Raw genomic sequence first — 122,987 nt, forward strand, 5'->3', positions numbered from 1 at the left:
TAATAGATTTAGGACTCCATATACAAATGCAAGAGCAGCAGAGTGTGTTACTGCATAGGTCATATCTGTGAGCTGAGCATAAAGGTACTGTATGTGTGGCTGTTCTGTGCCTGTGGTCTGTCCTCTCCTGATGTGTGACCATGGTAAATACACTGGCAAACTCAAAATGACCACATGGGTTGAAACTTGAAGTTCACCTGACCTTCCTACTTATGTTGAATTGAATTGTAGAGGAATTGTAGAATAATATAGAAAAATATTTAGATTACAAGATCTGGTCATGTGTAGATGTGTGTGTTTCTGTAAATGTATAGTTTGGCAGGTTTTCATGTTGTGTTTTTATTTAGTTTTTTTCTTTTCTTTATTGCTGTCACCATATCATATATATCAATTGGATAGTTCAATGTTGGATATAGGAAAACACTTCGTCCAGCATTGTTCATACAAAGAAATTAGTTTATATATTTATTATTATTATTATTTTGAGTTGAATTTGCACCACGTCTCTCCCAATTTTCAATAGAAGTAATAAGTTATAGTCTCCATGTTGTGCACTGCATTAAATAGTGCAGTGGAAACGGCAAACACCTCTTCTTCTCTAGTTGTCACAGCTGAGGGGGGGGGGGCAGTTGAGCCTATACCTAGATAGAACCTTATATGACCCATCAATAAGGCAGACAACACCACCCTGACTTATTCAAAACACTGATCCTCAAGTATAATGTGCCAGCAGCTAAAAGTGGGTTACACAGACAGCAGCTCTCCCCAGATTGTTTTAATGAAGATACATTTTTTAGTTTTTTTTCCCGGGACACAGAAATGTGTGTGTGTGTGTGTGTGAGGGACTTCCCCTGGAGAGCTTGAAACAAGGTCTTACATCATCGATGAGGCAAAAGGAAAACCATCAACTCTTTGAAACTGCGATCAGTTTTCAGTCAATGGCAGATGTATCTTAGCGTATGAGAAAATAGTGAAAATAATGCCGGTGCTGACCTGACCTAGAAAAATCTGGAATCAGGGTCTGGTAGAGCCCCATTCAAAGGCTTCCCCTGTAGTTGCATCTATGATAGATCCTAATGGAATCAAATCCATCCAAAATTGTTGAGCAATTTCATTCAAGAACAAAAGTGGTGGTGCTACATAAAAAAATTCCTGCAGTACGAGCCAATCATCACTGCTATTCACAGAGCTACCTGGTAGCCTGGCTAAAACTTTCAGAAGCATTTTTGAAGTCCATCTAAACTGAAATGTTTTTTTTGTCTGCAATGGCTTACATATATTCAGTCACCTCTGCTTCTCGTGACATGTTCACAGACTAACTTATGAATAATCGAAAATTGCCTCAGTGGAGCTGACTTTATACCTTCTTGTTTCAGCTGTGCCAAACTTTCATCCTCTTCCTGGATCAGCCTTCAAAACCGAATCCGTCTTGTTACTTTGTTTCATGGGTTTACATACTGCTAATCAAAGAAATGACTTGCATAGGAAATGCTATAGAGTGTGCATTAGTTCCTCGTATAAGTGTTGACATATCATTGTGCTTCTGACCAGTTAAAGACGCTGTAGGTTTTACTTGTTTGTTCTTGCTCACATGGAGAAGAGTTGGTTTTCTTCACAAGACTCTGGTTGGGTAAAAGGGAAGCATAAAGTAAACAAAACTGTGGGAAGGAGGGGACTGCCTCCTGGAGGTTACCCTCAGAAGACCCCCCCCCCCCCCCATGCCTGGTTACAACAGAGCCTGATACGTTCTCATGGAGGCAGAGTGAAACTGCAGCCAGAGAGCTGCTGCACTGCCAGCGCACAGCTCATTTAGACTGATTACACAATCTGACCAAATGTTTTATCCACAGGAGAGATGACCGTGTGTGTGTGTGTGGTTGTGTGCGTGCGTGTGTTTGTTCCTGCCTGCCTGCGTGCGTGTGTGTGTCTGTGCCTCATAACAAAGGAGCACAGAGGGCTCATTCACTGACATCTCCTGGTTCTAATTTAGGAGAACCTCAGAGGGTCCTTTCCTCTAACTATTGTCTTTCTGTCACTGAATTGCCCAACACCCTTCATACTCCTGAGCTTTTTCTGCACAGACATACTTCAGAGGTGATGCTTTTAATCAAATTTCAACATCTTAGTGTTGATCTCTCCTATGATAATGACTACAATAAGAAAAAGTTGTTTACGACCACTTTAGTCATGGGAGCAGCATGGCTGGTTCAGAATTGATCAGCAAGTCAACTTTGGTCCAGAACTGCTTAAGAACATAGGATATTGTGCAGTTGGAGCCAGAGTCTATGCAGACACAATCAAGGAGTGGAGCCTTTGTTGGTGAGGTCCTATCAAGCACTCAACAAATCATGAGTCAGTCGCACTCTCAGCTGTCAATCATGATGCTTCATCCTTTACATCATCAAATAATTTAGAACTTTCTGGAATAATCAATAGTTGAACATACATCAGAGATTGATAAGAACTACCCAAATTGACAGAAACCATCTTAAGAAAAATTTGATGATTAATGTATTTTGACTCTTTTAGTTAGTTCCATGTTAAAACCACTAACATGAGCTGCTTTTACACATGCACTGAACTCTGCAGTTCCTCTTTTCTTCGGAGGAGGTGCATGTGTGAACACAAATGTCCGTGTCAGATGCTCTGCAGTCTCTGCGCACTTTAGCCGCCTGACCTCCTGGAATAATTTCCGGAGAAATCCAGGAGAATTTGATGTGTGAGCATAGCAGGGGATCTCCTGCTGGATTCACGGCAAGCTGGTGGCGATGACGCTTCTAATGTGTGACAGCTGCAAAAAAAAAAAAAAAAAGAAAAGAAAGAAAACATCTCAAAAGCAGTGTCATACATGTAGAAGACACAGATGGTGATGTCAAGAGAGTTTGTGGTGATAAGAGCCAACAATGGTGTCAGGGTGCTGTGAATGTGATCATGTGATCTCCACAGCGTTGTTAATACATCACTTCATGCCTCTGTCTGCTGCACTCAGCTGCTCCACCTCTCGTCTAAGTAATGCAGAGGATTTGTTGCTGATGTGAACGTGTCTGTGCAGAAAAAAGGTAAAGTCAGTAGCCAATTCTCAGGCTTTTCCCAGATGTCATGTCTTAAAACAGCTATGGAGGAGGTAGGATTTGTTGCCAGGACTCAGGCCAGCGACCAGGTGGTGATTATGATGCTTTGGCTTTACTTTAGAAGAGCCATCATGATGTCCATCTTTATTCACAGCTTATGCTTGCGCTACACTTTCATTAGGTGGTATTGAACCAATTTGTGGTTTCCCTACTGCTGATAAACCTCAAAGAAGAAAAGGGTTACATGTTGTAGTTTCTGTTTGAAAGAATTCACTGATTTGATTGTTTTTTGTAAATTGAAGTCACCACATCCTGAATTTGAAGGTTTTGTCAAGCATCCTGCTGCTGCTTTTGTTCATGTTTTCTCAGAATGTTGGAGATTTTCTTGTGGTAGCCCCTCCCATAGCCACTGATGTCAGTGACTCCAACTTGTCGACCAGCAAGCTCTACATTAAAGTGTTCTGTTCAGACTCTCACAACTTTTGATCAGTATAGTGAAAGATCCTGGTCTTGATTAAAAACACAGATTTTCTATTTAGCAATAACTTTAACCAAACATCTGTTGTTGACTCAATCACAGACACAATTTTGGATGTGAACCTAGGCCTACACAGTAAGGTGGGAAACTAAAATACTTTGGTTCAGCAGCATACATGCAGAACACTTTATAAAGGAAATGGCGTTTGAGCACTTTCAAGTGTCTCATTTCTTTTAGGGATGTTTCTATTAATTCAGGGGGATTTATACATAGTCTGTTACAACCTTTTCCAGTTGTCAAAGCAGCTAAAGTTATTGATAAGCTTTGATTATAAAGATTGTTTATGCAAACAAAAAGAAGTGTACAGGTAGTTCACAATCTTAATTATTTGGAAATTCACACAGTTTCTGTGTGGTACTATTTGTCCTTCAAAAAAAAGCTGATCTCAATGTTTGCCTCCACTTACAAATCAATTAGCATTACATTACTTTTAGTTTTCCTGTATACAGGGTAAAATATATTTTCTGTGTTGGTTCTTCTCACACCAAACAGACACAGGAAGTGCCTCCACGGGACGATTTAATGCTATTGTTACTTCAGCTGGCCTGGATGCTGAATTATCCCATACTAAGCTCCATGTAGGACTGCTGCTTGATTTCCTGGGCCCACTGACAACAGCTCATGGAGGTCCCTTCAACAGTAAATATCCATAATCTCTGTCATGTACCAAGAACCCCCCAGACCCTGATTCAAGCTCCTCTGCCCCTCTCTAGTGCCCCTGCCTCCAAAACTAAGCTAGCCCTAATGAACTTCACTGCCTACATTTATGGACTATGTTTTAACTGCCCTCCCTGTGTGAGAGGGGCTGATGGTGTGAGGAGAGGGGTGAGGAGGAGCAGGTAAGAGGGACAGCTGTGGGGCATTTCTTTTGCAAATGTTGCAAAATGTCACAGCATCAACAGTGTGCTGACTTTAATGCCACATTACATGCCACTGTAATGGAAGCCTTATTTTGTGCATTGATAGAACGGAATAAGTGTGGCTCATCAGGGAGTGGTGACGCATAACTAAAAAGAGACACAAAACAAGTACAGAGACATAGCACAAGAGACTCAAAACAAACATGTAGAGACTCACAACAAACATGTAGAGACTCACAACAAACATGTAGAGACTCAAAACAAACATGTAGAGACTCACAACAAACACAAAAGAGACTCAAAACAAACACAAAAGAGACTCAAAACAAACACAAAAGACATTCAAAACAAACATGTAGAGACTCAAAACAAACACAAAAGAGACTCAAAACAAACACAAAAGACATTCAAAACAAACATGTAGAGACTCAAAACAAACACAAAAGAGTCTCAAATCAAACATGTAGAGACTCAAAACAAACATGTAGAGACTCAAAACAAACACAAAAGAGACTCAAAACAAACATGTAGAGACTCAAAACAAACACAAAAGAGTCTCAAATCAAACATGTAGAGACTCAAAACAAACACAAAAGAGACTCAAAACAAATATGTAGAGACTCAAAACAAATATGTAGAGACTCAAAACAAACACAAAAGACACTCAAAACAAATAATAATAATAATAACTGTATTTTTATAGCACTTATCTATACAATGTTACAAAGTGCTTCACCAGAAAAATATAAAATCCATGGCTAGAAGAAGAATAAATTATAATGAAAAGGTTTTCAATTTATCAATTCATTTTTTTTAGTTTAACCATCACATTTGAGCTCTGTACGACTGGTTGTTAACTTCAGTTGTACGTTGGTGTCATCAAGTGTTTCAGCCCTCCATATATACAGTCTATGGTTTCAGCCTATTAATCACAATAACGTTAAGAGAGGCTAAAGGTAAATCTGACTGGCTTGTATGGCAGTGCTATGAAAGCCATGTGGCCTGCTCAGTAGATCAGACGTCATCACCTCTGTGCCTTTTTTATTCTATTTATTTGTTTTTTAAACTAAATTAACATAAATACCTACTCTCATAGGTGGCAGAGTCAGAAGCTGTCATATTAATCCCAAACACAAAAGAGACTCAAAACAAACATGTAGAGATTCAAAATAAACACAGACCACAAAAAACTCAAAGAGACTCAAAATAAAAACAAGGTACTCGTAAGTATATATAGTTCCAAATCCACCATAAAGTGACTCAAAACACAAAAATACTTATATAATATAAATGATCATAATAATACTAGACTCAAAAGAGAGACTTGAAATAGACACAAACAAACAAAAATAAACTAAATCATTTTATCTCCTAATCTGCACACAGGCAGTTCCTTGGATTCAGTCTTGTTCATCTTGCGAGTGGAGACAGGCAAAATATAAATCTTTCCAGTTGCAAGTGTCCTTTTTGTGGAGCTGTTAATGAAGGACATACAGAGATTTGTTATATAGCTGTTACAGTCTATTAACCTCTCCATGAAAAAAGCCTGCAACATTACATTTCAGAAGTCTAAACATAACTTTAGTGACAAAAACAGTACTGATCCTCAGAGGGACCACAGAGAGCTGCAGTAAGTTGGTCAGGAGTTGTCCACAGGCAAACACAACTACCAGGAAATGCTTGTTACCTGAAGATTGAGCTGGAAGTCATTACTGCAGAATCTAGCCTTTGGAGCTTGACTCGTGTACACATTCATACACATGTGTCTGCTTGCGGCTATTGGGTGTAGGTGATGCTGAAGACAGGCGGAAGGATCCCTGAGTAGTACAGAGAAAGGAGAGATGAAAGTGAAGAGTTACAGTTAATGATGGAGGGGTGGAGAAAATGAAGGTTAGAAGTCTATTGGAGCTAATAAGACTGTGCTCTATGGTCAAGCCCTCTGGTGATGCCAGGAGCCACTGGGAAACATGTTTCTGCTTATCTGATATGTCCAGGCAACTTCTGAAGGCTCTGGTTGAGTCCACTGGACAAAACATAGTCAGGGTCACTTTGTCATTATGCAGTACTGTGGAGTAACATATTGCTTGTTTCCTAACAAATAATAGATAGCAACACAGAAGAATAATAATAATTTGTGTAATACAATAATGAATAAAGAATATAGTAATGATTTCATTGCATCATTTAAAAAAAAAAATCAAATTACCAATAAAGCTGCTCTCATTTACATTAATTTCTGTTTTAATCTTTGAAAGCCCAACCTCTGGTTGATAGGGTCACATCGGTGACTGAAAAGTAGCTAAGATTTGCAACAATTTGCATTTCTTTAGAAAGAATAGGCCTGAAAACTAAATGTAAAGTTGACAATGCTGCCTTTAAACTCCCTTCTGACTGCCAATTCTGACAATGGTGGGGTAGTCAGACTTGAATATGTAGAATAATACCCCCCCCACAGGGTCTTGACTTGATGGTGGTGATTGAGGGTCCTGATATGGTGATGATGACTCTGGATGGAGATGGATTGGAGGCAGGTTCTAGCAGATCACTGAAATGACAGCGGACTGCAGAAGAGGAAAGAGGAAAGGGATTTAAAGTTTGACAGCAACTGCTTGATGGGCTGGAAGAGATTATGTCAGAATCTGATTGGCCATTAAAAAACATCCACAATCAGCTGATTACAAAGAGAGATAAGGTGGGGGGGATTGTGATTGATGGAATGTGGGAAGGTCCTTCTGATTGAACTCATGCTGAGCCTCGTAACTCACCAAATTCTTTGTTGATCTGTAAATGGTAAATGGTTTGTATTTATACAGTTCTCTCTAAGTCTTGATGGTGCTTTACTGTACAGTTGTGTCATTCCCTTACATTGCATCTATTGCTCTATCACTCATACATTGACGACAGGAGCAAAGTGGAATTGAACCTCCAGTCTGGTTAGTGGATGACCCGCTCTTCCACAGCAGCCCAATAATACAGCCACATTGCTGAAAATAGCAACATTGCTGAAAATAAACAGGTCTAGAAACTGTGCAGTCTGATGAAGAGATCAGTTTAAAAGCAGGGCTCATCTGATATATTGCATGTTACATGGTGATACCTGCAACATCATGATCGATCAGTGTATTGGCAGGACCTAGGTACCGTGGCTATTATCATCATAATGATGATGATAATGCCAAAAGTGCAAAATGGCAGGACTCGCACCAGGGATATTTTGGCTTAATTTTTGTACATTCATCATTATACACAGTATGGTTTTACACCTCTTTGGCTTATACTGCCACCATCCACCAGGGGGTGATTATGATTGCCTCACTTTTGGGAGCTGCCATGTTGACCATCTTTATATACAGTCATTGGTTCGAATATTTGCCTCTAACTGTTGGTTTGTTTAAAACCTGTCTGATTATCTGGCCACCATCAGATTTTGTTTTTTGTTGCGATATCATGTCACTTAACAACAATCAAGGTACGTGCAGTGTCATGTTTTAACTGAGAAATTGGAAATGAAACAAATTGGGCGGAAATTAAAACAGTTAAAAAAATGTATGGGCCACCAATTCTTGCTCATGTTGTTAATCCGAACTGGGTTTCATGTGGTTTTACAGGAGCCCAAAATCTGCTTTTGGGGATAAGTTAACACAAAACATTAGAAAAATGTTTGTGCACTGTAGTTGTCCTCAAAAACTCAATCCAGCCCACCTTCCAAAAACACTGTACTTAACTATGCAGATACTGTCTACTCTGCCTGTTCTCATCGACACCTACCACACCAAGCACATTGACTATCTAAATAAATGACCCCAGAACCTGGAGAGAGCACTGGTTCGTTGACCTTTTCTATCTCCAATTCCTCAGAGGTCTGTGAGGATCAACCAAACCAAAATTCTGTGAATTCTCAGCAGCTGCTTTTGAGCTGACTATGAGCATGGCTGTAAATAAATGAACATACGAGGATTGTATTAACATCTAGGTAACGTTATTGCTGGTTATCACTCAGCAGGAGGAAACCATAGCCATTATGGAGCAGAAACTCCTCAGCTCTTGAGTAATCCAGCTACACTTGGCCAACATAAAGAATATTTCTGTGGGTTTTTGACCACAGATCCAGCTACATAACTGGACTGAAAATCGCATTGTTTAACCAAAATGTTGCTTAATACAGTCGGATTTATGTGTATCTCATCTCACACAGCCCCACAGTGGAGTCAACACATTGTTAGGAATTACATCAACAACCCAAACTAATTAAAACAATAACAAAAACCAAGGCCAGATATGTGTTTACATAGACGTCTGGAAGTCAGTTTGGTTAACTGATGAGGCTGCATTATGAAGGGCTTGGGGCAGGATGGAGGAGGCTGTGTCCAAAACTGTATCAGTACATCTAATTAAATATACATAATACAACGTTTTACCTAAATACATGGGTGTGTTTAAAAGCCAAAAGAACAACAGTACTGTATGTTAATAAAGAGATAAGCAAAACATGCTATTTTGATCTGCAGAGAAGTTTTGAAAAGATTTGATGGTATTAACTGATTTTCTTTGGGCCGGTTTAGAGCGATCCTCTAGAGGGAGTGACAAGCTGTAACCATGGTGTTAAAATAATATCACCTTATAAAGTAGTTGATGTGTTTGCAGGTACAGTTGCTCATTTCCAAATCCAGCAGTAACAAGCAAACATGATTATTCATGTGAAATGATGTCGTGTCCCATCTGTGTCCAGTATGCTCTCTTATTTATCTCTGTGATTGGTCTCCAACACTGCTCCAGCACCCCATATTGACCAGCCACCACTGGTGTACACACAGCATCTTATTCACCAGAAGTATATTTAACACACCCATCTCCTTAGTCTTGCTCTGTCTTAAATTCTATGTTAAGTGTCTGTATTTTGTGCACTTGTTTGTCACAAACTGTGTATCAGGATGAATGACAAAAAGACAAAACTAAAAGTAAGTTTCTCAAAGACACTGCAATATGTGGACTGGAGAAGCCCAGAATCAAACTTCGGAGAGCCATTGCATTAACACATTGTAAAAAGAAGAACAATAAATAATTGAAAAATTGTTTAGAATACAGGTCAAGATGTTGATTATCCCTTGTACGTTTGAAGGTCTTCTGCGTAATTTAGGTTACCGACTACCTGTAAATGTTAGCGGCCACCAGTAAATGTTAGAAATATAATTTTCAGTTGTGCATCAAGTGTTTTGAGCTTGTAATAAATGATACAGGCCAAACTTGAGTACACTTAGCCTAAAGGTAAATGACTGACTGGCTGCTGGCTTGTATGGCAGTCCTATGAAAGCCATTTGGCCCACTCACTTGATCAGACATCATTACCTCTGTGCCTTTTAAACTAAACACTTTCCTTTTTTTTAAACATAGGACTAGATGGAGAATACTTAATATAAATTCTCACAATAATTAATGCCTACTTCCAGTTGATGTAATTGGATGTTCGTGACCACTGGTGGATGTTAGGGACATCTTCAGTTGTGTACCTTAGTATAATCAGGTGTTTCTGCCTTTTAATCACCAGACACTCTAAGGCAGGCCCATCACAGACTGATCAGACCTGGGTGCATGTCCCTGCATCTTGGGGCCCAGTTGGAATCTTTCCTCCTGATTCAGTCATTGGCTGCACCGTTCTGCAGTGTGTGATGTATCTTTTGTCCATAGATCCCCAGATCTTTGAGCAAGCTGATGGCGGATGATGCAGGGAAACCCCTGCAGCAAACCTCCACAGGGCAAACTATTGAGTTCCAGCCTCGTTGCTCTGCCTCAAATGCCACGTCTGCAGACCATAGTATCAGGTCAGGTGTCAGGGTGGTAGCGACAATATGTGATGGGACTGTTAGCCGCTGGCCCATGTCCAACAACATCTCCCAGTCTTGGGCTTGCTCAAATGGACCACTCCTGGTGAGTAGAGCAGGCCCTTTATGTCCCTCTTCCCCCTCACAGACAAAAGTTGTCCTTTGGACTGCTATTGGTGTTTTTGATGGCAAGGCATTGGTAGCAGTTCTCTTTGTTCTATTGTTGCTGCAAGGCATTTGAGTACCTGGTTGTGTCTCCACACATATCTTCCTTAGGAGAGACTTATTTTACAACCAGTGAGGATATGCCTGAGGGTAGCTGGAGTTGAGCATAGTGAGCAGGATGGATCTTCGTTCAGCCACTGCTGTAGATGTTTGGGTGAAGGAAGGCTGTCATTTGTTGCTCTAAGCAAGAAGCTAATCCTGCCTGCTTCCATTCCCCACAGGTCCTTCCAGCTGATTTTCTTTCCCATTTGATTTTGTAAAATAGTTTGTTTAGTTTGTTTGTCAGCAGGATTATGCAAAAACTAATGAACGGTTTTCCACAAAAGTTGGTGGAAAGATGGGCCAAGAACCCATTTAATTTTGTCGCAGATCCAGACAAAGGGGCAAATCCAAGATAATTTTTTCATCACTTTCTTTAACATTTTCATATTTATATACGAGGGATTAAAACCTGGTTTTTGTACATTAATGAGTTGGTGCCTTCTTATCCCATCATATAAAAAAAGTTTTAGTTATCTGAGCTTTATATGAGTAGATGATTTCAAACTGCAAACTGGGACAAAGTCTCTGATGAACATCCTGTGAGACATTAAACAGCCTAAAAAGATATTAAAAACTAGTTGATGAGAAATAAAAGCTGAACAGGAAATAATAAGAATTGGGGTCAACAAAAACAGAGCAAACAAGCACATGGTTCATTACTGAGTCTTTATATGTTTTAAGTTAGTGCAGGAGGTCCCCACCTCTTCAGGGTAAAATGCAGCCAAGAATAATATTATTAATCATTCATAAGTCACTCATTCTCACTAACACCAGAGGAGCATGTGGATCTTTCCTCACTGGTGTGAACAGAAATCCTGTCTCATTATAGGGGCCTGAGTGAGGAGGCTTTTCAACTTTGTTTCATGCTCAGGTTATAATGAAGGTCTAAACACTGCCATAAAATTAATGATAATCATAAATTCATAGTGAAGATTCACACAGTAATTATACATACACTTATACAACAATACAGTACAAATTTCGACACTACAATTACCCTAGGCCACATGCCAAGTGTGTAAGCCATTAAGATGAATGGTCCAAGAGATATGCATTCCACATAATGTACATTCTTACAGACATACAGACGTTTGTTGTTGCTTCAGCCATTTCTACAGGTGTAACAATGATTGTATCAAAGTGCCCCGAACAAGGCTCAGATTTTTGTGCTCTGTCCAATGATTAGTCAGTTGCAGTCTCAGTTTTTTAAGCAATCAAATCAGAATTATCTTGTAGAATCTCTGACCTGAACTTCATATTTCCCACAGTCTTCGACACATGTGATCATACACTTAGAAGCCACGTGGGAGAACAGGTTATTCTGTCCATTCTAATCATGCTCGCACGCACACACACACACACGCACACACACACACACACACACACACACACACACACACACACACACACACACACACACACACACACACACGCACACACACGCACACACACGCACACACACGCACACACACACACACACACACACACACACACACACACACACACTATACATTTCTGTAGAGAATCAGCTGATGTGGGCCCCCTGTTTCTGTGTGTGTCCTTGAATGCCTGATCAGCCTCTTAAGGCAATTATTCTTGGAGAGAGTGTCTGTTTGCAGAACTCAAATCATGCTCTTTCAGTAATCCCTTCATTTCCCTCTCAACAATATGTTGCAAACAGCTTGTTGCCTTTGCCTTGCTGACAGGGAAACCAAATCAACACAGAGAGACACTGAGAGAGGGAAGAATATTATTGCTTTGACTTGCTTCATCTGTATAGTTTTTGGGTTGTCCTGAATATATAGCCCTCATAAATTCCCTGTTGAACTATATATGTCGGTGTCAGCGGTGTCAACATATTTAGTCCTAAAAATCTCAGTAAGTCCATATACAGTATACTATGTTGTTTCAGTGGTGTAGAAAATGTTCAGTGAAATAACTTCGCTGTTGTTATTTCCTTATCATCAACAACCCCCACCACCTGGAAATAAAGCCACTCATGGTTAAGTCCACCTTGTTTGCTTATGGCATTGATATAGAGCACTGACATCTTTCTGAATAATCTTTATTTACCAGACCTCTATTTAATTTCTGGACGACACACTATTAGGTCAACCTGTCTTTACCAGATGTCTAAGGATGCGATTCCATCAGCGTTAGCCACAGTTTAATTAAAGCAAATTGTTTGAATGTTTTCCTTAATATGAGTATAAACTTGAAATCTTGGGACTTTTGGTCACATAAAGCCAAAAACCTGAATACGTCTCACATGCTGACTCTAATGGGCATTTTCCCTAAATTTCGTATAATTTCATAAAATTTCGGGAACGTGACACAACAGTTTAAAATGTAGATGTTTGACACAGGCACTTTTAATATATAGGTTTTTGTATGATCTTTGTGGGTCCAGCTCTCAGCTTCTATGACACCTGTGCCGACACTTGCTGCGTGCGCTGAACCTCTGTATTCAGACATTTCACATAATGAACATTTGCTGTTTCCATTAAAATGGTTTCAAGATGCACATGTACATATAAAACAAGAATAAAATCAAACTGTGGATCGTGGATCATTTCTCTCCTAGAAAGGAATTTTGTTGCGTATAATAAAATATATGGATGAGGACCCCCCCCCCCCCCATGAGAATAGCTCGTCGCAGGGTGATGACGTAGAATCACGGTTCCCGGTGCTGTTGTGAGTTGCTGAAGTAAAGCAAACGAAAGGTGGGATTGTCTCCGTCAAACAAACCGAGGACCCGCCTGCCTGAAGCTATGGGTGAGATAGAAAGTGGTGTTGTGGAGGAGGAGGTGTGGACGCTGCAACTTGAGGTGCTTAAAAAGAAAACAGAGCCTCGCAGCAGCAGGACAGTGGCTCAGCCCCCTCCTCTTTTACTGAAGGATCCACATTATACAGCCTGTGTAGTCACGCGTTGAAGAATAATATGAGCATGAACCCCTGGATCGTGAAAGCTGTCAGACAACATCATACCATTGATTAAAAGCGAAGTAGTGATTTACGGTAGAACGGAGCCCTGTGGCCCCACGTGTTCGATTATTACCTGCTACGTCTCCTCTGATTCAGTGATAAAAACAGAAACTATTTGAAACCTTGTCCTGTGACAATGCAGTGGAAGCTGGGCTGCTGAAATGCTCTGCGGAATCACACTGAACATGACGCTACATTTGCAGACAGCTGAATATTCGATGCATATGTAGCAAAGACAAGTGGACGACAGTTGAATTTGAGTTGAATTGGTTGGATATGTTGAAAAGCATTGCTTAGGTTAAAAACCTGCAAGCTAAGGTCTGTATCTAAAACAGTTGAAATGCAGTATCAAGATGAATCCTGAATGAAACAAGATTTCAGAATAAGATTAAATACATTGCTTTGAAAACACCTAAACTGAATCATGTTGCCAAAAGAGTATATGCTTACAGAGCTGGACATAGAAATAAATGACTTAAAACTGCTCTATATTAATGATGTGTCCCCAAGTAAAGCAAATGTCTGTGTGGAGGTAGAAATTGAGTTTTGGATCATATACATGGTATCAATGAGCTTTCCCCACAGGGATGAGAAACATCTGTTTTTACTGGAGATGCCAGTTAATGATGTCTGTGGGGCTGCTGAAGGCTCCTCTGGTTGTTAAAGTTTGTGAAAAAAAATCTATGAGCACACAGTGTGAAAGAGCACAAAGTTGTTTACAAAATGAGCTTTAAATTGTATGTGTGAAGTAAAAAGATGTGGGAGATACTAAGAGTAGTATTATCATTTCTTCAATGACATAATTTCAACATTGTACATTGTGAGGATTATCTAGTGGACATCATTGTGTGAATGACAGATGTCAAGCTGAATGTTTTGATGTTTTGAAATTAGTTGAAATATGTAGGAGTGGTTGGAGACTGAAAAACAAACAGAAGGAAAACACATGGAAAACAATAATGTGAATGCTGACTCAGCGGAATCCGCTTCAGTCTGTTGAATATCCACCTAGGTTCACCCAGTTAAGCAAACGTTAAGCTATATGCTGCAATGCTTTTCCCCTTTTCTTTGAGGGTGAGCTGAACACTCACACCAAATTCCATTAAACTATTGAGTTTGTCCAATAACAGCTTCCATAATCACCAAAGACAGAAAAACTGAGGTCATGGGTACAAGTCTTAGCAAAACTGAATCAAAATGAAAAAGCAGAAAAAATTAGTCAGTTAATCTTTTTTGTGGATAGACAGAATACTGACAACAGATCAACGCAGTGATTGTCATACGAGCAAAACGTCAGTCTCTGGTTGCAGTTTTTTCCTTGTGGGGTTTATCTCCTTTCCCTGTTTTTTTTAAGGCTGCCTGCAACTAATTACTAGTCTGACTATTAATCAATCTGCAGCAGTGATCAGATTTAACTTTGTTACAGTTCCTCACACTGAAGTTGAGATTTATTTTAGTCAGGACAGCACAGGGGAAGAACTGACATACCTGCTGAACACTGAAACCAGCCAATCCACCATTAGAAAAAATGAATATAAAACATCCCCACTGTGTTGAAATTCTGAAATTTACCCCAAAATACAGAGGACATGACCTCAGTGTCCTCACTAACTATTCTGTTCTATGTCCCCATCTTTGATACAGAGAATAGACAAGAAACATTTTTTTCCAGGATCATTTTTTTCCAAATGAGATGTTGCTCATACTGCGCATATATTTAGTTGTGAAGCAGGTGTGAAAAGGATGTTGTTAAAAGAAGAAGCTGCTGTTGTGCTCTGCAGAAACATGTGTCTGGCTGAGTTAGGAAGCATGCTGCTGTGGTCAGTGATTAGTATCCAGCTAACTCAGCCTGTACTTACACCTAATGAGAGGTTGTGTATTAGTGCATTACAGTGCTTACAGCACTGTGATAACACAGTTTGTGTGGAGCTGGACTAATCATTTACAAGAGCCCTGCTCATTTTGCTCATTTGGACCAAATGGCACTAAGGAAAACCAATGTTTAAAAATTACATAACCCTCTTTCTAACATGAGGTCTGTGCATTTTTCAGTGAAGTGAACAGGTAATTAATGCCTCACTTCTTGGCGTATTCAGGTAACAGCTAACAGACTTACGTTAATATACCAAGACAAACATCTAACAGCCAACATGACTGTTTGGATACACCGCATCTTTCAAACAAAGCAATGGTCCCCATCAGCGCCATCATCAGAATTAAGCTCACGTTAGCCTGTCAGACCATCACAGTAACATGATTGACACTAAATCAGACACTCCTCCTGGCTCTAATTGGTTGTTTAGAAACAGGAGCGTTTGATTCTGCCTATGACACGTTATTGCTCCAAGAATTAGCCATCTCATCTCGTCTCATCCACTCCTGTCAAGACATAGTTTTAGCAAATATGACAAAATGTTTTTTTTTTTTTTAAACGTTTCGTACTGCACTGCTGTCTGATAATATTTGAGCAGGATTATGATCTATAATATATATTATATGATAAAAATGCTGAACCAACTTCCATATATATTTTAAAATGATTTCACACTAAATCCCTGCATTGTAGGTGGGTAATGTAGTTGTTTCCAGAGTAGCTACTAAGCATCAAGCAAACACCTTCTTCCACTTATTTTTTTAATTTTGAAATGGCAATAAAAATAGGAATTAAAAATTACACGAAGAATCAGTGACCAGATTATTAAACTGTTTGATGGTATGATATTGTTAGTGTTTAGTGTTTTACCCTCTACCATTCGTGCTAGCAGCTCCGAAACAGCAAACAACAGGCAGACCTTGTGTGTTTCTCTTTGGGGGCTTCTCATGGCCAAGACTCATGGGGTCCTGAATGTTTTTCCCTCTGCGGACCCTCAATATGTCTTTTATTCTATCTATAATTTAATTGCTGGGCCCCCTGCTGAATGCTGCTGCACAGATAAATTCACAGCATATCAAAAGTCCTTGCTGTAAAACCAGACCCACAGTCAGGAGGTTGAGTCATTTTGCTAGATGCTGGAAGCTGTGGTGAGGGGAGGTGAAGTGCTGACTGGCACGTGAACGGCAGGCTGCAACAAATGCCAGGAAAATGATGTAAGAACAGCGGCAGGAGTGATGACAGGTGTGCACCAGCTCTGCACACCTCCACCAATTAGGGCTGTCAGCTCACTCTGCCGGTCATAAGTTTGTGAACAGCCTTTCTGTTAGTGTTTCAATCTGAAGCAACATGCTCAGTACAAACACCCTCAGGAAAGAACAACAAGTTCAGGATGACTTTAATTTGATAAAAAGACACAGATCCGATTGAAAATCGCCTAGTAATGAAGAATCCAGGGCATTAGCATTATATTTTAATTATACATTTCTATCAAACAGACCAGTACTGAACACAGTTGTCCCTGTTTCCAGTTATCATTTCCAGTAAGAGTCACTCAGAAGCTGGAGTTTGCCACTGGAACTTTGAGGAACCTTTTGCCCTTTTGGCTTAAAGGAGAAATAATGTTGTCATTATGTGTTTGTATGTGGCCCATCGTGATTTTGTGTTTTGTGACATCGCAATGATGTGGAAGAATTTCTTGGGCTACTGATGAGTTTCAGGAGCTTCGGGAGCAGTGTTATATGAGGATAGGAGCTCCCTTTACCAAAAAGTTAGGACTTTTTATGTTTGCTGACCTTTAGCCTAAAAATACACACAAGTGATATAAATGAAGTGAATGACAACAACAGATGAGAAATTATGTCATATATATTTTGCAGCAACATATGATTATTTTAATTTGTTAATTTGTCAGTTATTACTAGTTTTAAAGTAAAAAAAAAAAGTACAGTCTTGTTTTGTTCGCCCAACAGTCCAATTTATAATGATAGGAAATTGTGAAAGCAAGGAAGCATCATATTTAAGTGGCGGAAAATCTACTGCTACTATTACTACAATGAATGAAGCTTTGTCTTGTTTATTCTGCAGAGATGCACACGTCAGTGCGTGAAATGTACGTCTCCTCTCAGCCTGACTCCACCTACTTCCTGCGGGTGGATTGGAGGGAGCAGGGCCTAGGTGCAGGCTTCCAGTTGGTTCTGACTGATGGACAGGGAGCATGGAGAGGAGAAGGTAAAGACTTCACCCAGCATGACCTCACAGCACGTCGTCACATGTTTTACACGTCTGACCTGATAGATTTTCACTCACCTGATATTTGGACCACCTCACCTGTTTGACCACACCCCTTTCTCACTTCACCTGTGCTCATTTTAGAGAGCACCATCGTTGACCTTGCCAGCTGCTCTGGCAGCTACAGGCAGCCGTAGATTTATTAGTGTCACCTACAACAGCCTGACCCCTCTCATGCTAAGATTCATCAAGGAGCTGGAAACCAAGCTGGCTCAAAGCAGATCCTACAGGTTATGCTGCAGCCATTCATTTTATAACTCATGTCCAAGGTTTATTACTGCGGTGAGATATGGGAATAAGCAGGCAAAGAAAACAACTTTTCTGTCACTGTCCTGAAGACAGCAGCAGCACATTGAGTGTATAACATAGAGTTTGCAAAAAAAGTATAGTGAGGTATAAAAGACATAAGAGCCAAAGCATAATGCATGAGCTATGGACCATAATCATGTGATTACAATTAAGTTGTGGACTCCATTTCTTAATCAATGAATGCAGGGTTTCCCGCAGCGCTTTATAGTTAAGGCGGCCACCTTGACAACAACGGCCCCCCGCCTTGACTACGTCCCCCCGAAAATAAATAAATAAATATTCCGCACCCCCGCATGCATAGACAGTAGGTTAAAATAAGGCCGCATCGCAATGACTGACTAATTTTCTGCGGGAAACACTGGAAGGCATACATAATTTCCTAAAACAAATGCAAATGATCACAACCTAATATTGCAAGCAAATAACTACGTTAGAAGGTCTGAGAGTTTCCTGTCTGACGGAAGTTCCACACATCCTTAGACACTACACCTCCCTCCTGTTATTTCTTTTTCTTTGCTGAAGTAACTGGGAAGTTTTGATTGAGAGTTTCACACTGTGTATTCAGAGATTTCTCTCCCTTACACCACCATTTGGGATCTTGTGTGATTGTGCACTATAACCTGTTAGTTTTAACAGGTCTCTCCTTTGACCTTGGACATCAACAAGGTGCTTTCACTCACATAACAGCCTCTGAAGGCATGTTTTTCTTTCGGCAGCCTTTAGTCTGAACACTGTCACACTGTTGGTTTTTCAACAATCTTCTGACAGTTATTTAACATTACACCTCAGGAACACAAGTGGAGACTGTGGCCATATTTCCTGTAACTGGTCTGGTTGATTGATTCTAGTTCTCTGCAGTTCTGTTGTTGCTGCATGACAAACACTCACTTTGTTTTAATGATCTAAGATCATGGTCAAAAGCTCACAACACAAGTGCTTTTAGTTTGTGTTCAAAACCATTTTTCTCGGTTAAATGGCAGAAAGAGGTTGCTGGGCCAAGTTCCAGAAGATGTTCACACCAAACATGATGTGTGATGTAAACTGTGTGACTCAATAGACGTGAAATTAGTGTCAATCACGTCTGTCGCTTGAGTTGAAATATTTGAACTTGAATATTTGCAATGTCACAAAAGCCAATCAGATCCTGGAACTGACCATGGGTTAGTGGCTGATCAAACCAGCCACTGGTCAGCCTGAGGTAGCGCTGGAAATGGCAGTCATCCAGACACAGCTCCAGAGAAGACTGTGGAATTGAGAATATTAGCTTTGTGTGCCACTTGATGGTCTTGTGGACAAGGTGCTGGCTTCTCCCTTTTTCCACAAAAGGTTCAGTGCGGTAGGAGAGTTTTCTTTACTCACACGAGTAAAGCCATTAAACACAAATGGTCCTTCGGGCGCAAATGGTGGATGTAATGTGGTGTAAACACACCATAAAGTTTCTTTATTAATCATGGGTGTGTTTTGTGCAGAACATGCCCTAAAACAATCAGAGTGCTATCTCCCATTCCCTTTAAAAGCCAGGTACACCTGCACCTCGGTGGATTGATATTACAATGGCGGTTGTGGTCCAAAGAGAGAGTATTTCTTTCTGGTACTATTTGACTTATGGCATTAACAGATCATCTGTGGGTATAACAAGCAGAGTGTGCATTTGTTGTGCAGCCTCTATGTAAGTGGATATTGCCACCTCAAGGATGCTCCTTAAAGGTGCAGTGTGTAGAATTTAGTGATATCTAGTGTTGAAGTTGCATGTTGCAGCTGAACACCCCTCACCTCACCCTCTCCTTCCAAACATGATAAAGAAATTGTGGTAGCCTTTAATTGTCATTCAAAACTCAAAAGGTGTTTAGTTTGTCCAGTCTGGACTAATGTAAAAAACATGGTGGCCTCTGTAGAGAGGACCCCCTCAATATAAATATAAAGTATTTAAATATAAAGGGTCTTTTCTGGGGTAAAGAAAAAACTACAATTCATACAATTTAGATGAAACCAACTAGTGAAAACATCATGAGGATTATTCTACATTAAATTTCTGCAAATAGTTCCCTTTCACCTCAACAATTTTAATTTTACAATTTGGGCTTTATATTGTTTCCGTACTTTTTTACGGGTTTTTAATTATTTTATTCTTCTAATCTGCACATTTATGCTTCTTGTATTTCTTCAGTGAACATTAAATGACCACCTCGTATGATAATGTGCTATACAAATAAATGTGCCTTGTCTTTTATTAATATACCCGATATTATTTGTTTTATTACTTTTATTGTTTCTTATAATTTATATTGTTGTATTCCTTATCAAGTCTTAATTTCTTTTTACATTTTTGGATTGTTGTTCCTATACTTAAACAAAGCTTACACACTGGACCTTTATTCTGGCATTTGCACTTAAGTAATGTTGGTGCTGGATGGAAAGAAGACAGCTGTGTCTGCACGTGCAAAACTAGTGAAGACACTTGTTACCTGTAGAACTGTCGGAGGTGTTACAGCTGTTTGATTGCATATGCTTATGCCCATATTTAGATCATTTCTTTTATAGCAGGGTAATTCAGGGTCACCCTTGTTGTGTTTGTGTTCTGCGTGTAGTGAGTGACGCAGCGCTGTGTGAGGAGGCGGAGGAGCTGGAGATGCAGAAGGAGAGATACATCCATGACCTCCAGCAAGCACTCACAGGGACAGAGAGCTCCATCACCTACAGCTTCACCCTGATGCCGTCTCCACCGAACCACAGCTCAACGGTTACACTGGCATACGAGAAGGTGCAGAAGGACATCTCGGTGAGTGCTGCACAGATTTCTCTCTCTCAGCACTGATGAGTCCTAAGGTTCACTTAAAGAATGGTTGGTTAGTAAAACATCAGTAAAATGTGGAGGTGATTGTTGACATTGTAGGCATGTTCAGAGCGGACACTGTTGATGTTTCACATGATGTCAGTGCTGTGTTTACTTTACATAATGGTGCACCCTCATTTACCTTGGCTGTTTAAAAGCTCCAGAGAAAAGTGCACCAGTGCTTGTTTTTATTTTCCTGACTGAACCGAGGAAGTGACGAATGGTGTGAAAGTTGAGTCTCCTCTGACCTTCAGCTGGTAATGTTTTTCTCGAAACTTCAGTAGAGTCCTGGCTTCATATGATGGTTACAGTGTTACCTCACCAAAGACGTGCAGTCAATTAACCCATCTAAAAGAATAATAGCTACAAAGAATCATTCTAATTATCTGGGCACAGTCTTTTTAGATAGGTTGTTGGTTATGAGTTTCATGTGGTTCATGAATAATCTGCATTTCAGCATGTCACAAATAAATTTAACTCACAGCTGTGGTAAATTGTTTGCACATTCAACACTCAACTGATTTGTTACGCAACAAATAATTGATTTAAATGCACCATTGCCTTTACAAAAACTTTTTAAAAAGTCATAGTAGGATTTTGGAACATATGATTATATGAGTCTTTTTTACATTGGTTTGCTTTTTTTGGATCAAAAAAATCGAAATGGTTTGTTCAGTTTCAATCCTATTTTGGATTATCTGAATTGTTCTGGGAAAAAGATTGTTGAAAGGAGATGTTAACTTCTAGCAAACTAGTTTTGACTGGAGGGACTTCACAAATCTGATGGTCTTTGGCAATTTACTGAGTAATCGCTGTTTAGGGGTCAGTTGTGTGAACACATTCATTCATGATGTTGACACAAATCCTTTGTTGCCATGGTAGTTATGACAGAATGGAATTGTGCAATGCGTCTCTTGGGGTAAAAGGGAAATGAACTGATTGCGTTTTTTAAAAACGTGTGTTTTTACAGAAGTGTACTGTTATGTGTCATCAGGGGTTTTCTCATGCTCAACATAAAATTCATAAGTCATAAAGTTATGAGTCATAATGAAAGGCTTCGGTCTAATTCCTGGTCATTCCCCTTTAATCGCAGCCCCTGTCCACCTCTGTGAAACACCAGCAGAGACTCACACATGTACAGGTGTTACATGAGGTGGTTAGCATACCAAACGTGTGTGTGTGCTCATGCTGTTTGTCACCGTGTGCTCTGCATGATGTGTATGACAAGTTTCTCTGTGATGACTGAGACATGCGGTATCAATGTTTCACATGTGTTTCCTGTTATTGGATCAGTTGACGTCAAGAGATTTAAAGTGTAAGGTTTATTCACACAACTGATCCAGTTTGTGTAGTAAAATGAGAATCAGATGGTCATAGTGTATATGTTAACCCATTGAAGTAGTTTGTCCAACACAAGTGATAAAGAAGATAAAGACTGCTGGCAGGAATATTTCTTCTTTTTTTAGGTAATTCACACTACATTTCAGAGGGATATATTGTGAATGTGCCAGTTTTGCCCAGTATGCTCAGGGTACTGTGTGAACTTGTGGTTTAACAAATATCCTGGTATGTATTTTACATCCACTATTGGCAATTTACAACTGGTATATTTTTTGTTGAACATTAATTGTAAAATAATTTTACTGGTATATTATACATTATGTATGCACAATTTGTCATATGAAACTAGCCCTGAAGTGCTTTGAGTGGTCATCAAGACAAGGAAAGCTCAACATAAAAACAGACCATTTACCATATAAATATCTTTTTATCTTGAACATACATTCCAGGGATCGTAACAGTGTCATTACTTGAGTTCAGCTGAACTGCTGGTGTTCCTCTTACAAACCTTGTGTACCGCGTCCTCCGGTTCTCTGAAGTTTGGACTCCTGCCTTCATAAGTGTGCAGGCTTATTAATGTCTTTAACATTCACCAGCTCTGTATTAACGTTGCAGTAAATTTAGAATAGGTGGAGTTGCTTTCTGAGGTTTCTCCCTAAATAAAAGTGTCCAGTAGTTAATTAATGTAGACCTGTGAGTAAGAAGCAGCTTTTGAATCCGAAGCGTCTCTATGACAACATGAGAAACTTTTTCCCACATCAACACTGTCCAGCCAACATGCTGGTGTCTCAGAGCAGTCCTCAACATCCGCTCTGACCAGATGCTTTACAGCACAGATGCCTAAGAGCCAAAGTACCTATGTTCAGTGAAACTCTAACCATTAAAAGCTTAATACTTACTACTGAGTGTAGGATGAGGCAACACCTGGAAGTGTTTCCCAGAAGAGCTCAGAAGAGGTTTTCCATTTTGAGCACTATTTTAGCTGGCTGTGTAGTCTCAGGTTATTTATTTAACATTTCTAAGAGGTGGTGAAGTAATGGCTGGCAATTATTACACAGTTGTAAATAACCCAATCGAACAAGGAAAGACAGAGGGTGAGAAGACGTGAGAGAGCAAGAAGGAGAGATTTGGAATGAAAGAAAAAGAGAATACATACATCTGATTTAATGACTTAAATAGAAATGAAATGGTTTTGTAATTGTTATGAAAATGTATAATTAGGGAGAAGTGATGTGATGGAAATTTACAGTTTGACATTGATGGAATAATCCACCGAGATCTGCCAGAACATTTCACTGTTTATCTCTCTTATCCAGTCTGTACAGACAAACAGCTGCACCTCTCACCTCTGTAAAGGTCACTTATTTAGGGAGGCGATGGTTGGAGAGGTCAGGAGAGATAGGCACTGTTCTGCCTGTTATCTGTGCGCAAACATGATCGAGGGAAAACTTTGTTAATCTAGGAAGAAAAACAAAATGCTTGTAGCCTGTGGAAATGTAATGTTCTCTAAAGCTGTGCTAATCTGTCACATTAGCCTTATTTTCAGCAGCAGACAGCTGTTTTCATAGAAAAAAGCTTAGATACAGCTGCTGTCCACTGGTGCATCTGGTTATATTCAGATATTTCGCTCAGAATTTGGTGGAGACCAAACACACTGCTAAAAATAGCTAATCTTGCTTCATGTAAATCATCAACTTCAGATCAACAACTTTGTAAGGAGAACATATGTCAGTGAAAAAATTGGATATTAATCATCGCTTTTGCTAAATGACTCAAACCATTTTAAAGAAGACATTATTTCAGAACACAATCTGTTTCATACATGTAATAATATAGTTTTTATGTTTGTATTTACGTTTATGCTTTTTGGGAGATCTCTTGCTGGTTTGTTCGTTTACCCTTAAAAAGGTTAATGGATTTCATGATCTCTCATGCCTTTTAGCAAAACTGACTGATGTCTGATATGGTGTGTGTTGCTTCAGTCATTGCAGGTTGACTTAGCTTGTCAAAAGATCAGCACAACCTGGAAAACGTAACATAATTCTTCCAAATAGTCGAAAGACGACGAAAAACAACTGGAGTCTTTGGTTAGCATTATTGATCTGTTTTACATTGTTGAGAATGTTCCCCTGGCAGGGTTTTGGGTTTGACTCTCCTCTGTCCCTTCATATACAGATACTGCAATTGCCATTTAGTGAAAGTCTGTGGGCAACAGTGAAAACACTGAAATTAATATCCCAAGGTAAAATCTGCCGTGGACGTTTAATGATTTTTACGATCTTTCTTTCTCTTCTTGCAGTTCAGGCTGGGTTCTGTTTTGTTGAAGTCTGTCCCAGAGCCGGCAGAGGCTGTGAGGGAGTTACTGATTCACAGTCTGCAGAGGGGAAATACACTAGAGCACCAGAACCAGGATCTACAGGAGGAAAACCGGAAACTAAGACAGGAACAGCAACGCATCACTGCAGAGTAAACACGCATGACGCACAGCAACCAGTCTCTCCTTTACGCAGAATCAAAACCAAAACTGTTTCTACAGTTTCTACGGAAAAGTTAACTGAAAGTTGGGGGAATATCTGGGATAGTAGTTTTCAAAACATATTTATGATGTTAAATGGTGGCTTACAGCTGGTATATCACTTCACACTTTTATTGTTTGTGTTCTGGACGTTGTGTGCAATCTTCAAAATAATTACAGATATTCTATCACCATCCATTATTGATCCACACAAATATCTGCAACAGTGGTTGTCACTGATATACTGTATTTGGAAGCTCTGTAGTGCTGAAGAATTCATTCAAACCTTTATTATACAGTGAAAGGTCACTGAGAGCAAGCTCTCTTTTTCAAAAACGACATGATTACGATACAAATATATATATAAATATATATATATTTATATATATATATATAAAGAAAAATAAATTAAGACTTGATAAGGAATACAACAATATAAATTATAAGAAACAAAGTAATAAAACAAATAATATCGGGTATATTAATAAAAGACAAGGCACATTTATTTGTGTAGCACATTATCATACGAGGTGGTCATTTAATGGTTCATTGAAGAAATACAAGAAGCATAAATGTGCAGATTAGAAGAATAAAATAAGTAAAAACCTTAGAAAAGTACGGAAACAATATAAAGCCCAAATTGTAAAATTAAAATTGTTGACATGTTATCTTTAAATGTCCAGTGTGGAAGATTTAGGTGAAAGGGAACTATTGGCAGATATTTAATGTAGAATAATCTTCATGATGTTTTCACTAGTTCATTTCATCTAAATTGTATGAATTGTAGTTTTTTTTACCCCAGAAAAGACCCTTTATATTTAAATACTTTATATTTACATTGAGCGGGTCCTCTCTATGGAGGCCACCATGTTTTTTACATTAGTCCAGACTGGACAAACTAAACACCTTTTGAGTTTTTATGAAAAATGAAGCTACCACAGGTTCTTCATGTTTGGAAGGAGAGGGTGAGGTGAGGGGTGTTCAGCTGCAAAATGCAACTTCAACACACTGTACCTTTAAGTTCAGGATCAAATATACAACACATTCATGCTTATGGTAAATCAGAGTCAGAAGTTCATATGCTTGCCTTAATTGAATCTTGGCTTTGTTTATAATCAGCCCCTTGACTCCTCCATTCATCATTGACCAGCTGTAGTGTCGTTACATTTCTCAAGGGAAAGACTTGTGTCTGTGTTTGTTTCATAGGAGGTGTGTGGATATAGGTTCTAAAGAAAAGGTGAGGCTTCCACATTTTAAGACTTATGTATATGTTTCTGTGTTTCTGTATTTCCAAGCATGAAGCGATACGTTGGTGGTAAAGAGGCCCTGGAGACAGAGCTCTACTCTCGATTTGTCCTCGTCCTGAATGAGAAGAAAGCAAAGATCCGCAGTCTGCAGGAAACTGTCTCACAACTGCAGGAATCCAGGTTTACAGCTTATAGTAACTGGATGTTGTCCATGTGCATCTCCTTCAAACTGAACTTTTGCATTGGAAAGTTTCCATGATAGTTCAGCTACTTTCACATCAAATGATGAACGGACGGTGTCAGCACTAGTTTAACCACAAACACTAAAACACTTTTCAGAAATGAGCTCAAATACATGTTCTTTAGAATAATTTAAAAAAATGTTGCTTAATAAACTAAGCTCAAGATTATTTCTTTAACGCCTGTGTCTTAAACCGCCTCAATCCACTGAGTCATTTCCTGTGTGGTGAAAGTCATGTGACATATAATTCCGTGTTTTATTCAGTTTTTGAAAGTTTGGTGGATATTTCTAAACTGTTGTGCTTCATATTGTAGACCAGACAGAGTCATTTTCTTCTCTGGTTTCTGTCGTTGAAGTTCTGAGGGAGAGAAAAATAAGGATTCAGTCAAATCAGACCAAACAGCCGCTGAGGAGGATGAATATGGAGGGAGCACTGACGAGGAGCCAGAGGAAGTGAAGTGCACTGCACCCTCCACTTTACAAACCCGGGGTAAGGTTGCTGCCAGTGAAGCCCCCTGCTCATCTGCTTCTGGGTTTTACCTCAAACTTTACCCCTTAACTGTGAATCATCAAAATAAACTGCAAAAAGGCTCCTGACTCACACTAAAAAAGCCCCTAATTTTCTTTTACTTGATGAACTTTATTCAACTATGATTTTTTAAATTAATGGAAACCAATCATAATACCAATTAAGAGACAAAAATTGCAAAAGGTTGTTTTGATAAACAATCGCAAACTAAAATCTAAGGATTAAATCATAAACATGAGACTTAAAACTGGGTAAAAAAATAATTTGGACTCTTGGGTCAGACAAACAACACATCCACTGAGGGGGATGGGATGCCACTGATAGGCAACCAAATGAAACACATGGTTACCTTGATTAAAACCTATGTTGAGATTTACCTAGGTTTTTAAATTACTGGAAACATTTGGGATAATGTAAGTATCCAACTTTACAACATATATAATATAGGACTAGTTGTTTTTACACATTTTAAATGTACATATTATATAATTCACTAAAATACACTTAAAATTAAAAATATATTAATTGTAACCAATATGAACAAAATATCCAATATATCATAGCATAATTATTGATAAAACCTCAAATCTGAAGGACCACATGTTGTAGTACAAAGGTTAGTGGAACACAAACAAGGCTCCACTGCTTTCTGTTGTCTTTTTGTGACTGAGCCTTATGTTTATTGATGTGTCATGGTAGGCAGGGAGGGAAAGCTGGTTGGACGGAAAGAAAGAATATGATCTCAATAACCAGCTTATGTCTGATCAGCGCTCCTTTCTGGCTAAAGTACCGCTAATGTTAGCAGTTGTTGAATGAGTAAAGTAAAAATTCTCCATATTAACTCACAGTTTCTATTCCTGTCAAGATTCCTTTAGAGCGTTAACTTTTCCAGAAAGCCTAGTTCCAGGCCAAACCTTTGACTCTATTATTATGTCCAGACATTTCTCTAAGTCAACATGATGACAGTTAACAGAATGAGTTTTCAGACAGGAACATTCATGGATCATCTACAGAGAGTACTTCATTTTGTCATTTGAGAGGATTAGTGAACACTAAATCACACAGGGCAGAAAATGGCTGTTGCAGGTGTTCTGACTTTGGCGGCCGATGGGAAACACCTGCTGAGACGTCAGTGATTGGGGAGTGTGCTTCAAAGTCGCTGAGAGCAGAGCAGTAACCTAACTTACTTCAAAACACATAATATTAGTGCTATAAAGTTTTCTCAAGTGTTTTCCAAGAGGTTTTCACTTTCGTAAAATATGAGTACGATATTTTTTTGGAGCCGTTGTCATGAGAACTGAGTGTGTTTGCACCATTTCTGTGTTTTTCTTGCCCAGAAACTAAGCATGACATCACTGAGAAGGAATTATGTAATGCAGAGTAGTGAGCCTGTGAACTGACATCCCAGAACACCTTTGAAAACAAGCAGCTTCCGAGGCTGACGTTACAATTCATCAACCTCTACACTTCTGCTCCAATGTGGTCCAGGTGGAATTAATGTGTCGTCAGCAGGAGGATGGATGTTTTGGGTGTTGGTGTGTGTTTAAGATGGATGTGAACAGAACAGAAGTTACCTATCATGCAACTGAGACAGATTTTCCCCTACTCTCAGCTGATTTTTTCCACTTTCTCACATTTTGAATCGTCCACAACCACGTCAGGTTTGTTAGATGCAAGTTTTTTTTGGTTTTGTGGTGACGCACGCGCCTGTTTCCTGGGACTTCCCCTGCTTCTCTCTGGGAGAAGGCTTGCAGGATTTGTATTGTTTCTGTTGCTATGACAATAAGTCAGGTTGCTGCATGTTGCCAGTTATTTCCAACAGTTTGAGGAAGAACAGGGTAGGGACGAGGATGAGGGGGCAGTAAACTTGTGGTTATGGTTTGTGTTTTGCCTTGCGTGGTAGAGTATGCATAGATTCTGCTGCTATAAAGGTGTCCCTGAAATATTGGAGTTTTGATTCACACACACAAAAAAACAGATCAATTGGCCTGGAGTCAGTTCCATTGGAGCAAGTGTGTGTGTGTGTACCACCCAATTAATATTTTAGATTTCTACATATTTAAATTCCTTTGGGCACTTATTACCATGAGGTACATATTTTCGGCAATTATTGAAATATCACAGTAGCACAGTAGAGCCCCTATTTAGCGCAGAGTTTTGGATAAGTGAGCATGTTATTTAGTATAGCTTTGTTTCTCAGTGAGTTTTTATGTTGTGAATAAATGCTGTTAAGTGCATGGTGCTCACAGGTTGGCAGCAAAAGGTGACATCATTGCTCGTGTGATCCAGACCCTCATTGAGATGGTGCCTGAAATCAGAATTGATTTTCAGGCTCACATATCGCATTGAAAGCTTGCTTCCAGTTGTTGCATCTCCAACCCAACTGTGTAGACCAGATAGACCATGAAAAGTAGGTAGCACCAAGAGTTTAACCAGATTTTTTTGGAAGCCATTTCACAGGGGCCTGGTCCCAGATGAGAGCAATGAAATCTCATATTGTGAATGGGAATGAGATTACAACTAAGTGTCGAGGGGATATTCCACAGTTTTTTTCCCCCACATAACCATAGTGGAAGATGGAGCTCTACTAAGCATTTAATAGTCTGAATAGTTTATTGACACTTAACATTTTTACAGAAATCCCACCCCTCTGATGGATGTGTAGAGACTGAGAAATAACATTATTGCCTGTACAATATTTCATGGCAATCAATCCAATAGTTGTTGAAATATGTCTGGACCAAGCAACAGAACATCATTGTCATGCATGAATTAAAAAGATGAAAAGGGGTTTATGTATAGACACATTTAACAAAGCAGTTAAATGCTTGAGATATCTGATTAGTCAAATTGAATTAATTTTGCAGATTATTTTAAGTTTCCCATCTGTGTCCATAAGTCAGGGACAGGAGCAGATATATATGCATTTTATGATTTGAGATAATGATTCACAGGTCAAGTCGATGAAGATCTGTTAAATAATATTGACCATCTGTCTCTGCTTGAGGTCATTGTTGTATGCCTTGCTCATGTTCTACACAGACTCCTCTACACCGAGCCCACTGGATGGCAGCCTAAAGGACATCACAGACGTGGCTCCTTGTCGCAAACGGCGGTTTCGTCACCTCAAGGCCTCGGACCCTGCGCTTAAAAGACCAAACCCAGAGACTTTGCAAAGAAAGAGGTAGGAGTGTCTGCTCAGCATTTCTACCAGTTTGTCATTTACATGTGTCTTGCTTAGTGTCCGTGTTGCTATAGTTTTGTTTAGACACTGGGTGAAAAGTAATTCCTCCTACATAATATTCCCCTGCTTTATGATGTCAGTTAATGCCTTTTCTGGAGCGGTTTACTGGCCTGGTAGCACATAAACCGTTCATACCATCCTCCTTAAGTTTGTTCATGTAGCCAGGGTGTGACATCTCCAACCTTAAATAGCACAAACCAATGCACATCTATTTAAATACACTTTATTGTTACAAGTTAAAACAAACTCCCTCTTTTACTATAGAGAAATAAATACTTTGTGTTAATAGTTTCTTTCTTGATGTCTTTGTGAATTCCTTCCTTTTGTCTCATCTTTCCTTTGCCCTCAGACCCCCCCCTCCTCTCTTTCTTCTCCTCCCCCTTCAACCACACTTGTCTTGAATGGGAAAATCAAACATCATAAAAGTTCCATGTCAGGGATCTTCTTTATGTCGGGCAATTACACCCAATCTGCAGCAGCTCTCTATGATTTTAACCTTTGGACCTGAACATTCACAGGCCCCCCCCCCCCCCCCACTAAATTGCTGTTGAGCTGTACGTGAAGTATACACAAGGCTAAAGTGGCAGTAGAGCTAATCACATTCGTATGGTAGCAGTCAGTTGTAAACCAGTGATTGACCACAACACAATCAGTGACGTAAATATGTGAAGGGATGTGGAGCGCTATGTTGAAAAGTGTGTGTTTCACAGGGAGTACGTGTATACAAGCATCCCACTGTGGTTGTTTTTCATTAATTTCTCATATTGTTTATGAAGGAAATATGCCACAGTGCAAGGTGAGGTCCTCGAATTTTTGATTTGACAACTGTGATGATGCAGTGGGGTTATCAACATAGGTGGGAAGTAACGAAGTACAAATACTTTATATGTATGTAGATTTTTCAGGTACTTTACTTGAGTACGTTATTTTATGACGACTTTTTAATTTTAATCCCGACATTTGAACACAAATACCTGTCCTTTGTACTCCTTACATTCTCAAAACTTGCTCGTTACTTTTTCAACATCTACGGATGACGACATGACGTAAAAGACCTAGCAGCACGGGGCTGTGACCGACTCCCGCGGGTCCGATCCGAGGACCCCACTAAACCATCCAATCAGTAGTAGCAACGGGCAGTGTGTACAAGGGACAGGGACTTAATCAACACGAACACATACTACATCCATTTATTCCCTGTAAAAAATTATCCAAGTGCTCATGCAGGACCTTGGTTCAGTTCAGTCTTTATTATTCTGTCAAATTTGGCAGCAATACTTAACTGTGTCCAGTGATTTTTTTCTCTGTACTAGCTCTGTGCAGGAGAAGTAAAAAGCAAAAGAGGAAAAGTATCCTAGTTTGTGTGCCTACAACTTTTTGTCTTTGCAGAGTTATCAAATCCGTGTATCGTTGAAGTTAAAAATTTGTTTTACTTTTGTACGTAAGTACATTTCAGAGCCTGTACTCTCTTACTTTTACTTGAGTAAAGGAGTTGAATCAGTTCTTCTGTCTTTTTTACACAAGTATCTGTACTTACTTACTAAAGTAAAGAATGTAACTACTTTTGCCACCTCTGGTTATCAATGTAGACGGCAGTCAGTAGTGTGAGGCGAACTGTAGCTCTGACAAGGTCAGAGGCAGTTTTCATGACCAAGACTAGACATGTCGCCACACACTGAGCTACATACAGTATATGACATGTTTTGCCATAGATGACTGCAGAGCTGAGCGGGGGTTCGAACAGTACCTTTATTACATCACTGAACTGAAGAGAAGTGTAGTTTGGTTTGACAATCAGTTTAACCTTGTTCCCTTAAGAAGTTGCAGCAGCAGTTTCCACTCGTGTCCCCTTCTGTTGCGGCCAAGAGAAAGCCCAGCTGTACACCTTTAGGGCGTTTACTGCATTCCTGGTAATATCAAATTCAGCTCTCACAGTTTATTGGCGATAAAAGACCAGTGTTGTCCTGCAGGTTTATGATTTCTGCTGCTGGGCTTCAACCACTTCAAGATTCTGTCTTCTCTATTGGACTGTCTGTTTTATCTCTTTAACCACACAAACACATGCTGCCTTGGCTTTAGGCGGGCCAGCTGGTGATGAGAGGATTGCTAGAGTCAGCCTCAGGAGACAAGACTTCTTTTCCATCCTGCATTTTTATGTGAATGCAAAGCTTCACTAATGAGTTTTTGGAAAACATCAGGAAGCTGCATCAGTTCACATGTTGTCAAATGTTCATGGTATAGTCTTTGTTGTTGAAACTCTTAAACTATAGCGTGGAAAATGATAGGGTATAACAAAACATATTTTCTCACTTAGCTCTAGGTATCTCTCAATGCAGATAGTTGTGGCTTTATTTGTCAGTGTACTGAGACATCCAGTCTCCAGTCTCTTTGACCTTTATTGACAATAGCTACATATTTTAAGTGCATTTTAAAGTATCATATTAGAAAAGGTTGACAAAAAAAGGTTTTATGCCCACTTGAGGTACTAGTCTTCTCTTTTTATCACTGCAGTAGGGGTGTCAATGTAGAAGGCTCCAGCAACACAAATCTGTTTGGTGGTGCTAGCGGCTTAGTGATGCCTTGCATAACATTTCCCACCACATTCGCATGACACTATGCAGCATAGATTATATGCAGAGTTAATGGAAACTCGGCCAATATGCATGAACTTTTTTTCCTTTTTAGCAACATTTTTTGCTAAGTTTGCTTCAAATATGCTTGAGAATTGGAACAACAGGCTTTAACAACACTGCAAATTAACTTTGACATGTTGGGTTTGAGAGATCGATCTCTGATGTCTTGTTGAGCGTAACATATATTAACATAATATTTACCCTGCACACTTATGTACAAAATAAGTCAACAATGCATAGAATGCATACAATGCACAGATTCTGACCAAACACAATCAAAGGTATAGATCAAGGTTATCTACAATATCAATATCTCTGCAAAGATCATCTAAAACCTATACTATCTCAAAGAAGTAAGAAAATTCTCAATCAAATGTTACTATTTTATCTACAGCCCATATTCACAAATCACAATTTGCCTCGTAGGCCTTAACAAGGTGTGACATCCCATGCCCTTAACCCTCGACTGGAGTGAGGGAACACCACCAAAATAAACCTTTAAAGATAAAAAAAAAAAGTAGGCCGTGAAGGATCCCTCTCTCAAGATGGACGGAGGTGTTGTGTGTAAGTTGTAAGTAGTTATATTGTATATCAAATCCACAATCAGCTGCCATCACAATCCACGATGTGGCAGGAGGAGCATTCAACAATAAAGCACAAGGACTCCAGGGAATAAGTCAAGCCAGTAACATGTATTGATGGAACATCAGTGTGATGTTGGTATATTGCAACCAGGAGGATTATATTATTATTATTTTGTAGCTGGTAGCTGTTGACGTACACCTCTATGTGGTTTGGTTTTGTGATCCTGAGTTTCTAGAAAGAACTGAAAACGGACCCCTGAATTGAGCAACTGACTCTTATGGGGAGAACTTAGGGGCATATTCACTGAAGGGTAAATGTGTTTTTTTTAATAGTTTGGTTAACCAAATCCTTTCATTTCTTTAACATTGTTGAATACTATTATATTCTGGTCTTAACAAAGTGCAGCAGGGGGGTTGGGGCTCTTGGACATGAAGTGGGGTGCCAAAGTCAGCCACTGATCTCAAAGAACAACTTTCTTCTTTTCTCCTCTGTGTTGTTTCTAGAATTGCTGCTGAGTCAGACTATCACACAGCTTTAAAGCCCCGCTGCTGCACATCCAAAACCTAGCAATACTACTGCTCTTGTGCCCATGTCTCCCTTTCGCCAAGTTTTCATTTGAGACATGGCCATTTAGAAATTCTTCCAAAGCAATGTCTCAATCTGACATTGACTCTGTAGCTGTCCAATAGAGGGTGAATACATCGTGTCCAAGCTCCTCTTAGCACCAATGACTGTGCCACATGCAGATGGCTGTAAGTGGTGCCATCCATCCCCAACTGCTGTCAGTAGTTGGTAGTTTTGCACATTACAGGCTCATTACCAACTCTGACTGCTACAACAAAAAGCAGCAGTGAGCCTATGAGCAGCTGTGGTTGGATGTTTGATGACTGCAGAAGTTGCCATCCCCCTACCCCCCTGAGCTGGCAAACACTCGCTGTAAAAGAGAGGCCTTTGTCTGGGATGGCTAACTTGGGGGGCTAGAGTTGTTGGCAGCCCTACAGCCAACTATTGTTTTTGGCCATTTCCATTATATTCCTCAACTCATTCACCTTCCTGTGATACAGCCATACTTTACTGCATATAGGTCATCCACAGAGGAGACAGAGAGGGGGAAGACAAGGAAGAGCAGGAAATTCTGGGAGTGAAACAGCCTGCAGAGAGTTAAATGAAGTCCATATGAACAGAGGACAAGGATGACTAATTACAGGGATTGTGCAACATCTTGGGAGATAAACTGCCTTACTTCTACCTCAGAGCCTTCACATGTAGTGTAGCCACTTAACAAAGACATGTAAATCCAGCTTTAACTCATGGTTTCATTTCACTCTTTATCAGAAAAGTGTATCTCTCAAAATGTTGACCTATTCATTCATTTAACATAACAAGCATCATTATGGTCCTCTGGGTTTGAAATGTCACCCAAAACTAGGCAAGTTTGAGTTTATTGTTAAACAGCTGGTTGTTCTAAAGGTCATGTTCCTTTTGTTGATATATTGTTGTTATCTGTTAATGTGTCCATCAGGTCTTCAGAAGTGTCAGTGTACTGTAAGGATTGCATTTGCCATGAAAAAAGACTTGCAGTGAAACACTCTCTCTCCTTCTCACAGGGACTGGCTCTGTGAACTATCAAACATTGCTCCAAGCCATCACAGATAATCACTGCAAGACATGGGACTGGTAGGGTTTTAAGTATGTGTTTGCATTTTGCTTTACACTAGGATCAGCACCATTTTTATTGGTTGTTGTGATCTGTGGCTCTCTAACATGATCCCACTAAGCTGAGAAACCTGTAATCTCTGTATAACATGTGAATATAGTTTATGAACGGTTTTGCTCACGGCACTGAACCCTCCTAGAAGGATCAATACTAAGATATGGGGGAAAAACATGTATATATATATATATATATCCTGCCCTAATTATGTTTATTATTTTCTCAATATAAATATATATATATGTATATAAACAATGTGGGGATTGAGCGTCATGCTATGGTCAGACTGCTCACAATTTATTTGCAACCTGCTATATCTTCAATTATTAGATCAGATTAATGAAACTTTTTTTTTTCCTTGAACATCAGTTTTTTATCATTTGGATATTTTTCTAAGTGAATTACTTCTATCTTTACTAAGCATCCTAACACCCTTGACTAGTTCATGGTCCATAAATGGATAAATTAGGTGAAATTGATTTCAAAAAGTGTATGGGAACATTTGTAATGTTGTAGCTGTGGACAAACTAGTGCATTCTGTGGATTTAGTTTGTCGAACATTTCAAGTGCAGAAGCTTTCTAGCTAATGGCTAGCCAATAACACATGTGATAATATTGCAGTATCAAAAAAATCTTGTTAGAGGTGGACAAGTTGGTGTGTGGATAAAAAGTACTATGGAAACAGATTTAGAGAATGAATGATGCCATACAGAATCACGCAAAAATGATGGCAGATAAAATCATACATGTGTACCAATTAGGATACTGAAATGTTCCTCAAATTAATACAAAAAAAACCCTCAGTCATTCAGTTTATGGTATTTTTCGAGAGTTGTATATGTGTACATATTTAACTGGGCTCAAGTTTCTTGAAGATGTTTCATAGGGCATCCAAAAGGCCTCTTCGATTCTCACTGACTGGTGGAAAGTTGCAGATATTTAAACTCTTGTGGGTTATCACCTACCGTGAAAGTCATGTTGAATATGCAGGTCGTTTACCCTTCAGCCAACTTTTGGGCTGTTAAAGTGTCCATTGTGTGTGGCTGTGTGTCACATATTAATTCTGCTGCGAAGATCGCATGTTTTTGTTTACAGCACTACACTGCCATTGGCCCTTATCACCTAAAGCTCTCTTGACATCTCCGACTTTGTCCTTTACGTGTAAAGTTTTGGGTACAGTTTTCTGTTGCATGTTAGAAACTCCATCAACCCTCCCACTTTCTTCAAGTGAATCGTGCTGAGGATCTCCTGCTGTTTTCTTCAGACTTTATACAAGGGGACTGGCTGGAGAAAGCCAACACATAGTCTGTCTCTTACTCGGACATTTGCGGTCACACATGTAGTCCTTTGCGAAGAATGTTCAGAGTATCTCTGTTAGAGTTTCAGGGGTAAACAGCGCACCCTTGGGTGAGAGCTTTTGTGCAGTGTGTGCATGTGAACATGAACACAGCTCTGGAGGAGGATATCAGAGGACATTTAGGCTAAAAACATGGTGTAAATGAGTCCAATTTGAATGTTGAGGCTTCTGGACACTTGGTTGACACCATCTGTTGTTTTTCTTCAGTTGGATTTGGCTGTAATGCTGTTTACTCCTGAAACTCCAAAAGTGTTTTGTGGACTCAAACACTTCACCCACCCCTCCATCAGCATAGTGGTGGAGTACATAATGAGTGACTTTTCATATTGGGGTGAACTATCCCTTTAAGAAATTTTGCTTACAATTTGCAACATGATGGAAAAAAGAAAGTATCGTCTCTTAATGAAAGCGTTAAATACATTTGGGTTGCTATAAACCAAAGTGGCATAATTTTCAACAGCCACAGTCAAATTGAATAAGAGTTAATGATTGCGGCAATGACACATTAATGATTTCATAATTGATTTCTATACAGAGCAATTAAAGCCAGCACTGTATAAAAAGACAAAACCAGTAGCATTAAGTGTTTTTGACATCATTTGGTGCACTGAACCTTTAAGTGATAGAACTTTAGCTTGGAGTTATTCTTCATCTGTATAAAACAAATTCTGCCCAACTTGGTCCAAAGTGAACCTCTATTAAGTAACGTAAGCAACAGAGCAGAATGCTACTAGCTCTGTGTGGGGGCTTCTGTGCGCCCAATTCCTGAGCTTAACCTAACCTCTCAGGATTGAAGCCGCTCTCGTCACGTCCCCTTCTGCCATGTGTTGAAGTCTCTGGTGGTCCTCTGTGGCAGCATGGAACAGCTTCCTCTCTGCAGTGAACACGTCTCTTGTTTCCTGGTAACTGGTTCCAGCAGTGCAGTGTTTTTTCGTCATACAGTTGGTATTGATTTAAACAAGCTCAGGGCCTCTCTTCTTATCGTTACTGTGAGGATGGTTTGGAGGCAGAACATTTCCCATCTTATGTCCTTGTTCCAGGATCACCTTTATTAGCCAAGTATGTTTGTGCATACCAGGAATTTAGGTAGATAATGTCTTGTAATTCTAATTCTAAGCTCACAGTACTTAACTGGGTTTTTGGGTGGTCCATAGGTCAGCTTGAATTCAGGTTCGCCAGTCATTCACACATGCAGTTAGGTGAGAGGAGACCTATTTTAGATGGTTTACAGAAGAGGGGCCACAAAGAAGTTGGTGCTTTTGTCCTTTAATTGCAGTTACCTATAGTCTACTCTCACAATTCACACAGTTTCTCCTTTGCTGTACTTCTGATGGATTTTGAGGCACCGTTAACAAAACTTTCACTTTACATGGCTTTATATGGAGGAAAGGGTGTATCATTCCACTAAATGTGAACATTTAGGTGAAACATTTTTTTTTTTAAGGAAAACTGTCTAAAATAATGGCATGAAGAATCCAGGTCCAGGCACTCAAAGTGGTTTGAAAAATGTAAAAGGCCTTTATTTAAATGGGCTTGAAGCTGTAAAATACCCCAACGTGTATTGGCTTATGCCTTCATCAGGGTGTACTGGACTGCCTGCACCTGGATTCCTCATGCCATTTATTTAATTTTTTTACATGTATTCCCTTCCATGAGCACCAGTGGTTTGAGGGACACCAGTAGTGCTCCTGCCACCTCTTTCATTTACAGGGAAGTGTTGAGGTTCATTCATGGTGTTTGTTTTAAATGAGGGACAATGGAAATTAGAATGAGTGACCTGGTTTTCTCTGCCATTAAGATAGAGAGAGACCCGGGCACTTTGAGACAGAATTAGTATAGTATAGTATTAAATACTTTTTTATTAGTAATATAATATATAGTGTCAGTGAGAACTTGACTCATGTTGAATTTTAAGTAATTTTTTGGTCGGCATTAGTAACGGCATCAGTCTCAACTTCTCCCAGCCAAGAAATAGTCCGGAACATCACCCAAATCTACAAAGAATACAGCGTTAAACAGACCAAATATTGTTTTTTAATCAGAGAGTTTTAGTGGTTTGGGTAAAGCTGGAGTTTGTTGCTTTTGGACAGGACGAGGCTTGCTTGTCTCTGTTTATCCTAAGCAAAGCTAGCGCACAGCTCACTGTAGTTTTATAATCACTGTAGTTAGGAAAGTGGTGGCAGTCTGAACATTTAACAATTTCCACCAATGTTTAAGACTGAAGCCCACCCCCCCTATATAGCTCTGGTAACCAGTTGGACGACTGCGTTTCCCCTCTGTTTCACGCCTCTGCCTTGATCCCCTCTTGCCCTCTTTTCTCTGCTACCCACTGTGCTTCTTTGATCCCTCATCCTCTGTATCTCTGAAATTATGTTTGCTTGCTCTTAAACATCACATGATGCCACATTCAAGTGAAGACAGAATACAGCAGCATCTATGAAGTAGAAACCTGAAATAAGAACATGCCTCTGTGTGGTAAAGCACACAGGTAGTCAGGTCCAATATGTTGTTGTAGACCATTTAAGATGGGGGAGCTGCTGGGCCTTGATTATACACACACACACAAACACCTACCTGTCTACACACAGGTATAAAAGTTACCCATGTGTTTCTAGTCTTGCTCCCTATGGGCCACATGATACACTTCCCGTCTCAACAGGAAAACTCTCCTGTAAACCAGCCTCATTAGCCCACTGACCTGTGTGTGTGTGCGTGTGCGTGTGTGTGTGTGCGCTCTGCACAGGAGTGACTCCCCTGCAGGATCCAGTAAGCAGCAGACTCCCCAGTGCTCTTCAGATGCTGCGGCAGCAAGTTCAGCAGCAGAGGACCTGTTTGAGGATTTTTGACCCATATCCCTCTGACTGCGCTGTCACAACGACAGCCGTAAGGACTGCAGGACTCCTTGTCAAACACCTTCACCTACACCTGCAAACTTTATCTTTTAATCAGACAGTGTAGGTCCCTGTCTGCTGCTCAGTAGCTGGCAGAATGTATAGACATTGGGAGGGAATTAAAAAAATCAAAAAAGAGTCTTGATTGGACACAGCATGAGCAAACAACCCTGAGTACTGGATAAGTCTTCACACAGCTGAAAGTGTTTACAGGAAGAGAAAAGACAAAACTCAGATGTGAAAAAAAAAACAACTTCATATCTTAAACGTTGTAATGAACCTTTCCAGTGGATGACTCGAGTGTTTGTTTCCTACCCTGAGACACATGGATGACATTATTTGATATGAACAACTTTATCTTTTGGTTAATGCAGCAGATGAATAGTGAAGTATCTGTGTTCCAGCTGTGATAATACACTGGACAATGATAATGAAAAACGACAATACAGTGAACAGGGGTTTGACGTTTTACACATTACAGATTAATAAAGTTACCTGAGTAGTCAACTGCTGGCCCCACCACCGACCAGAGGTTTCAGTGAAGAGCACTGTCTAACACATCTCTCCTGCCATTCATTGAGAGTATGATTCACAGCATTGTCATCAAACCTCCTCATTCTGTTTCTCCATTTAGTCGTTCCTTTCATTCGTCACCTGGCTGTGATGTTTAGGGGACTGATATTTATTAATCATTTTCTATTTTCTAGATTTATGAGATTCTAAATTGTGATTTTGTGATTATGTATTTGCAAATGTGTCATTTTAATATTTGCACCAATAAAACATGTAAATATTGTATTTTGAGTTGCAATATGTGTGTATTCATAATGTATGTGTCAGTTTCTAAGCCTGTTCATACCTGGTAATTAAATGTGTGCCAGATGATCACAAGCACAGGTGTGAAAGCAAAAAGCATCCTGGATATACACTCACCGGCCACTTCATCAGGTACACCTTGCTAGCACCGGGTTGGACCCTCTTTTGCCTTCAGAACTGCCTTAATTCTTAGCATAGATTCAACAAGGTGTTGGAAACATTCCTCAGTGATTTTGGTGCATATTGACATGATAGCATCACGTAGTTGCTGCAGATTTGTCGGCTGCACGTCCATAATGCGAATCTCCCGTTCCACCACATCCCAAAGGTGCTCTATTGGATTGAGAGCTGGTGACTGTGGAGGCCACTGGAGTACAGTGAGCTCATTGTCATGTTCAAGAAACCAGTTTTAGATGATGTGAGCTTTGTGACATGGTGCATTATCCTGCTGGAGGTAGCCATCAGAAGATGGGTACACTGTTGTCATTAAGAGATGGACATGGTCAGCAACAATACTCAGGTAGGCCGTGGCGTTTAAACAATGCTCAGTTGGTACTAAGGGGCCCAAACTGTGCCAAGAAAATTTCCCCTACACCATTACACCACCACCACCGCCAGCCTGAACTGTTGACACAAAGCAGGATGGATCCATGCTTTCGTGTTGTTTACGCCAAATTCTGTCCCCACCATCTGAAGGTCGCAGCTGAAATCAAGACTCGTCAGACCAGGCAACGTTTTTCCAATCTTCTATTGTCCAATTCTGGTGAGCCTGTGTGAATTGTAGCCTCAGTTTCCTGTTCTTAGCTGACAGGAGTGGCACCCGGTGTGGTGTTCTGCTGCTGTAGCCCATCTGCTTCAAGGTTGGACGTGTTGTGCGTTCAGAGATGGTATTCTCCTTGGTCCAGTTACTGTTGCCTTTCTATCATCTCGAACCACTCTGCCCATTCTCCTCTGACCTCTGACATCAAGAAAGCCTTTTCGTCCACATAACTGCTGCTCACTGGATATCTTCCTTTTTCATATCATTCTCTGTAAACCCTGGAGATGGTTGTGCGTGAAAATCCCAGTAGATCAGCAGTTTTTGAAATACTCAGACCAGCCCTTCTGGCACCAACAACCATGCCATGCTTAAAGTCACTTAAATCCCCTTTCTTCCCCATTCTGATGCTCGGTTTGAACTTCAACAAGTCGTCTTCACCACGTCTAGATGCCTAAATGCATTGAGTTGCTGCCATGTGATTGGCTGATTGTAATCTGTGTTTACAAGCAATTGAACAGGTGTGCCTCCCCTTCCTCCCCCTCCCCACCATCTCTATCTTTTCTCTCCCCTCTTTTCCACCCATCTCTCCTCTCCTCCCTTTTTTCTTTGCTCACCCCAACCGGTCGAGACAGATGACGCCCACATTGAGTCTGGTTCTAGAGGTTTCTCTCTGTTAATGAGGGAGTTCTTTCTCTCCACAGTCTCCAAAGTGCTGCTCATTGTGGGAACTGTTGGGTTTCTCTATATTAATTAGATTTTAAAGTTTTAATCTTCTATGTAAAATGCCTTGAGATAATGTATATTATGATTTGGCGCTATACAAATAAAATTGAATTGAATTGAATTAAATTAATAAAGTGGCCGATGAGTGTATTTATAACATCTTATGACTTTGATGACTCAGAGTTGGTCTGGTCTTCCGCCAGTAGCGGTTACGGAAGTAGTAGTGAGGTCCCATCGATACAAGCACTTGCGCAATCGGGGGTGAATCTCAGCTGTCTATCATGACTTTTCACCCCATTTTCATAGCATCAAACAACTAATTGAAACCAAAGTTATCAGAATATTAGCACTTGAATGTGCATCATTGTGTTAAAAACTACCTAGAATTTCAGAAACCACGTTTGTGATATTTTTTTATATCATTTTTTAGTTTTGGCTTTTAAGGTTGTTTCATGTCCCATCTATTAACATGGTCAGGGGGCCTCTCTCTGTGGAGGCTGCCATATTTTTTATTGTCGTCCAGACTAAAATCTTTTGAGTTTCCATGACAACTAAAGTTCTCTTTCATGTTGGGAAGGGGAGGGTGAGGTGAGGGGTATTCTGCTACAACATGACACTAAATTCTGCACACTGAACCTTTAATGGAAATGCAGTATCCACAGTTTTTGGAGCTTTACCCTGAGTCAGGATCATGCTTTTATTATCATTATAATTATTACGTGTCTCTTTCATTCTTGTTGGAGCAGCAGCATTTAATCAGTGGAATGAAGCTTTAATGTGGAACTTTGTCTCCTACTCAGGCTTTCCCCATTCTTACTTCCTCCGACTACACCTCCCACTCTCTCTGCCTTTCACCCTGTCCCACCCGGGCTTCGGTGGGCGTTGTGCAGACGTGCGCCCCTCCTCTCCCATCGTGTCTTCATAATAGTGGCCGTGGAGTGGATTTGAACTTGCAGAGCTGAGAGGTGGACGAGGTCCGGACATCCGACGTCTGTGTGAGAGGAGCTGCTGCACCGTTGGGATCAAACCTCTGGGACTTTTGTTTGCAGAAAGTTTTCACTGAAAACCCGGACACGAGCCAGCTGGATTTTCCGATTGTTTAAAATAGTGTTAACAAGGTAGGATGCTTTATTTTTATTTCTACTCAGTTTATATTGAATTTCTTGTTGAGGTCTCTTCACAGAATTAAGTGTAATTCTCTCCATAGTTCTCAGAGGGGAACATGAAGCTGATGCTCCACTGTGCGTGTCTCTCATCCACAGGAGCAGCAGAGCTTGTGGGTGGGCAGGAATGTTCCCACACTGATAATAGTAAATGATGAGAGACGTGATAAGTTGGGACCAGTGTGGTCCGTTTACATCCACTGATAGGTTAACCACGTGATGTGCTGATTAACTTTCTCACCACAGCGATGCTGGCATCTGGTTCACTGACAGCTGTGGCCACACATCTGTTCTCCTGTGCTCCCGTATCATTAATGTCACATAAAAAAGATGTTTAACACATGAATATTAAATGAATCCATGTAGAAATACATGCTCCATAGATCCTTTACTAAAGTAGAGGTAAAAAACACCACTTGAAAAAGTTCTGAATGCACAATGTGCTTTACTATTTTGTTGATGATATTCATGTACTTTGTATCATGTATCAAAAGTATTCACTCTGCAGACTGGCTCATTTCAAAGTGTAATATCATCATATACAGTATTGTGTTGTAGCTGGGGACTGATTTTATCTGCTTCATGTTGTTGGTTAGTTGTATATGTGTCTAAACCCTGAAGTTGCAAAGTACAGAGTAATTCAAGTATATATCATAAATCCTTGGTGGAGGAGAAGTATGAAACAGCTTAAAGTGAAAATACTCAAGCAAGAATTTAAAAACCAATAGAGCAATAGAGTTTGAGTAAAAGTATTGTATACTTTCCTCCACTGTCACTAGATACACTGAGCTGTCATAAACCCTGAATCATATTGAGCTGCTCAACTCTTTCAGTTATGTTTCCCATATTAATAGGGTTGACAAAAAAACACCTCTGTTACCATGACAACCAGTGGAAGAACAACTCAGATCTCCAGAAGTCAGTAATTTACTCATCAGGAAATGACTGATTCATTGTTAGTTTTCTTTTCTCTCTTTGCACAAAAAGTATTCACCTTTTTGTTTTTATCATATTTAAAATTGTATTGTAAAGTTATAGTTTCTGAACTTCTATATTTATTTGGAACATTGCGCATTTTAGTCATCCCTGTTACCTCTGCCTCAGGGAAAGTTTGAAGGGCACTTTACTCCTTGAGGTGTTTCGTCTATAAAATCTCAAAACTTATAACACACAAGTATTATAATTTCCCACAGAATTTGGAAATACTTTCCGATTACTTGATTTATTCAACTATCCATTCTGAAATTCAAGGCTATTGAGTTTATTTTCATAGATGACATAGAATCTGGAAGAATATTGAACCAGTAAGTGTGGTAATAACTAAATGACTAAAAAATGTATCACTTCCCCAAATAGTTGCTGATTAATTTTCTGTCAGTGGACTAATTGTTGAAGCTGTGTCAGATAAACGTAATGCAGTAGAAAGTACAATATTCCCCTCTGAAATGTAGAGCAATGTTAGTCTACGGTAGCAGACAATATAAATACTTGCATTTAACTGAAATACATTTCCAGTCCTCTGCGGTTTTTCCCTGACACTTAACAGAAGTGAATGTTTTTTATCATTCACTGAATCCTCTATCTTTTTCTGCAGATCGTGTTGAGATGATTCCTCACATCATCACATACCTGGGGTGCCTGGTGTGTCTGTGTTCTGCTCGTCCTCAACCAGGTGAGTCACCTGCTGCTGAAAACAATGTGACTGAAGCCAAAAACGAAACTTTTTCACCATTCATTTTTCTTTTCTTTTTCTCATGCACCTCTGACGTAGGTCTAATAACACACATGCCAAGTTGCAGGTCCAAGACTGACAGTGGAAAGAGATTCATGCTCCAGCACATGAGGACACATTCACTCTGAATTGGAAATCTGTTCTGAACATGTGTTTTCCAGTAATCACACTCTCACTATAGTGTCTTGCATCTTTTGTAGCAGCAAACAGACTGTGGAAGCCAGAGTCTGATTGCTGCTGCTTTTGTTGCCAACATTGAAAAGCCAAACTTCCATGGCTTGAAAAATCATCCCTCCATTAATTATACTATATTATTACTTATCCTTGAAGGGTCACATTGAACCTAAAGTGGGTTACACTCTGGAGAGGTTGCCAGGGTTGGCATATGGACCCCATTCAGACCAGGTGCATCTGTGAACCCACCCAAATAAATTTTAAATGCATCTTGAGATGCGATCGGAAAACCATTTACACCTCACATTCACACAAAATTTGGATCCTGCAATCACATAGTCAGGGAACTGTTTTCTGCACTTTTTTGCAGGTGCACTGTCGCTGCATCCTGGGTTTATTAGTATTAGTATTTTTAAAAATCTCTGATAGCATGATGATAACTGGAGCAGGCAGACCATTCTCCAGCACTGATACAGCATGGAGGAGAAAGGTCTGGCTATGCAAGACTAAAGAAAAGGAAACATCTACAAATATTTACAGAAATCATACTTACAAGTTGGAAGTTTATTATCATCTTGATGTTCCTCAATATTAGCTTTGGCTGTCTAGAAGGAATTCCATATTTTTTCAATTTCTTTTTAGAATACATTAATACGTTTTGGTTCAGCTAACAAGTCAATTTGTAATTGTATCCTCATTTCTTTTTAATATATAGAGAGTGTTTAGATTTCAAATGTACCGGTTTATTTCTTTGGGCTGTTGCACTGAAGTTTGTGAGCATGCAGTACCATTTAACCACCGGGGGGGCCATTGAGTAAGTTTAACACATTTTGATGCATGGGGTGGTAGAAGATCTTAATTGTTTTCATCATAAGAAAATACGCCCGTATGTTATTTTGCAGTATATCACAAATACTACTCAGCCGATTTACTTGAAATATTGCGGATGGGTGGGACATGACTTTGGTGCTGATCTTGATCACGGGGCAGATCTGACCATTGTTTCCACTTTAACACTGTGATTTAGGGCTTTTTTAGTTTTCTTTCTTTTTCTCACAAATTTCAACTTTATGTCCTACATTTGCATACATGAACTAGCATTCCGACTAAATGAACTATAGTGGCCTGTTTTTAGCTCAGCCATCAGGTGGCTCTGCTATCGGCTGAAATATCTCAGAAACTGTGCGATGGATTTTGATGACACTTGTTTCTGACATTCATTCTTCCGTCAGAACTGTAATAACTCTGGTGGTGCTCTGATTTTTTATCTAGCACCATCATCAGGTCAAGATTTTGATGTAACCTATATTTGGGTTTATGATTTTGTGTTACCAACAAAACTGACAACATCCCCATCAACCTCATATGTACTTTGTGTTTAGTGCTAGTTAGCAAATGCTAGCATGCTAAAACCCTCGACTAAGATGGTGCACATAGTAAATATTATACCTTCTAAACATCAGTTTGTAGCATTTAAATCAACAGCCTCCCGAAAAGTTATTTGGATCAGTTATGATCTTACATTTCATTATGAACACTTCAGTCTGTGTTTTACACCATTATGACACAAAGACACACACACACTCATGCAGGATCATGTTTTTCAGAACCGCTCCACTCAGTGAGGATGGAGAAGAACTCCCCTGCAGCCGGCTCTCTGTCAGGCCGAGTGGTGCTGCCGTGTCACTTCGCCATGATGCCAGATTCTCCCAGCAGCTTGACACACACTCCCTCACCCAGCACACACACCCCTACATCTGGACCTCTCCTCCCTGCCGACGCTCCTCACACCCCAAATCCTGAGGAGCAGCTGAGAATCAAGTGGACAAAGCTGGAAGGAGAGGGAGAGACGGTGGTGCTGGTGGCCCAGGCAGGGTTAGTCAAAGTGGGGCCAGAATACAAGAGCAGGGTGTCGGTGCCCAGTCACCCGCTGTCAGTCGGTGACGCCTCTCTGATCATAGTGAGACTCAGAGCCAGTGACGCAGGACTGTACCGCTGTGAGGTGATGCATGGAATGGAGGACATTCAGGACACTGTAAGCCTTAATGTCACTGGTAAGTCAAGCAACCAAGCGAACACACACACAGCCAATTGTTCACTTTTATTGGTCACATTAACAGTCAACGTTAAGAGTCTACAAACTCGTTCATTGCCTGAATCCAGATGTGAGAAGCTGGCAGATACTTCACTGATGCTTTCAGAGGAGGAGGCTCTGTCCTAAATATTAATTCAAGCTTGTGCACATACTGTTTTCATGAAATCTGTACCTACCAAGAGTTTTGTATTATTAATGGGTCGGATAACTATGTGAAAGATGTTCTCTGTTGAACCCACAGAGAATTATCCCCAACTCCCCAGTTCTCCTCAGATTGAAGCAGACCCTTTCAGTTGTTTTGGCTTGACAGCCTGTAACTTTACTATCTTGGTTCAGTCTAATGCATTCTCATTAGGGAAAAAAGAGTGGATTAACCCACTGTCCCTGCTCAGCAGCAATGCAAACAGACACAGTTTAGCTGCTTTCAGACATGCACTGAACTCTGGAGATGCTAGTATAAAATCCACAGTAAGCATGGACGATGTGACAACACAGCAGGAGATCTTCAACAGGATTCACCAAGAGCAAGTGGGGGATTGATGATGTTTCTTACAAGCAATTTGTTGAAGTGGTAGGCCAAAAACTGGGGATTACACTAAAGATTTGTCCCAGACAGAAACTAGATACCTCCAGCGACAAAAAGTCCAATTATTGCACAACAGTAGAGAGAAATATAAACCAGTCCTCTATTTCGGCTGTCATCCTCAGACTACATGTGACTGTTGTGTAGTGTCATTAGCTCCTTTATTTTCTGCTGGAATCTGTGAGGATATCCTGGCAGAGCTGTAGGAGGATGTGAATAGATGACTGAGCTGGTAAATGGAGAGTTGTTTATCGCTCATAGGGGGCATCTTTGTCAGCAGCTGCCAGACAAAGCTCTCTGTTCAGTATTAATGTGGAATCTTTCTAAATTTCTGAGAGCAAGGGTTTGCTCATTAGATGTGGAATCTTCCTCAGAATTCTGTGGGGTTTCCACTCGATGAACTTTGATGGCAGGAGCCCAGAAATCTTTAATATTCTCCGAAGTGTGATATCTGATGCAACTTTGACCATCTTGTATAAAATACTATTTATACTGAAGGTCAAATCACTATCTGTCCTGAAGGGACCCTTCTTGTAAAAAATAGGCTACTGTACCTCTTCTTATCCAGCAGCACTGAAGCAGACCTAAAGCTATCGATCATCAATTTACTGAGGAACCAAGGAAATATGGACAATTAATGAATTGTTTTTGTAATAATTTGTTTTCTTAATTTAATTAACATTTCTACTTAATATTCTTACAAATAATACAACAAATACACCACAAGCAAAAATAATTAACACGATAATAGCAGGATAAATAAAAAAGAGAAGACTCAGTAACAACTACAGATTTGAAAGCAAAATCATTAAATAAGTGATACTTATTATGATATAACAAGAAGAACATGTCCAAATCATATTTGGTGGCAGAGGAAACTTACATATAGCACCTTAACAATTATGTTGTAAAAACCATGTAAAAATTATATGTTCAGTTTCCTTGTTGCAAATATTTACTTAGTTTTTAACTGAACTTTGAGTTTTCGATCAGTTTCCATTTTTCAGCCTGACCTGTTATTACAGACCAAACAGAAAAACTTTTGTTCGGTAACGAACAAGATTGTACACTGAACGATCCTGAATTAGCAATTTCACAAAACAGGGGACTGGGTCAGGTTTCCAGGGCACTGACAGTTCCAGGGTTACAGTGTTTCATCTGTGTTGCTTGTGTTGAGGAACCATCAGAAGTATCACCATCTCTGTAGGTTATCTCTCAGCTTTGTGGAGCTTCATCGTTCCGCATGCTGCTTTGGTTTTACAGCCCCCAGCTACTGTTGACTCTCATCAGTCCCATAGCCTTGTTATAGCTAGATGCTCGACTCAGGAGTTAGTGGAGACCAAAAACCGAGATTATAGAGGGAATGCTGGAATTAATTAGATTCATTAGAATCAGATGGATCACTTCAAATGAATCATCATGTTGCTCAGTGACTGCCTCCCTCGTCACTCCACAACTCTGCTTATTATATTGTTTATTATTTGTGTCCAGGTGCCGTGTTCCACTACAGAGCCAACACCAGCCGCTACACCCTGGATTTTCCTGGGGCTGTGGAGGCGTGTCATGCTGCAGGCGCCTCCATCGCTTCACCAGAACAGCTGGAGGCTGCTTTTGAGGATGGCTTGGACCAGTGTGATGCGGGCTGGCTAGCCGACCAGTCAGTCAGGTGTGCTTTAAAATAAGTTATTGTCATTGTGCTGCAAGTTGTTTTCAGAGAAAATAAGGTTTTTAGGACTTGTACAGTGACAGAAATAACTTAATTAGGTGATTTGCACTTAAATTCTGTGTGCTGCTGTTATTGGTTTTTACAGATATCCAATCACGATGCCCCGTCCTGGCTGTGCAGGTGATCTGATGAGCAAGCCAGGAGTGAGAACATACGGCATCCGACTCCCCACAGAGAAATATGATGTGTACTGCTTTGTAGACAAACTTCACGGTAAATTCACAAGTACAAATACATTTTGCAAAACAGTGGGAGAAGATAGGTAGCCTGACACATGTCTGCACACTGCCCACTGAAGCCTGGGTGGGACAGGGTGAAAGGCAGAGAGAGTGGGAGGTGTAGTCGGAGGAAGTAAGAAGCAGGAAAGCCTGAGTAGGAGACAAACTTCCACATTAAAGCTTCATTCCACTGATTAAATGCTGCTGCTCCAACAAGAATGAAGGATTTACAAGAGACACATAATAATTATGGTGATAATAAAAGCATGATCAAAATCAGTGCAGCAGAGCAATGTCCTGACTCAGGGTAAAGCTCCAAAAACTGTGGATACTGCATTTCCCTTAAAGGTTCAGTGTGCAGAATTTAGTGACATCTAGAGGTGAAGTGTCATGTTGCAGGTGTTCACCCCTCACCTCACCCTCCCCTTCCAAACATGAAAGAGAAATGGCGGTAGCCTCAGTTGTCATAAAAATTCAGTTTAGTTTGTCCAGTTTAGACTACTATAAAAAACATGGTGGCCTCCGTAGAGAGGGCCCCCTCCATGTACATATAAAGTATTTTAATATAAAGGGCCTGTTCTAGGGGAGAGAAAACTACAGTTCATACAGTTTAGATGAAACACACCAGTGAAAACATCATGAGGATTATTTTATATTCAATATCTGCCAATAGATCCCTTTCACCTAAATCTTACACACTGGAGGTTTAAAGGTGTCAGGTGAAATTAGCTGTTCTCAGCTATTCAGTTTATGTGTTCAAACTTAATGTAAAGTAAGTTTTCACTCTGAAGTACCAGTTTATCAGGTGGACTGTTTTTGGAGTAACTAGCAAACTGACAAACTAACTCGGGAGCCGGCTAACACTTAACAAGAATTAAGTAACACATACATATTTTCTGAACCCACCAGGTTGTGTGACTTCTCTCCCTTTTTTCTGTATAGTGCATAAGTTGTATTGTCTTTTTGTGTTGCACGCCACAAATTTATGGCTATTTGCTTCTCTTTTGCTCTCAACAAACCTTTGTTCATTGTAACACGAACTCTTTGTGTCTACAATTTCTCATTCTTGTATGCATTTGTATGCAATTCCCTCTATCAAGCACATTGGTCTGTAAAGTGTGCCTTTGCTTTTTTCTTTTTCTCAACTTCTCCACTCAAGGTCCTCTGATTTCATTGTGGGGCTTTCGACCATATTAAATTATCGTTAGCAGCAGCAGCAACAAAATCTGACCAAGTCGGGAAACACCCCGCTGAACCTCTGACTTACTTCATCTGTGTGCTTTGTCTGAAGGCGAGGTCTTCTACCCTCCATCCATCAGCAATAAGCTCACCTTGCAGCAGGCAAGAGAGGAGTGTGAGAAACACGATGCCGTGTTGGCGTCGCCAGGTCAGCTGTTTGCAGCCTGGAGGGCGGGGCTGAACAGATGCGACCACGGATGGCTTTCTGACGGTAGCGCCCGCTACCCCATCACCATCCCCAAGCCTCAGTGTGGAGGGGGCCAGCTGGGCGTCCGCACACTGTACAAGTACGAAAACCAAACTGGCTACCCAGACCCCACGGACAAGCACGGAGCTTTCTGCTTCAAGGGTAAGAATGAACTCACCTGTGGAAGTCATAGCTGTATAGATGATGTAAATCAGCAAAACTTAACAAATTAGAGGCTTCATTATTCTTTGAATGAACCAGTTTGTACAACCTTTTGTCCAACTACGTCTAAAATAATGTTCACTCTCGAAGGGAGGAAGAGGAGCATGCACAGCCTTCTACCAGCTTTCACATGTCTTTTCTGACAGGATTATTTTTGAGATGAAAAATGTACAATCGAAAATTGATCCCAGAGTTTTGGTTTGCACTTGACATAATTAATTCAAGGATATTTCCTGAAGAAATGACGGGCTGCAGTGGTTTTCAGCTATTTTGGCATTTGCCCCTAAAAGGTAAAGCAATGGATGCTAGTAAGCAGAGAGATTTTCTTGTGGCTCAGATTAAATTTGAGTTTTTGAATTTAATTTGTAATATAAGGAGAGTAAAACTCTCCAGGATGCAAGAAAAGTCTGGAAGAGAATGTGTTCTGACCTTTCTTGCCCTGTGACTTGTCTCAAGACCTCTCAGATTTAGTGTTTACTGTACTGCTAATCTTTTTAAGTAAAGCTAACAAGGACAGTTGTCGAACATGATGCTTTATGTAGTTGGGCATGGATAGATAATAATGATTTTTTTCCCCTTCCACTGCTGTCTTGGCACAAAGTCATTGGCAGTTTATCATTTGAACTTTTTTTCTGATGTTAGTCAAAGAAATTTAAGAAAATGAAGATTTAAATGAGAGGATATAATTATGAGAATAAAGACAAATAGTATATCGATAAAGTTTTAAAATAAAAACAGTATATGACTATTTAAGGTTAAATAAATAAATAAATTTAGGCTGACACAGCTCTAGACTGATCTATAAACGCTGAGGTGTGTTACAGCCACCATCACACTACAATCTGCAGCCGCTGAAATTCAGGCGAGCGTAAAGATGAGGGAACACAGAGGGATGAGAGGGAACAAATAGTATTCAAATCCAAACAAGAGAAGAATAAACTCCCACTACCCTGTTTATGGTGGGGCACTTTTTTTTTTATGAGGGGAAAAACCAACTCCCTGCACTCTCACACAGATACTGCAGAAACGGGACAGGTCCCTAATGCTTCACAGCTGGACCCTGCCCAAACACTCACACACACTCACACACACACACACACACACACACACACACACACACACACACACACACACACACACACACACACACACAGAGATTAACAGACAGACACAGGGAGGAGAAGGTGGAAAAGAGGGGGATTGAAGAACTAGTTCTCCCATAAGTAACATCATTGTTAAAAAGCACTCAAAAACGCAAACCTTAAAAAGAGAGGTCATTTCAGTGTGTGCAGTGTGAAGTAGATACGCAGCAAAAGAACTGAATACACACTCTGAGTATGATGCTTTACAGATGATATAATTGCAAGCAGTCTCATGTCTGGCAGCGTGAAGGTACTTTTTATGGACCTGAAGACTGCGTGATGTTTTCTGCCAAGCATTAAGTGAGGTGGCAGAGCTGCAGGAGAGAGTTAATGTACAGAGAAGTGACAGTATGAGGACAGACCCCAGCCCAGCCAGATGAATGCAGCTCGCCAAACACATGACATCATATCTGGGCAGGGCCGAACACGCAGCCAGGGTCGCCTTCGTGGTGTGAAAGACCAGAGCAGAATACGACTAATCCCCAAAGACTGCAGGCCAGTCAGCAGTAAACACCATTAGTATGTTCCGCAGTGGAAGAAGTACTCAGATCCTTTAGTGAAGTTACAATAAAACAATGTTAAACTGTTTACTTACAAGTAAAATCAATATCTCAATTAAAGTAATGAATTAATAAAGAAAATAATCTGCAGATCAGTTTATAATGAAAAAATGATCCGCAGTTTGAAACAATTAGTGGTTCCCATCCTAGGGCATGGGCCCCTCCAAAGGAATCACAGAAAAAGGGCACGGTCAAGTTCACCACATTTCAATTCCACGTGAAGCCCCACTGCGGATTTGCTCCGTCGCAGTTTTGTATTCGTCTCCTCGCTTGCACAGATTGGAAGTGAACAGGAGGTGAAGGTTTGCCACTGCTACACACCTGCTGCAAAGCCGGGCCAAGCACCACCAGTGTGTCTTTACTAGCTTCAAACAGATGCACCTGATATTTACTTGTCCAGCAAGCACATTGTTTGAATAGCAAATGATTTGGGGGGATGGTGACCAGACCAGATCGCAGATTCCCGGATGGGGTGTAAGGTTGAAGCTGATCGAATATGTACTGTGGAATGAGGCCATACAGGGATTTGTAAGTGAGGAGGGTGAGTTATTAGGGGATCTGAGATTTAACTGGGAGCCATGAAGTTGAATTATACACCCATGATCTATAAAGACCAAGTAAAAGCCCTTTGAATCACAAAGTGGATTTGGATCCAAACCCAATGCACTTGCTACATGATTGTTCACATACAACCTGTAGACCTGCTGTCAGCTATCAGTCTAGTTTTTATCGTATTTCAGAATTCATATCAAGCTTCACTGATGTGTGGCGATTGCTTAAATTGCTTAAACATTTTATTTGAATATAGTTTTAAAATGTTTCAATGTGTAATCCTTTTCTGTGAAGTAGAAGTATTTGAATAGCATTAAAATGGAGTTGGAGGAAGAGTGTAAGAAGGGAACCCCACCTATACCCCTCACCCCATCCATCCTTATGAAGGAGAGTCAATTACATCTCGTTTATTGGAGCATTATGTCAGTGACATTCAAAGCCTGCTGCTTACTCCCAAGAAGCAAAACTACATGAACTCAGCACACACACAAAGCACAGCACTGTATGTGTGTTTGGGACTTGTGTTTCCTGTCTTTTCTCATATGGTATGTATTCCACATAATGAGATATAAATCTTCACTAAGCATCAAACAATTCTGAAGAGGTCCTAACAACAAAAAGCCTTTTGGTCTGTTCAGAGTATATTTAGAGTAGAAAGAAGAAGATGGATTTAGGTTTTAGCGATGGACTTACTGTATGTTGTTCTCTGGACAAGATTTCCTGAAACAATTAGGCTTTTAGTTGCTGTTATTTTTCTGACACCATTGGCTCTGTTGTCTCTTGGCCTGAAAGTGTTTTAATCTGGACAGGTGACTTCATGTTTCAAAAATCAAAGCTGCTATATTTCCTTTTATAGTCTGCTGTAAGCTAACAGCAGTCCTACAGCAGTATGATTAGCATTTTCCAGATAGTTTCTTTTTTGAATGAGTCATGATAATACTGATTCACTGTGCAAACATCTCTTCTTGGATATAGCTGAAGGCGGCTGTTTTCTAAAGAGCCAGACTGTAGCCCACTCTTGACAGATAAGGGAATAATCTAAACTGCTGTGGAGCATTTCCCAAAGCTTACTGTGTTGATTATTCCATGGTTATTATTATCTTGATATGTCAATATAGTTTTTGGCAGAAACCTTTTTTGGTGTGGCATTCATACCCAGTCAGACATCAGAAATGTGATATTCAGCCTTTTGCATTTACAGTATATGATGTAACCGTCAGAAATATCAGAGAGAACTTCAGATATCATTCACTGGGACATTCATGAAAAAATGTCTCAAAAAGTCAGAAACAGCCAAAGTAAAAGAGAAAACCATTTTATCTGACATTAAAGTGAGCACACCCTAAATTTTAACCATGCCATTGTTTGGTATCTTTCTTTTCAGCACAAGATATATTATATTATATTAATAGGTAATTTTGTTTTCACTCTGACACAGAATAGGAACATAGAATGCAGCCAGAATCTGCACTTCAATATTCCTTACATTTACCAAACACGGCAGTTTTATTCCTGTCTATAATCCAGAGGTTTTTACATAGTGTTTGTTTGTATGTACCATACATATCTTGAATACAGTTTTTTTTATTCCTAAAAACACGGCAAAAATTGATTTTTTAATTATGCTATCCAAATTGTTTCTGTAAAATTGTTGGGTCCTGAGATGTCAACAACATAAAATAATTGACTTTCTTACCTATGCCTGCGCTGTCAGTTTATTTATGTTTTTCAAATATTGCAGATGATGTTACAAGACTCACAGGTCTCTTTCTTCATGTCTTGGATGGACTCAGCTCTCCTGGTTAAATCTTTAGTATAAAACATGAGCAACTGTTTATGAAGATATTGAATTTAAAAAAGTATCTAAGGTACTTCAAATCAATCAGCATCTTAAATGAACTCTTAGTTTCTGGGTGGAGTTTTGATGAATAGAGTGACTATGGCACCATGTTTTGTATGAAATGCAACAAGAAAGTTTTCTGAAATATCAGGACTAAACCAAGCAAAACTAAACCGATATTACTTTTACATTAGTAGGCCCCATGTTTCTTAAAAGGTGACTGGAATATTTTTCTCTGCTTCCATCTCTTTCAGCCAAACTACCAGAGCCGACTACCATAAGCCCAGCGACAACTTCAACTGTGAAAAAACCTCACGACCCAACGTACGATCCCCACACTACAACACTGCGGCATCTCTCAGACCCTGAACAGGCTGAAATTCAAACAAGAAGACCAGAACCGGCTGCATACTCTCCAACAGAGAGGCCAAACACAGCCTTACCAGATCAACTTCAGGCCCTCCACACCTCCCCCCACACCTCAGCTTCAGTGACCCCAACTCTCATCTTAGACAACGATGATGTTCAAAGTTTCGACATCTACAAGGTAGAGTCGGTACCAGTTAGAGAAGACATTGTGGTCCCCATGCAGCTCCCTCCCTTACCCACCACCCGCTCCCTGACTACACAACTTGACATCTCCCAAGGGGGGGAGGAGGTGGGCCAGGCGGGTTCGGGCCGAGGTGAGAGCGGGCAGGGAGGCAGCGGTGACAACAGCTCCAGTCGGGCGGAGGTGGGAGCAGTTGAGACCCCATCACAGGTGTGGGCAGAAACCGTATCGGGACCGAGTTGGCTTCTAGAGACGACCACGGGGCCAGAGCTGGGTGTGGAAACCACACTGAGACCATCACAGCTTCCAGAGATCACCCTACAGCATGTTGGTCCAGAGGTGCTCACCCCAGAGGTCGTCAGCCCAAAGCCAGGCATCCCTGTTGGTAGTGGAGATGATGGGCAGGAACATCCTGCTGTCGTTTTTAAAGAGGATGTCAGCACTGGAGCGACGACGCATACTTTTGACCTCGACCAATCTCTGACCATTCCTGCTGTAGGTGGAGAGTCATCGGCCAAACCTCCATTCCATCTCATCATCGTCAATGTGCACAGCCAGAATCAGTCAGGTGAACAAGTCTTTGTTGTTTTCTAGCTTACTTCATGTCACAGCTGATCAAACACACCATATTGATTTTTGATTGAGTGTTTCCTATTTAGTCCTATTTTTTTATTATAGATAATATGGTTTGGAGCTGCTTTAATTCAATTCAATTCAATTTTATTTGTATAGCGCCAAATCATAATATACATTATCTCAAGGCACTTTACATAGAAGGTCAGGACCTTAAAATCTAAATATAGAGAAACCCAACAGTTCCCACAATGAGCAGTATTTGGAGACTGTGGAGGAAAAACTCCCTCATTAACAGAGAGAAACCTCTAGAACCAGACTCAATGTGGGCGTCATCTGCCTCGACTGGTTGGGGTGAGCAAAGAAAACGGGGGAAGGAGATGAGAGATGGGTGGAAAAGAGGGGAGAGAAGAGAGAGGGATAGTGGGGAGGGGGAAGTAAATATATTATATCAAATATTGTATAAAATATTCATAAAATGGGACAAAACATTATTGGTCACTTGTGTTATACAGTGTAAAGACTAAACTGTAATTGAGGCAGCTGCAGTGTTATTTTTTTATATCTTAGAAGTATCAACCTCACTAGTAGTGCTACTTAATATTTTTTTTAAATAAATAAACAAAACAATAATCTATACAAGTTTCTGAACTGTGGACTGAACCATGCTAGCTGTTTCCCTCTGCTGAGAAAATAGCTACCTGTACTTTAAAGTTTTGGATATACAATAACTAGCACATTTTTTAAGATGTTTTATATCATGCCTCCTTAATTAAAACCTATATTTCTGCATATGTGAGCTGCATTTCCCCCTGCACACTTTTTTAACCGTCTTTGGCTTTGGGACCCTAAGGTTTCACGTGTAATATGAACCCGCTGGGTCTTTCAGCGAGAACCTATTTCTTTCAGAATGACCTCATGTTTGTTATGGCGTGCTGTCGGGGACTAAACAGTAATCTGCTCCATCTGATTTAGTCTTGTTTGTTGTCTTCTTAGGAAACCCCTACTTTTGTATTTGCGCACTCACATATCCTCACACACACACACACACACACACACACGCTGTTTGCAGAGCCAGATGTGGAAAGTTATGAAGTCAGTCATCTACACTTGGCCAGTTTTGTAGCTTAGCATGCTGTAAACACATCACAGCATCTCCCGTGGGAAAGCAGCAGAGCCCCATGAACAGTCAAATATATCACAGAAAATCTCTCTTAGTCTTCACCTTTCTTTGTTTTTCTCACACACAATGATACTCTGTTGGTCTGATGGAGTGATTGGCCTCTGTTCTCTTTGGCGGACATGTCTTGAGAGCTGTGTGTTGACGTTCAGGTTTAAATGTCTGTCGAAAGAGCTGGAAACAAAACACTGAGTTGACCTTAATTGCCTTTTTGCTGTCGGGAGCTGCCTGAATTTCTGTAACTAACAACTTATCCAGAAACCTCTTCACTCCCTTCTTTCCCCATATTTTATTTGTTGTATCACCACCATGGATGAATGACAGCAGGCTTACACCCCGGGGGCCTGAGGTTCTCAGGGGGCCCTAAAGCTTGATCCTGTGGTTAAAGTGAATGTTATAAACATTTATTCCTGAATAGTCCAAGTACTCAATGAAAAAACAGGGATATCCCAATCATGTTCAAATCCTTGATAATAATATTATTAATAATATGGAGTATGCTCTGTCTGATCTGCCACTAAAAAATATTAACTTGCTGAGTATTGTCCTGATCAGTTGGTTAATCATTCTCTTAAGACAAAATGACAGAAAACAGCAAAAAATGGCAATTTGAAGTTCCCACAGTTCAAGGTAATCAGTTTCAAGAGTTTGTTTTATTTGACTAATGTTCAGTTTATCTCACATGACAAAGAAAAAGGTCAAAGCTTCACATTCAAGAAACTGGAATCAGGTAAAACAAACCTGCAGATTAGACCTGCATGATAATGAAAGTAACTTCTTATCACTGTTTCAGGTTTGCAGTTTTACTGTACAGTATTTTATTGAGTATTAAAAATATTGGAGCATGGAATGACAAACATATTTCAGTCATATATCTAGTTTTACCCAATGTTGAAGATATTATAAGAACATAGAAAATAAAAATAACGATAAATAATCCTTCACTTGGTCATTCTGTTTTTGTTTAGGGCCCTAAAATCATTAAATTCACCCCTGCATCAACTAATATCACCAGCTCCTCACCACTGCAACCGCCATCCACCCCCTACCCCCCCCATTCACAGCCAAGTGGTTCCATCTCACCAGTTGTATTTATTATTGAAATGTTAGAGGCCTATTCCATCACATGAGGCCCACCAGCTCAATGTTTCCTTGACTTGAGGAAATTGGAAAAACTGAAGTGTTGATTGTTTTGATGTGAAGTCTCTCCTCTTCCATGAGGTATCAAGTTCTGAGTTCCACAGAAACCTTTTAGACATTGGGCAACACACTGAGGCAATTGCAACTGGTGAGATAGCCTCAGTTAAAAGACTATAGCCCACTGACTGAGTGTTATGTCTCTGTTCATCCTCCCAAAGTAACTAATACAGTAACTAAACTCAGGTGTGTGCTCCCACAATACAATTTTCATGTGTACAATGACGTCTAACTGAGGAGAGACAAGCATTCATTGTGAGAGCAGCCCCTGGCACCGACTAACCTTAATCATAAGCAACACAGACCTGATTGTTTACCGTCCAGATAGGCACTTGGCTCAATTTAATCAACATCAGAAATGAGCTACTTTTGGATCCTAGAGTGCAACAACTGATATATTGGACTGAGAAAAGAGGAGCTGTTCTAAGGGCTGGTTATGGAACTTCACCTTTTTATTTTATTCAACACTAAATCCACTTTTTGTCATTATATAAAACTAGCAATTTATCATGGGCACAGTCTGTATGTGTTCATAATGAGGAAAATAGTTTGTTTCTTTTTCTAAATCTATTCTTTCTGTTCTCTAGACTCCCCAATACACTGTTTGTGAATGTCAAGGTTCGAGTACATTCTTTAAAACTGTGAATGGAGGATATAAATTCATCTTCATAGCACTTATTTTAAGCTAATTTTATCGAGTTTCGTCCATAAAATGGCAGTTACGATGTCCCACACTGACATTTTCAAACTGCCACCTTTTTTCATCCCGAACCCCAAAATACTCATGCTACAATTGTACAAAGTAAGAAGCAAAGACTCATTCGAGAAGCTGAGAATATCAAGAATCTAAAAAGCAAGCTAGTAGATCAGTTTTCACCAATAAACCCAGTTTCAATGAATCACATATGCAGTACAAGTGTGATTTGGTACCAGGTGCCACACATTGCACCAACACCTGTCCCTGTGGTTGATTTTCATTAGAGATATAGGCAGGTCAGGCATATTATATCTATATTTCCCACAAAGCCAATACAATAATTAATAATATAATTATTTATAATGATTTGCAGATAGCTATCGCTATCTTGGCTTCATCGAATTATTGTCAAAGTACATAAAGTTATGAAACAAAACAAAATGTTTGTTTCTATTGATTTATTTGTTTTGCTTCGCCTTTTATACTGTTTGTCTCTAGTTGACCACATCCTGGAAATCTTAAACCAGCCTGGAAACAGCATCACCGGCTCCAAGTCCTTGTTCCCCCAGATCACTGACTTTTCACATGTGACCAGCGAAGCTATCCAGGGCAGTGGAGACATAGACTCTCTTGAGCCCACACCCATCAAACTGCCTCCAACTGTCAGCTTCTTCAATGGAAAACACGAGGTAGTTGGACATTTTTAAGGATCATGTTGGTTCATTCCAATGAGTTTTATTTTTGTAGTTTTGTCCAGTGTTTCAGTAAATATATTGCTATAATATATGTTCTCGTGGCTTGTCCTTGGTGTTTTGTTGCTGCTTCTTTTGTAGTTTCTTTTGGGAATTAAAATGAGTTTAATCAAATAAAAGAACATTTTAAGTCAAACAGCTAAATCAACCTCTGAAGAGAAAGTTTTGAGTTATTTGCCTAAAATTGATTAAATATTTGTATTTTTTGTGTCCATGCTCATTACATTTCAGTTTTGATCAAAATGTGACACATTTCCCCAGTGGTTATGATTTCAGAGTTGTATATTCATAGTGTTCTTTGATTATTATCACTGACCCAAGTTGTATTGAATTGAAATGATCCTTTGAAGAGACATGACTGATTCTCCTGTATTGACCTGTCTTCCTGCTCTTCTGATCTGACCAGGTGACTTTCGAGCCAGAGCAGCCAGAGGAAGCTAGAGGGGATCAGTTTGAGACAGCTACTCCTGTTCGAGTAGAAGACATGGAGGTGGAGGAGAAGGACGGCAGGGAAAGCGTGACTCCTTTTGACTATAATGTCTTAGAAATCCAAACAGAGGAGACAAAGGCAGAGGAAACCAGTGATGCAGTCACTCATCCTGCACCTATGTACCCAGATGTAGATACAGACTGGGACACTGACGTATACAAGGTCCATTATGACTTTACAGATTTTGAAAGAGTCAGAACTCAAGAACCAGATGATCAGACCACCACAACCCCAAACATGCACCATGTCTCATCACTAGCATCCACCACACCATCAGGGCCAGTCCTCCCCGGTGTATCCCAGCCTGTCACTGATGCTGTCTCTGCCTGTGAGCAAACACAAGGTTCTCCAAACTGTGACACAGATGCTGCTGCACAGGAGGGCTCTGCACATGATGCTTTGCCCACTCCAGCTGCAGACAGCCAGTTGGGCATGATGACTGATGAGGCTGAAATTGGGGGGACGGAGTTCCCTACTTTTATCCCAGACCCACAATCACGAGAAACCACCACACAATCCCAGACTGAAGACTTTGAAGCATCTGCCTCTGGAGAAGATGAGGCTTCAGGACAAGACCCACCGGAGACCCCTGGACTTACCAGCACACACCCACCGATTTATTCTACCCTTCACACCCAGCATACTCAACCTTCAGCAGGTACCGAAGTTTTTTATGGTGTTGAAACAGGTACAGAAACAGGATCAGGTGCAGGGCAGCTGTCTAGAGGCTGGGCTGTTTCTGAGGTGGCTGTTTTAAAGCAAACCACTCTCCCCACACACATGAAGGTAACAACCTCTGAATCTAGCACATCAAAACCCTCCACACATCGCTCCCTTGCTGCCACAGACGATAAGAATCATCCCGCTGTTGCCGCTGAGCCTGCACCCACAACCTCTGATGGCGAAGACACGCACCCCACCGACACTAACAGAGACCAGGCTAAACAGTCCACCACAAGTTCCTCTAAGTATGTAAGCCAGCCAATGCTCTCCACTTCATCACCCTTGTACACATTCGAACAAAGCACCCACTCCGTCCCCCAGTGGGCACTGTTCCCTGACCCAGCTGCAACCCCTCTCCCAGAGGATGATTTGATGGATTACGACAGAATGATTGTCCCTTCTCTGGTGGAGTCGCTCCCTCAGATACCAGAGGAGACCATGGCCACAGAGCAACCAGAGTCCGGCACTGATTCAACTTATTCTGTGGAGGCCAGTTCTGTGAATGTCAGAGGTACAGTAACTTAATTGTTAGTGGATTGTTATGGAGCTACTTCATTGTTGTCCTATTTATGGGATGTCTGAGAGTGAAGCAAAACCCATAATCGCCTTAGCCTACAAATCTAAAATCTTCAAATCAGTTGTTTGAAAAAAGTTCCAAATTTTCTGCCATGTTTTAAACCAAACCTTTAAACAATTTACCAAGACACACATTACACAACAATTGCATCCATTCCCACTGCAGACACAAGTTAGTTGGTGTTAGTGGGCTTTTTAACCACTACAAAAAGGATTGAAGAGAAGTTGACATGTCCCAGGAAAAGAGTGAACATCTCCACAATTTAAGAATCCTTGTAGGCAGGAGTAGCCCTGCACTGCAATTTAGCTTAGCTGGCTCTGGTCAAGTTGCATTTTAACTTACATTTTTGGTGTAAGGTTAAAGAAGCTTAATCATACATGGACAGGCTTGCTGTGCTGAGATACAGTTATTAAGCTATATAGTAGAATCAATGAGTGACAGGACATTTCAGCACTGCTAATGATGCACTTACTAGCATGTTATTCATGGGTTTTCCTTTGCATTGGGCTATTTGTGTAGACCTCCTACCTTGCTCAACTGGTGTGTGTCAGAATGGAGGCTCCTGCTACAAGAGGGGAGCACAAAATATCTGCGCGTGTGCACCTGGATACACTGGGCAGCACTGTGAAACAGGTACACAAACACATACTACACACTCAAGCACAGAGACAGAGAATTATTATTATTTTTTTACAAACTATACTGACCCCCTAGTGACAGATGGATGGCGTGGAATAATAACAGGCTTGTGCTGTGTGTCTGCAGATGTTGATGAGTGCCAGTCTAACCCGTGTATGAACGGAGCCACCTGTCTGGATGGAGTCAACTCCTTCACCTGTCTCTGCCTGCCCAGCTACGCAGGAGAGCTCTGTGAACAAGGTCAGAGGCTTCTCAATAATTACATTCAAAAGATGTTCAAAATTAAAGCACTACTGAAATCTTTCTTAATATTACACTTTAATATAAATCAAGTCTTATTTGTATTTTATGATAATGGTTAATGGAATGTATTTCATGTGGGACGACTAGCCGAAACTGGAACCGGTGACATTTTGGTTTGTAAATAACTTGCTCTAACTCTAGCTCAAGTAACAAATGGGTTTTCATTTTTTCAAAAACAAAGTTTAAAAGAAAGGGAATTAAAGTGTAATATGGTCACATGAATTCAACAGTTCAGCCCTTGCTGCCAAATCCTACTTTGCAGGATTGACAGTGTTTGTGGTGCCACATTGTAAACAAAACACCTTTTTATCTAGATTACTGGAAGCACTTAATTTGAAGGTAGAACCAAAAGTGGACAGAAGCCTGAAGTGTTGCTAATAGTCTCTCCTGTCTTGAATATTACTGAATATTTATGTCCTACTGAATATCATTGTTAGGTGTTTGTAGGGAAGATTCATTCGTGACTAGTCAAAGCTTGGACAAATACATCTTGCAAACTTAGTTGAAATATGTAACCCTGTTATGTGGTCATGTTACTGTAACTGTGTCACACAAAACTATCACTAAATTAAAAATGTTCAATTTCTGAGAATATTTATTAATAATTAATATTTAGGTACATTGGATAATGTCGGATTCTTGTTTAATAATAAAAATAATTATCAATAATTATTATAATAATGGTCAAATCTTCAAAGCATTCAGGTCAAAGTTTGTGTTTTGTTTCTTAACATCTTGTGAAGGAAATATGAAGAGGTTTCTTCATCATATGGCAGCTAGTGTTTGTTGTCAGGTCAGAATTGTTTTCGTCATGCTGTTTTATCACTGATTATAAGCAAAGCTACAATACTGTATACGACCCAGAGTTAATTTATTTTCTTAGAATAGATCTTATCATGTGTACTAGGAACCCATGTGCACACAGGTAGAAACAGAATGTAGTCTAAAGGTTATAACAGTCTCTGGTCTCCAGCCGTCCTGCAGCACTGGGCGTTGGCTCTTCAACAGATTAGTTCCAGCCTCTCGTCCAACATTTCTGTCATTACTCAGCACCTAATTGAGGTTCAGGCAAACAAGTGGACTCCAGGGATTAATATTTTCCATGAACATTCACCAGCTTTAAGGTTCGAGATATTAATATGTCTTCCTGTTGTTTTATGAGCAGGACTAAGGTGATGCATCAGTTCAGTTATTATACTAACAGCTTTAATAGGCAAGGGATTGTAAAAGTCCATTTTCAAAGTTTATCACTGAACTGCATCGATTTCTTAAACATGAATGACTGAGGTAATATTGTACATTAATACATACATTAAACAGCTGTATGCATCATATATTCTTATATGTTCACAAAATTCACACATTTATACCAACTTTAAGCTCTTTGAAAAAAACCCACCATTACAAGGTTATTGTAACTAACTTACTGTAAATGTAAAAGTACCTACAGCCACTATGCAGTATGCAGAATGGTGTCTGTCAGAGTTATATGAAATGTACTACATGTATCATTATTAATGACACATTAACATGCAAGCAGAAATAGAAGGGATTCTAGTTTCTACATAAATCTGTGACTTAATTTACTGCAGCATACTGTATGCTCTCATTATAGATTTACAATAATCTCCAAAGTAACCATTAAATATAAAGGTAGTGATGTAATAACTATGTTATGTTCTCTTGAAATGTTGTAGGCATAGAGGAGCATGAAATAGTATTAAAGTAAAGCACTCAAGTAAAGTAAATGTTTATCAGAAGTAAACACACTCAGTGTATCTCCACTACTGATCAGCATTGGTTTAAATATGTAAAATTGAATGTCTTTATTTTTTAATTCATAGTTTTCAAGCCTCTTTCATTATCACTCCATAACAAAAAGTAGTATAAACAAGAATTGTAAATCCCAGTGTGCAGGGTGTATCCATGTGAATCCATTTAAAGGTTGTATGCAACGTAATGTAGCAACTTGGATGTAAATAAGATCCCTGTGTAGTTTATACAGGGCATCTTAATACAGTAGTTGGCAGACAGAGAAGCAGAGACACAGATGTCTTCTCGTAGTTTTTTGCCAGTGGAAAGAAAGAGAAAGAAACAGATAATTGCTCCATTATTTTGCCAGAAAGCTTTTGCAGCTGTGTGGCTAAATACTGCCTCAGACTTATTAAACTCTTTATTATAGTCAGGCTCTCCCTCCAATTCTGGAAGAAGCACTGTTTGGGCTGGCCTTCTCTACCCCACCAATTCCCTCTGTATATCAGAATAGTGTTGTGCGACTTCCAAACTGCCGGGAGGAGAGTCATGGATTATTGCTCTGCATTTATTAGTGGGCATGGAAACCTCACCTGACCCTCCAGGTGGCTACACAATGCAATTGTAAAGACGAAGTGGGCTGACGATAGCTAATATCCCAAAGCCTCGACAGCAACTTTTCATCACAGCTTTATTGGCATGCACATTATCCTGAAGCCATTGATACAAAGCAGCCATTGTTTACTGAGCCTGCCAAAGGAGAGAGCTGATTATATAGTTTAAAGTCATTGTATATCAAACCAAATGTGTGTGTTGTGCGTGAAAGTGTGTGTGTGTGTTTGACCTGCAGACAACTGGAGAGTTGTGAGGGTTAATGAAGTCCAACTGTATGTTACTGAGCTCATTGAATGAGGGGCCATTGTTCCCCAGCTGGACCTCAACTCCCCGACTCTCAGTCTCTCTCTCTTTCTCTCTTTCTCTCAACAGTTCGATGAGAAATAAACAAATCAGAGCTGTTGTGTAGCTGCAATAGGCTCAATGTTACAACACTGTGGGTCCAAACCAACTTGCTGTGGACTACAGTTACAGTATTAAGAGCCTTGTTCCAAACAGGACTGTCACACAGAATGTGAATTCTATTTTATCACACACTGTAAATCAATAACATTTTAATCAATAACACATATTTCAACATTTCTCAATCAGAGAACATGTGGACATCTTCAGAACATAAAATTCTGTTTGTTGATTATCGAGAGTTTGCAAGGCAGTTGTTCTATGTGACCTGTTTGGTCCAAACAAATTTAGGTCTGTTTGCCTGTTTAGTGCGACTTGTACGGGCCATTATGGAAGCTATTCTAACTCTCACGCTTGTGCCGTGTTCTGTTTACATCTATTTATTCATCGGGCCAGTGTGACCTACAAATTACCTACAGTCCAGGACATGGAAAAACTAAGGTGAAGTCATTGAGAAATCAAACTGCCTCAAGGTTGCAGGTGCATTCAGGAAAATACAGTATGTGCCTAGAATTTTTTTTTTCTTTTTTGAGAAAGTGCTTTAGAGTCAAATTGATTCAGATATTTCCTCACAGTGACTGTAGGATTAGTCATCTATCATTTGCAGATCATATTGAACAGAGGTCTCATACACCTGCATGAGGTAGTTGAGGTGGTAAAATTAAAATGCTGCCCGTACCATTGACCATATCATATTGTTTATTTTGGCAGTTAAATTAAATTAATTAAAAGGGACAGGAATGTTGCAACTATAAAAGTACCTGTCTACCCATAAAATAAGGTGAAATGTGTCTTTTTCCCCTGTTTCTGTCTATTTATGATACCCAAGGTTCAGTTGTAGTTACTTCATGAGCTCTTTAGAGAACAAACATGTAAAGTTGCTGCCATCAGTCACCAGAGGCTGAGTTTACCAACGATGAATAGGCCTTTTTATACAGCTCTTTTCCAGTCTTATCAACCCCTCAAAGCAAAGTTGCATTCACCCAGTCACACACATATTCATAGAGTATTTCTATGTGGAGTGCTTTTCTATCACAGACTATTAATACATTGTCATGAAATTCAGACTGGAGGTGCTGGGGATTGAACCCCTGACCTTTTGGTTTGTGGACAACCCTCTACCAGCTGAGCTTGAGCTGCATTCATTCAAAGTAGCATCAAGTACTGTGAATACACTGCTGAGTCAATACAACTGTCAGCATGCTTATTGTTTGTATAAGTACAGCAAATTCTTCAATAATACAGGCAGACTTTAGATAGTTGTTCTCAACATAGTATGTTATTGAAAAGTTGATGGTGTTTTTACAACTTTATTCAATATTAAGGTGCAGTGTGTAGAATTTTGTGATATCTAGTGTTGAAGTTGCGTGTTGAAGCTGAACACCCCTCACCTCACCCTCTCCTTCCAAACATGAAAAAGAACCTGTGGTAGCTTCAGTTGTCATAAAAACTCAAAGGTGATTAGTTTGTCCAGTCTGGACTAATGTAAAAAACATGGCGGCCTCTATAGAGAGGGTCCCCTCCATGTAAATATAAAGTATTTAAATATAAAGGGTCTTTTCTGGGGTAAAGAAAACTACAATTCATACAATTTAGATGAAATGAACTATTGAAAACATCATGAGGATTATTCTACGTTAAATTTCTGCCAATAGATCCCTTTCATCTAAATCTTACACACAGTTATTTAACTATTTCTCCTTCTTCTTTCTCACAGACACTGAGGTGTGTGGATTTGGTTGGCAGAAGTTCCAGTCCCATTGCTATAAGTACTTCACACACCGTCGCACCTGGGACGCTGCTGAGAGAGAGTGTCGGCTGCATGGTGCCCACCTGGCCAGCATCCTGTCACAGGAGGAACAACTGTTCATCAATCGTAAGTCCACGATGTGGCACTGGCGCAGTACAATGGAGCAACAGCTATGTGTTGCGGCATTCTCTGTCATTATAGATAGAAGATAGATTGGGATAATGAAATATATATTCTGTGTATGCGGAGGAAATAATCAGGAGACAGGTTGAGATCTAGATTCAGAGACAAGTCAGTCAGGTTTAGTCCAACTTATCCAGTGCATCAGAAGACGAGAGAAAACACAGCATTCTCATCAATATCAGTTTAGCAGCAATGCCCCTGTCTGTTGGTCCGGACTGAAATATCTCAACAACTATTGGATGAACATTTCTTGTTAATCTTCCAAACAATTTTTATGATCATTAAATTCGACTGAGAAGCTGAGCTACCAGGCCGACACTCCGATCCGAATCCAATGTTGTTGAAAATCAGATTTAAAAAACATATTAACTCTATTTTTGTGCCTCCCTTTGATAAACTGAACTCCACATGTCAGAGCATTCATCTCTAAAGCAGGTCTAGAAATGTTTTGCAGAGCTAAAGCCTCAATGCTGTGTAGGTCTGTGCTGTAATCCACAGATGAGAGTCCGTAAGATAGAATGAGTAATAAAACATAGTTTGTTTAAACAGAGAGAATACAAAGAGTTTACATGAAAAACCAAAGCTCAATGCATTTTTGTGATGCTGATTGAGAAGAAATGGGCTTGTTCGGTTCTCAAACATTTCCTCTGCTACCAGCTCTCCATCTCATTTGTTCACACCCGTGATTATTTTCCTCTGCACCTGATGCCATGCACATGTTCAAACCACAAACAAACTCTCATCAAAAGCAGGTGCAGGGTGATAATCCTGATCCCATGCGTCCTGGCAGCTGCTAACTAGCTGCCTCTTCACCAAAGGTGGAGGCTGCTCTCTGACATTGTTAAAATCTGCCCCATGTTCCTTACTGTGTGAGTTACATTAATGCAGACTCAAAGATAGTTTCTGGTGTGTTCTGCTCTGCAGGTCTGGGCAGTGATTACCAGTGGATTGGCCTGAATGACAAGATGTTTGAGAGGGACTTCAGGTGGACCGATGGCCGGCCAATGGTAAAACAATCACACAGTTTAACAGATAACCGTGTCTGCTCTGTCTCTACCAATGGGGATGTTATTTGTCCTCTTGCATCTAGACTAAAATTAGTCTATTTGATGGATTGCCAAAAAATTCAGCCCTGACATTCTCAGTTCCCAGACTATGAATCAGGCTTGTTTTGTTAATCCTCTGCAATTTCCTTTAGTGACACCATGAACCTCAGTTGTGGTTTTGGGTGAAATATCTCAACCACCATTGGATGGATTCTCATAACATCTGGTTCAGGCCTTCTTTCTATATCATGAAGTGAAATAACTGTGGTGACTTTCCATTTCTTTTTCAAAGAAGCAGACAAGATAGAAGTTGATCAAAGTTTTCTTTTCAGCATTATTTAATGTGCTAATTTATTAATTTTAAATTCAGTCATTGGACAAAAGTACCCAATATTCACTGGTCCGGGCCTCTTAAAGCTGAGAATTAGCTTTTTTCTTTCTAATTTTAAAATAAATTTCAACATTTGGTCAGACTTCACAATTGGAAGATGGCTCTGACAAAGTGTGATGGCCACTTTTATTAATAAAATAATTTATCAGTTAACTAAGAAAATGATCCACAGATTAGTTAAAACATAAACAGTGCCTTACAAGCATTAAGATATCAATCCATCCAATCATGCATCCATCCATTATCTATAATGCTCATCCTTTGAGGGTCGTGGAAGACACAAAATTGGTGAGAGTGGAACAGAGACAAATAACCATTCACGCTCACATTTTCGTCTATGGGTAATTTAAAGTCTCCAATCTGCATGCCATCGGACTGTGGGTGGTACCAAGTCAAAATCATGCAGACACAGGGCTAACATGTAAACTCCACAAGGAAGACCCCAGCCGACACAGGATTCAAACCAAAAACCTTGCTGTGGGGCAACAGTGGCAACCATTAAGAAACTGTGCCACCCAACATTAAGATACAGTTTCTACGATATATTTAGGAATGATCCCCAGCTGCCACTGCTGAACTTGATCAGAGGGTTTGACAGATTTTCTTATTCCATTTTTCTGCTGTTGAACACATCCCCTCCTTGCCAGTATTGATCCATACCATCTCCTCACCAACCTAAGACCACCACGCCCGCTCGTGTTTTTAGTCACAATGACGCAATCTCACACGCATCGTCCATCTGCTGGGAATAATCAGGTGATGCAGCATGTGAGCTGACTTATGCAGTGAAAGTGGAGGATGATGAGAGGAGAACGACTGAAATCTGACACTGGGGGGACTCTGTTGTTGTAATGTGTTATCATTCAGAATAGGGGCACACCCTTACTAGGGTGAAATTTGTTAAGAGTTGTGTGTGTGCATACAGTAGAGTACATGTTTTGTACAGGGGAACAGCATGCATACAGTCAGTGTGTTCTATTTATCATGGACTTTTTCATGGTCATGTCTAATTGTACAAACTATACAAACTAATCTTATCAGTAGATTTAAACCCCAGAAAGCGTTTGGTCTGTTTAAATCTGTGGTGATGGTTGTCTCTGTAGCACCACTCTCTGGTCTCTCAATGACTTACACCCAGCCACATGCGATGAATAAATCCCCCTCATGGGGATAGGCAGGGATTTCATAGCCCTTACATACACATATGTTTTTGTATATTGGAGCTCTATTAACTGAGGCAGGGTAATAGTGGAAATAATCTTAAGTTTCCCCATATGATGAAGTGATGACCTAGTTTTGAGACTTATAAGACAGTGTACAGAGGTATAAGGTACTGACTTAATCCTTATTACAGTTCACAGTAAAGTAGTAGAAACAAATTGTGTTCTGACAGCAATACGACCACTGGAGGCCGAACCAGCCAGACAGCTTCTTCCAGTCAGGAGAGGACTGTGTGGTGATGATTTGGCACGAGGAAGGACAGTGGAACGATGTGCCCTGCAACTATCACCTTACTTTCACCTGCAAAAAGGGAACAGGTAAGATCGTGAAGTAACACTCAAAACTCTCAAAATGACATTTCTCTGACCTTGTTTGATGAACACAGTTCTCTGCTAACATTTGCTCAGTTTTTTTTCTTTTCTGATAGCTTAAGATCGAGACATCCAACGACAGAAATCCTTCATCCGGTTAAAATATGTAATTAAAACCAAGATCTAAAGTTGAATCATCAGAATGAAACATAAAATCTAGTTAAAAAGTAGATGTTGACTCTTCCATGAGACAAACACAACGCTGACACATGTACAAAGGAGATATGATGCCACTGACAGGCGACCAAATGAAACGTGCCATTTTCCTTGATTTGAAAATATAATATAACACAATATTATGTAAGAACACAACTCAACAACATGAACAACACAGGTCCAGCTGTTTTTAGTGTATATGAAAACAGGCTGGTCCTCACTAGCAACAAGGCGCGATCTCAGCTCTATCATATTTATTTTGAAAGACGAACAAAAGCTGCCTCAGTCACTCATCATATTTAAATCCATTGCTCTCCACATCGGATCTCAGAATAGTTGAACTCCAGTTAGCCTTTGGGCAGACTGCCCCCTGCAACTTTGGACTTATATAATGTAATTTCTATTTTGTGTTTGCTTCAATTCAGTGTCATGTGGGCAGCCCCCTGTGGTGAAAGATACTCGAATGTTTGGGGCCATGAAGCCTCGATATGAGATCAACTCCCTGCTCCGCTATCACTGTAAACAGGGCTTCATCCAAAGACATGTCCCCACGATACGCTGCCGTGCAAACGGCCAATGGGACACGCCCAAAGTCACCTGCACAAGCCGTGAGTTTTAACATAAGACTGTAGGACGATGTACTGTATCAACACTTTGCTTCATTATTACAATCCTGTACAATGTTTTGAAGTGTTTTCACTTATTAAACTCTCCTCTTATAAATCCTTTCTCTTAGCTGCAACTTACCACAAGTCATTTACTCTCCGGCACCGGAACAACAAAAACAGCGAGCAACAAAACAGCCACCGTAACCATCACGTTCATCACACCAAGAGTCATCAGAAAGATAATCAAAACCAAGAGCAACAGCAGAGTTACAGCATCCTGCAGAGCTTCTTGAACCCTTTTCAAAATCGAATCCAGCAGCTGCTGAGAGAGAAGAGGGAAGTGCATGTCCAAACACACAGGGAAGATCAGATGAGACACTGATTCGGTTTGGGGCTTTCATAAACCAGCCTTGCTGCGGCAGCCAATCACAGCAGTCCTGCCATCACCGTGCAGAGTCATCGATAGACAGATAGGGCTGTGTTCTGAACTGTCTATCAATGGCTCTGAAGAGAACAAGGGGGATGTTTTACCAGCACATAATCCAAAAACACTCCAGGATCTGAACTGTAACACAATGAGAATTTAGTTCATTCAGCAAGTTAAATCAGATAATATCACATCTGCCTATAATGTCACAATGTTCTAATCAGGAAGGTGCTGTAATCACGTCACTGTGTGGTTAACTTAATAGTCAGACACCACATGGCTGGTCTGTGAAATCAGATTTTGTTTGTGTTTTCACGTTCTCTTGAACCGGCAGAGAATCTGAACATACTTTATCAACCCAGTGACGTGTGGGAAATCTTAGTTTAAAGGTACCATGTGGTTTTTTTTTATGAACCAACAAAGTCATATTTACTTTCATTGTTTCTCAACAAATTGCTTTGTATGTATCTTTGAGGTTCATTTTTTTAACAATGTTTAACAAAAATTTGAAGTCTGCATGGTTTCTATCCATGTTTGCGTGTGAGAAAGGACGTGAGGCCTTAAGCTATAAACTAGAAGGGAATGGATCTTAAAAATTGGTTTTGGCTACTGCTACTGCTTAAAAATAAGAGGAAAAAGAATTGAGAAACTCTGTAGGTTGTTGAACTTTACTGCATTTTCCTACACATCTTTAAAAGACACATCAACTTCATTGTGTTGCTGCCTTCAAATGAGATCAGTGTGTTCATAAGAAGAGTCCATTTGAACACTCCCATCTTGTTGTCATGACCATGTTGTCACTTGATTCCTGATATTTTCAAAAATGTCATAGGACATAGAAGTTAATTTATCATTTGATGATAAGTTAATATATTCTAATTTTAGCCATACAGACTTACAGACAGTCATGAACACAATATGCTTACAAACAGACGACTGTCCATGCCGTAAGCACAAGCTCACAACTTGTATTGTGGGTACTGTAGGCATCAGGTTGTGACCAAGACGAATAATGCATTTAAACTATTGACTGCATGTAAAGATGGACTACATGGTAGCTCCCCAAAAGTGTCTCAATTGCTAACTGGTGGCTAGCAGCAGTATAGCTCATAAATCCTGCCTCCTCCATGTTAATGAACGGGAGACCAAAAAGTAAGAGTCATATACATTTTTCCCAAAAGATGTTTTCTCTCACTTTAGGAAGTATTCATCACACTGGTGTATGTTGAAGTGTTCATTTTTCCAGTAAATTAGTGTCGATTAGTCATTTGATAAAAAACAAGTTGAAACATCATGATTGAAAGCTGAGACTGAATCATGATTGGTTTAGCACATCAATGGGTATCAATGGGACCTTCCATCCCCAGATTGCTATGGTGCAGTCTCTGGCTCCAAATGGCCAAGATGGTGGCATTTGTATCCAGGGTACTTTAGTGGAAGATGGTGGGGACGCCTCATCCATCTTTATGTACAGTCTTTGGTGTTAACCATCCAGCATGAATGGAACAATAGGTTTCCAAATGTAGAGCCTGTTTCATCTGTATTTGGACAAAATCTACAAAATAAAATAGAATTGCTGTGTTTCTTGGCATATTATCACTTCACTGTGACAGAGAGACAGGATGCTAACAAAACTCTGTAACCCTTTTCCTCTATAGTGCTGATGTGCCACTATTGGTCAAAGTTCCCACAAGGTACCTTTAATATTGGGAAGATTATCATATACTAAATAAGCAGTGGTGTCAGTCTCAAAACCAAAACAAATTATTCATTTAAATATTTGTGTTTTATTTGAATACGAGCTAGTCCAGTAGTTTTGAGAATAGTTATGTTATTGATAGACTATAAAAAGCATGAATTCATCACTTTAAATTATTACCATGAAACATCTTAAGTTTGTCTAGTTTCAGGCTGTGCTGCTTACTCACTTCTTTACTGGTTTATCTCCCTTGTAGTTTCTTTGAACAAAATATTTTAACACAGAAAATAATTTTTAAAGGAGAGATTCAAAGAGCGGCACACAGAGCTAAAGTGAGGTCAGTATATTATTATGGATGAGTGGTGTGTGCTGTGGCTATTAATCATAGAATATATAATATAGATACTATATAAAGCCATATGAATTTAACTTATTGTATACTTTAAACCTATGAATGGACTGTGATATCAAATAACAATCATTGGAAGTAATTTTGTTCTGAAGACTTCCTTTCTGTTTACTGTCATGTTTCTTGCGGCGAGATCTTGTCATCATTTACAATAGTCCATGCTGCCGTCATGGATGTTCGCTGCAATGGTTTAGCAACCTTAGCTACTTGAGCTGTTGGTGCCTCTTATTTTGCTGAGAGTATTTCTTTTGAACATGCTCTACTTAGTTATGCTGGGCTTTGTAAGTGTTCTCAGCTACATGTAGTTTGTTGCTTTTCACATGTGAAATGTGTTTTTAACCCAACTGATGTGGGAATGTGAAAAAGCCACATAGAGACAACTTAAACATTATCCATAATATTTTTTAATTGATCCTAATGCATTTTTGTTTTCTTCCTACATTTTCCTTTTTATATATTGTTTGTCCATGTATATGATTTTTTAAAATTCTTTTTTTACTCTGTGTGGTTGATAGGGTTTACTGTGTCTGTGGCACAAGAGCTTATTTTTTATGTGACTGTGTCTTTTTCCAGTCAAGTTACTGTAAAATGTTCATCATCCTGGTTTCATTGTCCTTGTCAGCTGTGTGTGCAATAATACCAACTCATACCACAACCTGTTCTGCTTCTGGTGTTTTATTCTGAATCACACTGTTTGAATGGAGAGCCTGGTATTCATTTTCATTTTAATTATTTCTTCCTTGACTTGGGAGGTAAACACTGATTTTAGGCAGTTTCCATTCCAAATTATTATTATCGGTGTAATTGCAAATACAAAGTTTTATTTCAGAGGATTAAGCTCTAATAATGTGACATGCAAGAGGCCAGTGCATATACTGTAGGTCACACACACACACACACACACACACACACACACACACACACACACACACACACACACACACACATGATCTTTGAATATAGGCAATGCAAACAAAATTGATGATTGACACACAATTGTTAGCTTTGATAGTTTTATTATTTTTGACAATAGGAAAAGATATAGAATATATCCAGACTCATCCTTTAACTCAGCTTCTCAGTCTTGTCTATTATAGGAGAAGAGTCTCAAAGGATCATGTCTCATGAGCGCTGAAGAGTTTGAGTTAACAGATAAAGGTAACTTTAATTCATTTACTATAAAATGGAAATGCTTGGTGCCTTCATGTTGATTTCCCCCTTTATAATAATATAACAATACGTTAAATCATATACACATTATACAGATTACTTATGTGTAGACTTTTGTAGTAAATGAATGCTGATGTAAAGTGCCTTGAGGTAATGCATGTTAAGGTATGTATGTATGTTATGATTTGACACTGTATAAATGAATTGATGAATGGTGGTCTGACACCTGAATTGTCCTTCTTTGCCACAGTCAAACAAACAGCCTTCTGCATACTTAAAAACCAAACATGTCACCTATATGTCGTCACTGTTCCTAAAACAGTCCTGTGCTTTGGCAACATTCTGTATTTTAGTTGCAAAATGTACTGAAAACAGCACCATGAATGGCCTTGGTGTTTCTGTCAGGAAAACATTTGTGTAAGCAGCACCCCTCCCTTTGGAAACACGTTGAGCACATTACTGCATTACACAGGAACTGCACCTGATTCACTGTGCAAACAGCCATCCTAAAGGCCATTTCAGCCCAACATGAATGTTGCTGACTTTTCTTTTCTTTTGTGATGTCTCATAAAATGTCATGGTGTATTTTTGGATGATAGGTGACCTCAGTTAGCCCTGTGTAGAGACAGAGACAGAGACAGAGATGTAGTTTATGTATTCTTTTATTGTCCTTTGTCTTTGGGTCCCTTGTATGGTGCAGTTGTGAACTTAGCTCCTGATGAGCAGAGTTAGTCACACAATACACAAAATAAAAGGCAATAGATTTGGTGTTTCTTTAAACCTTTAAAGACATATTGGGAATAATGCCTTTTTTGCTGAGCATTACATGAGAGGAATGATGCCACGCTCATGTTTGAACTCTAAATATGAAGCGTTATCAGCTTAGTTCTGTTTAAAGACTTGAACAATTGGGAAACAGCATCTCTAAAGCTTTCTGATTAACAACCTACATTTTCCTTAAGTTCAGTTAATAAGTCGGCTTTAGAGGCAGGGGACATTTCTAGTCTTTATGAGATACAAAGCTAACCGGGTGCAGGCTGCAGTTATTGTCAACAGACAGATATTAGTGGCAATCTGCAAACTGCACCTGTACATTTATTTTATGTATTAACATTAACATGTTACATCTTTTTTTTTTAATTCATACTCAAACTGAAATGTAAAAACAACCAGTTATAGTTTTATAGTTGCTTTCGAGCTGTCACTGTTCTCTCTCAGCGTGGAAACTCACTGCACGCCTTTCACCAGGCTCAGGCGGATGACCTCAACCAGCATCTCTGCCAGCTTGATCTGGGTGAGCTAAAAATGATCAATGTGCACCGTTAATGATACCCTCCGATGGAAGAAACCCTCAGCACCTCCATGCGGGAATTATTGGTATTTTAAATGTATTGTATTTCTGTCTCATTCAGCAGGCTGCTGCAGGTTGGCTGCTTTGTCTGAACAGTGAGCCAGAGACAGGTTGGCCAGTTCAGAGCTGAGATAGCAATCAGGTTGCCAGTTGCTGCCAGGAAAAGCATGCTCACAGAGCCTGGCTTAGTCCCATCAGTGACCTCAGCACTCTGTACATTACTCTTAAGTGTTTGTTATGTCAAATTCAACATATCTTTTACCTGTCATCCAGAAGTGGGTTAAATCTTCAATAGTGTATACTGTCTGCCCAGAAAGAGCTATGTTAATGTTGGCACCTGTTTTTTTTTTTTATGAGCAATTTTGAATCTAGTGCAGGTTTAGTCACTTTTATTCATGGTATTAACAAATAATTAGCACATTTTAGTCTAGTTTTGTTTGTGAAATTTGACTGTTGTGTGTTCATTCTTAATGTTTAGGTTTGAACCATTTTGAGGCTTTGGCTGTCTTTAACTCACTTTACAAAATAGTGTCCAACTTGAGACAAGCAGTTAAAAAAGATTTCCAAACCAACCACTCATTACTTTTGGACAGCCATGAGCACCAAAGACCACCACCTGAAAGTAATGTTACATCCACAGCCCCTGATATTGTTACGTAGCTTATCTTCTTTTAAATGTAGATTCCTTTCAATGGACATTTTACTAATGTCCATTCATCTACATATCAGATTATCATTGGGTTATTAACATTTAATGAACATCATATTGTTTTTATTGTTGATTTGCTTCCTGTAATGGAAAAAGGATTTAAAATCATAATTTTCATGATGAAAAAAAAAAAAAAAAAAATCAAATTTTTTGTTGACAACGTTGATAAAGATCAAATGTGTGTTCTGAGCAATATTAACATTTAGCAAATCTTTGCTGACACAAAAATACCCTTTGAAAGACAAACCACTACTGAACAACAGGTGAAATTATACATTTTTCTATTCTCCCTCTCAGATTTGCATGTTCAACACTGTGTTACTAATTTGTAGAGTTATGTTTGGAAGGTTGGGGTCACAAAAGGGTCTATAGCATTGACTCTGCTCATTCACTATAAGAAACTACAGTCTTTGTATCAAAAATAGCAGTTTATCAAGGCGCTAGATAGATAGTGTGTCGATTTACACTGAGAGCTGCATAGCTGTTTGCTTGTTGAAGCTATGTCATGCTGTGAAGTTGAAGCCAAACAGAGATACAGCCACAAAGGTCTACTTCATTGTAACTACTCTGCAACACAATACTTTTCCTATTAATGCTAGGCATCTTCTATTGCCAGATAAGATGAACTATTGTTTGCATCGTCCTCTTTTCTAGATATCTCCTTTATGTTCAGTGCAAAATCAATGTCTTCTTTTAGGACTGTGGATTTTTGTACTTTTACCACTGTTGTTCATGTAAACCAAAGCGACTTGGATAGTTTGGCCAGAAAGACAAAACAAAATAACGTAAATATTTCTACACTATATCAAAAAATATTCATAACCAGAAATACATCTTTAGATAATCACATTCTACATACTTAGAAAACAAACAATGCTAACATTTGGATGTTCCTTTTTCTAATAATTTTAGTGATGAGACTGATGTTTGGTCCAACACATTTGTATAAAAACCTAAAATACTGGACGATATGATGAAGTACAAAGTACCAGTTGTAGCACCTTGTTAAGAATGGACAGCAACAATCAGTTTGGTTGTGCTAAGCTTGCATTTCTATCTGACAAGTACGAGAGGATCTGAGCGACCTCTGTTGACGCCTCATTTCAGCTGCGTTTCATGGCTTTGCAGTTGTTCCTAGTCTTGAATAAAACAAGATAAGTGCCCAAAGTATCGTTCCAACCATGAGACATTTTTCTGTTAAATTGTTCTCAGTTTAGATGTGTGGTTCCTTGTTACTTCACATGCCTTGTCCATTCTTGAATGACAGTATGGCTGTAGCCCACCCCGTCAACCCACCCCTCTCAAATGCATAGAGTGCTGCAGGAATGAGTCCTATATTCCATGAATAAGTTTGTATCTTTGCACTTCGAGTACCATGGCCCTGAATCTGTGTTTGTTTGTTTTTTTATTTCATGAATAAATTACATCAGTACACACTCACCCACCCAAGAGTTATGTGTCATACAAGTTGTAAGCTTGGTGGTGTTGAAGTTGTGTGTACATGATGTAGTTGGTTTATACCCTAACATTAGCATTTTTCTTCTGGTGATTACATTTAGACTAAAAATGTTCATTGGGGAACAAAACATGTATCATGAACTTTTGTTTTTATAAGAGCTTATTATAATAATCATAAAATGATTGGTAGAATCCAATTGTTTATTTTAAATTTTTTGAGGGAACCAGTGTGATGTTAACATCTGCATTGGCTTAAAAAAACACATCATCCCTGAAGCACTCTATTGATTAATGTGTAAACCAACCCTCATAGAGTATGGGGTCCAAGATTACAAATCAACAACTGACTCTGTCTGACATGTCATAAGGTTTCCATGAAAAAAGTATCACAGTTTGAATGCATTTGTACAAACCTCTTTTTTTCTCTCATTTGTGTGTGTGTGTATGTGTGTGTGTGTGTGTGTGTGTGTGTGTGTGCATGCTCATGTGTGCTGTCTGTGTGCGCAGGTTGTTTGTATGTCTTTTTTGTGTTTTAGTTATAGCCCTTGAAGCAGTACACTCCGTACAGCTTGTGCTTTTTGTCGGGGAAGCCGCTGAACCTGACGGCAGCTTCTGTGGGACTACAGCGCCGGCGAGGGCTGGAGATGGGATAACGGACACTGCCATCGGCCAGCCAGCCAGCGTCACAGCGGTCATAACCCAGCAGCTTCCAGGCGGCATACATCTGGCCAACCTTGGCAATCTCAGCTCCGTCTTTTTGACACGCCTTGACAGCCTCGTCATAGGTCAGCTTAGAGGGATGGATCAGGTAGTAGAACCGGCCTAGGTAAATAGAAAGAAAAGCAGATAAAAACATCACTACGTAATAAAATCTGACAATGAAGCATAATGTCTACAGAAAAGAGATCATGTGTTCAAAAAATAAAAGTCTAAAATCTACTGACGATAATCTTCATATATGCAGATGACACTAATTAGAGAGATGCTGAGCATGTGGCTGCTAAGATGTAATTGAGAATGAAAATAGTGCAAAGTTGCAAAGGTTTTTGGTAAAAGTTGCGAAAAACTTGTGGTGGAATACTCCAGTAACATGCAAAGTTCACATAGTGAGTATATGAACAATCATGCTTACAACACATCTGGTTGTCTGGGCTAATGTCTGGAAAAAAGGAAGTATATCACTGGTCTTGCATATATCAGAAACTTACAGTTGAAGTTTTTTCTACCCTAACACACCTTGAAGCATGCCATTTATAAAATGCAAGTAAAATCAACTGTTGGTTGAATTCCTTTACCTGTAGTCATGACATAGTGCTTGCATTGCAAAAATACACATGTCAAACATAGACACACTCAGGGCAAACTCAGTGAGTAACTTTTCTTTGTTCAGCCAACAGTGGGAATGGTTTGACCCTTCAGCCTTCTGATTTTTATTGGATCATTGTCCTTATGTTAATAATAGTAAACCCAAACACACAGTTAGAGAGTATAGTTATAGTCCTTCACCTTTGTAATGGGAGGTGAAGCAGAAGACATCGTAGTGGTTCTTGTCCTTGTCTCTCAGGCCATAGTTGCGAATGCCCGGTACTGTGTTCTTGCCGCCACATGGTTCTCTAGGGGTGGTGATGGGATATTGAACTGAGCCATCATTCAACCAGCCAGCATTGCACCAGTCCATTCCTCCTCTCCATGCATCATACAGCTGATCGAAGGATGCCACGATGGCATCCTGGTCATTACATGCCCGCACAGCGTCGTAGAAATTGAGGTTGTAGCGACCCAGGCGAGGATAATATGGGAAGATAACCCCTATACAGAGAGTTGTGGGGGAAAAAAGAGAGCAGAGAAAGTGAAATGTTAGATGACCTGCAGTTATTAGATACAACTGGGGCTGCTTGACCTTCTATGTAAAGTGCCTTGAGTAATGTATATTATGATTTGGCGCTATACAAATAAAATTGAATTGAATTGAATCGAATTTATTCATTATGACCTGCTTCTGAATGCTGGACTACCTCTCATCTCAATGCTCCGGAGACTTCTGTGTTGTTGTGAATGTGTCTGTCCACAGAACCTCCTGCTGTGTTGTTCATGTGTGAAGGTCCTGATAAAGTCTGGACCCAATTGTGCAGACGTTCTCCAGAGTTCATGTCTGAGAACTGCTATAGATCCATTCTCTGAGATTTAAATTCAACCCTAATGTTTAACCTAATGACAGAAAGTGAAAGCACATTTCTCTGTATCAGCCTGCTGCCAGCGTTTCAGGTCTCAGGCAGTAATGTCTTATGTCTCTGGCTCCTCTCAGGCATAATGAAGCTGCTCTGACACTTATGCACACTATGCTTACAGAATACACTCCTGACATTCCCCCAAGCAGTCTCTGCTGATGGAGCTAAATTTAGCTTGACTGCAGCCTGTTACAATATAATGACATTAAATTACTTTACCCAAATATCATACCTTCAAGGTCAAGAGACACCACCACTGTTCCATCTTCCAGCCCATCAATTACTTCACATTTATATCTCCCATAATCCTCCAGGGTGATTTCTGTGATGACCAGAGAGGCATCCATGGGTGAAGAGCCTTGTAGGTACACCCGTCCTTGGAAACTGCCATAACTTCTCTTGTGATAATCCATGACAACAAAAACGTCCACCTAGAGCAAGAAGAAGAGTGGTGAGTTCATGATGCCAAGATGCTATGTTCCAAAATTGAGTGCCGGAGATAACTCCATTGCAAAAATGTCAAACATTTACTATGTTTCAGTGAATTTAATAATTTAACTACGGAAGGGGATAAGAATTAAGAAATCCAAAAAATCAACTGGTGAAGACATCTTAAAGTAACAGTGTGTAGAGTTTAGTGATATCTAGTGTTGAAATTGCATGTTGCAGCTGAACGCCCCTCACCTCACCCTCCCCTTCCAAACATGAAAAAGAAACTGTGGTAGCTTCAAAATCTCAAAAGGTGTTTAGTTTGTCCAGTCTGGACTGGTGTAAAAAACACAGCCGCCTCCATAGAGAGGACCCCCTCTATGTAAATATAATAATAAGTATTCTGGGGTAAAAAAAAACTACAATTCATACAATTTAGATGAAACGAACTAGTGAAAACATCATGAGGATTATTCTACATAATAGATCCCTTTCACCTAAATCTTACACACTGGACCTTTAATAAAAAGATCTGCATATAACTTCATGTTAGGCAGAAGAAACAGAGCTCTGTTCAGGCCTAGGTCAGATTCTGGTTAAAATTAGACACAGGGCACATTGATAGATCTGACAAAAAAAAATCAGTTTTTTGGTTGGGCACAAGGGACTTGTCAGTTTTGTCAAATTTAAGTAGATATAGATATATAGATAGATATACAGACTTTTTATTGACAAACGATTATAGTAAAAAAAATATATTGAATTGACATATTAACCAGCAATGAAAACAACTGCTCTACATTAATTGTTTTTACCACAATGTACCACTTAGGCCAAAACAATATGTTTCATTTTTTTGAGACCTGCATTGTTTACGTTCTTCTAGTGCATTGTTCACATTTCAACTGTTGATCAGTGGAAAATCTTCAGTTTTGCTTGTACTGCATTTTTGCATTGTTGCCTGGTCAGCAAGAAAACGCTTGCTAAGAGTAAACAAATTACATTTTGACCATCACTGTTAAATGATTAAAAACACCTCCACTGTCAGTATTAAAAGTTTGTGACATACATGAATACAGGTACAATTTGAGAAATGTATTTAAACATAAAATTACACATATTCAACAATCTGTCACCAATAAGGTAACCACTAACCTCTTTCAGGTAATCTGAGGTCAGCTTGGTCCATTTGATCCTCATCTTGCGGTTGGGTGGCAGTGACTGGTCTCTTTGGATCTTGCAAGGTAAAGTAGCGTTCCCTCCTCGCCTTGACACCACCTTTGACTGTTCTGCCACCACTGAGAGTTGAGGGCCATTTTCTGCAACACAGTGGCACAATCAGAAATCCAAGGCAAATAAACATAAACAATGCATAAATCAATTGCCACTCTTTCTGAACCTATGCTCTCACACACATAGATTTTTCCTTTTGAAATTCAATATATTGTTCTAAAGTATAATTATTAAAGGAATAGATGAACATTTAGCGAATTATCCTATTTGCTGTCTTTATGAGGGTTGTATGAGGGAAATGATATAAATCTCATGTCTGTCAGTTAAGCTATCTAAAGTTTAACAACACTTCCACTTAGTGGAATGGTGTGCTTGTGTGTTTGTGTGTATGTGTGTGTGTGGAGAGAGGAGAGAGAGAGAGAGAGAGCTAGCAGGGGCTGAGTGAATCAATGAGCTGTGTGTACCTTTACAATGAAATAAGACTTTGCCCACTTGAAAAAAGTAGAAAATCAATATTTGTAATGGTGGGCCTAAATAAATGTACTGTACAAAAAATACTATACAGAAAATATAATAAATACATTATTACCAATCAAATGCAAAAATATAAACTGACTGTGTGTGTGCTGGTTGAGGAAACAATCAGAAAGTTATGAGAGATCTCAGTACAGTTTATAGATGAGGCTGCAGAGTGTCACTGCTGAGATGATTCAGGAGCTGAGGCTGAAGAAGCAGTTCAGAGGAAGTGCAAACTCTCATGACCCATTATACACATTGGATCAATGTGCCATTAGCTCCTCAACCAGCTGATCTGACAAACATGCGCATGCTTATGCAGCAGGTAAAGTGACATACTGAGGTGGTCAGGCGGAGCACAAGGAGCAAACCAATCTGAAAACCCCTTGACCGAGGCTGGAAGTCTCAGCAGCATATCACATGCAAATATAAATACTCTTGTGCTATAGGCAATTCATTCATTTTGTATATTTGGTTTTAATTTTAGTTTATCACTTGTTTCCCTGGCAGGCTGTCAGACAGTAGGACATTACTTAACTCCTCAAGGAGATTACATTTATTGATTTGTTTCACCTATCATCGCTGCATAGATCCAAGCTGACGATAAATTGGTGTAAAGAGCTACCGGATTTATAGTTCAACATTTTAGAAGAGTATTTCTGAGCATGAGCTGAGAATACCAGTGGATAGGCTTCCAGTCTAAATGTATTTCAAATTCAAATGAACAAATAAAAAATTGGGAAAAGAAAATGTTCCAGCTACCACTTTCATCTGAATATTAGGAGTTGGTAAACAATGGGTGGAGCCAAGCCTCCAGATGTTGCCATTTAACCACGGCAGAGGAAGCTGAGCTGAGTAACAGAGTTGCAGTCAAAGCTGAAATGATGAAAAACCATGTGGAAACCTGATGTTTATCTTAGTTTATGTGTTTATGTGTTAAAAATGTGAAAAATTTGAAAAATGTTACAATCTTATTATTCCACACAGATCTGATGTGATGATTGATGTTTAAATTACATGATTCATACACATCAGTGTGTTTCCAATTGGTACTTTATTTATCTGTAATTATAATAAATAAAGTAGGGTTATTGTTAACCCTAACCCTAACTCCATTAGAAACAATGCTTTGTTTGTTCAGTGTTTAGTTCTATAGTAATTTTTGAGAGTAATTTAGTTTACTATGTTGGTAGTAGTTGGTAATTGGCTTGTTTTCAATGTTTGTTTGTTTGTTATTAATTAGATAATACTCCAGTTATTAGTTCATGAGTTAGTTAATTGGTTTTCAGGCAGGGTACACCCTGAACAGTTTGGGGTTTTTTTGACTGGGGGAGGAAGCTCTAGAGGAAACCCCCACAGGAAGGCTCCAGGCTGGAAACCAGTGAGACAACAGTACTACCCACTGCACTACTGTGCCACTCGTACATAACAACATTGAGCTGGGCACATATACATAACCGCAGGATTCTTTATAGTTTTTTTATATTGTTGTCCTAAATATTTGGGTTTAGTACACAAAAAATCTTTTTCACAATAACTAAAATGCACAAAAACATTTTCACGTGTATGTCCCGTCCTTGATAGCCAAATGAGATAGACAATCCATATCTCACTGAGCCAAAAATCCCTCACAAAGCAGCCTTATCAGCGAGCCACAGTGGCACTACACTGATAAACTGAGGAAACAAATGACACTGCAGAGTGACTGTCATGAACGAAACACAGAAAACAATACTGGAAAAGGTCTAAAAATATTTTCTTACAATTCAGTTTTATTTTTATACAGCCAACTAATATAATATAATGCAAAATCTTAGAAAAAGTGGCTCTGCGACCGGAATAGTTAAAGCTTGCTTTAAAGAGGAAGAAACCTCCAACAGCAGCAAAGTGAACGTCAACTCACCTGTGACATAGATGGTTCGGGAGTGCTCCAGTTCAGGGTACAGAGTGTCTAAGTCTTTGTCTGCTGCACTCAGAGAAATCAAAACACAGATCAGCACAGGAATCATCTTCAATCACCAACTGGGGTCTGATCACTGCAGAGACACAAAGAGGGAGGGTGGGGGTTAGAGTTCAGCATGTACAGTAACATGACGCTGAGTTTCCCTTTAGTTATATCACATGTCAGTGCAAGACACAGAAAAAGGAAAGTTATTCATTTTGTAAGGATGGTCTGCATGCAGCTCAGCTCAGCTCAGTGCGATACAGTGTTTCTCTCTGCAGTGCTGTTCCTCCTCCCGACAGCGCTTTGGTTTCTATGGCAGAGCAGAATATCCTGCACCCTTCACATTGAGCATATCTGCAGCTAAAAAAAACACAACATCTCACATTTTTGTTACTAAGTTGCAAAATATTCTCAAAACACAAAAAAATGACACAAAATGAAAGAAAACACAACTTGTCCTTGATGCACAAATCGGACGTCCCATGTGAGGCTACACATTACACAGGACTACCCATGATGGAAACACACTGAATAACACAACAATGCAAACACACAGCATGAGTATATACTGTACATACTGTGCAATAAATATTCTGTCATCCAGCAGCGCGAGGAAGCAGCATGTCCCAATGACACTGACAGTCCACAACTTCAGTGAGAGACTGTGCCACAATGCAGCGTCACCCCCACACCTTGAGCTTCATTCACTCTAACACACACACACACACACACACACACACACACACACACACACCCACACACACTCATTCACTGCAGTCCATCCTCTACACACACACACACACACACACACACAGAGCAGGATTCACAATCTAAGGGGTGTGTTTTATGGAACTTCAGGGATGCCAGTAATGAAACTAAATTGTTTAATCGAATGGAGATAACATTTTCTGTTTGTGTATGATGTTTGAAAAAAGAAAATCTAATCAAAACTCAATAATCAAACATTCATCTTCATGTGTTCATGGTCGCCGTATACTCTTTTGGCATTTACCACCTATAGGCAGTCAGCCTTGGTTCATGACAGGGGTGGGAGACATCTCTGGGCTGCATGCAGCCTGTGACAGTTCACAGATACACAAATATAGCATTAATATATAGCATTAATAGCTGGTGCATTCATGTGGTGTTAGAATAATCAGAAGTATGAGTTTCCACCTGGGAATGTGAATGTGACAAGAGTCTTTACTTAGTCAGATCCAGTTTTGTAATCGACTTTATAAGCGAACTTTTCAAAAATAATCTATGTTAAATGTCACCTTCAACTTCATTTAAATATTGGCAGCCCTGGACTTCCATAGAGTGTAAGGTTTGTGTGTGAGTTTGGTGATAGTATGCGTGTGAGGGGCCAGTCATTTGGATTTGGTTTGATCCCTTCTACAATTCCCCCTCCCACCCTTATCATCATTCACCCCCCTCTCCAAAATGCTGATGCGCCGTACCCCGCCCACCAGGTGTAGCTCCCGCAGTCAGCAGAATAACCCTGCAGCGCACGCACACACGCACGCACACACGCACGCACACACACATCACTCTTTACCCCTCCCTGCCTGAAAATAGTCATTACGCATACCAGGATGGGGTGATAATGCCTTGGAACGTGGGAGTGAGTGGGGAAAGATGTGATGTGTCCTTTTTGAAGAGGAGAAAAAGTTAGAGTCAGACTGTTCTCTGCAGGACATGCACCCAGGGAGCAGGTGATGTGTGAAATGAGGATAGAGGGAGGTGAAGCCACACAGATACAGCAAGAAAAAAAGTCTACAGCAGGGAGGGAGGGAGGGCTGAGAGGACTCTGCAGCAGCAAAAATGATGCAGGGGAATCAAAGTTTCAAGCTCTATTAGCTCCATTAACAGTTGTTAACTTAGACATATTGAACTGTTTGTCAAGGAGAACCAACACATGTATAAGACATCATCATTATGTGTCGCTGCGTGTGTGATCTCTACAAAAGGTCTACATGTGTCCTCCAGAGTGACATCATTCCTCGCCCTCCATCTGTGTGGAGGGTAAACAAGGCCAGGTCTTTAAAGTCCTGGTGTGTGTGTGTGTGTGTGTGTGTGTGTGTGTGTGTGTGTGTGTGTGTGTGTGTGTGTGTGTGTGTGTGTGTTTGAGGACATATGTCTGGATCAGTTTGTGTCTGCAGGGCATTACCCATGAGGCACTCTGAGGGAAATGTTTTTGGCTGCGTATGGGCCTCACATTTCTCATGACCCCAGCCATCAGACTTGTCAAGTTGTATTATTCATTTATTTAAGAGAATTTTTTGCCATTTGACCTTCATTGATAGAATAGTAGAAATGTGAAATGGGAGGAGAGAAATGCGGAAGACACACAACAAAGGGGCTGTTTGGAACCAAACCTGTGGCCACTGCATGTGTAAGTGTCAGAATGCCAAGATTTATTTCATTTACCAGTGGAGATTCAAATGGATTACACTAGGGTTGGACAATTTAACAGATAGATTCCATCGTCAGTAGTTTTTTTTGGTGATTTGTCATTATATTTTTCTGATAAGACGGTCTGCCTCTGATAATTAACTCAACTGTATACATGATCCTAACTGGTGCTTATCATATGTCATATAAAATGTTATATATATTAATACATATTCATATATTCATTCCTCCCTCCATAGCGGTGAGATCCGATAACAAGTGGTCACAACTCACCATATTTGCATTCCCAGGTACTGGCTTGCTTGCATGCTCACACACATGCACAAATATAAAATCAATCAATCATAAAATCAAGTACCGTCTCAGTGGAGACGAAAGTTCGATTACAAAGCCAAAAGCAATAGATAGATTATTCAGATGTCCAGTTCTCAACACTCCAAGTGTTACATTTATCAAATTAGTATAAAACATATGGGAAATAGTTAACACTTCAAGATAAAGAACAAGTTGACTCACAATGGGAACTACATTACTCCAGTGTCAGATTATCATACTTGCTCAACTTGCATGAACATTGCAAACATTTATGTTCACAAGCCAAGCATAATCTCATATCTCAAAAATCTCATATCTCAAAAAAACAAAAGGAGAGCAAGAAAAATAAAACATCTCTCTCTCTCAGATGAGATCAGACTCGGTGATTGGCAAAGTTGGAAATATTTTGCAGTTAAAGCTGAAGTAATCTATTGTCCTACAAAAAACAGTGGGACCGCACCCAGTCCCTAACTGCCAAGTAAGTAATTGGATCTGTGAAGAGGCCAATTCAAACACATGCACCTACACACATCAATACTGTGGTGAGAGAGATTTTTTTGATAGGACAACAATTTGAGTATTCACAGAGTGTATATGCTGGCATGTTTGCCAGCATATACACTGTACTATAATATGGACTGCTATGAAATTTTGTACTGCCATTCATGTTTTCTGGAGGATGAATCCATGTGACTTTGGGGTTGGAAATTCCTACTAGTGCCATCATGGGGTGTCATTTTTTTGGTGTTAAACATCTTTTCCAACATGAATGTTTCCCCCAGAGAGAACTGTAAAAACCTTTGGTAACTGAATTTGTCCAATAGTTTGGTTTATGACCAAATACCTGCAGATTTAAGCTCTCAATCATCCTCAGCTGTATACTAACTGTATCCCAATTGAGGAACCGCCTCCTTAGGCTACAGAAGAATAAACCTGCATTCCATGTGAATTGTCCACAGCTAAATATAGTACTGATCGACATTCAGCAAAGTTTGCTGTCTATTGTAGTGTAAAATGATCTAAAACTGATGTACTATGTTGTAGGACATTCAAATATTACAGTAATCACAAAGCAACCCAGTGCAAAAAACTACAGTTCAGTAAATCCCCTTAGACTTATTCTCAATACTGACCATATTTGGTAGTATATTTAAAGACTAAAACATGTAGTACTATAAAGCAAGAACACAATGCTTCACAGAACATGATATTTCTTCACATTTGTAGTTACCTCTTGTGCAACTATTTTCATACAGGTGTCACAGCAATATCATATTTACAATGTAAATGTATGTATATGTATTTATAATGTGGCTGCTTTGTAAGGTCAATAGGGTCCAAGATATTTAAAAAAAAAACATTATCATGAAATAAATATATAAATGTCATTTACTGGCAAAAAATTGACCATAACAAATGTTAGAATGTGTTCTCACAACAGCCACAAGGGTCAAACTAAATAAAACTGCTCTCACACTGAGGTCAAATAAAACCTATTGGCAGCTGGGTCCTTCAAGGGGTTTCAACATGTATTTGTACTCTCCTGCTGCCTGCAATCACTTATGAATCATTCCATTAGGGTGCACAGTCAGTATGTTAACATGTAATCCTTTGAGTTTGGTTGTCAGTGTGTGTTCAATGTAAATATGTAGGCTGTTTTAAATAGTGGATCTACAGGATTTTCAAAAGTAGAAACACCCCTTTAAACACACTTTTAGACTGAGGCAATCAACCTCTCAGGTTAAACCATCAAAACGAAATACAGCTGGCACCAACCACAGAGTTTCCATTCCTTGTTTGGTTATGCTCTTGTATTGAGTCGAGAATTTATGTTAACACCAGAAAAGCAATTCTGCTTGGTAATATGGTCCATTAGAGCCATGTTTATACGACCTTAAACCTCCTCTCCAGATGATAAACACTGAGCTCTTTCAGACATTAATAGCTCAATAACATTCTGCAAGATAACTGTACACATGACAACGAATCAAAGTTTTGTTGTTCTTTTTTATCTTAACAAAAGACACATTAAATGGGCATGCCCCGGATTTTATATGTGAATGTACATGCCCTGTTTCGGGGCTTGGTGTTTTAAAGACCCTAATGTTAATGTGTGTCCTGTGAAAACAGAAAGCTATAGAGAGAGTCGTCATGAACCAATAGCACTGAATGTGCATCACGCCGTTGTAGCAGAGTTGACAGTGAGTAGCAGCTCAACACTAAAAGTTGTGACGAAAGCCCTCAGTTGTCGAGGACTTCTCGCTACCACATTCACCTTATTCCTTGTACACCAGATGATGTGGCAGGATTTATAGTCATTGGGAGGGATTTAAAAATTCCAGACAGCAATATTATTGGACACAGAATAAATAAATGCTTCAGAGTCCAGGATCAGGCATCAAACAGTTGAAAGTGGACATAACAATTTTATATTGGTTTTATAACTTTTTATGAGATATAAGATATATTGATATATTCATTTCTTATTAGATAAATCTACAGTTAAGACAGAGACACAGAATTAAAGCTCGAAACATTTTCATGGTGCCTTAAAAAATGTAGCTGGGATTGTCTATTGTACTAAAATTGCTATCAAGATACATTATGGGAAGAGTAAGAAAATGTTATTAGACCTTGATTACAGTCATACAGACTGAGTATTCCCCAGTATAAGGTAAATGGTCTGTATTTATATGGCACTTTTCTAGTCTTGATGACAACTCAAAGTGCTTTACAGTAAATTCTTTGAGAGCATTCACCCATTCACACAGTGCATCTATGGACAGCACTTTTTTTGTATGAGGGGTAATTTGGGGTTCAGTATCTTGCCCAATGAGACTAGGGCGTGCAAGTGGGGAAGATTGAGGTTCAACTCCCAACCCTCTGGTTAGAGGACGACCGCTCTACCGCCTTAGCCACAGCTGCCCAAAGGTAAACCCCTCCCTCCACCTTTGTAAAAGCCTGATGCTGGTTTGATGGTTTTAATGAGTGAGTAAAAAACACCACAACACCATGTCACCATTAGAAGCTTGTAGGTCTAACGTAAGACAGGGCAGATGCATGGAAATTCAAAATTCACTACTGGCCATTTGTTGTGAATGAGTTTGCGCTCACTTCAAGTGCATGTTTCTGAAGTAGCAGCCAAGTTCAAAGATTCTCAAATGTAACCTCTTGCACCAATCAGTGTGTTGCTTCAGAGAAAGATTGAAGAAAGGAATTCCGAGCAGTGTAGAGAAAACATTTCCCAATGCACGCTGAGGTTACAGTTGGGACATTTCTCTGGTTGACTCGCAAATATTTTTAGGGCAAATAAAACATTTGCTCAGCTGAGGACCATATTCATCTCACACACCCTCTTCTCATGTTAACTCTGAGGTTACATCCATTTTAATATGTTCATTTTAAAAGGCTGTTTTAAAACTAACACAGACTCTGTCTACATGAGCATTTTAGGTCTGCATCAGCAATGATCCCCAAAAAATGTAACAATAAAACACAAATTTTACAATAGTTACAATAAAACCTTTAAACAGCAGCGTTATCGGGGATAATTTGGGCTACAGTGTCTTGCCCAAAGTGCCAGGGATCAAACCACCAACACTTCTGGTTAGAAGACAACCTGCTGTATCTCATCAGACACAGCCCCTGGCACAAATATTTGATATATGTACTTCAAACTCATCAAGTTCTTCAGTTTCTAGCAATACTTGAGAACATTCCTCAGGCTATTGCCAGATGAAGCTGCAGAGAGTGATGAGTGGCTACTTGACCCCCACAAAACGTCCCTCAGAGGAACAAGAAATTATGTGTGAAACGTCAAAAACCTTAGAGTATAGTTGGAGGCCCAGGAGGACATGATATAGAGGAACAATGACTAATGACTGTAAGACCTGATCCAATGAAACCAGACGTTCACTAGCAATGGTGTGGAGTACATCTACTCAAGTACTGTGTGATTATTCACCTGTTGTGAAGAGAAATTTGAACTGATGAAGCATATTTTCCAACATTATCATTTTACAGATTTTATCATTTTATATTTTGCAACAATAAAAAATATGAATTAATAATCTGAATAATTATGAGCAACTTTACCTTTGAAAATGAAGGTGTTGAGCAAATCAATGGCAATTAATACTTAATAATACTTAATACAAAGACTCTAAGCTTGTCCAAAATGCTGCAGCATGTGTCATGACAAGAACCAAAAAAAGAGATCACATTTCTCATAGCTCATAGTACCATATCACACCACTAGAGCACTGCACTCCCAGAAATCAGGCTTACTTTCTGTGGAATCATCTCCCAGTTTCTGTTCAGGAGGCAGATACCCTCTGTATGTTTAAGAGTCGGCTTTCCTATTTGATAAAGTTTATAGTGAGAGCTGCTTCAGGTCTGTCTTCGACACCTCTTCATTTTTCTGCTATATATGCCTAGATTGTTGGGGGACACAAGACACAAGACACATGCCAGACAGAGCTTCTCTGTCTAAATGATTACAACTACATTGTCATTCCCAGGAGAGGGATCACTCACAGCTCTCTCGGAAGTTTCTACAATTTTCTTTCCTGCTTAAATGTTTTTTTGTTAGTTGTTGTGTTTGACCCAAAATTGACCAATTCCTGATGTCACTACAATTACAACGATTCATGTACTGGCAATTGTGATTAAAAAGAGCAAACCATAGAACTTAGCCATTACAGTAATTGACCAAAAGGACATTTTTGACCATGACATTGACGTTTAGTAAAAGGTCACCAGCACTTGATTGATGGAACTTTACTAATAATAAACTCCACGAGCTGCTAGAGAGACATGGAGATAACAGCACAAGTCCAGTCACGCTGAATTGTTGTAAACTGTTGTTAATGTCAAAAACGACAGAGTGTAAAGAATTAAAAAACCTGGGTAACTGTATTGAGTGTTTGACGAGTTGCATAGCACATGGACAAAGAAGCAAAATGATGACAAAGGAGCACAAAATCACTACAAAGACACACAAATCACCCAAAAAGACACACAAAACAACAAGGAGACATGAAATAACCACAAAAAGACACAAAATGACCACAAAGAGACATAAAACAACCACAAAGATATTCAAACAACAAGGAGACACAAAATGACCCCTGTGACATGAAACAACCACAAGGAGACATGAAATAATAACAGAGAGACATTTTCAATCACAAAGATACACAAATCAACTACAAGGAGACATGAACTCACCACAAACAGAAATGGAGCAGACAATGATGTTGTAGTCGGTGTAGTAGATTGAGACAAAAATCTACTACAAAGACACATAAATTCACCACAGAAATATAAACCCACCACAAAGACTCAAGTCATAACTACAAAGAGACACAAATTAACCACAAAGAGACACAAAATGACCACATAGCCACACAAAACCAGCAAAATGGTTTGTGTCTCTTTCAGACGTTCTTTCAGGGTCTTACTTCTTACATGCACATGGGGCCTGTGTGTGTGTATGTGAGGAGGGTTCAGGCACTGTTAGATGATCTGACAAGCACTTTGTGGGATGACTGTGGAATAGATATTTGACATCACATTTACACAATTACAGATAAACACAAAGTAAGAGATAACACAACATTTCAAAGAGGCTGTTCTGGTTGTGTCATGTACCCAGTAATGTAGTGCTGTCTAGGTGATATCTATCTGATATGACGTAAATACTCTGGAGAACATTTCAGGTCACCCAGCTGACACTGATACTCCTGTTAAACAGATAAGACTGTCACTGCAGAGATTCAGCTAATCGACACATTTCTTCTTTTAAAACAGGTCACAAATGTTTGGTCAAAACTCTGCATGTAAGCACAAGAACAAGGTAAAAATAAAGGACTACTGTGTCATTCTTTAAATAAACATGGAAACTGCCTCTCTCCTGTCAAACACAGGCACTACATTCTAGTGTGTGATGAGGCATTTCCTCTACTCACAACGCTTTTCTGTGAGCTGCTCCCAAGTAGATGGGAAGTGATGCAGGTAAGAGGCTAAATTCAGCATCTGACCGGGAACACCCTGCTATTACATGTTGTAGGATCACATGCTTTGGAAAAGTAGGCCGACGTAACCACGCATGCAGACATTTGTTAAAAGCTTGTACTGTATGTGTTTGTATGTATGTGGGTGGAGTATCAGCTGTACACACAGCCTGGGTTATTCATAAATAGCCCAGTATGTTTTCTCACTGAACAGCGCATGTATTTTCCTCAGTGGTTAAAATGGCGGGTTCAAACCAGTCCACCGCCTACCCACCGTTTTTTTACGTCACCGTCACACCACCTTGGCTGCTACAAAGACTCCTTAGTCTGAAGCACAGAAGTTCTGTGATGGCAGGTTCCGTGGCCAGTGCAAAAACAAGAATCAGGAAATGTTTTAAGGGCTCTAATGACCAATCAGCACCCTCCATATGATTTCTTCAAATGTAACGGCAAACTTCTTTTCCATTCAATAGTGAATGTCACCCAGTAACAAGTATCAAAGCTATACCTCCATTGTTTCTAAAACTATTAAAACACACCTGTGAGCCACACCGCTCTAGGTGACATGTTCCCTCATCACCGTTAAGACTCAACATAGTTTAGTATGACTCACTATGTCTCAGGCACACACACGCACAAATTAAGTAAAGGTTCCAAACCTATTCACCTGAACTAGTGATGCCAAACCAACATAACTGTGCAAAGATAAATGAAGATCTGAAAATTGGTCCATGTATGTTGGAAAAAAAATTCAGAAATGTAAAAACTTTTTGAAAGAACAAATCCTTAAAAAACTTTGCAGACATAGACAATCCTATTGCAGTCTGTTATTTCACAGTTGAGTTGACTACACCCGCTCCTCAGAAGTTTGACCACACATTTGTGAGCTTGTGAATCACATTTTGGCAGCGTTGTCCTGCAGCTCGGATCTAAAGTCCTACACTGATGTATGGTCAGGGTCCTGGAGGCAGAGCCATTTGCTCCTAACCTTTTGTTTGCTCTCTGCTGAAGTACAGTCCAATCACATATCATATACAAGGTTATTTGAGACTGACAGACCGCTCCACCTATGACGGATGTGTTTTGGATGCAGCATCAGATTTAGCCCATACATAACAATCAATTACTCTGATACAGTTGGAAATGTCTGAATGTTGACTCCAGCCAAGACATATTAGCCATTTAATTCAGCACCAGCTGCTGCTCTGTGGCTTGGGCTCTTTTGATCGTGCTAGTAGGACACCTTAAAAATGTTGTCCACCAGTGGAGTCCAAAGTGAAACATCCCAACAATTACATGATGGATTATTGTTCCATTTTCTTCAGACATTCATGCTCCTTTAAGCATAATTTTTGAGTTATGGCAGTTGGTTAGTAGCAGTCTACACGTCCTTCACTTCATCTCCACTAATATTTCAGTATACAGGGACAGATTAATTCCCATCTAAACAGTAAAATAATCCTGTCCTCAACATAAAACCTCTGAATTTCTCAATGATGCCAGCAGAGCATGTAGACCAGACATTCTTTTAGGATATATGACACTCGAAGGGCCGACGGTCTCAACCCGTCACCCTCCTCTCATCCCTCACCTCTCTCCCCATGAAGGGTAGGGAGGTTATTTACAACTTTTGGCCTCACTGAAACGCTTCGCTGTGTCTTTTAACTGCCTTCCTTCCTTCTCCTTCTCCCTGAGGGGAGCCATACAGTTAACGTTAATCTGTATCTTTATCCCAGAATGGTTGAGTGTTTTGAAGATGGAGACAGCTGTGTATGCAGGGTTCTTTATGCCCCTTTTCATAGTGTCAGAGGGGAAAGCCAGAGGTTAGGGTTCAGTACTGGTCACAGTGTTATGTGTGATATGAAACAGGTTCATACCATGAGCTTATGGGTTACACCTCTTTTCTCTCCTCCATGGGTTTCTTGCATTCTACAGATGACTAGAAAAAAATGCAGTTCCCAAGACTTTCCCAAGAGATGAAGTCAAGAGATGCTTAGTATAAATACTGGAAATAGTTGGAAACAGCTAGCTTGGCTCTGTCCACTGTAGGACTAAATGACTGTGTCTCAATACGGGAACCGCATCCATCAGAAAACACATTTGTACACCAATTACATCACAGCTGCGTGACTAGGCTATCCCAGTTCCTCCAAATGTGGCCGACAAATGTGTCCTACCAACTCTGATCAATGGAGGCAATGGAGACACTCTTATCAAACTTTGCTACAACATGAGGAAATACTGCATTTCAGGAAGTTTTGACAACAGCTAATTATTCTACACTTCTACACTAAGTGTGTATGTTCTTGGAAATGAAGGAACATGTCATCAAATGTAATAGTTGTATTCCAAACAGTCTAAACAGTATACCTGCTAAGCAGCATGTTAAAAATGTGTCTTGTTGTTGGTGCTTTACAATTGACTTGCAATTCAACTAATATAAAATATGCTCTATAGATCATTCTGGCTTATTTCATATTTTGCCTGGGTACAGTAGGTTTGGCCATCAATCAGTCAGTCTTAATAACATGGTGCTAACCAAATTAATAATTGAGATATGAATGATGTCTGACACTCGGTAGACAATCTAACAAATAACAGTGGACAAGTAGCATTGTGTTCAGAACCCAGACAGCAGTGTTTTGTTTTTAGCAGCCTCCGCTACACCTCTACACTTGCGCCTTGTTAAATTTGTTCTGTATGCATCTTCTCCCTATAAATAACTGTTTTTGCTTCATTTATTTCTTTACAGGAGAAAGTTCAGAAAACGTGTCCTTGAGTGTTTGCAACACAAATAGTGGTGAAGACGCACACACACAAGTTGCCTTCAAAGGTCCAGCCGGTGGCAAACACCTTATTCAACACAACGGAAAGTTTTATTCATGAGGTAAATACAGAGACCTCTTCTTGATTAAAATTGAAATCCACACATCCCTGCACACAGCAGAAAAACACACAACACATGTTGATGTGACCACACAGCCACAAATTCATTGAACCTGTTGTTTTCTACTCACCACTAATTTACACTGATTGAAGTTGACTGTGCATGTGTGCATGTCACTGCACAGAATCAACCTTCTTTTCATTTGGGGGGTAGTTTGACATAATGACATGAGCCACTGCAGCCCACAGTCTGTATGTGTGTGTGTGTTTGTGTGTGTGTCTGTGTGTGCATGTGTGCGTGTGCTTGGTTGGTGAGTGGGTGTGTGTGCTTGTGGGTGTGTGCGTGTGTGTGTGTGTGTGTGTACGTGCGTGCATGTGCTGGGTTGGTGTGTGCAGGGGTAATGGGTGGGGGTCAGGGTGGAGCCGCCAAGTCTAAGCCAGCACACAGAGAGGGGTTGTTGGGCTGAGTGTCGTTCAGCCCTGATGTTCTCGACTCCAAATCTCTTGGGCTCAACTGCACAATATGGTTCGACCACAACTATGTTTACTCTCACAAATATGATCGTCTGCACTGATGGATGACAAGCGCATGAGTGAGTTTGAGGAAAGAAAATGCAACCTCAGTTTATAGAGGAAGTTTGATACTACAGTTGTCTGTATTTTAATGGACGCTGATTCTCTGGCAACAGCCTAACAAATCAATTAAATCAACTGAAAAAGTGTCAATGTAAACAACCTAAACATTTAATGTAGAGGATGCAGCTATTCAAACTTTGAGTGGCTTGGACTTTACCTTTAGGAAACTACCTGGGTATAAACTAAATGGGTCCCTAATGTACTATATTATTTAGTTATACATGAAACATTATAAAACATAATTCTTTCAAAAAACGTTCTCTCTTCAATTGAAAATAAAATTAGGTTTATAAGTTTTACTTATTAAAGTTTTGCTGTCACATAGCACACAGTGACATCGACAGCTGTTTACTTACAAGTCTTGCAAAGAGCAACAAGCAATGCTAATTCTTCAGGGGAAACTGGACAGTCACAAGACAAGCAAATAATATATGAGGGATACAAGATAGAAATAGAAGCAAAACAAGAGTTAACATTTCCATTGCTTTCCAAACCTCTGGATACACGTCTCGATGAGTAAAGGCATGAAAGTTTGATGCTGAACTTCTCTGATAGAACAACTCTGATAAATTGGTAAAGTTGTTGATGCTAAAATCGACTATGAAGCAAACATAAAAACGTATAAAGCCCCTTTAGAGGTGCCCAGTGAGTTTCTGTAGACAGTTATATTTCCAGTGTTTGCCACCACAACAAATTGTATTTTAGATTTTTAATGGACATTATTAGTTTCCTCATTAAACCTCATATTTTTTCTATGAAACAATGGTAAGGCAAATTTTAAAAACTGTGCATTGACACTTTTTCTTCCATTGCTTATTACTGGGCTTGTTAATGTTAATGTATGACACAAGCAAACAGGCAACCACTTGTAAAACACAAAGTTCAACCAGTGGTCAAAAACTCTGCGAGGTACATCTCAGTAAAAGTCTTATGAGTATTAATGGTTATTATTGTTTTCATAGTTAATCTAGAATGTATATTTATTTTCAGTTTGTCCTCACATTCGAGAAGATGGGCTCATCAACTCTTTGGCACTTTTCATTGAAAACTGGCATAAACTGTGAATCCATTATCATAAGTGCAGCTGTTGCCATGAAAAGCCGCAGAGAGTTTGTTGCCTACAGTCCATAAACATCTTAAGCAGCACTTTAATGTTGTAACTATACAGCTGGAGCCAATTGTAATTACTTTAGAAATTTGATATCATTTGTTTTAAATGGATCATATGCTGTAAAATCATAGTAGAACATTATAATACTTAAGTAAAGTACCAAAACATTGAGTGCCTCCACTGCAATCAACATCATCAAACTTGCAACGTTGAAAAGGTGAGAAAAATGGAAAAAGGAAGTCACCTGTGAGGAGGACCTTTTCCTTTAAATCTAATATGGTGGTGGAAGTACATATCAAGATGTGTGGATCAACTCAAAACCAAATACTACACAGCATGACGAGACTTATTTTTGCAACAGAAAGAGCCAAAAGCTTGGATCACAGGGGCATCAGTCAGGTCTGTTTTGAGACTTGTCCTTTAATCACTTGACCTCAACTCTATCTCACATACAATCTCTGGTTTGCACAAAATTGCTTATGTAAACAGAACAAGCTGAGCATCAATCCACAGAAATCCATGATTTAAACCATCTACTTCACAGGCTATCAACAAATATTGGTTGACTATTTTTAATCAGTGATATTGTGTATGATTTAACTACAAATGTAATTCATTTATTGTATATGTATTTATAAAGTATGTAGCAAAGCTGCTCTTGGACTATTGCAAATATTAAGATTGTGATGTGATGTGGTGTTATGTATTGGTTTTCACAGTGTCTTCTTTTGGAGTTGTATAACATTATATATTATTCTTTCAAATGTTTTCAGACTGTGATTATGAGTTACTCACAAAACTGTGTTACATGGCACACATCTCAACTGTGGTTCTCAATTGTGACTAAAAACATTTACTGGTCAGTAAATATGTCCATCCCCTTTCTATAGCAAGCAACAGACGTCCAACAAGAGAGGGACACCAATTTCTTGTAAAGCTTTCTTTACAGAACTATCTCTACTTTTAAATAACAGAAAAATCGTACTTTACCTTTGTCAGTGCGTTGCGCTGCGGTGAAAGTATTAAACTCTCCAGCGGTGCGGTCTGAAGCGCAAAGCGATTACGCACGTCAAGGTAAGAAGAAGCAGGCGGTGTAGATGTTTTCCGTCTCTTGGCAGATCCGACTCCTCTGAGAGTAAGCGGTGTGTGGCACAGAGCTGCGACCAGACTCACGCCTCCCTGCGTCTTTGTGTTTTTTTATGCACAGGGATGAGAGGAGGCTGCGCTCTACCCTCCGCCAACACGCTGCAAACTGTGTGTGTTGGAAACTCCTGTCCGATCTGCAGGTGCGTATCTGAAGGTTTATACCTGGACTTAGATGTGCAAGATGAGACTCAGATGATCCTTTCTGGCCTATGTCGCAGGGTTTGGCAATTTGCCCCACATCACTGCAGTGGGATCCACGGGACTTGAAGTGCATCTGCGGTTTTCGGGTTGTTGTTTTGTGACACATCTCAACAGATGCATCACACCCATTTCAGGCAAAGTCTCAAACAATGGAGGTTCACAGTCCCGGTTGCTCAATATATAATGGCAAGCTTGATTTGGAGAGTGGTTGTGCTTCTAGCTGCTTCCTCTGTGCTGTCAGCTCTATTAAACATCATGGCATCCAGGCATTTTACTGTCAATAATTAGTTACATTTTTGTATTTAACAATGAATCATATGAAGTACACAAAGCAACGTGCATGTCATTTTTCTGACCCATTTCACTTAGCTAGATTACTCTTCATTATGCAACCTGATATCCAAACTACACACTGATGTAACAAGCAGGGCCGAATCCAAGCTCTTACAAATAGTGAGGTCATGAGCCCCAGTTTACCGTAACATGCCACTTTTTATTGTTGGGATTTTGTGATGTAATGATTCTTTTAATGTCTCTCATATGAGGAGAGTGTGTGTGATTGAGGGAAATGCTGCAGAAAAACAAAACATCACAATAAAATAAAAGCAAATACAAGCCTGAGGTGAAATGAGCCAGCAACATAATTACACTATCTCTCCAAGCAACCGAGGCCTGTAGCTTACACACTCTCCCATGAATCATGTGAACTTGATTTCTTTTAGGAGACATAAATAAATAATTTAATTTCTGATAAAATTCATGGATATGTAAAATATGTTTGCACATACATGAAGGAGTTACAGGCTTCTGTCTGTTCTCCATAAATTATCTTTTAACAACTTCAACTGGCAGAACAACTTATAGACTACATACAATTTGCCATGATATAATAGTATACACAGGTATATAAAAAATAAAAATTCAATTCAATTCCTTTTTCCACACAACCAGGATTGTAGACTGTTTATATTCTGAGTATAAACTGAAATGTGACTGTAACATGAACTGCCAAGTGTCATGGATCTTGATGGTGCTTGATCAGGTTCTTGTCAACTTCTCCTGTCATTAAATGATTTAATAAAGAATAATTTTAGAGTGTGCAAGAACATGACAGAGTCCCAGCCAACTGTAAACGACATAAACAAATCATTTAGAATGAAAAAACCATGGCTGTAAGGAACTGAGAGCTGAATGGGACGTGTCCCAGAGGAAGCTCTTCTTCTGTTGACGTCTGTGCAGTCAGTCTAACGCCTAATTAGGAACAGTTCCTGGGTATTGGGTTGGTCTCCTTTCAGACGAACCACATGCTGTGGAGAATGTTTCACAACACACTCACCCAAGAATTAATTACACTCATTATCACATTCCCCCCACATTCACCCATTCCTCTCTCCCAATCTATCCTCTTATCTCTCTTACTGCATCACCTCATCTGATTAATATGTTACATTCCCATTTTACTCACCTTTTTTTCTGTTGTTTTTGGGGTAAAAGACCATTACAGCATGACAGTTTGATCAAGACTGAGGAGGCATGGCGCCAAATGTCAAACAGTTTAGTCTCAAAGCTAACAGCCTCTCAGGGTTACTGAGGACATTACTTCAACAAATTATAAAAGATGGAACATTTCATTGGATTGAAATAAGCAATTACATGATTAACCTCTCAGTTTTCCTGGAGATTTTGTCTGTATTTTGAAATGAACATGCAGTCATTAACCTATGTGTTGGTTGAATGTAGTAGTTGGAGGTGTGAGGACAGAGGTGTATGTGCGATACTGTTGCAGACGTGGCATTTGTGGGGTGTGCACCATTTACTTACTGTTCATTGTGTCTTGGCTGTTTTTCTTTACATATAAAGTTAATGGCTGCTTTGATGTAACTCATCCCATGTGGCTGGTTTTATAACACAACCCACAGTCTTTCAATGGTAAGCCAAAAATTCCCTTCCATCATGAAATGTACTAGTAGCAAAAGAAACCTGCAAAATGAGGAAAGCAATAGAGAAAAGACATGATCTGATCGTAGAGCTGTGCTGATCGATATTTTTATATTTTGGATTAAATGACTGAACAGAGTCAGGTGTAGCAATACAACTCTACAAAGAGTTTTAATATCTTTTGGCTCATGTTTTCATAATTGTATGGTTCTGCACTACATGCAGTACTTCAGAGGCAATTTGGGGGGTCTTGGCCAAGGATGGCATTGTGGGTGATTTGCTCTTCTGCGGTAGCCAGGTATCAGATGTATTTCTGCATTAGGGATGCCTTGGTCTTGCATTATGTTGATTTGTTGACACATAATGATATATAGTTATTATCAAGTCTGTATGTGCATTTTGCCAAAAATGCAAAAACTGCTAACTGTAATACAGGGGTGCAGTTAGCAAACTGGTTCACTGTGTTATGTTTGCTTTGCTGGCATCGTGTAAGTTCCCCCGACTTACACTGCAAATGAGCTTGTTAGCAGAAGCTCTCCCAGCAGGTGGTAGCCATCAAACTGAGTCTGAACAAAAACATCCCGATTTCACAGCAGAACTTTTCTTCCAGAAATCAGTTGTGTTGCTCATAATGTCATAAAGAGGAATCACCCTGAATAAATGTAAAAAAAATATGGATATCCTGGTTACTGAGAAAAAATAAGATTTTCCTCTGTGATGCTGTAACTTTCTGTGAATTGTCCCCTATTGCAGTGGAGCCCATGGTTTCTGGGCTCTAATGCCAAACAAGCCACGTGCACGGCTCCTGCTCACTTTGCTAAAGCTGCACCATAAACTGCACCACTGTTGCGGTCATTGAGCTTTCCCAGAAGAAGGTTAAAGTGATAAAGAGTTGAAAAGGTCTGCAGTAAGGCTTCCAGCTGTAATGACTGAAGAAGAGATTTGTCGGATAGAGTAAATCTTGTCATCTACTTAATGAGCTTTAGTCATAGTGGAGTTGTCATGTGATAAAGGCAGGGCGGCTAAGACTAGCAGATTAACAACCTGTCTATTCTGTCCATTTAAATCAAGTCACCCATATTTTTGATATTAAATAGCCAACAGTTTGTGGAATGTAAAATATTGCAGCCAAATGAGGTTGCTAAACATTCCAAAGGCATTAATGTGCTGCTCAAACAGCCTCCACTCTTCAGCTTTCAGGCTTTCACCAAATCAGTGCAATCCAAACTGAAATCGTCCCTTTCAGACTACTAAATTATGGAGTCCCCAAGGTCCTGAAATATTTGGAATTTTCAAACCTTGTGCACAAAAGATAATATTTTGAGCAACACATGTTAACAATGTCAAAAAAAAGTATAATTTTTTTAAGAAGCTCTCCTTTTACTCTTTGCGCACTGTCTCCATTGCTCACTTTTCTTTCTCTCTCTCTTGCTAACACACACACACACACACACACACACAAAGACACACACAGACACAAACTCAGCTGATGTCTCTAATTTGCTAGAGTTTAAACGTTGATTTGTTTTAAATGGCCGCCACGATATCGACTCTGATCACTACATAATGATCAATACTTTTCTTAAATTAGCAAAATTGTTCTTTATAGCTGCACATTCATTCATAATTCAGCTCGTCTCTGGCACTGACACTCACACACACACATTCAAACAAACAGTGTCACAATGGTAAACTCAGACTGGTTAAAAAAAACTGAATTTGTAAATTTAGGCTATGTATGGAGAGCTGTAGGAGATGGCGGCGCGCTCGATTTGGATTGATTCGGCTGACAGTGTGCAGCGCGAATGATTGAGACACAGAGAGGAACTGTACATTACTGACAGAGCGAGTTAAAAATGAAAAAATGTATGGAAAGACCCGGAATTATCACTGTAAGCTGACTACTTGGTCACTATAACCAAATTACTTAAGCAGCACTTGTATAGGAGCGATTCTGTCCAAAGCTTTTTGATCCATATAAACAGTTGATCACTATATCCGGTTTCCACTGAACGACTATTTCACCTTCTGTGTTCTCCTTTATACACTGTGATAAAGATTGTAAGCAGGTTGTTAAGTGGTAGTCACAGGTTATCATGATATTAGACGTACTGAAGATTAGATTGTCCAACCCATTTACATTCATGAGGGTAGGCATCATCTCATCATAAAATCTGCCAGACTGACTGCAGTGAGAGTAAGAGTACTACTGCAGCTTTAAGTGAACAGACCCACATGTGCAGAGTGTGGACAGGGGGTCTTTGTACGCACAGGGTGGGGTTCAGGAGAATTTGTTTTAATGACATGAACACACACACATGTCCAACACTGAGACTTTAACATGCTGCAGCCCCACCCCAGCAACTTTAATTACATGTATAAGTATCACTCACAGTATATGTTTTTTAGTCAGTTCTCTCTTTAAAGCCTTGGCCTCACCTGAATTATTTTAAATTTGAATTTTGAGGATTTGACACAAACCTGGATATTAGTTTTTCTGAGCTCAGTTAAAATTCATGTGGAGACAAGTGCTTAAATTCAAGCCTTAAGTGCAAGTTTATTCACAACATGATGATATGTTGATGGTGACCTTGATCAGTTTCTTATTCCATATCCTGGAGTTACAGAACAACATTATGATTCATATGCAATGATGTTTGTGTCCATCTGATAAATAGGTCCCAGTCCAGTATTCTTTCTCTACTACGTTCACCAGCTGACCATGTCTGTCTACTGGTTGCTATTGAGCAGGTAGTGGACTGGGCTTCTGACAGTTGTTTCTTTAAAAACTACAGACTGCCAGGGACAAAAACAATTCTATATCTGTTGTCAGACATAAACATGCTCACAAAAACACAGAAATCTCCCAAGTAATATGCAGGACCAAGTAGTAACAAATTAATTCTGAGATCATATGTTTTTGTTTACAGCACATCGACACCAACATAGGCCCTTATAACTAAAAGCTCTCTTGCCATCTTTGTCAATGTTCGGGCTCTTGTTCCTCTTTTGCATTTTAAAGCCAGTCAGACAGCATGTGAGACTTCCAACATCCACATATTTACGTTTACCATTCATCAGGATGAATGTTTGCATGTAGTCTAAATGTGTGTATATTAAGTTATATTAAAGATAGCTTAATGCATAGTAAGTAAATTATGTACAAGTTTAAAGAAGCAAAATAACAAACAGTAATAACAGATAAACAAAAACTTTGGAGCATGCGGTTGAAATACAGTTTCTCTGCGGTGTATTTGTCCTTTGCTACAGTCAAACTTGCTCATTAAATTAAATGGCTCCAACATAACCAGCCCATATTGCTGTGAGTACAGTGCTAAATAACAATACAAACTAAAAAAACAGGAGCCAAATGAATTAAATGCTCTTTCAAATATACACGTTTTTTGTTTCATGTAGTTTCATGCCATATGAGAATGAATATGTGACCTTTCTTCAGTCCTCCACGGCTGCAGTAGATAAATCTTGCTGACTGGCCTCTCAGGCATACTTGTTCTTGTCTGAAGTTTTACACTTTTCACCAAACTTCTGTAGTCTGGTTTAGTGCCTACAACACAGTCCATAACAGAGAAATCTCTTGGGCATTAGAGTCCGCCACTAATACAATGTCTGCTATGCTGAAGTTTCTCTTAATTCTGTTCTACTTGTGTCTTTCTTGCATAAGTGGAAGATATTCCTTTGTCCATGTTGACCAAAATAAGTCTAAAATGTATTGTACTCGTCTCCATGGACGATGAGCATATACATCATCTTTCCTTCAAAGTCCAGGTGGAAGGATCGGTTGTGACTTCAGTACAAGCAGGTGATTTGGAGTGCGGAGTTTCAAGATCATTGGCATCTTCTGATATGGTTGCTAATGACTGTTTAGTATTGTGTCTACTTCACACATTACTGTGGAAAGACTTTCATCATCAAGAGTTTGTTGCCTTGTGATGATTAGCAAAATGATTTTTTAAGATCTAATCAACCTCTTCCATACACCTCCAAAGTGTGCAGCTGCAGGAGGTGTATGGAAGAGTCCCTTTTATTGTAGTACTTGCTCTATTTTGTCTTGATTCAAAGTTGCCGGACCTTCTCTCAGTTCTCTGTCTGTTGATACAAAATTGGTTCCATTGTCAGATCTTGTCAGAGTGCATTGATGCAAGAATCTGTGTCTAATGAATGAACCATTTCGAGGTGAACAGCACAGCTTGCAAGGTAAGTGAAAATGATGCCGTAGCACTTCACTGTGTTTCTTCCTCTCTTTACCTCAATGGGACTGAAGTAGTCAACTCCTACTTGGGAAAAGGGGGTAGATCCGGTGTTTGCCTGTCCTCTGGTAAGTCAGGCATCCTTACTCACTGATGTTTACATGGATTCTTCAACATGTTACACACTCAGAAATTACCTTTCTTCCCAAGGAATTAGCGCATGGTATCGAAAAAACTTTGGTCGCAGAACTGATATCATGTGATTCCGATCACTGTGTCTAGTTTTGCATGTGATTGTGTTCAAGAATCAATCTGGATATGTGGTGCCTTTTGGACAAAATGGCTGGGTGTTTTATCTATTCAGGCATGGCCAGTCTAATAAGTCTTCCACAAACTATTAACACTCCTTGGTCCATCTTTGGGTCCAACCTAAAGATTGAGCTCTCCTTTTTAACATTTTAGTGTTCTGTCATCTAGGTGGCAACCTCATCAACAAAACATTGAGCTTGACATGAGCAGATTATTTCAGTCTCAGCTTTCTTTCGCTCATCGACACTCAACTTTGTAGTTTCTTCAAACGTCATTTCACATTCTGTCAATGTTTTCTGTTTATCTGAGTCCCCCCAATAGTGCTTGTAGATTTTTGCATACATCCCTACTCCTCCTGCTCAGCCTTGTCAACAAGTCTTTGATAGCAAACATCCAGGCGACTGCTCTCTTAACTTCCAGGTCCAGGTGGAATAGTGATGTAGTAGAGCTGTAATACCACCTGTAATCAGTGGTCAGTTCCATTCTGGGGATTAAAGGTGAAACTCGTGCTTTTTCCCATGAGAAATGTGATAAGTTTCTGACCTTTGACACTTGTCATACACAGGTAGGTTACCATTCCATAGCCTTTATGATGGATTTGAAAAGTTGATAGAGGTTATTGGCTTGATGCATCTTGGGACTTTGATATTTTCCATTTGCTTTAAAACATCTACCAATTTCAGCCAGAGCTGATGATAGGTGACAGGAATCTTAGGCGGCTGTGGCTGAGGGGTAGAGCAGTTCTCCTCCAACCAGAAGGTCAGCAGTTCAATCCCCAGTCTCTTCCCCATCTGCATGTCCATGGGCAAGATGCTGAACCCTGAATTGCCTCTTATTGAACAAAAAGTGCTGCTAATAGATGAACTGTATGAATGGGTAAATAGCAAACTGTGCTGTAATGCACTTTGAGTGGTCATCAAGACTAGAAAAGCTCTATATAAATACAAACCATTTACCATTTATTATCCCATCTGATGTTCATCTTGCACAGATCTTGCCTATTGAGGTGTTCACCAGTTACAACATATGGAGCGAGAAATCCTAATTGATCGTACACAGAGCTGATGACAGACAGGATTCCCCTCCTGGTGAGTGTTTGGTTCTTTAGTGTCACTTGATAACCAAATGCATTCATCATCATAGAAGATGTTGCAATGGCTTCTGGAGAGTAATTTTGAACATTCTCTTCAACAGTTCTTCTTAGTGCATAACTGGCATAACTAGGAGAGGATATTGCTCCAAAAAGGTCAACAGTCATTCTGTATTCAACAAGATTTTTTGTTATGTTGCAATTTGGCCACCACAAGAATCGCAGGTAATTGGAGTTGGACGATGTCACCTTGACTTGATGATACATGCTCTAAACATCTGCTATCATGGCTACTGGTTCTTGTCTTAATCTCAATGTCTGAATGCACTTATTGTAAGTTGAATGCAGTTATTGTAAGTCGCTTTGGATAAAAGTGTCAGCTTAATGGTATGTAATGTAATGTAATGGAACGCCAAGTACTACATGTGAGGTCGGGCCCTTGCATCAACTGTGCATTTAACGATGTGCCTAGGATGCAGAGTCAAAAACCACATGAAGTTTGCCTTTCCTTGGATGTTGAAGGCTGTGGTGAGGTAGGTACCATACTTTGCCCCTTTCTTGAATTTGTTCATCATGTGGCACAATTTCTGTATGTCCTTTGACAATTACATTCCAAAGCAGTATATTCCCTTTGAAAGTCCTTATCTTTGACAAACTTTGTTCTTACAGAAAGTGCTCTTTTTCAGCGAACTGCTGATTGTTGGGCATTAATGGATTGTTCCATGTTAGACATAGTTTGAGTTGGTAATGTCCATCATTTATTTTAACTGAGCTTGAGACTACTTCGATGAATCGTTGGTCTTCTACTGACATTCCTGGTTTCTTGTTGGAAGATTTTTCAGGGAAGTCATGGTTATATTGTTTAATCAAGAGATCGTATAAGTTTACTACCGATATATACGGTTACTGAAGATGTGGCTGAGAGTACTTCCTTCATGGCTGTCTTTGCTAAATATTCCATTAACAACCCATCCAAGTTTGGTTTCAAATGTGTAAGGCCCATTTTCTTTGCTGTTGTTAACTTTCCAGGGCTCCATCGAATTTGGTGCATCATTGGTATTAGTCTCAGATAGGGTTGCAAAATTCCAGGAATTTTCAAAGTTGGAAACTTTCTATGGGAATAAATCTGAAATTTACAAAATTGGAGGTTGGCCCTCAACAGGGAACTTAAATATAGTTGGGGCTAAACAACCATATTTACTTCACGTACATTCCTCCATCACATGCACATCTGATTTCAAGACTGTTGGAGCCACACATTTGAGCCCGAGGACTATCTGAAGTCAAGTAAGTTTTGATAATATTATGGGGTAAATATATTTGATCTATAATAATATTGATGTTTAACTTGGAAATATTAAATAAAAATAGGTGCTAAATGTAAGCTAGTTTTCATTTCATTAACCATTTAAGAGGCTACTCAACATTCATGTTTTTGTTGTTCATTAAAGAATTCTTCATACAAGAAATAAAACTAAAGTTCTACTCAAATAAATCTGTTGAAATGTCATGTTTTTTAATTGTATTATTTTGCATGGATGTCTGCTTATGACAAAACAAAAATATTTACATTTATATTTGGATTTGATCCAGTTTGTTTAAATTACCCCCAATTTACAGTTAATCCCCATAAATTCCCATAAATTCCCATAATTCTCATGGAAAGTTTCCAATTTGGAATATTTCCAAAATTCCCCACCTTAACTTCCCATGGAAAGTTTCCGGAAATGTTCCGCTCCTTTGCAACCCTAGTCTCAGCCCATCAGCAAGAGTCAAAACATGCTCATTACATGAAATGGCTCCAACAGTCAATTTCTTCTACATGTTTTCTTTCTTTAATTTCATTTATGCGCCTGTGGCATGTTAGAAATGTCCCAAACCCATTTGCTCACGGTGAATCCTGAAGAGGATCTCCTGCTCTGTTGTCACATCTAGTTAGAGAAACTCTGGAGGGTCACATTTGCATTCTCACATACTGCCCCTCTGGAGAATGTCCAGAGATTCTCCAGAGTTCAATATGTCTGAAAGCAGCTTATACGAACAGTGACAGTGTGCATGATCATAGCCAAAGTCCTTATGGGCAGATTTAGCCACTTTTCTGCCATCTTGGCAGTGCCCCCAAGTAATTATATTGGAATAACAAACTCCTACTGTATCTAAATGAATTGGGAAAGAGCAATAACTACCATTTTAGTGGTCATCAGGAACAAAAACTGCAGATATAGCACCACCAGTCACATCTGTTCAAACACACTTAAATGTTTTGGTGACATTGACCCAGGTTAGACTTCTACTACAACTGTCACAACACCAGCATCTTTTACAGCTCCATCCAGAAAACTGTGACGTCATTCCACCAGACCACTTAGATAAGTGTGATGCTAATTGATACAGTAAGCCCAGAAAAGAGAAAACTGAAAAGTATACTTCTCTGCAGTGATTTCTTATTGACTGTGACCATTGGGTTTATGTTGTTATCTTTTGGCCTGTGAAAGGCTGCCACTTTTGATCACTACTACTTCTGGAGGCAACCTGGTTTCAAGAAAATTTGGGATTGAATGATCAACCCACAGAGCAACAGCCAATCTGCTCTCCCACCTAAACCATAGGCCTTTGTCAAACATAGTTTAAGTCTAATGTTGAAATCAGTTGAAATGCACTTCAGTACAACAACAGCATTGGCTTGATGTTTCCTATTCAGTTTTCCTATCTGGGGCGAAGAATAAAACCACCAGTTTAAAGTATGGACTTTATTTTTCATGATTCTGCAAGTGGTTTGGTTTGTTTTGGTCATGTTAAGCTGTCCATAATGAATTTGGCAATGTTAACAGCACAATACTTACTCAATTGAGTTTTCCTGAAAAGAATGAATCAAACTCTGTCAAGGTAAAAACAGAAGTTGCTTTCTGAGGCCAGGCCTGTACCTCGCTTCACCCTGCCCCCTCAAACAGCCCACCTCAAACAGGACCGGACACACACACATGTACACGTATACAGACTGAATGTCCACCGTTCTGTTCTGAGCGGCATGCTTACATGTGGCTTTCTCAAAAAGCTGCCTCTGTGCAGCCTGCTGATTCTGGGTAAGGTAAACACACACTTTGGTCATTATGCCCCCTCCCCATGTTCACCTCCGCAACAAGAACTAACTTCAAGACCACTCTGCCAGGAGAGAGGAGGAATGAAACACAACCTCTGTCTGAGAGGTGGCTGCCTGGCAGTCAGGAGAGCTGGAGTTCAAACACAGGACAGCAGCAATGAGTCTGCTTATTTCTTTGACCTCACATGTCAGTTTAATATCCAAGAGTTTATGTTAAACCAGCCATGTCTTATTGCATAAAGATATAATGAGAATTCATTTATTTTATGGGGTCAATTGTATTTGGGAGTCCCTCCCATGTTCTGAGGATGGCAGTGTCTGTCAGTCCAACACTTTGATCCAGATTGAAATTTTTCCTATGCTATAAGATGTTCCACTATGAAACTGTATACTACTCCACTCTTCCGCTCCCTTCACTGCCCACATCCGTTTCAAAACACTAGTAGTACCGTGCGGTGAACAGATTGGGCCCAGTCTACATCCAGGGCATGGTCAAACCTTACACCCCAGCCCATCCACTCTGCATCTGCCAATTGGCTTGCTGCTCCTTCACTGTGAGGGACACCCAGCCACTCAACTAAATCATGACTGTTTGCTGTCCTGGCTCCTAAATGGTGGAACGAGCTTCCCATTGACACCAGGACAGCAAAAAGTCTTCACATCTTCCACTGCAGACTAAAGACACATCTCTTCTGACAACACATTGGTTAAAAAAAAAAAAATCTGTTTAGTTGCACTTCATAGTTTTGCTTTTTTGAAGCAAATTGTACTACTTGATTATTGTTCTGGGTTTGTACCCATGGTTGATGCACTTATTGTAAGTCACATTGGAGAAATGAAATGTAATGTAATTTAATGTAATATTCACTGTTCCCATGAATTCCTCTGACTTTGGTGATCCCCAACTTTTGCCATAGTGCCACAATGAGAATGACATTTTATTTTTTTTGTGAAGCATCTCAACAAGTATTTGAGGATTGCCATGACTTCTTGTTCAGATTTAAACTCTATTCTGGTTATTCTCCATGTTATCTTTGAAGAATTCTCATGTCGCCCTGCACATTGCCTCCTTGAACTTGATGGTGTTCACAATGTTTTATATATATATATATATATCTTGATTAGTCATTTTTTATAATATTTTTTTCCGGTTCATGTTGTTCACAGTGGTCTTTCAGCACAATAATAGCAGCACATTTTATTGCATTTCACAAGACAAATGGATTAATTTCTGATAATTTCCATTTTTTCAAATGTTGTAAAAGACTTTATATTCAGTGTTGACTCTGACTGTTATCCGGGTGTTTTAATGACTTTTAATCTTTTAAATCCCCTATTGTAAAAAAAAAACAACTGTTATAATATTGCATTTAGTAGTAATTTTCACTAATGTTATTCAAAGCAAGAGATGTCACATACAACCTGCATAGACAATGACCATTTGAAGTAAGTCACAAAATATGTTGTTTATTTATTTGTTTTGCTGGCCATTTTATCTGATCTTGTGTTGATAAAGAAAGAGAATATTATTGGTGTCACACCCAGCAGTTTGCTTTAGGACATTAAAACAAAAGTCATCTTTTACTTCTGACTGTGGGTTAACGCTGTATCAAATATCTGCAGATAAGTTTGTTGTTTAGCCAATTGTATGCTACTTGTACATGAGTATTTCTACCTTCTGCTACTGCAGTTAGGAAATAAATATTGCCCTTTTTTCAACTATATTTATGTGACAGTTGCATTCACTTATTTATTTTCAGATTATGATTCAAATAAATACCTATGGTGGGTTTAAAATATCACATTACTATCACAATATTAAAGATTAAATAATTGGCCTCTGTCATGTTTCTAATGTCTCTTGAGTTCAAAGTAGTTCCACTACATTGAGATTTCCCTTCTACATGCCTTTAATGGTAACTGTGTTTGTTGAGGTTACTGCATTGGTACTTTGACCAAAGTAAAGGATCTAAATACTTTATCCACCACTGCATTTTGCACATGGTCTGTGCCTGTCAAGGAATCAGGTCAAGATTACCACCATGTGATGGTACTGTATTTACATCCATTGATCATGGGACTTTACGGAACACAGTGAGGACATTTGGTGGGAGTAAACGAGTCACAGACATAAGTTTTGTCTTGAGTTGAGATAAAACTTTTCTCCCACCCTCTATCTCAGCACACACATGTGAGACAGAAGATGCACTGTGAGATAAGCAGAGACCCGGCGGCACCTACTTTACACAGGACTGTCACTGCTGCTGAGAACTCTGTGGGAAATACATGATAGTGGTGAAAAGGATGTCAGAGGTCAACAGGGACTGAAAGCCTTTGAACAGGCTGAATTTGTTTGTGGATAAAGCGGATAATTGCGAAGTGTTTCTCAGAAACGCCTGTCTACCATACGTTTACTCATGACGATGATGGGAGGAAAATGTGAGGAAACAGAGGAAAATGTCCAAATTCACAGAGTACAGGGCTCAGAACAATGGATTATTAAAGGTGCAGTATGTGAGTTTTTGCAATTGCAACCTAACCAACATGAACAGCTGTTTACTTGTCAGTCTATCAGCATCAAAGTTCATTCCTTCACATGCCAAGATTAAGATCTAACATTGTTTTCTAAATTCTGGTTAACTCATTGATAAAATGCCATTAGAATCAGTTTGTTTGTCTTTCACAATTGACGGTGCAGTGCAGCATGTTGGCTTTTTTCAACCACCATTATGTCTGGTTGGTTAGTCAGCAGTTGTTTGTCAGTCTGAAATCTGAAGACCCACAGGATCTTAGCTCTGTTGTTCTCAACCACCTTTGGTGGTATGTCCCATCTAGACTTAGGCCCCTCTAATCCATACTCAGCACAGATGTCCCTGTACACTAGCCTGACCTCTTGGTTAGGCCTCTCAGGGGCATCTTTGCACAGCCTGCACATTGGGCCCCTATGGATCTTGTGCATAGGGCTTGTTCTTGTGCTGCCATGATAAATTCCTGTGCTGTCTGTCAGACCAGCCTTTTCAAGCCACTGGTAGGTCCTCTCAATATCAGCCACTTCCTCCATTTGTCTCTGGTACATGTCGTGCAGGGGCTTGTCCTTCCACGATTGTTCCTCCTCCTCCTCCTCTTCTTCCTCTCCTAATCATCATCATAATTTGGGTTTCTCACTGTCTAAGTTATTCACTTAATTTATATTTTTATTATTATGTGTATGTATAGATCAATGAACATGACCAAAGCCATGCCATTGTCAGAACTTCTAGCCTTGGTTCTTTGATGCCCCACCCCGATCTCCTGCCTCCTGCTTCCTGACAGGCAGCACAAGAGGCCACTGTGCACTTCCTGCAGACTGTTCTGGTCACTCTGTGCTGCTACTCTGCCCTGTGCCTCTGGCTCCCTCTGGTGTACACTCGCCAAAAGCTGCTGCTTCCTGTTCTCTTGGATCCCTGTGCTCCTCCCGCCATGCTTTATGGTCCTGTCCTGCCTGCCACTACTCTGGTCCTCCCATGCCCAATGGTCCTGTCCTGCCCCCCCCCCCCCTGGCCTCACTCCATGCTGGTCCTGCAATCTTCCTCTAATAACTACGTCCATTCCTCCCTATGATATCTAAGTCCATTTTCCCCAAGAAAAATAGTCTTCCCTCTTCTCTAATGAAGTAAAAAAGCTTGACAGTTGAAAAAAGTCCATATAGAATAACCTCACCTGTGATTCCTTGTGCTACAGCTATGGTATGAGCTTGACTTCCTTCCAAGTTGCTTTTAAGACTGTAGCTTTCCTTTGTTTAAATCAAACGGTATTGCTTGAATGTAAAAGAGAAATTAAGGTGGTTATATGAGCTTTGCTTCTTTTCAATCTGCCTTTATGACTGTAGCTTTCCTTTGTTATTTCTTCGAATAAAGCAAAGACTATTACTTGAAAGTAAAAAAAGTTTAAGCGAAATTGTAATGCTAAAAAGTCGCTCGCTCAAGTACAACTCAAAGAATTACAAAAGAAATGAAATTGAATCTCAAGATGCCTGATAGACAGTGGTATTGACTTATGAGTCTAACAGGTCCTAGTGTTTTCTTGTTATTCATGATAAAGTTTTATGTTCAAATGTAAAATTAAAAAAAACATTATATTTTTTATCACAATTGTTTTACAACCACATTGGAGAAAAAACATAAGGAAAAAGCCTCCCCCATAATACCCTTCCCCAAATACAAGCAGTACAACACTACAAGACAATCACTGGTATTACAGTAATCAAAAGTACAACTGCCTTCAGAGGGACAACTGTTTGACTATCAATACAATTTAAAGTGCAAACCTTTTTCCAGAAGGAGCTTTAGGCCTGAATGCGAAGGATTCCTCCCTTATGAACCATCGATGGATACTTGAATGTAGAATTTTGAAGGGTGGGCCACCTAACTTAATCTGCAAGAGTCACAAATACACAGTCCCCTCCCAACCCAACAAAGCAACTTGAAGCCTATACAGAATTACAATGACTTCTAGTAAAGAGACTTGTTACCACACTCCCTGGGAAAACAGAACATCTGGCTACATCTGAAGACTAGTTCTGAAGCTGCAAAGCATAGTGTCCATCTTGTTGGGTGCACCTAGAAGTTTCCTACTCAAGTCCTTTTGTGCCGGCGCTGAAAAACTAAAGGGTTGGGGTATACACGCAATCGGCTGCACAGGAGAGCATCCAGTCGAGCATCCAGAGAAAAGTGTTGCCCCTGTCCCCACCCCAAGAAAAACCCTTGACTGAACACTACTGCAGTGTTTGACAACAACTTCATGAACATTACAAATAAAATGTTATGGAGAGCTGATGTGCATGCAACATGTTGAGTTACACATTTAAGCCATGGTGTTTAAGAAAAATCAAGGGAACCGAAATTACTTAACTTAGCACCCATGAGTCTGAAGTGATGCAGTATTAGCGAGACAAGCTTGCAGCTCTTGATCTTAATGTGACTGGATTCTCAGTGTTCCATCACAGGTTAGGCCATCCCAGATGACATACAAAGACAATTTGGGCAATTAAACCTGAGAAACCAAAGGGAAAAGAAAAAAGGCACACACACAAACAGAGAGCGGGGCTTCTGCGAAGGACGTCAGGGGTTCAGATTTAAGCTCAAGCGCACAAGGGGTTGGTACTTCATTCAGGGGCCACACTCATATTGTGTTCAGTCAAGGTTTTTTTTGGGGGGGGGCAGGGGCAACACTTTTCTCTGAATGCTCTCCTGAGTCAATCATATCCCCCATCCCTTCCATACACCCCAAACACCCAGGTAGACAACACAACCTAAAAAAATTATAATTAAATAATAATTATACAATAATGATAATAATAATAATGAGCGACAAATATGAATAACTGCAAATTGCCAAAATGTATCTATAATTTATGAAGAATGCTCATAATGGTATTATGTCCATTATTTATCAACTTTAGAAATGTTTTCTAAGATAATAATTGTGATGAAAGGTCTTGAAAGATATATCCACAGTTGTATTTCTCCAGATTAAATCTCTCTAATGGCAAAAATTCTGATATTTGATCCAAAAACATCTTAAAAATTGGAGGAGATTAATTTTTCCAAAGTAAAAGTATGCATTTATTTGAAGATTATGCTATCATAATCAAATATCTGCATTTTTTACATGCATTTTTTTATTATCTCATCTAAATGGACCAGGCATTTTATTTGAAAAAATATATAAACAAGGGTTGAAGTCAAATTCTATCTCCAAAACGGATTTGGTGAAAGAATGAATGTCTGTTTTGGTAGACTTTCAAAACAAATCAGCTCTGTTACATTGTTTACGTAATTGTGTAATACAGAAGCAGTCTATTCCACCAACAATGGGGATAGCCATCATAGCATTGCTGTCCAAACCTGGGAAAGATCATTTGGATGCCTTTGAGTTTGCTTAATCATGATTATAAACATTTTGCAAAATTATTAGCAAAACTTCCATTCAATAATATGAGGAGGCTCCTGCAAATTGTTACATGTGCCCAGCTCTTTCCAGCATCCAGTGGTAGCAGTATCACTGGATTTATCTTTATTATTTCGGAACCACAGAGATCTATATAATGCATTTAAAATGGACTCGGTGGGACTGTGGCTGACTTGATCCACTGGTGTGATCTGCCGAAGCCTGTAGTGGTGGAGTCAGACACATCAGTGAGCCAAGAATATTGGTAGATCTTGCAGAATTGGCTTTTTTCTGTTGCAAAGAATACAATGAATAACAAAGGTGAACTTTCTCTCAGCTGAAAATGAAAACTAGAATGTAAATACACTGATCACCTAACTGTCAGAAGGAAATTACATTCATTGCATCTGCCTAAGAGAAAGATAAACAGAGATAAAAAGGTTCTTCTTTATTATTCACCACATTAGAAAAACAAAAAGACAAATCATAACTCAAATACAAACAGATATATACTGCCAGTGTTAGCATAGCTCCAATATATATTTATTATATATTTTTTTATATTTAATTACAAGGTAAGATGTAGACATTGTTCTTATATAGTACATTTTTTGGAGCAGATATGATTAAAAACATAATGGTTTGAATGCAGCCGACTGACGTGGTGGTAGATGTGTCTCTGTGATTTGAGCTCGTAGTGTGTGGTAGAGGCCTGGTGCTGGAGCTGCACACACACGTGTGTTATGTGTGTTTCTATGTGAGGTGTGTGTGTTCAGAACATCAGTGTTAGTGTAATTTTGTTGGTGAGCTGAGGTGTGAGAGGCCCGAGAGACCGAGGCCTCAGCTGCAGCTTTTCAGCACCACCCCTGCTGGACAGCGACAGCAGCTCCACGCCAGGACCTCCACACTGACTCCTTCACACTGACTCTTCCACACTGACTCCTCCACACTGACTCCTTCACACTGACTCTTCCACACTGACTCCTCCACACTGACTCCTTCACACTGACTCTTCCACACTGACTCCTTCACACTGACTCTTCCACACTGACTCCTTCACACTGACTCCTTCACACTGACTCTTCCACACTGACTCCTTCACACTGACTCTTCCACACTGACTCCTTCACACTGATTCCTTCACACTGACTCCTTCACACTGACTCTTCCACACTGACTCCTTCACACTGACTCCTCCATACTGACTCCTTCACACTGATTCCTTCACACTGACTCCTTCACACTGACTCCTTCACACTGACTCTTCCACATCGACTCCTTCACACTGATTCCTCCACACTGACTCCTTCACACTGACTCTTCCACACTGACTCCTTCACACTGACTCCTCCACACTGACTCTTCCACACTGACTCCTTCACACTGACTCTTCCACACCGACTCCTTCACACCGACTCCTCCACACTGACTCCTTCACACTGATTCCTTCACACTGACTCCCTCACACTGACTCCTCCACACTGATTCCTTCACACTGACTCCCTCACACTGACTCCTCCACACTGACTCCTTCACACTGACTCCTCCATACTGATTCCTCCACACTGACTCCTCCACACTGACTCCTTCACACTGATTCCTTCACACTGACTCCTTCACACTGACTCCTCCACACTGACTCCTTCACACTGACTCCTTCACACTGACTCCTTCACACTGACTCCCTCACACTGACTCCTCCACACTGATTCCTTCACACTGACTCCCTCACACTGACTCTTCCACACTGACTCCTTCACACTGACTCTTCCACACTGACTCCTTCACACTGACTCCTTCACACTGATTCCTTCACACTGACTCCTCCACACTGACTCCTTCACACTGACTCCCTCACACTGACTCCCCCACACTGACTCCTTCACACTGACTCCTTCACACTGACTCCTCCACACTGACTCCTTCACACTGACTCCTTCACACTGATTCCTTCACACTGACTCCCTCACACTGACTCCTCCACACTGACTCCTTGACACTGACTCCTCCACACTGACTCCTCCACACTGACTCCTTCACACTGATTCCTTCACACTGACTCCTTCACACTGACTCCTTCACACTGATTCCTTCACACTGACTCCTTCACACTTACTCCTTCATACTGATTCCTTCACACTGACTCACTCACACTGACTCCTCCACACTGACTCCTTCACACTGACTCCTTCACACTGACTCCTCCAGACTGACTCCTTCTCACTGACTCCTTCACACTGATTCCTTCACACTGACTCCCTCACACTGACTCCTTCACACTGATTCCTTCACACTGACTCCTTCACACTGACTCCTTCACACTGATTCCTTCACACTGACTCCTTCACACTGATTCCTTCACACTGACTCCTTCTCACTGACTCCTTCACACTGATTCCTTCACACTGACTCCCTCACACTGACTCCTTCACACTGATTCCTTCACACTGACTCCTTCACACTGACTCCTTCACACTGATTCCTTCACACTGACTCCCTCACACTGACTCTTCCACACTGACTCCTTCACACTGACTCCTTCACACTGACTCTTCCACACTGACTCCTTCACACTGACTCCTTCACACTGATTCCTTCACACTGACTCCTCCACACTGACTCCTTCACACTGACTCCCTCACACTGACTCCCCCACACTGACTCCTTCACACTGACTCCTTCACACTGACTCCTCCACACTGACTCCTTCACACTGACTCCTTCACACTGATTCCTTCACACTGACTCCCTCACACTGACTCCTCCACACTGACTCCTTCACACTGACTCCTCCAGACTGACTCCTTCTCACTGACTCCTTCACACTGATTCCTTCACACTGACTCCCTCACACTGACTCCTTCACACTGATTCCTTCACACTGACTCCTTCACACTGACTCCTTCACACTGATTCCTTCACACTGACTCCTTCACACTGACTCCTTCACACTGACTCCTTCACACTGATTCCTTCACACTGACTCACTCACACTGACTCCTCCACACTGACTCCTTCACACTGACTCCTTCACACTGACTCCTCCAGACTGACTCCTTCTCACTGACTCCTTCACACTGATTCCTTCACACTGACTCCCTCACACTGACTCCTTCACACTGATTCCTTCACACTGACTCCTTCACACTGACTCCTTCACACTGATTCCTTCACACTGACTCCTTCACACTGACTCCTTCACACTGACTCCTTCTCACTGACTCCCTCACACTGACTCCTTCACACTGATTCCTTCACACTGACTCCTTCACACTGACTCCTTCACACTGATTCCTTCACACTGACTCCTTCACACTGATTCCTTCACACTGACTCCTTCACACTGACTCTTTCACACTGATTCCTTCACACTGACTCCTTCACACTGACTCTTTCACACTGATTCCTTCACACTGACTCCTTCACACTGACTCTTTCACACTGATTCCTTCACACTGATTCCTTCACACTGATTCCTTCACACTGACTCCTTCACACTGACTCGTTCACACTGATTCCTTCACACTGACTCCTCCACACTGACTCCTTCACACTGACTCCTTCACACTGGCCCCTCCACACTGACTCCTTCACAGTGTCCACAGAGAATTTTTCTCTTGTGAGAGAACTGCTCTTAATGCCACTTGTGAGTACGCACAAGGCTGCACCTGGAACTATGAGTTTTATGGACTGAGTGAGCATGAGGCAAATAGCACAGAAGGCAACTCCAGAAGGACTCAATAGAGCAGAACACTCACCTATAGAGTGTTTATATTAATATGGGATATGTACATTTGTTTGTTTCATTATGAAACTGCTGATCTGAAACATGATCCGATCTGTGACTTAAAACTGATCTGATCCGAACTTAACTTTTGTGATTGCCCCACTATTGATAAGTGCTGATTAATTATTTCCTCTTTATTTCTCAGTGTCATTTGAAATCATTTCTGTGGTTTAACCTGCAGGGCCTGGTGCCCATTAAATAAATGTTTAATGGTTCCCTCAAATCCAGGAGCATCACTCTGCTCATCTTCTACTGCATCGCTTTTGGGTGAGAAATCCCATCTTCCTCTCCACATATTGACTTATCAGCATCTGTAGTAAAGTGAAGCAAGATCTCTTTTATTCTTCTGTTGTCAGGATTGAGGAAGACTTTAAAAAAACAAGATCAGGACTTGTTTTATAATCAATTTCAACAATACTGATGTGATAAATCCACCACAACTTTGCACCTTAAACTGTTTAACCAGAAATTCTGTTAAAACTTCTCAAAAGATGATCTTTGGGACTGTCGAGGATTTGGGACTGCTTGAACTTATAGCGGAGTTTGACCCCTTTTTAAAGGAGCACCTTGAGAAGCATGGCAATAAGGGTAGAGGTAGGACATGTAAGTCCTCAACTGTGTGTGAAGAATTTATTTCATTAATGGGTGACAAAACTAAGCAAGTGATAGCAGAGGAAATCAGACACGCTAAATATCTCTGTATCTCTGTAATCATTGACTCAACTCCAGATTTAGCACACATAGATCAGCTCACATTTGTTTTTCGTTTTGTCAGTGCAGATGGCAGAGTAGTGGAAAGATTCATTGGGTTTGAGCCCATCCACAGCCACTGTACGGTTTTATTAAGCTAGCTACATTAACCTAATAACTCCCACCGTATAGGGTGTTCTAAACTGATGGAACAGTGTCTCACTCAAGCTCGGACATCCGTTTACTGTCTTTCAAGCGTTTATTAGCATTCCTATGTACACATGCTAGGCTAACTAGTAAATGAACAGTAACCGTGCCGTTCGCCAGGTAATCAACTGAAAAGACATAAAATGAACACAAAACCACACTATTAATAACACAGACATATTATCCATTGTATAATGTGTCTACATGAACATATTTATAGCATTTCAATAAGTTATAAGAAAAGTGTATGCATCTCTTAACTCACCAGCTCAGCTTCACCAGTTAAAACAATAGCATATAAAGAAGATCCGGCAGGTTGATACATCCGCCCCAATTAACCTACAGGGGGGTTTGCTACCACAAGAGGTCGCTATTACACAAATGTTGAATAACTTCACACCTCCCACTTGGGCTACTCGTCTTTGACCAAGTAGGCCACAATAACTATCCTCAATACATATCGCAATACACAGAACATGCAAAACCACTCAGGTAACATAATAAAGAAACAGCATACAACTCTTCAATGAAACAGATACAACCCAAGTCCTGCATTCAAGTCCCACAATCCTAGCACCTCTTAGGTACTTAGGGAAGTAAGCGAAACCCCCTCCTGCTCCTCTACTGGCAGCAACACCACCAGCCTCCTGACATCCCTATGTAGGATTGTGGAAGGACACGGCTCCTTGTCCTTCCTTACTTGGGACAGGCCAATGGGGAGGCTATGACAAATCCTCACTTTGACGTCTCAGACAACACCCTCATCATCTGGACACGACTCCTCGACACGACCCAGCCTGAATCGACCCCGGAGGGCGTTTTGGTCTGCAACCCACACCAGGTCTCCGACGGTGACATTTCTGGCCGGAGCATGCCACTTTTGCCCAACGAACAGGTGAGGTCCTGCTTACTGGCTCCAACGTCTCCAAAACTTATCCACCTCCACCTGGACTGCTCGCAGACGACTGAACGGGTAGGTGGGGAATTCAAAATCCTGGGTGTCACCTCTGGGCCCCGCCCGACCCAACAACAAAGAGTTCGGTGTCACAACGTCCACAGTCTCCTCCTGAACCTGGGCTCTGGCTCCGATCGGTCTCTCATTGGAAAGGTTGGCAGCCAGATAGAGGAGGGTTTGGAACTCCAGGATGGTCAAGTTGCCCTCTTCACCGACACTGCTCAACGACCTCTTCAACACGCGGACAGCTGCCTCTGCTGCCCCATTCCGATGAGGCAAGTCCCCTGGGCTAAACTCCCACATCCAGTCAGTCCCAGCTACAACCGCTCTCCTTTGGACTTTCTCCTTGTCGATACCCGCCAGGAAACTGTAGAGATCCTCCAGCGCAGGTCTGGCTCCACGAAGTTGGTGCCCTGGTCGGACCAGAGCCTTTTGGGATGACCTCTTAGGGCGGTAAATCGCTGGTAAGTTCTGAGAAAGCCCTCAGTCGACAGATCTTCGACCACATCTGCATGGATCGCTCTCGAGGCCATACAACTAAAAACCATGCCCCAGACCCTATTCTTCGTGCGCCGCCTCACAATGTCCCTGACTGTGTATGGACCGAACAGGTCCAGCGTTGTGTACTCGAAAGGAGCTGCTGGCCCGGTGCGTACAGAAGGGAGACCACTCATAACTTGAGAGCATAGCTTGGCTCTGCGCTTCCGACAATGAATACACAAGTCCACAAATCTGCGAGCGACTCTAGGGCCTTGCACCACCCAGGCTCTTTTCCTCATCCGAAGCAGGGTACCGGCTACGCCTTCATGGTTGGCACGGTGGGCTTCTTCGGCAAGGAGGGTGCTGATCTGCTCCTTGTAGGGGACCAGCGGAACCCCAGGTCCTCCCTTATCAACTGACTGGATCCGGCCATGGCACAACAAGAGACCCGTTTCACTGTCCTTATTCACAACCAGACGGTTGAGTGTCGTCGTGGGAAAGGTCACACCTGTCTGGGCAGCGAGACAAGTCCTTGAATGCCTCCTCTCGCTCCTGGACTGTAAGTCCTGCCTCCCACTGTTCTTTTCTTTCTTGAGTTTAGTTAGTGTAGCAAACCTCGAAAGATTCACCTGTCCTACAAGAGCCGAACCCCAAAACCTCTTCGTTCTGCAGGCTCTAGATGCTGTTGATGAAGACCCTGTGGTAGTATCTGGCGAGGGTCCCTTATTGTCGACCGCGGGAGGCCACGTGATCACTGTGCCCCCAACCATGGCACCCACACCAGTGGGACCGCCTGATGCAGACAACTTTTTTGCCTGCGCCCTTGTAATGGTGGCAGAGAAAGCTTTCCTTTGGAGCTTACTCACGACCTCCCTGGTACCAGAGGCCACATCCGCAGCAGACTTCATGGGCCATTCCTCTACCGCCCTAGTCAGGAACTCGGGACCT

The 122,987-nt window shown here is 40.1% G+C and overlaps 3 protein-coding genes across 3 annotated transcripts; 2 read left to right on the forward strand and 1 right to left on the reverse strand.

Annotated features, from left to right (window-relative positions):
* Window positions 1-13,194: 13,194 nt before the first annotated feature.
* xrcc4 (X-ray repair complementing defective repair in Chinese hamster cells 4) lies at window positions 13,195-39,945 on the forward strand. Its single transcript, XM_069514097.1, has 8 exons — window positions 13,195-13,330; window positions 17,499-17,642; window positions 20,600-20,790; window positions 24,485-24,651; window positions 25,996-26,127; window positions 26,545-26,678; window positions 29,760-29,901; window positions 38,994-39,945. Exons 1-8 carry the CDS (start codon window positions 13,327-13,329, stop codon window positions 39,094-39,096), a joined length of 1,017 nt encoding a protein of 338 aa, XP_069370198.1. The 5' UTR covers window positions 13,195-13,326; the 3' UTR covers window positions 39,097-39,945.
* Window positions 39,946-42,170: 2,225 nt separating this feature from the next.
* vcanb (versican b) lies at window positions 42,171-74,239 on the forward strand. The gene is made up of 16 exons (XM_020081570.2): window positions 42,171-42,558; window positions 44,198-44,275; window positions 46,117-46,563; window positions 48,679-48,853; window positions 48,999-49,126; window positions 50,423-50,719; window positions 55,128-55,991; window positions 59,569-59,759; window positions 60,229-61,546; window positions 62,132-62,245; window positions 62,378-62,491; window positions 67,041-67,199; window positions 68,181-68,263; window positions 70,087-70,231; window positions 70,867-71,049; window positions 71,178-74,239. The coding sequence occupies exons 2-16, from the start codon at window positions 44,209-44,211 to the stop codon at window positions 71,429-71,431; spliced, it is 4,539 nt and encodes a 1,512-aa protein (XP_019937129.2). The 5' UTR covers window positions 42,171-42,558; window positions 44,198-44,208; the 3' UTR covers window positions 71,432-74,239.
* A 3,961-nt stretch (window positions 74,240-78,200) lies between these two features.
* Window positions 78,201-99,198, reverse strand: LOC109625990 (hyaluronan and proteoglycan link protein 1). The gene is made up of 6 exons (XM_069514096.1): window positions 98,991-99,198; window positions 84,582-84,714; window positions 82,085-82,248; window positions 80,733-80,931; window positions 79,779-80,081; window positions 78,201-79,094 (listed from the first exon to the last, which is right to left on the reverse strand). The coding sequence occupies exons 2-6, from the start codon at window positions 84,685-84,687 to the stop codon at window positions 78,805-78,807; spliced, it is 1,062 nt and encodes a 353-aa protein (XP_069370197.1). The 5' UTR covers window positions 84,688-84,714; window positions 98,991-99,198; the 3' UTR covers window positions 78,201-78,804.
* Window positions 99,199-122,987: the final 23,789 nt, after the last annotated feature.

This window comes from Paralichthys olivaceus, chromosome 18, assembly GCF_024713975.1.
Source record: "Paralichthys olivaceus isolate ysfri-2021 chromosome 18, ASM2471397v2, whole genome shotgun sequence".
Lineage (NCBI taxonomy): Eukaryota > Metazoa > Chordata > Actinopteri > Pleuronectiformes > Paralichthyidae > Paralichthys > Paralichthys olivaceus.

Bases quoted from the DNA above. Each gene is read 5' to 3' on its own strand.
- LOC109625990 (XM_069514096.1), bottom strand. From the start codon at position 84,687: ATGATTCCTGTGCTGATCTGTGTTTTGATTTCTCTGAGTGCAGCAGAC. The intron at 80,932-82,084 runs GTTAGTGGTTAC...TTCTTGCTCTAG, and splicing joins CCTCAGATTACCTGAAAGAG to GTGGACGTTTTTGTTGTCAT. The intron at 80,082-80,732 runs GTATGATATTTG...CTCTCTGTATAG, and splicing joins GGTGTCTCTTGACCTTGAAG to GGGTTATCTTCCCATATTAT.
- xrcc4 (XM_069514097.1), top strand. The intron at 20,791-24,484 runs GTGAGTGCTGCA...CTCTTCTTGCAG, and splicing joins AGGTGCAGAAGGACATCTCG to TTCAGGCTGGGTTCTGTTTT. The intron at 29,902-38,993 runs GTAGGAGTGTCT...CGCTCTGCACAG, and splicing joins GAGACTTTGCAAAGAAAGAG to GAGTGACTCCCCTGCAGGAT.
- vcanb (XM_020081570.2), top strand. From the start codon at position 44,209: ATGATTCCTCACATCATCACATACCTGGGGTGCCTGGTGTGTCTGTGT. The intron at 46,564-48,678 runs GTAAGTCAAGCA...ATTTGTGTCCAG, and splicing joins TGTAAGCCTTAATGTCACTG to GTGCCGTGTTCCACTACAGA. The intron at 49,127-50,422 runs GTAAATTCACAA...CTTTGTCTGAAG, and splicing joins CTTTGTAGACAAACTTCACG to GCGAGGTCTTCTACCCTCCA.